Source organism: Ochotona curzoniae, unplaced genomic scaffold (genome assembly GCF_017591425.1).
Source record: "Ochotona curzoniae isolate NIBS_2020 unplaced genomic scaffold, NIBS_Ocur_1.0 contig_3643, whole genome shotgun sequence".
NCBI lineage: Eukaryota > Metazoa > Chordata > Mammalia > Lagomorpha > Ochotonidae > Ochotona > Ochotona curzoniae.
The window spans coordinates 1,503,050-1,647,228 of NW_024465933.1; the positions used below are offsets into that span (position 1 = coordinate 1,503,050).

The window sequence follows — 144,179 nt, forward strand, 5'->3', positions numbered from 1 at the left end:
AGCAGTCTCCTGCCAAGTCACACAGCCCTGGGCGCCTCCTTCAGACCCTTCGCACAGAGCGCATGTGGCGGTCAGGACCCCAGTGACAAGGACCGAGGCCACTCCTTGGGCCTTTTGGGTCACACGCCAGGATCTGCTCTCACAGGCAAAGGCTCAAAAATAGCTTTCAGCACACTTGGACGGGTGCCCACTTTCCCCCACTGGCTTCCAGCGGGAAGTAAACGTGGTCGTTTCTTTGTTCAAAGTGACTCCATTGCTTGGCCTCCATTTTTCCACAGCTCTGCCGTTCTGACTGAAGGAAGTCACCCCATTATTTAAACACCACTTGCCCACATGCCGTGTGACGTCTCCTCTGTATGAGAAACTGTTTGCCCAAACTTCCGAACTGATCAAAGGCCTGACTTTTTTTTTTTTTCTGTGACAGTCACTATTGCTTAAATGTATACCAGTTTCCCACAAAGGCTCAATTTTTGTAAATTTGATCTTGTGGAAGGACTGCATCTACTGACTCATTTTAAGCACACCAACAGATGAAACTTTGAATTATGTATGTATATTTTAAACATTTCGTTTTTGAAACTATTAAAGAGGCAGAGTTATAGAGAGAAGGAGAGACAGAGAAATCATCACTGCTCAGACGGCCGTATTTGGCTGGAGGTGAGCCAATACAAAGTCAGGAGCCAGGAGCTTCTTCCGGTTTTCTCACGTCAAGTGCAGGGGTCCCAGGGCTTGTGTCATCCTCCACTGCTTTCCCAGGCCATTTGCAGGGAGCTGGGTGGGAGTGGATCAGCCAGGACACAAACCAGCACTCCGAAGGGATGCTAGTATAACAGGTGGAGGCTTAGCTTGCTAAGCCATTGCACTGGCCCCTGAATGATAATTTTTTCAAAAATGAAACCTGTCTTCCCAGTTTTGAGATGATAAACACTTTCCAAAGGGCAGCCAGGTGCTGAATTTGGGTCTCCATTTGTGGGGGAGACAGACGCTTGAGTAGGTTGGGAGGATCAAGTGAAAACACAGAGATGATATATGTGGGCACTTCAAAGGTTATGGACGAAGGAAATGAAAATGTACCGAGCTGACTGCAAACACATTTGGCATGCATACATATGAGGGCGTCTCCAAAGAGCTCATGGTTTCATATTGTGAAAAAAGTATGCATGGGCTTTAGGGGCCTGGCGTAGCAGCTTAGAGGCTAAAGTCCTCACTTCATATGTGCTAGGATCCCATATGGATGCTGGTTCATGTTCCAGCTGCTCCACTTCCCATCCAGCTCCCTGCTTGTGGCCTGGGAAAGCCGCAGAGGATGGGCCAAGGCCTTGGGATCCAGAATCCATGTAGGAGGCCCAGAAGAAGCTCCTGGCTATGGGCTTCAGATTGGCTCAGCTTTGGCAGTGTGGCCACTTGGGGAGTGAAGCAGTGGATAGATCTTTCTTTCCTTCTCTCCTGTAAATCTGACTTTGCAAATATATACATATACACACATATATGTTTGAATCTTGGAAGTCGGGTCAGGTGTCTTGACACTTTATTGTGTCCAGCAAAATGGAAGCACTGTCTTACAGTGGCAGATCTGCGGTCACTTGGACAACCCGGTCCCTTCTGCAGTGAGCGCTGCTGTGGTCCTGAGCCCAGGGGCCTTTGGCTGGGCAGCCACTCTCAGATCTTCCCTCTTGAACTCATGCTCACTTTGCCCTGAACCCAGGACTTGTAAATACACTTGCAGCAGCCAGATATTCTGCCATTTCAAGCTTGTCTTTCTGTCTTCCAATAGGAGATCATTCAGGGAAAAGATAGGTTTATCTTGATTCCCTCAGTACCTGCTGTCCACTAGGCACCTGTGACAGTTAATTTTAGGTGCCAACCAAGTAAATTAAGGGTTATCCAGGTAGCAGGTATTTCTGATTAAGTCTGCGAGAGTGTTTCTGAAAGATTGGTGTTTAAATAATGGGGTGAGTCAGGATGATGTGCCCTAACCCACTGTGGGTGGGGCAGCATCCCCTCAGCAGGGGGCTCAGAAGGAACTCAGAGGAGAACTCGCTTTCCCAGGGATGAGTTGGGACACCTTTGGATATCAAAGCACTGGATCCTGGGGCATTTGGAGACCAAGGTTCGTACCAGTGGCCTAGCACGTTTCCAGGCATCTCTAGTATGTCATGCTTCCCCTGGTTCCCAGCCTGTCACACCGAGCCAGGACACTGGTTGCTCTTCACGGGACTTTTCCTGTCTTCATAGGGACAGGAGCCGATCTCCATCTCACATACCTTTGCTCCTACTTACACCTGTATCATCAATTCTCCCAGGTCTGTTCCACCGGACAGTCTTAACCAACACAGCGTTTGAATGAATGACTCAAATGAGCATTCAGTTATCATTTTACCGTAAACACTGTTAACACTGCACACTACGCAAGCTAAAATAGCAATGGGAGGATACTGGAGAATTCAGTAGGAATGGCTCTAAAAGGCATGAGTAGCCATTAGGACACTTGCTATAACAGACGTGGCCCGAGGGAGCCCTTCAAAATAATTTTCTTTAGCACTTACTCTTAAACCAGGAAAACAGTTGTCCCGTTTTCCATTCGTTCTTGGTTGGACAAAGAATACCACTTTTTTTTTGTACATAGTAAGCTCCTACTTCACAGCTAAGAAACACAGAGGCAAATTTATGGGGTGTTAAATGTGAAATTTTATGTAGAAAGAGCAACACAAAGAGTTCATGGGCTAAAAGGAAAACAAACTTAAATTTTGATAAGAAATGTTTTGAACTTTGCTAGTGTAGATAAGACTTACACAATCTTTAGGAAATCAGTGGGCGGGGGAAGGGAGGAAATACTAACATGGTAATATTACAAGGCTTAAATTCAATTTTGAAAGTTAGCTTAAAAGACCAAAACATTTATTTCACAAAACTTTCTTGGGGCCATTGCCATGGTGTGGTAGCTTAAGCCCCTATCTAGAGTACTGGCATCCCATCTGGGTGCCAATTTGAGTTCCAGCTGCTCCACTTCTGACCTCTCCCTTTATGGCCCTAAAAAGCAGCAGAGGACGGCCCTGCACCCATGTGGGAGATGCAGAAGATGCTTCTGGATTTGGATGAGCTTGACTGCAGCTGTTGGGGCCACTTGGAGAGCGAACCAGCAGATAAAAGATCTGTTTCCTTCTCTCTGCCTTTCTAATAAATCCTAGAAAAAAAAATCCCTCTCTTTCACAAACAGTGAAACAGTTACTGTTTTCGGATTTATAGGATGTACATGAGCGAATGCTACAAAACCCCATCTTTGTTGAGCATACCTGACCATATGCTCGAACAAGCTGCAGTCACGGTGGGAGGGAGGATTCTGTAATTGCTACTCCTCAAAGTGATGTATGAAATGAGAAGTGTAGTGGCAAAGAATAGTGTTTGTCTGGTTTAGAGGGAAAAGATATGCAAGATTCAGGGCTCCCGGTTTCCTGCTGATTGCCTAAGCGTGAAGGTTTAGCTCAAGAAGCAGAAGGGTTTATTGATTGATTGATTGATTTTGGTGGTTGTAATTCCTCTGCCCCGCAACTACTTCCCACCCCCAGCAATCCCCCTCCTTCCTGTCCCTCTCATCATTAGGTTTTTGCAAAAACATAATTTTAATTCACTCTGTATTCACAGACTTAATTTGCCACTAGTCATAATACTCCATAAGTAACAAGCGACCACAGTTCCACAGGAGCATAAATAAGGGCTGGACACGACAATCATATCCCCAGACAACCACTTCATGCTTCGGTATTCTAGGTTAACTGTTACATATCAATGAAGACATATGGCATTTGTTATTTTGAGATGGCTCATTCCACCAGGCATAATGGTTTCCAGTTGCATTCAGCTTAAGAGGTTCATGTGTGTATGTTTGCTGTGCTTCAAAATAGCGGAGAAATGATCTTTTAAACTACCCATAACACTTTATTTTTACTTTGTACAAAATACAAAAAATGCAGATCCAAAGAGTACAGGCCAACAGTGACAGGCACACTGCACGACAGCAAACCTTGTCTGGCAAGACATTAGTTTTTTTAAACTTTTATTTTAGTGAATACATGCATTATATAAAACAACAGCAGCAACAACAAAAACACACAGAGAGGCTAGAGTTCTTGCTATTTCTACCCCCCAAATAATGCTTGCTATCAAGACGTTGGATGGAGGTGGGGAAAAGGAATTAAAAAGGTAAATAATTATTTATTCCCATACAAAAGTGAAAGCTACCGTAAAATGTCCGTATTTATTTATTTTTTTTTCCTGGCACACTGATTAAATTTCTTTTGAAAACCCACACAAATAAGCAGAAACAAAGGAAAAATCCTGAACTGAACAGCTAACAAACACTCAGGAGTGTTGTTAAGCTAGGTGACCATTCAGTAGTTTCGAGAATCCTCTAGGCAAAGCCCTTCCATTCACTCCTCAGCACAGCGTTGCGTCCGTCTGCCTCTTATCCTTCCAATACCTCTGAGAACAGGATGGCTTACATCACTGAGTCTGTTGCTAAGAACTAGTTTTGAAAAAGAAAGTCATGTACAAAAATATTTAACAAAACTATGAGAGATGTAGAAAGGAGTTGTCTTCGTAGCAAAGTTGTCGGCGCTTTGCAAGGGTTCGTCTGTATACTCGTCAGGGCTTGTTTATTTGCCCCATGAATAAGACAGCACCTACAAAATCGAAAGAAACGCTTAAACGCTTATAGCAAACACATAATTAAGGGGTGAGAGGGAGAAAAAGATGTGTTTAACCTGTGGTTGATAATATTGTCTAACAGAGCTTTCCACATGGGGTTAGCCACAGTGACAGGTGTGTGTTTGAAATGCAGCTGGCACTATTAAGAAACTGAATTTTGAACTATATTTCATGTTGGCTTAAGGTTAAAAAGAGCCTCCGGGCTGGAAGCTCCCACACTGGACTGTTGAGCTCTGGAGCGAGCACACTAATCAGAACATTCAAGAAGCAATGAGAGGTCCTGATGCAGACCTGTCTCTCCATAACTGAGCTGTTCAAAATGGTGGTCGCTATCAATCAACACAAAGTCAGCCTTGCAAATACAGCTGCGTACTTCCTAACTGCAGGGAGAGACAGGCAGGGTGACTGTGTTCATCCCGATGCTACTGCTAGAGGTCCGGGTCAAGGAGGAACACACAATCCCTAGAGCTGAGATCCAATGATCAAGTACTTTCCAGGTTATAACGGCCCGGTGGGCTTACACAGACTGCAGATGTGTCATTCCTTATCGACTTTATTGCATTCATAAAAGCATGCACAAACGAGTTGTCCTTTCTGCAGGCTAGCAACTACAACCAACTCGGAATTTTGTGTGTTTAAACATTTATAGCACATTGTAGACGCACAGCCTTGATTTTCCTAGCTAATATGTTTATTATTGAAAGTGTGAAATTGACAGAGGGGGACTGGACTAAGGACAATGCTGTTGGAACTACCAGAACTGCAGTATGCCTTTCCGGTGAACAAGAGAGAATTTCTTACCTGTTGGATTGTGTCGAATGAAAAATAGGAAGGGTCTGTCCACTATAAACCAGGGAGGTGATGATCTAGCAATTAGAATCGCAGCTACGGGAAGAAGAGGAAAACGTATTACACCCTGAACACAAGGCCAACGAGGCAGTTGGCTTGAGGGATTCTCTCAGCCAAGTGTTTGAGGACACACGGTCTGTCCCTCAGTCCCCATTTATTGCACCTCTGCTCCTGGCTAGGCCCATGACACTTTCATGGCGTTTGTCCTTTACATAACACCATCTTCTCTAATAAGTGCACTTATTCCTCGTGGGGTTTTTATGGGGACTGAATGACATACAACATGCAACAGCTATTGGAAAGCAACTGCCACTCCACAGATACCCAATGTCTACTTGGCGTTAAGATTAGCTATCTTTTAGTCACACCATCTGAACTGCTGATGAAAGTCCCTGCCCCTGTGTAGCCGAGCCAAATCCTTTCTGGACAGGAAGGCTTCGCTCACTCCTATCCTTCTGTCTGTGCCTTCTTTGGCACATCATTTAGAAGGTGCTTCCTGTGCCAGAATTAGACCATCCCGAATAACTTACTTCCTGCAGACATCTGGTTTACAAACTTCTTCAGGCCCCTGGGTCTTAGACATGCTCACTCTGCTGTGCCGACCAATGACTGGCTCGACAGTGACGAGGCCTTGAAGGCGGGCAGGCATGGGGTGTAACTACCACGCTCCTTGTACAATGGCTCAAACCTCTGAAAAGCACTTGGCATTCTAAAGGAAACACCTGCCATGATTGTGGAGCAAAGCCTGCACTGAGGAGTTACTGAAGACTAACAGCAGTTGCTGTGGACAGAATGGTGTCTGTCCCAACATTCATATGCAGAAGTACTTCATGTGACTGTGTGGACACAGTGTCTCCAAGAGGTTAATTAAGGTTAATCGAGGTCCTAAGAGTGAAGCCCTCACCCAATACGATTGGTGTGTATTTTTAAATGGGCAGAGGCCCCCAGGGATGTGCACGTGCAGTGAGGACATGGTGAGGCGGCATGTAAGCCAAGAGAGAGAGATTTGACAAGTACCCAAACCCACCAACCTCTAGGTATTAGACTTTATCTTCTAGAATTCAGAGAAAATAGTTGTCTGTGGCTGAATCCATATCCAGGGGCCAGTTTTTTTTTTTACATGAGCCTGGGCTAATACAACACAGCCTGGATGGTTATACAAGGACCTGTACTTGAGTTAGTATTCTGCCATTTGCAAAAATTTAAATATCACTATGACATCTAAAGAAGATAAAAGTCATCTTTAAAATCCCAGCTTTCTTATTCTAGATCTTTGTTTTAGATGCTGTTTTCAAGCAAGGAAAAAATGAGAACAGTGCAAAAGCATCCCTTGGAGTATAAATAGTATGTTTCAATTACCCGGCTACGAATTTAGCTAACATGTGTATGAGCTCACCGAATTTGGTTAAGTAGCTTCACTCAATATTAAATGGATAATTAGAGGCAAAAAGCAAACTGAACTTGCCCTGTTTTTTTTTTTTCCTTCATTTACAAAATCACCAAGGAGAAAGTGGCTGTGGCTGTCCTGTGTATGGAAGGAGGCTGCACGCAATCCTCTGATCATCGAACAAGAACTCACTAACTGTCTGCTTCCTCCTGGAGAGGTTGGCTGTTTTTTCCCCTCATGTGATGCAAAGTTTCAATAGGAAGATGGGTCTTTTCTGCCAGTAAGAAGCTGATTTGTGCTAAATCTCCCGAAATCACAGATCAGCAAAGCATGGTCTTCTGGCCAAAGCTCCAGCGCCAAAGGCAATTTTGACAAGTAAAGGTCACACACACAGCTACCCTTGTCCACTCTCCATGGCTGCTCCCAGCCACAATGGGAGAGTTGAAAAGTTGGGACATGGCCCAAATCCACACTCTCTAGCCTTAGCTTGCTGACTGCCGTTCTAGGAGATGTTTCTCTTACTGAAAGGTTTTTGTTTTTGAGTGTTGCTGGGTGTGTCTCCCAAAGCTCAACGCTTGGCACGTGGGATAAGGGGGAAGGCTCGCTGTGCACCTGATGGCTGCAAGGCTGATGGGGGAATCGGGCCGACACAGAACCCAGGCCTTACTTGTTGCGGCGGAGGCTTTGGTTCCATCTTCACTGACTTCAATCTTTGCTTTCTGCAAGATGTGAGAAACATGAAGGTTTTCTGACCCTGTTTCCAGAAAAACAAGACAGAATTGGCATTAGTTTCATGTGGTGGCCATGCATCTGCTTAAGGGAGGAGAAATCTCAAAGCCACGGGGAATTCCACCTCCTAAAAAGTGTCAGGAAAAATCACATTAGGGATGGCGAACTCTCAGCAACTTTGACTTGCAGTGACTTTCAAATTCTATGCAGTGAACTGTGCTGTTTCTGGGGACAGGGGCGACCTGGACCCCAAATGTGTACTGCCTTTATCAATTCAACCCTGACCAGTAGGAACTGTATTAAAAAAAAAAAAAAGAGCAGAACTTCAAAATGGCAGTCCAATTTTCCAGGAGACCCAGAAAGGATTTCAGATAGCCTTAACAGGTGGGGAAACTGAGGTGTCGGGTGTTAGCATTCTGTCCCAGGACACACTGCCATCTAACGGCAGAGTAAGTGTAGCTTTTCCTAACTCATCTCACAGTCACAAGGAGTCAGATTAGTCAAGAGTGCAGGCTCCTGTGGGAGGCTGAGCACACGAATGCACTGGTGCCTCGCGGGGCTTCTAGCTTTATTCTCTTTCTTCTCAGCAACTCCCTATACTACCAGCAATACCCACTGCGTGTAGTTTCTCAGGAGAATGGAGACTGGTCAGCCTGGACAGCACACAGAGAAAGCTCCATCTGGTGCTAAGCGCTCTGCATCAAGGCCCAGCACTGTTACGACCCCATATGACCGAGATGCACAATCATGTGGCCCAGGTCACACAATGCAGTAGGCTATTCATCAGGAGAAAACGGGGGCACACTGCTCTGTGAACATTCCCTATTTGGTAATTATGCCACAGCAGACCATACTGGAGGAAAAAGTATAGGGTCAAAGGGTACTACTCAAACTTTAACGGGTCAAGGGCCTCTGTTGAGATCAGGATTCTTATTCAGTGGGTCTGGGTTACACCTGTGATGGTGCAGATCCAACAAACTCCCAGGTGACGATCATGCTGACGGGAACTGCAAGGGCTTAAAGGGAATGACAAGCTTCATGGCGCTGTTTCAACAGGGAGCCAGCACATGACAAAGTCTGGCGGTGAACTCACTTCTCAGCACTCAAAGGGAAAATACAGACAGAGCATGAATCACTCTCAAGCCATGAATTTTCTTCAGAAGAAGGCTGCTACTCAAACATGACTCAAAAAAGGTATACAGAGCAGTAAGTGAAGGGACATAAGGGTATTTATGGCTCAGCTGCACTGGGAAAAAAGTTCTCATTGAACATTAAATGACAGATGGGGAGAAAATGTTATACTCTATATGCTGAGGAATTAATGGCAAATGTTTAGAAAGGATACTTGTCAATCAGTAATAAGAATAACACCCTTTACAATAATTTTTTTTTTTAAGTTCTCATTGGACTCACTGGAGTTTCCATGATTTCAGACTGATAGGCAGGAAGACGGTACTGCATGTCCACCTGCTGCTCTAAGGAAGTTGGTAAATATTTGAGAACTGAAAAAAAAAAAAGCCAACCTTGGCTTTTCTTAATACACAGAAAAAGTTTGCACTAAAAAAGAGAGCAGTATATAGTTCTGAATCAACATTTTAGGGAACAGGAGCAACACACGAGTGGCTGCTTCCACACGCCGTGATGTGACTGGGCCTTCCCATGACTCGTCTGTGGAAGGCAGGGGAGAACGACGCTTGCTGACTTAGATGGTAAAGCCAACAGCATCTTCTGATGATGCATCAAATGAAACCTTGAACACTTTTTACGGCAACACATTTCCAAATCTGATTTTTGTTTTCTATTCTGATAACAAATAAGTGATACCATTTTCATCAAGAATAAGTGTTAAATGGAACCTACTTGTTATTTTTGCAAAATTTGCCTTTGAAGGATCAAACATCTCGGTAATGCCAAGAGCTTTCAGCGGCTCCTTCAAGTCTGTTTGTGCTACTGCTGTGAACCTACACGAAAGCAGGAAAGAGGGGGCAACATCACTAGGCCATCAACGACACAATGATATGATCCGTGCATGTCAACATCGGGGTTTTGGTTTTTTGGAAAGGAAAATCTGAACATGAATATGAAGTTCACCTTAAATTCTAATTTCCAAATTTAAATGGGAAGCAACTCCTCTCTCAAGCATTCGGCTGACAAAATCAGCAGTGCATACTCCGCATACTCCTGCACCTTCATATGCAACAGGTTCTCATTCCAGTGCTTAAGGAGCGTCTACCGCAGCACGCTCAGTGTAACGGTTCCATGTCTGCATGTTCCCCGAACTCTGCAAGCCAATGGTCCTGCCCCACAGCCAACTAAAGAGCCACCATTTTATCGCCTCTAAGAACCGACACCCTTTGGGACTAGAGGTGGTCAAAAGGAGGAGATTCATTCCTCATAGCTCGTGTGAGGATTCTGAAAGCATTTTACTGCAAAAGAGGAATAATCATGCATAATTAATATGGATTTTTGATATGAGGGCCCACCAATTTGGAGGCACTGCACATGGACAGATCTGACACTAAATTGATCAGAAGGGAACACTCTGCCAGATTTGGTCCCACCCCACAGAAGAAAACAGAGGGAGGGGATGAGTGGATTCCCCTCCCATGTTTGCCATAGCAGCTTATCTGTTCTTTACAGCTGATGCCTATAATCTCACCGACTTAACTGCCTACACCACATTCAGCCTACTTGAAGGCTTATTCCATAAATCACTCATAAAAATCTTGAGAAGACTGCTAACACTTATCATGAGGTTATCGCTCTGATTACTTAACTCAGAGACTGAAAAAAATCAAAGCCTAGTAGATCTCTCTCTACTAACTTTCAAGGCCTGGGCAGTTAAAAATCTGGATAGTGGGAGCAAAAGTAATGTTGAAAAGTTTACAGAAACGAGACAGGATTCATCGCCTCCTCTCCAGGTCAAATGGTCTCTGACTCGTTAAAAGGTTTTGACCTTAAGGCAGAACGTCTCAAATTTTATCTATATTTTAGGGAAAACCAGAAAAACTACCTTAATGCCAGATTATTACTACAATGCATAGAGATCTGTGAAACTACATTCATGCCAGGTTTTTTTCAGGTTCTTCTTTCTCAGCCTCCTGCTGTCTGCTATCCCACACAGTGCCATGTTTTGTTCTCCAGAGAACAAAGCTACTCACTTGGGCAGAATCACCTGCACCCTCTTGGGCACCATCATACCCATCCAGCTGTCGATGGTCTTGGTGCTGATGTGGGGGATGATGGCCGACAGGGGGGTGGAGCTCTCGGTGGGCAGAGCAATCAGCATGCTGATGCTCTCTCCGTGGTAGGGCAGCTCGATGAAGTTGTACCATAGGTCATTGGGGGTGCTGGTGGAACCTAAAGAAATCAAAGGCAGGTCAGTGCGTTCCTGGTGACTTCTGGAAATGACATTGCGGCAGCGGTAGAGCGGAGCTAGCAATGCAGCTGCAGAACTTTCCCTCTGTGGCCGATAGTCTCCTTGGAAGGACAAAAATAAGGGCGATTATTTCTTCGTTCCCTCATGAGGAGCTTTCTTTTTCAGTTTATCTTGGAGCATCACTAAAATCATTTTACTTTGGCTGAGTAGAATTTAACTAGATTACAAGGCTTTCGGCACACAGTGTTTTGCATGAAGTTGACCATTATTATAAGAATAAAATAATGAATTTTGAATGACTTGGAATTACTATTTAAAAACATTCATACCTTAAGATATAAAATGAAACTGTGGGTTGCAGAGTTACTACAGTGAAGCAAATGAACACACCCATCACTTCAATGGGCCTACCTTTTCTCTCCTGTGTGAGGTGACCAGTCAAAACTGACTCATTTATCAAGAATCCCAAGGACAATATAATTTTAATATTATATATACTGGCAGGCCACATTTTGGATGAACTACAAATTCATGTAGACAGAAAGAGAAGATAAACAGCTTTCACTAGGGATCCTTCTGTGTGAAATCCGTACCAGCTCTTCAGCATCCCGCAAAACGGCAGCCAGGAGAGTTACAGCTGAGACCACAATTCAAGAGATCACGCAGCTTGCCAAGGGCAGCTGGAGAAAAAGAGAGTCTTTCTCCTATTTCAATGCCCTCTCTACTCACTGTTTGCACATTTTGGCAGCCACAATTAGTACTTAGACATGTTACAGGACTTTGGCACACTAACAGGAACTCAGAAATGATTTAGTCCAGTTTTCTCACATGTTGTTAAGGGTACACACTACTGCAAGAAACTTTATAGACAAAACAGATTCCACACCCTACCCTAGTAAGTTAAGGAAGCACAAAACACCTGATTTTCCCTGCTGAACTGACGTATGCCAGTGCTAGAAACACTCTTGGGCATTCTGCAACAACAACAACAAAAGTTTAACCTCAGTTCTCCCCATGTTCCTCAGACTAATTTCATCTTAAGATTATTTGATTTTTACATAAAATATACAGCATATTGATGATCTGCTAGGGTTTCAGTGTCTCTCAAAAGTTCATACATTAGGCGCTTAATCCCTTGTAGTGAAGTGGGTTAAGCTATCACCTAATACGGGTGTTAGTCTGTGTCCCAGCTGTTCCTCTTCTGGTCCAGCTCCCTGCTAATGCACTTGCGAGAAGAGCAGACACAGCCCAAGTACTTGGGCCCCTGCCACTCTGTGCGAGATGATGAAGTCTTGGCCCCTGGCTTTAACACAAGCTGTTGTAGCCAACTGGGGTTAAATTAGTGGATGAGAGACCGCTCACAAAATTTGTATCCTCCAATTCTTACACTGATGGTGTTAGAGCTGGGGGCTTTTGGAAAGCGATAAGGACTTTAGGAAAGAGTAAAGGTGGTGCCCAGGATAGCATCAGTGGTTTTATAAGAGGAAGAGGACGCTGAGCTGACCTACTTGCTCTGTCTCTCCAGGTGATGTCTTCCATCAGGTAACATGCTGACACCTTAACAAGACCCTTCCTGGGTGCCAAGCAGAACCCGGAGCCATGCTCCTCTTCCTCACCTCCAGAACTGTGGGCAAATGAATTCATACTTTCTTCTAAAGTTTTATTTTTACTTATTTGAAAGGCAGAGTGACACAGAGAGAGTCAGAAAGAAAAGATGCCTTCCATCAACTGGTTCACTTTCCAAATGGTTGCAATGGATGGGGCTGGGCTGAAGCCAAGAGCCCCGAATTTTACATCTCCTGAAGTCAGTAACAGGTGCCTCAGTACTTGAGCCAGCTTCAGCACATTTCCACTGTGCCTTAGCTGGGAGCTGGAGTGCATGTGAACCAGCCAGGACTTGAACCTGCCCTTGATAAAGGATGCGGATACTGTGGGTGGCAGCCTAACGTGCCGTGCCACAATGCCAACTCTAAATATACATTCCTGATAGATTTAACATGTGAAACCTGTGACTCAGCACACCTGCAATGAAGTTAGCTAAATGGAACACCAGCACCTCTAGATTTACGCTGGGTTTCTGAAAAGTTTGTAATCATCATCCTGTGACCTTGGCCAACCTGCTCAGTTTCCCTGTAGGTCCTTGCGTGTAGCATGGATGATAATATGTGTATCTCACAGGTTACTGTGACTAAATGAGGGTGGGGGAAATGGTAAGTCTGGCTCTTGTCAGGGCCTGGTCAGGGCTGGTACACCATGAAGGCTGGCCCTTCCTCGTTGCTACCCTCTAAACCACCTGGAAGGGCAGCGTGTTAAGGAGAGAAGAGATGGTGAGTTCGTGCTTGTTCTTCTCCGGCCTTTTTTGGGGGAATGACCTTTGTGAGTCCCTGCAGTTAAGACAGGGAACTTGAAGGTGTCAGCTGGTAGTGGCAGGTGCGTGGGCTACAGCGGCAGAAGGAAGACAGGGAGACAGAGAAACGCTTTTACGAAGGCTTTTAGCCACACGCTGTGATGAAATGGTGCAGCCATCAGACTGCATGGCACTTCAGACTCCTTGCAAGTCTCTCCCTATGGGAGCAACAGCTGTGTAAGTGTGAACTGCTGTGTCTCCCCTGGGCCCATTTTGGGCATTTGGCCTCAGGGCTGTCTGGTAACTCAGCTGTGGTCTGCGTCCGCTGGGATGCCCCATGAGGCCTCACACTTGCCTTGCCTCTGTCTCGGGGCTACCTAGGAATCCAGGACAGGCTTTTTCATCTTTGCTTTCAGCCTGCTCGTACAATAAAGCAGTCTCAATGAAATAAAAAAATCAATGAAAAAGCAACGGGAAAAAAATCTCTTCCTAATGAGCCCTTTAATTCTCTGAAACCACACGAGGGGCGGGCAGAGCTCATCTTCAGAGCTTAGGACATTTGAAAGTGGTTACTAATTGCCCCAGGGCCTGCCAGAAGGCTCAGTGGGCATCAGCTTCTCTTCAAGATGCTTACTCTTCAGAAAAGAAGGATCAAGTTCAGGAACAATGAAAAGCATAGGCTGGGTGTGTTCCCAACGGCATCCGTGTTCAACACCTCGTCCAAACGAGTATGTGCGTAACACGCATGTCTGCTGAGCGCTGTGCAGTCACTGCATCCGCTTCGTCTCTGGTTCCTCCTCCGTTTCTGACTGCGGGCACTGAGGCCCAGCGTTGACCAGGACCCAGGCCTGGCCTCGCTGGAGGCTTAGGAAGCTCAGAGGAGGAACAATGCGTGCCTCCCTCTCCACTCACGCTGGCACAGAACCGCGCACGGAGGACACGAGCTGAGGTGAGCAATGTGAAATTCGGAGTTGCAGGAGCTGGACTCCCATCCTGGGGCTGCAACACATGAAACTGAAATGCTGGCCAGTTCCTCAGTCACGTGGCTTAGTTTGTTCTGTAACAGCCTCCACCTTACAGAACGGGGAAAACTCAGGGAGACCATACCGACGAGGTGGCCAGCACAGCCTGCAGCACACCACCACCTCCCATCTGGTGCCTGGAGGTCGTTTTATAAAATGCCTCACACTGGGACTGCTCAGCCTCAACACCACCCATCCAGCAGAGGGCAGCTGCTTCATTCAACACAGTCTGAGGACATTAACCCTGGAAGTACTGAGCTACATATCTAAGAATTGACGTGTAAGAAAACTCACCCGTGTTCTTTACCATAGGGAAATCTAATGTATTATAAGCTTAAACCATGGATGGCCATGTAGCTGACGGATGACGTAAGCCCCCATGAACTGAAGTCGAAAGTCGCACATGATTCCTTATCTAATGAAAACGTCAGTCACAAGAGTAGAAATTACAGTGTAATCCTACGTAACTATGCAAAAGTGTCATACATTTTACAAATCTATTGAAAAGTCTTAAAAGTACTCAAAAGCAAATTTTTATCTTACAAAACGGGATCACAGGGGAACTTGGGCTTTCTTCTCAATAAGCTGTTGCATTTGATTTTTTCAAGAGCATGAAATATACATCTACTACAAAGGATTTTAAGATTTTGTTCTTGTTTAATACAGAAGTGTCTGAACTCAATTAGCATTTTTTTTTTTAACCAGACACAGGTCTCCCTCTCTGTTCTCCACCCTTCTCTTAACATCAGCAAGTGCATCTTCTGAGATCTTGAAGACATCTCACAGAAAAATGTCAGGACAGGTACATTGGATGACAAGGTTCTGGCAAAGCAATGAAGAACAGGGAGGCTCGGCCGAGGTCCACGGTGCACTTGACAGATGACACTGGGGCCGCAGTGTGCCTGACCAGTGGCACTGGGATACAGTGAGGACACAGAGGGATGGCCAGTGCATCGCATAATGAAGACAAATGCCTGCCCAGGGGCCATCCTCACGACCCGAACCAAGCAAGCTAAAAGGCCACTGTGCTCATGGAGTTAGCTGGCTCCCCATAGCAGAGCACCAGTTCAAGTCTTGGCTACTCTGCTCATGATCTGACTCCCTGTTAATTCCCTGGGAAAGCAGAGGAAGACACACCAAGTACCTGAGCCTCTATCACCAAATGGTAGATCCAACTGGGAGCCCCAAATGGAACTCTGGGCTCTTGGCTTTAGCCTGGGCCACACCTGGCTGTTGTGGCCATGTGAGTGAACCTATAAGCAGAATATTGCTTCTTTCCTTCTCTTTCACTTTCTGTCTGTGTCTTCAGCTTTCTATTACATCTTAGCCTTTCAAATAAATAAATCTTTAAAAAAATAAAGAACATATGCAGGCTGCAAAAAATGTTCAGATGTATTCGGGGATGATGGACAGTGAATTATGCAACTGTACTAGGCAAGACCCACATGTCTAGGAGAAGACTACAGGTTTGAAGTTTGCCTTACAGTCAAACAAAAGATTCATTTAAACTGAACCCAGAGTGTTTCAATGGTGTTAGATTTAAAGAACCATCACCAGGGCTGGCACAATGGCTGTTACATAATTCTCAGCCTGCAAGTACAATCATTCCATATGGGAACTGGGTCATAGCCCTTCTACTCCACTTCCCTTCCAGCTCCTTGCTATGACCTGGGAAAGCAGTGAAGGATGGCTCAAAGCCTTGGGGCCCTTCATCCAAGAGGGAGACCTGAGAAAATCTTCTGGCTTTGGATCAGCTCAGCTCTGGCACTTGCAGCTATTTGGGGAGTAAACCAGCGAATAGAAGATCTTTTTCTTTCTCTCTCCTTTTTTTCTGTAAATCTGACTTTCCAATAAAATAATAAATAAATCTTTAAAGAACCATCACCAGACTCTGACATCTGTGCTGTATACCGACAGCCACATCCGACATATTTTTTCCAATTGTAAAAATTGTTCATTCTTGTTTTAGATTTATTTATTCGTTTTTATTTGGAAAGTTAGATTTTCAAAGAGGTGAGACAGAAAGATCTTCCATCTGCTGGTTTATTCCCCAAGTGATTGAAATGGCTGGAGTCAATCCAAAACCAGTAGCCAGGAAGGAACTTCTTCTGGGTCTCTCACACAGGTGCAGGGTCCCAAGGCTTTGGGCCATCCTCTACTGCTTTCCCAGGCCACAAGCAGGGAGCTGGATGGCCAGTGGAGCATCTGGGACACGAACCGGTGCCCACATGGGATCTTGGTGCATGCAAGGTGAGGACTTTAGTCACGAGACTACAGCACTGGCCCAAAACTTACTCATTTTTTTAAAAAAAAAATTCAGTTGCAAATAAACAAAAGCGCTTTATTTGAAATCTCATCACTGTTAACATTTTATTGAACATCTCCCAAGATGTATTTCCATAGATACATGGCACCTGCTGTTTTACACTTGCTTTCTGAAATCAACCACACGTCGTATAATTTTTCTGCTTACACAAATCTAATACTCACACACATTCCATTTTGCAGTTATGTCTCAGTTTCCACAGGGATGGGTTCTGGGATCCTCAGTGGCTGACAAAATCCTGGCACAGAAACTGCCCAACCTCCCATATAGTCTGTGTTGCTTCCAGATTACTCATAATACTGAATTCAGTGAGAGGGTCACGTGCGCAGTTGCTGCATTGTACGGGGATCAACAACGGGAAAACAAAGCCTGTGTGTTCAGCCCAGATGAGCTTTCAAACTGTTTGGAATCCATGACTGGCTGGATCTGAAGCTACAGCACTGGCAGACAGGAGGGACTCACTGCATGCTTGCCTCTCGCTCTTCTATGTACTGAGGTGTGACAGAGACTAAGTCCCCTGTCATGGGACCGCCGGGACCAGGTTCGGGAGCAAGTCTTCCAGGCCACCCAACTCTGCCAGCTGGGCTCAGGGCCATCTTGGCCCACACTGGAGCCATGACTGGCTTGCATCAAGCTTCCCAATTTTCACTAATCCAACAAGTAAACGAGAAGTCTAATTTTGACTAGGTTTAACTTGGTAACGGAAGGTGATGGTACTTTTACTCGCTCAGTGCCTGTCCATCCTTCTACTTGGAATAATCCTTCCATCTTAAACACAACAAAGTGCCTGCATACATCATGTATGAATACCTCACCCTCCTGAACAACTCCATGCCTAGCCATATGCCGTGACAAAGTCCTGTGGCGTTCCCTTGGCCCTACCCTGTGCCCTGCTTGTTCGAACACGAAGACTGCTCATGAACTGAGAGGACTCCGGGGGCTTTCTGGAACGTGTCTCGACAAGCATGACCTTACCGCATCGGAAGACAGACAGCTGGGCCAGCATCGGCACTTGATAGGATTTCCCATCGCCAGCTACAAACGTGCGCTTCTTGGTATTTTCTGGCTGAAACCGCGATTTCCACAAGCCCTTAAAATACACGGCGTTGACCAGCACCAGTCGGGTGAGCATGCCGTCGATGAGATCTGGGGTCAGTAGTGAGTCAATCATACCTGTGGAGGCACAGAACAAACAAGGGAACAAACCTCAGGGTTGGTGGCCAATCAGGAAAGTAAGTAGCGCCCGTTGATTAGGCAGAATGTTCAAAGATTTTACAGGGGCCTGGTGCTGTGGCAATGCCAGTATCCCACATTGTGACACTGGCTCCAGTTCTGACTGTTTCTTTAACTGTTCACTTCCAATCCAGCTTCCCATTAATGACCTGAGAAAAGCAACAGCAAATGGCCCAAATGCGTAGGACCCTGCCACCTGCATTGGCGACTGGGATGAAGCTCCTGGCTCCAGTCCAGCAGAGCCATGGCTGCTGTAGCCATCAGGAGACTGGGCCACTGGATAGCAAATGTGTCTCTCCCTCTCTGTAACTCTTTCAAAGAAATAAGTTCTTAAAACAGACATTATTGCTGACGCCCTGTATGTCTCACATTTTAAAAATTTCTACTCATCTCAACAAGCTCCATTTAATCTATAATTATATCCCCACTGTTACTAATAAAGGATGTGCATCAGTGTCAGAGAGGGATTTTGGTCCCCACACAATCAGCAGTTTTAGTTTTGCTTTATTTTTTTTAATCACAAGATTGATTTAATTCAGCCTGTGCAGTGTTGTCAAGGCTTAATCCTCGGGTTAAGATTTTGGAAATGCTGAGGATTAGTTCAGAATCCCTGACTGTGGCTCCGTAGCAAGTTGAAGAATACAAACAAAACTGGTGTCTGTATTTATAGGTCGGATGTTGAGCTAGTGCTGAGACTACAGAGAGAAGAACTGGGGTGTGTTCTGGAAGAACTTGGGGAGGTGCTGGGGATGGTCCACGTTGCCAGTGCCAGGGGTCGGGGAGCAAATGTGGCTCTCCTCACGCATGATGCCAAGGATCCTCCCAGAGTCTTGCCTGGGGGTGCAGCTCTGGTTTCCCATTCTGTGCTTGGTATTTGCCAAATTATGTGCATGTGTGTTGACAGGGATCCCCGAACCTCCTAAACTACTAAAAATTAGGGGTTTTTTTATAGCATTTAAAAAGGATTTATTTATTTGAAAGGCATATTTATAGACAGAAGAGGAAAGACAAAGAGATCCTCCATGCACTGATTCGCTCCCCAAAGGCCGCAGCGGCTGCAGCTGAGCCATGGGAAGACAGGAACCTGAAGTCCCTTCCTGGTCTCTCACGTGAGTGCAGAGTCCCAAGGTTTTGGACAATCATCTGCTGCTTTTACCAGGCCATAAATAAGGAGCTAGATCAGAAGCAGAGCAGCCAGAACATGAACCAGCACCCATATGGGAAGCTGGCACTTGTAGTCTAGGGATTAGCCAACTGAGCCTTCATGCCAGCCCTGCGTCACTTTATTTTAAAAGGTGAGAGCAAAACCAAAAGCTTCTGAAGCATCAAGCACGTCTAGTTCAGCAGAGACAACTTCTAGTCCTTTCAATCAAAGCTAGCAAGGGGATGCTAGCATACAATCAGCAAATGAACATTCCCTTGACCCAAGGCGAGCTAGGACAGTTTCACCACTACTCCTAACTTCCACAAGGGGGCACCAAACAACCTTCAGTCAAGACCCAGAGGGAAACCACCTGGGCTCTGGAAATGTATGCCTCCCCACAGGGAGGGTCCTTAGAGTTGGTCCTCCAAGTGAATGCCGTTTCTTGCCTTGCTGCAAACACTGCCTTACCCAATAACTACCTGGCTTTAAAACAGCACCGGGAACCCTTTGTGGATAGGAGACGCCTCTCTCATTTTGCATAAAGCCCCATTTGGACAGCAGCTCCATGGCACTGCAGTCTTTTATCTCCAACCAAACTGTGACTTGCACAGGACAAGGGCTCCAGTCCTAGTGTTCAGTGTACAGGTAGTGCTCAGCAAGCGTCTGGGGACATCTCAGTTCTTTTCAGAGATGATCACTGGTAGGACTAAGATGCAAAAGAGGGCAGGCAGGAAGAAAGGAAATGAAAGCAAAAGGAGGAGAAGCTAAAACACACACAGCTTAGAGGCGGAGAACACATGGTGGCCCTGCTGCTAACTGCTACTACTCACCCATTCATCCATTCACCAACTATTCTGTCCATCCATCCATCCATCTATCCATCCATCCATCCATCCATCCATCCATCCATCCATCCATCCATCTATCCATCCATCTATCCATCCATCTATCCATCCATCCATCCATCCATCCATCCATCCATCCATCCATCCATCCGTTTTATACCCAGCCATCCACCCATCTTCAGATAACTTCCTACTTCGTGCCAGGCACACTTGTAACACAAAATGAAACCTGCCCCCTAAGAGCCCTGGATTACAGAGAAGACAGAGGCTGACAACAATGATGTGGAAAAGCATAAGGCTTCAACTTTAACAAATTAAAGTGAAAGGGGAAATTAAGAGGGGAAGTCAAGTGCTCTCATAAGGCCTGGGAAGTGTGGCTTCGTTGAAGAGGAAATATTTAAGCTCATCACTATAAAACTGGCTCACGCGTGTCCTCAGGACAGCCTTCCCATCAAATTCTTTCAACAGATATTACACTATCACCCTTTCATAGAAAAGAATACTAAGGAATAGGGTGGTCAGGTAACATCTCCAAGGATGCATAGCAAACAAGGGGCAGAACTAAGATTCAAAGCCAGAACTTGTGCTTGTAATTCTGATGCTACTCACAGGAAGGTACAGAAACAAATGAGCACTAGCAAGAGGAAGCAGGCGGGACAGGTCAGGCAGCTGGAGGCCCATCTGGAAGTCTCAGACAGAAGGCAGGGTGGAGAGCGAGAGATCTAGCAGCCTGTGCAGCCAGAACAGAGAGGGTGTAGGGAAGCTGTGGCTGAGGACTCAGGACCATCACCAGCCCACTGCCAAGGTTCTTGGTGTTTATCTAGAGAGAGGGAACAGTCTCCCCCAGAGGAGGCACCTGCAGCCATCAGACTGAGCAGAGCCTGAGCTCCAAGGGCGGCCGGGCTCTCAGGCACCCCAGTCCTGCCCAATGGGGCTGATCACCCACAGCCTGGGGACTCCCGGAATGTTTTTGGTTGAATAGGTAGTGGCAAGAAGTGTCATGCATCGCACAGCTTTCCAAAGAGCTGCACTTTGTAAAGGACCGTCTGCTCCCTGTGTGACTTTCACACGCCCCATGCATATCCATGCTGAAGGGAGACTTGACTGGAATGATTTGAGCCCAGCATCTCATTCTCATGTGTAAACACTACTTTTTCTGGGGGCAGGCTTCCAGTGTTTACTTAATTTACCATGTAAATCAAGAGGAGCTTGTCCTTTGTTCTGTGGAGAAATTTATCAACAGTCATACACAACTTCAGAAAAAAAATATCAGCAATGGCAAAACATAGTTTGGGGTCCTTGTGTCACCAGTGCTATGTACCTGGGCCAGCTACTGCTGTAACCTTTACTTTGCAATTATGCTAAGACTCTGACTCCTTTATTATGTATTTGGATATAGCTGTCATACAAGCTTACAATCACAAATGGCATTTCTCTTGTTCTCTCATGTATTACAGCTGGGTGTTATGTTAATTAAAATATCACTGTGTGTATATGCCTAAATCATACGATCTGTAAATCTCATTTCAGGATAACAGAGAGTATTAAAATGTTTGCTTAACAGGACAAGGCTCAGGCTGATTGAGAACTTCTTTGCTCATGGCTTTCCATCTGAGCCTGTCAGGTGCCCTGAAAGCAAGCGACATCACGCTCCTCTTCCGCAGGTCCAGTAGAAGCTTGAGGAGCTGGCACTGCAGTGCATCGGGCTAAGCCACCAACTGGGATGCTGGCATCCCATAAGAGTGCCAGCTGCTCCCCTTCCAACCCAACCCCCTGCTGGTGATTTTGGAAAAGCAGGGAGAGATGGCCAAATGCAACTGCCCCTGCACCCAATGGGGAGACCCAGATAGAGTTCCCAAGTCCTGGCTTTGGCCTGACCCAGCCTGGAGTGCTGCAACCATTTCAGGAGTGGATCATGGGATGGAACGTATCTCTCTCTTCTTCTTTCCCTCTCTAACTCTGCCTTTCTTTTTTTTTAATATATATATATATATATTTATTAATTACATTGCATTATGTGGCACAGTTTCATAAGCTCTGGAATTCCCCCAACTCCTCCCCATACCCTCCCCCCATGGTGGATTCCTCCACCTTGTTGCTGAATTACAATTCAAATTCTGTCAAGATTCTTTCATTGCAAGCGTATGCCAAGCATCGAGTCCAGCATCTTATTGTCCAGGTAAATTCAACAGTTTCTTGGGGAGACCATCTCTGGTCTGAAGGCAGAGCTGGCAGAATATCATCCCGATCAATTTAAAGCCACAACATAACATCAACGACAATTTACAACATTATGGAATTAACTGACATGGTATTGTAACTCTGCCTTTCATGTAGGTAAATGTAGAGTAAGAAGTAAGAAGAAGGTGACTGCATGACACACTGCAGCCACAGCAACAGAAGAGGAACTAGTCCCGAAGGCATCTGCTCCCGGCCACCGTGCTCAGGCCGGCAGCCTCCAGCAGCCCAGCAGAACGCAGGCCAGTGCTGCTCTCCTGGTCATTTTGGGATACTGGGAAAGCTCATACCTGGGCAGTATACCTGGACCCTGAGACTCGTCACTCTATCCGGTCCCTGGGTGCCCTCTCTCATGGATCTGAGTACAGTGGTGGCTGCTGCAGACAGAATGGGAACTGCTCCCTTTTCTCTTGGAGATTCAAAATCAGTGGGCAGAGGTCCAGGGATCTACATTTGACATACACTCCCAAGCAATTCTGTTGCAGGTCTAACAGGAATGTTGGAGTCTCCCCGGCTTGCAGCTCCGCTGCTTCTTTCCTGTTGAGTCATTTTTGGTCCCAATCATTTGACACTAATTCTTCTTGTTATTAAAAAAAAAAAAGCAGAAAGTCTAAGACTGAAACTAAAACAAAAAGGGATCTGGAGTTTCTATTTTAAGCTTATGGGTCCCAATTCTGGTACAGACCCACAGCTCTCCTGAGGATTCAAGCTGAACTTGCAGTTTGCAGACGAACAGCTTTCTAATACCAATGTCAGACACTGTCTCCATTTAACGCAAGGAGACACATACTTGGGAGGTGCTCTGGTGGAGTGGTTTAAGCCATGTGGGCTCTAGTTTCAGTCCTGGCTGCCCCACTTCTGATCTAGCTCCCTGCTCATGTGCCTGGGACAAGTGGCGAATGGTGGCCCAAGCACTTCATGCCCCTGGACCCTTGTGCGAAATCTGGAAGAAGCTTCTGACTCACGGCTATGGGCTGGCCCAGTTCTGCTCATTGCAGCCATTTGGGCAGTGAACCAAAGATGGAAGCTCTCCCTCTCTTTCTTTGTAACTCTGCCTTTCAAATAAATAAATAGATAAATAAATAAATAAATAAAGAGGGGGGCACACACCTAAGTGAGTCACCATCACACAGTGTGGAAGGGGTTGTAATGGAGGAGTTTGCCAAAGATGTCAACACAGGCTGAATATGACTAGTAAGAGTGAATGTGTGTCTTGGTGAAGGCAGGAGTAAGAAGCTGGGAAGGCAGAGAGAGAACACTGAAGGCTGCGTTCCATGCAAAGGGGAGGGCAGGTGCCAAGGCAGAAAGAGATGAATGGGAAAGCCTTCCAAACACAGAGGAGCCCCCAGACATGGCCGAGGCAGGCAGGCAGCAACGGAGGGAGCTACAGGCAATGATGCTCAAAGGGATGCAGTGATGGCAGCAGCATTGAGTGAGGAGGTGGACTGAGCCCCCTGCAACCCCAGAGGAAGTTAGACACGCCACAGTGACCGGCTGTTGGCATTTCTCAACAGGAGGGCCATGGGCTGGCAGACAACAGACAGTATCACGGAGCCGAATGCCCACCTCCATTCACACAGAACTGGGGGTCCACTCACCCCGGGTTTCATTCTTCACCCATGTGTTGACGGAATCACAGGCGGAGGCTGGGTCCCCGAAGTTCATGTTGCGAACTTCACAGCGGAACACATCTTTGTTCCGCGCGACGAAAGGCATTTCCATCTTAAAGCCATTCTTCACAAACACGGCATTGGCCACCGTCACAATGTCTTTATTCTTCTTGGAGACGATGGCCTTGTTGATCTTTTTTAATACTTTACCGACTCCTAAGGGAGAAATTAGCAAGCACAGCAATATTACATAAGCATTTAGCAATGCTTTCTTTCAATTAAATCTCTGTCTCCCAGCAAATAAAACAGCAAAAACAAGATGTCTTATGCTTTCTCAGTGGCTCATTCTTCAGAAAAGCGATGGGTGGGTTTTTAAAGAAACAATAATCACAAAAACTCTCAACACTCAGTTATGTTTCTGCATCACAGCAGGTTCACCGTGGTGAGATGTCACGAGAGGCTGAGACGCCGCTCCCACATCGGTGCCTGGACTCAGACTCCCAGGTTCTGCTCCAACTCCGGCTTCCTGCCAGGGCACATCCTGGGAGGCAGCTGATGACAGCTCAGGGAGCCGAGTCCCTCCACCCATGTGGGAAACCTGGACTGAGTTCCAAGTGCCCTGTGTTGGCCTGGCCCGGGCTCAGACCTGTACCCCGCGGGCTTATTTGGGAGTGAACCAGTGGAGATTTCCACCTCTGTCCTTCCTCACCCCGGCCATGCCGTTTGTTTTCCTTTTCTTTCTTTCTTTCTTTTTAAGATTTATTTATTTTTATTGGAATAGTCATATACACAGAGAGGAAGATCTTCCGGTTGCTGACTCACTCCCCAAGTGGCCACAGCAGCCGGAGCTGAGTTAATCAGAAGGCAGGAGCCTCCTCAGGGTCCAAAAGCTTTGGGTTGCCCTCGACTGCTTTCTCAGGCCACAGGCAGGGAGCTGGATGGGAAGCGGGGCTGCCGGGGTACGAACTGGCAGCCATATGGAAGCTGGGTGTGGAAGGTGTGGTCTTTAGTCACTAGGCTATGGCACTGGGCCTGCTGTGTTTGTTTACAAACACAGACCTATTGAAGGTGTTTCTAGCACCTTCTGAGCATAGCTCTCATTCTCTCAGCAGCCTTTCTAGGGACCAGGTCAGTAAGAATGCTAGCCAGCTCCTTAATGCTCTAGTCCCTGAGGAATAAATCTGGCGATCTCCTAATTCATTCTTTCTCTTGTCTAATCATGAGATTAGACATGCCAAAGGTTTAAAAGCATTTTTGTTTTGTTTTGTTTTGTTTTGTTTTGGGGGGAAAAACAAGGAGAACAACAGAAACACTATTAGTAACTGCCATGTGCCACCATCCACAACACTGTGATTTTTCCTTGATACAAGGCTCACAAGGGAAAGAAATTAATTTTATGGCAATATAAGCTTTATTTTACATGAATCACTCACACATGCTCCATTGAGTCTTATAGACTATGAAAAATTTGAGGTGCAAGTTATGAGGATGAAATGTATTTCGATAGAGAACTTGAATTATACATCTGTCTTTTCAAAATGACATTGTCCTCAAATGTCACACTAGCATTGCATTTCATAGTTCCCCAAGAGCTGACTTGTCCCCTCTCTAACAAAAGCAGGACAAGGTCTTCCCAAGGTGCCTAAAGAGCACCTTACAATGCAAAGAGCCCCTTGTTGGGCCTTTCAGGACCATGCCCATTCCATTCTTTGAGCCGGCCCATTTCCAGGTCAGGCAATAGCTGGCCTCAGAAGCTAAAAGTCGTCCATGGCCAAGTTCCAGAGCCCACCCCGTCGTCCACATTGCCCGATCTTCTACAAGTCCCAGGGATTATCTTCCCGGTTGCTGTCCCCAGCAGCCCTGCTCCCTTCCTCACTACGGTGTGTGCCCGGAGGCTCAGCCCCAGCAGCAAGCTCCCTGGTGAGTCTGACCTGTACACTGAAGTCCTGTTCTACAATGGGACTGCTGGCCACTTTGGAGGAAGAAGGGGTGGGGCGGGATGGAGTTGGTGACCCAGCGTTAAAACAAACAACAAACTCCAGTTGCTATTTCAGAACTTCACTGGCCAACAAGGGCTGGATTGTACCACAAAAAGCCATAAATTTTAGTAGTGATTCACCGTGAAGTTGTAAGTGGCCAGGCGTTTTTCTCTGCTTCCCAGTGAGGGACAGAACAGTGTGTTCAGTGAACCAAAGACGTGATTCTTTCACACTTGCAGCAGGTGAACACACTGCAAACTTAGGTGAAAGGTTAAATAACTGAATCGACAAAGCAGTGCTGTCACCATGCAGGAGCCACACTACCTACGAGGCACACTCTTGAGTCTGGGGAAAACCAGAACCACAACCAGCCCCCTCACTGCCAAAAGTGGCCATGTTTAAATGCTTCTCTCTGCTGCTACTTTCCCCATTGGTCTTAGCTTTCCTCCCTGCTTCTCCAGCCCTCTCTCCGCTACTTTTCTTTCCATTCCTTTCCTCGTAGCTCTATATTGCTTCTGTACCGCTTTTGTACCCCTCTCTGCCACTTTTCTCCCTGTACACCTTAGCTTTTCCATCCAAAGATCTTAGCCCCTCTTCCCCTCTCTGCTACCCTGTTCTTCCCGTTCTGTTCGTCGTTCTTCTCCCAGTCTTTCTCCTTGTTGTCCCCCCTCCTTAGCTTTTACCGGCTGCTTTTATACCATTCTCCACCAATCACTTCTCCCTGTGGGTCCACTTGGCGCTACCTGATAGGCCAGTAGCAATGACATAATCACAGTGAGGGCATAGCCTATGCCTGTGACTTCCTGTTTACCTGCTGGCGAGACCAACCCTGCCTCCTGGCCCTGGGCCAGCCACTATTCTGCGATGGCCTTTCCTATACTGGGGAGCGGCTTCAGCACCCACTCCCCACACAGTGCAGCCAGGCACTTGCTGGCAGCGCTGGGTGGGGTAGCCCTGGAGGAGGTTCCACTAAGAACACAAAGTGTGAGGTCCCAAGTGGCACGAATTTCTACATTTCCCCATCTTACTCTCCCAGCTACAGGTGTTGCTGCAGCCCAGAGTCTTGGAACCTTACGGGAGAGGTAGAAGAACAGGAGTAGGAAAACTAAGGCTTCAATGCAGTAACAGAGCCAGAAGATCCCAGTGCATGTGGGTGATGGGCTCAGAAGCCAGTCCTGTTACTCACGCCCTGCACCTACGCACAGGCAGGTGATGGTGACTGGTCAAAACGCCTGAATGATGGCCGTGCCACCACACCGACAGATACAAGCCCATGTGTGCAAAGAGGTAACTAAAAAACAGGTTTATGTTCAACAAAATTTTCTCATTGGGCTTTATTTTTAAAACATATGTTTTCCAGACTTTTACTTTGGAAGATTTATAACTATACAATAAGTCTAAAAACCTATAGGTACTGTCATTTTATTAGAAACTGCCTCTAGTACAGTTTATAAGGTGCCTTCTCATCTCACGCTTCCTAACCACTGTGTGTGTGTGTGTGTGTGTGTGTGCATATGTGCAGCTCTGTAATTTTGTCCTATGTGACCATTCCTGTCCAAGACAGGACAGTTCCATCATCACTGCGTGCACTGTCCTCCCTGGCTGTCCTTGCGACCTCCCTACAACATTCCTGAAGCTCATTCCCAAGCACAGTGTGTTCTGGTCCTATCCATCATGGAGGGGTGGAAGTGGGGGGAACAGGAAGTTTTCCCTTTAAACACAAGTAGAGTCAAGCACTGGGAGACCCTGTGGTTGATCCCAAGCCTCTTGCAGTTCCAGTTCTCATTTCTAGCATCTGAACAAGTGTCTTTTAGAAAAGACTAACCCTAAGCCCTGGATGAAAAGAGTAACCATAACCCCCCCAACTTCCGGCTGCCTGGCTTCCCAGATGCTAGCGAACATCAGACAACAAACATCTCTCCTTCTGTGTCCCCGTGCTAGATGCCAGGAAAGGCCCAGCCCAGAATGCAGGGAGCACACGCACCGTTCACGCTGTATCTCATGGCTGTGGTGAGCTGCTTCTTCGTCTTGCCATCCGCTCCGAGCTGCAGCATCCCTAGGACAGACGCAATCCCATGCGGGGAAATGACGATGTTGTCATGAGGTTGTGACTTGACAATCTGATTGAAAACTTGGATTCCCATGTTGGAGCCTAGCTCCTCAAGAGACAGAGGGTTGAACTGGGAGCAGACGGATGGCAACGTCACGGAGGCCAACAGGAAGAAGGGAAAATGCCAACCCATGGCTCCTTTTGGCAAAGACATCCTAAAAAAAATCAGATAAAATATATATAAATATAAAATAAGTACAGATTTTGGTTGGGTTAGTCTGTGCTGAACTAGATGTGACAGTGTACGTGGTACAGCTTGAAGACAGAACAATACAGATTAAATGGATTTTCAACACATGCCTTAGGATGATGGGCAGAGAGAGAAAGCAAACTGACATGTGCTGTGTCCTTACTCGGAGCCGCCGAGCATGAACCTAACACATCACCACATTTCACTCCGTGCACTGTGGGCCTCCTGCACTTTGCAGGTGCTGAGTGCAGAGCTGTGAAGAAGATGAGCACAAGACTCCCGTCCTGCAGTTTCTATTTTAGAGGGGAGACAGAAAATAAACGAACAAGCAATAAATTATACAGAAAGGGATAAAGGTCAGGATTATTTAAAAAAGATTTGAGCAAAAGAAGGGTAAGAGGAGGGAGACTTTGGAGGAGGAAGTCAGGGGCAGCGGGAGCACAGGTGACACTATCTGAATGGTGAGAAAGGGCTGGCCACACCTGGACGTGGAAAGGGTGTGTGCCCGGCAGGGGACAGATCAAAGGCACTGAGAAGGGAAGAGATGTGCTATGTTAGACCCAGTGTACAGCAAAGCGGAGGATTTTTTTTATGCTGTGGTTCACAAGAAACCACTGGAGGGTTTAATTATTTTTTATGTTATGTTACTTATTTTAAAGGCAGAGAGAAAAAAAAGAGATGGACTGATGAATTTATCATGCAGCGGTTCACCATCCAACTTCCCGCAACAACCAAGGCTGGCTGAGACCAAAGTCAGAAGTCAGGACTTCCATCCAAGTCTCTCACATGGATAGCATGGACCCAACTCCTCGCGCCACCCCCTGCTACCTCTCAGGGCATACAACTGCAGGCAGCTGGGATCTGCAGCACAGCCAGTCCCTAAACAGAGATACGTGAAGTGGGTGAACCAAGCAGCATCGCAGCCATGGTACTGAACATCCACTCCCACCAAAGGATTTCAAACAAGGAAGCTAATTTCTCAGGTTGTTATCATGATGTTAGAACCATGTGTATTTCATTCCTTTCTTATAAGAGTATCACTTTTCAATAAAATACCTGCTTACTTAAAATAAAACTAAATGAAAGTTTTATAGTAGGACGAAGATTAATCAACCTTGCGGGTGACACTGCTATGTGGATCTTCTCCATTACAATTGGTTTTGAGTAAGTTTCCTTTCAATGACTACCTCTTAACAAGAGCTTTCTTTGGCTATGACAAGTAAAAGCTGTGTACATATATTTATGAATAAGCCAATACTTTTATTAAATAATAATCAAACAGTGGAAGATAGTAAAACAAAAGCTTAATTGGTGATGGTAAAACAAAGGCAAAAGCTGGAGGTTCCGCTAAGTACCAGACTTGCATGGAGCAAATGTCTTTCCTTATCACACACGTGACAAGGGGTAGCTGGGAGTGCTGAAGACAGAGGTGGCCAGCAGAACAATGTTCCAGGGAGAAGAACAGTCCAGTGCTGCCCTAACTGGTGCCTCGTGTCTCCCTGCCTTCCTTCCTCTACACTTTGTGCACTTCCACCGTGGGTCTCAGCAGACGTTCAAAAATTACTATGGGACTAAACCCTAGGGCTACTTTCTGTTTCTAAGTACTTTCTATTTTAACTGATTATTTTTCACGGCAGCAAAATTAGTCTATTGAGTGTGGCTAAGAAAATGCTTGTCTTCAGTCCTGAGCCTTGCTGTCAGTGCCAAACCCTCTCCAAGGAAATTGCCAAACTGGGTTGTGCGACAACTATCTACAGAAACAGAATCCCCTGCCTGGCCCCTCGACACGCAATGAACTTCAAAGGCCAGCAGATGTTGCAGTTTTCTTCCAGACTGTGAAAGCAACACCTTCTTAAAAATGCAGGACACTCAGTGTTTCTCCAGGGCTTAATTGTAAAATAATTGTGAAATGCAGCCTGTCTGAATGCAAAACATGTAAGTGACCTACATCCACACGCCCAGTTGGGCCTTGACTATGGACAGCACGGCCTACTTTGACTTTGGCACTTCAGAGAGGTTCTAATACCGTGACAATCCCCGAGTTTCCTGGAGCCTGCTGGTCACTTGGGAGGTTCCAAATCCTCTAGGGAAGCCTTACCCATTTCACCCCACAGTCAGGATGAATATTCACCCCTTTTCCTCTTCTTTTTTCAAGAAATACGTTCTACTTGTAAAACTTCATCTATCTCGTCAACTCAGTCACTGACTCTCATATTATGATCTATTCTGGTCTCTCTTTTCAGCATGCCACAACCTACCCTTCCCACAAGAAATATTCCTGGGTTAGGGAATATTTAACTAAGCAGTTGGAGCTGTACACCAAAAAGGCATACCAGACACCACACTGGTGTTACTTCTAGTAGCCTTTGGCGGATCCACCCCAGTTCTACACATAAACACTGTCAAACAGGGAGAAAGGACCTGGGAGAAATCTAGGCGTGCCAAAGTCCTCAAGTCAGCAACAGACTCCCAAATAAACAGCTGTCTTATTTAGTTGAAAAAAATTTTTTTAGTTGTCAATTTTTCTAAAAGAATAGCTTCATTATGATGCAGGGGAAGCCTGCCATGAATGTTCCTCTTAGTTTCTTTTCTTGGGAAGTTTTTCAGCGACGGCTATGCAGTGTCACAACAGTGCGCTGGGACAGTGTGGGGCTGTGCAGGAGCTGGAATCAGAGCTGCCTTTGATAGGTGTTCTGGCCAGAATTCCTGCTTGGCCTCAGCCTCTTTGCCAGATGCTCAGCTGTCTGGCTTGCACATGTACCTAAGCTTTCTCTTCTCTGCAGAGTTAAGTAGCCAGGAGAGTGGGTGTTGTTCCATGCATTACTTTAGATGTGTCAAACTCCAAATGGTGAAACACACGCATGTCTAAATAGGCAGCTCTTTGCATGAAATAACTGCTGGGAGCTCTCAATCTCTGAAATGCTCAATCTCTAGAACAAGGAGATTCTGATAATGGGAAGAATACAGTAAATGTCTATTCTCATTTTGAAGAGGAATGATACTTAAAACATTCATAAAAGAGTATTGTCCAACCGTACTGCACAGCACCAGTATGGAGGATGTTCAGAAATCTGTTCCCCTATTATTTGAATCTTTCCACAAATGCAAAAGGAGATTGAGTGGGCATTAGCTGGGTAGGTGCTGCCCACATCTTATATCAACATGCCTGTTTTGATTTCTGGCTTCAGCTCCTGATTTTGCTTCCTACAAAATGCAGCCCACAGGAGGCAGTGGTGACGGTTCAGGCAACAGTCTCCTGCTGTCCACACTTTGGACTCTCAGAGCCACTCCCAGCCCAGCCCCAGTTATTACGGACATTTCAGGACAGGGAGCCGGGAAATGGGAGCACTCTCTCCCTCTCTTTCATATTCAGGCTATCATTGAGGGAAATCATAAGCCTATTAACTAAGCCGTCGTCACAAGAACATCCCTCCAAATGTTGCATTTCTCTTTCTTCACGCACTTCCAAATTTTTTCTTCTTCTAAACCTTTCCACTTTCTGAAACAGGAAATGCCTCTGAAATAATTGGGTACTGATGTGTGCAGGAGATATGATTTAACACATCAAGCAGTCCAGTGTATCTGCTTGTTCCTAATGTTATTTTGGCTTGAAAAACTTGCCACTGGTGAGCTGTGGAGGACCACTATTCTGTAAATACACCAAGTCCTTTCTTACAGGGTGATGCTCTCCGGTGGCTTTTGATCTTTCCCATGCCTGGGTTGCAATTTTTTTCTTCCTTGCCCTCCACCCAGTGTCAGCCAGGGCTGTCCCACAGCTCCTGCCACAACATGTAGTAAGTGTTTCCTGATGGTCCTACATAGGGGCTTAGCCACCCTCTACTCTTGAGATCTCACAGCATTTTTCTTCTGCACTTCTCATTTGATGGTTTCCCAAGTATGTTTTCTTTCTTCCAGCTATACCAGAGGTTCAAGCAAAGCATCTGATCGCCAGTGCTCCCTCTTCTCTCTGCTGTCTCATACCCTGCTGATTGTTGTCACACTTCACCCCAGCCTTGGGACCAAACCCCTAGAGAACCAGTGCCAAACTACTCCCCAGTGGAGCCCGGGTTATCTATTCAAAGACAAAGCTTATTTTCTAACACATTCTTCTTTCTATAAAATGTAGTTTACAGGGCAGGTGGCACAGTGTGTTAATCTGCTGCATGTGATGCTGGCATCCCAGGGAAGTGTTGGTTCAATCTGATTCAGCTCCTACTAATACACCTGGGAAAATCGTGGAAAATGCTTGGGTCCCTGCCACCCAGTTAAGAGAGCTGGATGGAGCTCCAGTCTCCTGGCCTCAGTATGGTCCAGCCCAAGACACTGGTGCAACTTGGGGAGTTTGTCACTGCATGGAAGGTTATCTCCTTCTATCTGCATCACCCTTCAAAGGTCTCTGTGACTCTTTCAAATAAATAAATCTTTTTAAAACTACAGTTAATATATAACACATGAGCCAATGATACATAACATGGCATCTATCTAAATGAAAAATTGTATGTGAATAGTTTGGTAGAGATATAAAAAATACTGGAAAGACTCTTTTGGCTCCATATCTTGGTCAAGTAGTTCATGTGTCCTCTGGGAAGACCCAGGAGTATTTAGTGAAAGTACACCATTTTCTTACCTTCTGTAATAAAACATTATTTTTTTAATATATATTTTTGGGTCCTCACTTTGAATGTACTAGGATCCTATATGGGTGCCAGATCATGTCCCAGCTGCTCCACTTCCCATCCAGCTCCCTGCTTGTGGCCTGGGAAAGCAGTCGAGGATAGCTCAGAGCCTTGGGACCCTGCGCCCGTGTGGGAGCCCCAAAAGAGCTCCTGGCTCCCTGCTTCGGATTGGCACAGTACTGGCTGTTGCACTCACTTCCTCTCTGTCTCTCCTCTCTGTATATGTGATTTTACAATAAAAATAAATAAATCTTTTTAAAAAAGAGTATTTCAAAGAAAATAGTATACATCATGTAACATCACTTTTTTCAGTATACATTCTAAAGCCAATGATGTAAAATACGCATTATCTGTAATATTTTCTCACAAAAATGATTAATTCCTTGATATGCCTAATTTTTTCATAGTCTTAACTGGGATCTAAATAAACTCCAGGCATTGCAACTAGTTGATGTCTCCCATCTTCCTTCCTTCTTCTCCCATCTTCTCCTCCCCACCCGCTTTTGTATCTGTTTTCTTGCTTTAAACATTTTCCCTTGGACCTTTATCGCTGAAGAAACCTGTCTGTTTGCCCTGTAGTATGTCCATGGGTTAGGTTTTGTTAATTCCATTCATGTGATGTTTAACAAATTCTGTTCTCTGAATTTCCCGTAAGTTGGCAGTCAGAGGGAGGGAAGCGATCTACAAACCACAGGCCACCGGCCATATCTAGCCACCCGCTTTGTTTAATCTGTGATTTCATCTGTGAGTTAAGCACAGCTGCCTGCCTAAACAGGACCACACAGCCCACAAGGCCAGAGCAAAAACCAAAGGACCCTTCATGGGAAAGTGCTCTAAAAGTCAATGAAATTTCAATTTCCTTCTCCAAGATGATTCTGTAGGTGTTGGGACCCAAAGACTGTGTCTCTTTCATAATGTCAGCAGCTACTCGTGAACACTACTGCACTTATAACTTGCCTTCTTATTAGTTGAATATTTCCATAAAATTATTTTCCATAACCGCTTATTTGATCCAACTCTACTTCAAAGGCAGGGTAAGTACTTCATTCATTCCCTACATGTAATAGTTTTAAAATATTTCAAAATGAGATGGTTAACCAACATTTGTAGTTGGCTAGAGAACTAGTTTTGTCTTGCTTTTGTATTGTTAGGAATGTATGCTTTTTAACATATTTTAATAGTGCTGGTTCGCTAATAATATTCTTCTTATTGACACTCACAGGGTCTTTAGGTTGGTTCTTGAACATTTTCGACATGATTCTACAATTCTGAGAAGGTATCAGAGGGTCATTTTGCAAACTTCTTGTACCGGGTAGAATCAGCCAGTCTGAGCAGCCCCAATAATAAACTTTAAATTAGCTATGACAATGTTGAGCAACAGTGATATGGGAATTCCAAAGCCAGTAATATCATTCTCCAGATTATACATACATTTCCAAACTCAAACTGTGAACGACAGACTGCCTGTAAATGAACTGGTTTGCCTTCCATGGCCAGAGACCATTTGATGACAAAAAGATGGGAGAGTCGGTTAGGTAATATAAGCTGAGTCAGATTAATCAAGGTAAAGTAGCAAGTGTCCTTAATCAAGCCCATTCTAATGGTCTCCTAAACAAGTGGGTATCTGAATGACAGAGAGAAAGGTTCTCCATCTTCTGGTTCATTCCCCAAATGACCCCAATGGACAGGCCTGGACCAGGCCAAAATTCAGAAGTGAAGAGCTTCTGTAGGTATTTCCTGTGACTGCATGCCCTACACAATTTGGCTGTTATCCTCCCTTTCCTCCCCAGCACATTAGTAGGGAGCTGGATTAAAAATGGAGCAACCGGGACTCAAACCGGTATGCTACAACACCAGCCCCAAGGTCATCAAATTTAATTCAATTCCCTTCCCTCAGTGAAAGAAAGCATTTTCTCAGGCACTGAGAAATGGCTGATATCTTTTAGCCTCAGTGTTTCTAGAGTTCTGGTTCTAAGAATTTATTAAGGCCCTTCATTAATCTGCATCCAAATTACCCATTTGTTGTAAAATGGTTATTATGGACAGGGGGTTGAGAGTTGGAAGGTATGCTGAATTCTTCCAGAATCATGGTATTTTTTGACAACTTTTCTTGATGGCGCTTCTCAAAAAAAACAGGTTTTGAGTTACCAAAATTAGACTCTGTTGGCTTTAAATCATACTGCACTGCCAAGATGTCAGGCCAAACATTTCTAAAATTGTCAGTGGGGGAAAGTCTTGAGTGTCTGGCAAAAGGTTCTCTAGAGATCATTCATGAATACCTGCAAGGTGACAGTAATTGTGAACACACCAGCATTTGGGGTTAAGCTTCCAATGAGGTCCTGCAATTTCAACAATCCAATTTCAGAAATAGGCCCAAACATACATGAAACATGTCCACTAAATATCATCTATTTTCCAAGTATCTATCATATTTTCCTAATATGTCCAATCAGACAGACAAGCAAACTAAGGTGCATCTTGATATCCCTGGGAAATACACAGAATAATAACAAAATGAATTGGCATCTTGTAAAGTTAGAGAAGAATCAGCAGTAAATGTCAACAGATCAAAGGAACAACATTTCGGTGGCTTTAACACATTCTTGTTCATGTTTCTAGACAGGGGCTTAATAGTATTCTCTGAGTCTCTTTTCTTAAATTTTTGCCTGACTTCAAAGTCTATTCCTGCTATATGACAAGAGTAAATTTGGCCAAAAAGGATCTACAATATTCAGAAAATAAATTTTATGCCACTCAAATGTATGGCAACAATATCTAAAATATTACTTCACTGAAGAGAGACATACTTTATTACAATTAAGTAATTCTGAAATCCAAGTACCTTTTATCTGTGTAGTGTTCACTCTGAAACAGTTTTTGAAATAGAAGGGGGACAGAAGAAGTGAACTGAAAGTTTATTAGTTATTTGTCTTTTAAGTAAAGCAATTCTTCACAATAAAGATAAAGCTGGAGGCACAATACCTGATTTCAAGGCATACTACAGGGCAGTTATAATCAAACATAATAAACACAGTAGAGACTTTAGAAAATCAATTCACACATCATCAACCAACTAACTTTTGATAAGCTAAAATTACTCCCGGAACGAAATGCATTTTCAACAAATAGTATTGGTAAAATTGCATTTCTACATGCAGAAATATGAAACAAGGTCCCTTACTTTACACCCTATGCAAAAATTCAGCTCACAATGGATCAGAAATCTAAACCTAAGACCGGAAATCAACAAGGTACTAGAGGAAAATATAAACACTGCAAGACAATGGCACAGGCAAAGAGTTTTTGGATAAGACGCCAGAAACACAAGCAAAAAAGCAAAAAATTAGACAAATGAGATTATAGCAACTAAGTAGCTTCTGCACAGCAAGGGACCACTCACAACAGTAAAGGGGTAACTGGAAGAATCGGAGAAAATATTCGTGAACCATACATATAAAGGATTATTATCCAGAATATTTAAGGTTCTTAAGAAATTCAACACCAACAAAACAAGCAGTTAAGAAAGGAGCTAAGAGTATGAGCAGGTATTTTTCACAGGATGGAAAGCAAATGGCCAACAGACACATAGGAAGATGTTCTGGGTGACTAGCTACCAGGGAAATGCCAACAAAAGACACGATGAGGTTTTCCTTCACCCCAGTTGGAATAGCTATCATTAAAAGTAAAAGTAAAAAAAAAAAAAACAAATGCTGTCGAGGATGTGGAAGAAAAGGGACCTAACACATCATGAGTGGGAATGCAAATTCGTATAACCACCAAAAAGGCAGGTACACTCTCCTCAAAGTCTATAAACAGATCTACCATACTACCCCGCCATTTCATTCCTGGGTATTTACCCAAAGGACATGAACACTGTGTGTGAGTTATCTGTAACCACATGTAGCTCAACTCAAAATAGTCAAGATATGGAATCAACCCAGGTGTCCATCATTTGATGACTGGATGAAAAATTCCGGGCTATACACACTGTGGAATACCACTCAGCTGTAAAAAAAGAATGAAATCATGTCTTTTACAACTAAATGGATGCAACTGGAGACTGTTATATTTAGTGAAATATGCCAGTCCACAAAAGAAAAATACCATGTCTCTTTGATATGATAACTAATAGAGTATAAAAACAGTAATGTATGTGAGGGAAATTGACATTGTAAGTTTTGCTTATGATTGACAACCCTTGTGTATATTCAAGGAGCAGTGTTTTGTTCTTACAACTTGTTGAACTCTATTTACTGGAGGGTTAAACTTGTGATGATTAAGAAATAGTTTATCCTTGTAAAAATCAAAGGAAAAACAAGAAAAGGATGAGCAGGAAGGATGGGAGTGGGCAAGGGTTGTAGGGTGAGGTATGCTCTTAAAACTGGATGTGTGAGAAACACAAAATTTGTTTTATATATATTTTAAAGATTTATTTATTTTTATTGGCTATTTGTGGTCTTTTGTGATTCCAGATGAATTTTTGTATCATCTTTTCTATTTCTGAAAAGAATGTTGTTCGGATTTTGATTGGAATTGCGTTAAACCTGTGTATTGCTTTTGGTAATATGGTCATTTTGATGATGTTGATCCTGCCAATCCAGGAACATGGTAAGTTTCTCCATTTTTCAAGGTCTTCTTCTATTTCCTTTTTTAATGTTTTTATTGGAAAGGCAGACATACAGAGAGGAGGATAGACAAAGAGGAAGATCTTCCATTCGATGACTCACTCCCCAAGCAGCCACAATGTTGGAACTGAGCCGATCTGAAGCCAGGAGCCAGGAGCCTCTTTCGGGTCTCCCACGTGGGTGCAGGATCCCAAGGCTTTGGGCTGACTGCTTTCCCAGACCACAAGTAGGGAGCTGGATGGGAAGCAGGGCGGTAGGGATTAGAACCAGTACCCATATGGGATCCTGGAGCATTCAAGACGAGGACATTAACCGCTACGCAATTGTGCCAGGACCTTATATAAATAATTTAAAGTACCAAAAAAAGAGCTATTCAGCATGGTCACAGGAAACCACTGACACAGTTTCATGAACTTTTAGAAGTTTAAAAAAAATCATGTGCAAAAACAAAAGATTATGGAACATTTATTCAATTTTTCTTTAAGTTTTGGGGGACAATTTGCTTAAATTCAAACCCCCATTCTATCATACACTAGCCAAGAGATCCGAAATAAGCCACTACTTTTATCAACCTTGTTTTTCTCCTGCTACGTACTAAATCATAGGTCACACGGGGTTCACGAGATCAATCATTGCAAGCAGAAAGATGAGCTCAGTGCCCGGATCAGAGAAGGTGCCAATCAATGTGGCTTCTTTCTGCTCCTCTTCCTCTTTGGTGCTCAAACTTGAAATAGTCTGTTTTCTCATCCGTAAGTGACTGAGACCAGAGGGGCTAGCCACAGTGGGGTAGAGGTAGTTAGGGTCCCCCAAACCATTAGTGGTTCTAAGCATTTTTAGTCAGATATACAGAGAGGAAGATCTTCCGTCAGCTAATTCACTCCCCAAATGGCCACAACAGCTGGAACTGAGCTTATCTGAAGCTAGGAGCTGAGAGCATCCTATGGGTCTCCCACGCAGGTGCAGGGTCCCAAGGCTTTGGGCTGTCCTCAACTGCTTTTCCAGGCCATAAGCTGGAAGCTGGATGGGAAGTGGGGCCGTGGGGACATGAACTGGCACCCATATGGGATCCCAGCACATGCAAGATGAGGACTTTGGCCACTAGGCTACCGCGCCAGACCCCAGCAATATTTTTAAATCCAGATCCTTCCTCACAGGATCTAATGTCACTGGAACAATATTCAGGAGCCCTGAGCGGTCCTCAGGAACAGAAGAACAGTAAACTTCCTTCGGGATTCGAGAAGGGAGCTTTCTCTAGTCCTTACTTAGTTCCCCACCCTCTCTTACAATGACCATCAGCGTCGCTCTGGTGCCCCCCTGCCAAACAAACAAACAATCCCTAAAATCAGATGAGATAGACAGAGACCCATAAGGAAAGCTTAGAACCAGACAGGAAACGGTCAGCTCGGACTCACATATACCTTACTAGGTAGGACACAAAGATTACTCCTCACTAAGGTACTGAGGATTCTTATAGCAAAGCCATGGCAATATTCTTTGGCACAAGCACTTCTAATTACACCAGCTCTGGGTGCCTAATCTTTGGCTCTTGTGAGCTTTGATGCTAATGACTTACACCTGCTACCTTCATTATTAGAACCAGCGCCCACATGGGATCCCGGTGTGTTCAAAGCGAGGACTTTAGCCGCTAGGCCACGCCGCCGGGCCCTGCTACCTTCATTATTGCTACTGGGAATTGCCCATGCTCTCAGAACACCGGGAAAGTTCACAGCCACCATTCTCCTTCTGGATACTGACCGTCACTGACTACTGGCTTAATTCTCCAGATTAGCTCATGAGAGCTGAGTGTGGAATTCTGATGTGGTCTTATGCTCATGCAGTTCTTTCTTCATGAATTCTTATCTCTCCTACTCCTTTAGCGTGTTGACTAAGAGCACTTCCTTAATGAATCACCATGGCTTATCAATGTTTTATAGTCCCTGTGTTTACCATAGCATCTAGTATGTGCAGGAACTTCAAAAAATTCATGGGAAATGAAATTAAAAGATAAGTTTACGCCCCAGATGGGCCGCCACCACTGCTGTGGATTGCCCAGGGATGTGAGATTGGGGACCACCCGGAAGTGTTTCACAGGGGTGCAATTACCTCCAGCGGATTCCATGGACAGGGTTACTGCACTTGCAGTTGAAGAGTAACTTCAGGAGGATTCAAAAAACCAGGCCACTGCACACAGGCAAATGAGGAGGCTGAAATTGAGTGAGTTGGAGGGAGGAAACCAGAGCACATGTCCGGATCAGACCAATACACCTGATCATGTGGACGATCTGGGCTGGCCTTGGTGGCATCACCCAGCAACCTCTGGCACATGCAAAAGCTAAGGTTAGAGGACTTGTGAGGCAGGGCTAGGCCACAGTACCCACCAGTGAGGGTCAGGGCAAAGGATGGCCAGTGTGGGGCTAGGCCATGACACTAATCAGCATTTGCAAGAACCAGGTCCGGGGCAGATTCTGTAGGGGATTTGTAGGCTCATCCCAGTGGGACTGCAGTATTCCCTGGTTTGTGCAAGAGCTGGGAATGGGATGCAACAACCGCTAGTTTACATGAGGGCCTGGATTGGGAGGTAGCCTGGCTGTGCTGGACTAAAGCACTTATCAGTATGATCTGAGACATGGGGCAAGCCAGGTAGAACCAGGATGTAAAACCTGCTGATGAATGCCAAGGCAAGGCGGGCCATTCCAGACTGCACTGCAGCATCTACTAGCAAGACCCTGGGTTTGGGGTGAGTATGGTAGTGGAGCTTTGGGGATTTCTCTGCTAGGCTACTGCTCCCATGTATGAGTGTGACAGCTGAGACTAGGGTTGGAGTGTGCTAGGCAGGGCTGCATATGAGCTGGGTTGAGAGGAGGGGCTGGATTATGCTAGGCTAGTATGTCCACTGACACATCCAAGAGCTAGAATAAGTGTGGGCTGGCTGGTATTTGCCTCAGCATCCACTGGCAAGTGCATGGACTGGGTTCAAATCATGTCAGGCTAGATGGCAGTACTCCCTAGCAAGTGCCAGATCCACAGCTGGGAGTAGGCCTTGTAGGGGAACTGTGAGTACTCCTCTGCTAGGCTGCAGCTCCTGCTGGTATCAGAGCCTGGGCTAGGGGTGGCCTAGCTGGTCAAGGTGGCGGCACCCATTGGCTGATGTGTGGGCTAGGTTGGGTTGAGCCAAGATGCAGTACCTATGGGTATGTGTGACAGCTGGATGAAATGTGGGAAGGGTGGACTAATCTCCTATACATGCTGGTGAGTGTGGGATCCAGGGCTGGGCGTGGTCTGGTGGGAGTCATTGGGGTTTGCTCTGACTAGGCTGCAGTTTTCTTTGGTATGCATAAGGGCTGAGGTTGTGGTAAGCTGGATTGAGCTGGCTCACAGCACCTGTTGGTTTGTGTAGGAGATGGGACTAAAGGCAGGACTGACCAGAGAACTGCATTCATTCACACAGTGGGTGTGTGTATAGGCTGACGTGGGTATCAGGCTGAACCAGACCTGCACTAGTTGGTGCGCACAATAGTCAGGTCTGCAGTCACCCCAGATAAGGTTCCTTGGGGGATTCTCCAAGTAGACTGCTGGACTCAAACTCCAGCCACAGGCAAATCAGAATATGTGATCTGAGCTAGGCATGCATCCGTCAGGACTGGACCTCAGCTGCTGAAGCCTGTGCAGTGGATAGCATGCCCAAATGCACACGGGAGACTAGCAACAAGATCATCTAGAACAGCAGAGGATGGAAAGCAGAGCAGGTTGGACGACTCTTTGAGTTTGGCTTTGGCAGCAGGTATCTGGATGTGTAGTTGCACTAGGGTGAAATCTGTCAACCAATGGACCTTGGAAAGATTTTCTCAGTCTTGGAGCAACGAAATCAACAGGGTCTCAGTACTATCAAAACCATTCAAGCAACACCTTCACTAAATTCTTCCCCACATCAGGGTCTCTAAGATAACAAGTGGCCAACCCCCCATCCCAGGGTGCTGATAGAGTTCATTTTGGCAGTAAGGAGCAGTCCCTCCTCTCCATCTTCCATCACACTGATGTAGATACAGGAGGAAAAGAAAAAAAAAATGGAAATATGTATCCCACCCAGCTTCCTCTGGCCTCAGCCCTCGCCCCCGACCTCAGCCTCATAGGTGGCCCACCCACACAGGCAGACATTCTCCTCAACTATGTAAGCAGTAATAAAAAAGGTAAGTTTATTTTACCGCAAAGAACTGTGAAATTCACATTAAGTTTCTCCATAAAATGCATCTTCTGCGAACTTTTTGAAGACTCCTTTACAGTGAGAACTCAGTATATGATCGTGAATAAGCTATTAATTCAATGGCAGTTAATTGGTCCATCATGATCTTAGGTAGCAAGCAGACACTGTTATTGCTAACTATTTTTCCTCAATTCCAATTTTCTTAAAACCTGTGGTATATAATTTCAAACTCTTAAAAATAGTCATTATTTAATTTTCTGACTGTCTCCCACTACAAATCTTTGCATTTTCTCAAAATTCGTACATTGAAATGCTAATCTCAGTGTGATGGGATTAGAAGTTAGGGCTTTGGGGTGGAGGTAGATAATGAAGGCAGAACTTCATGGGTGAGGTTGTGCCCTTATAATGAAGACCCTCGAAAGCTAGCTGGTGCTGCCCACTTTGTGAAGACAGGGCAAGGGACCCATGGCATCTTCACTGAGAAATAATGTCCTATTGCTGATGCGCCACTCAGGCAGAGTATTCTGGTCTGAGTGGGTTGAGGCATCTATTACCTTCTGGAGACTTTCCCTAGAGTTTTACAGACAATGCCTAGTTTAACCTCTAGTTTGAGAATGAGGCAGACATCTTTCTATCTTACAGACGGTGAAAGCTCTGAGTCAGAACTGTCTAGATCATACACAGCGAAGAGGTCTGGAAGCAGACACTCTTGGCCGCTGGGTCACAGTGTTTCTTGTGGGGGCAGTTTAAAAGGCCACCCAGTGAAATGGTAAAGGAACAGTACACCCTTTGAGCCTCTCTGTCCCGATTACATCATTAGACATTTGGAGTAAATACACAACTGCAGCTTTACAAGGTGCCATGATGAAGCATGATGTTTGTTACTCTAGGGAAGTGTTTCTCATCTGAGGGTGGAGGTGACATCCTGAACCTGGGGACATCTGGCAATGTCTGAAGACAGTTTGGGTTGCCCACTTGGTGGGAGGTCCTATTAGCATCTCATGGGGAAGGGCCAGGGATGCTGCTATACATGCCACAGGATACAGGACCGCTCTCAAGTCCAGAACTACCTGGTTTCAAATGGTATGAATGACTCAGTCTCATGACAAAGCCTAAACCAGAGTGGGAGCAACTCTTTCTCAGTTCCCACAATGACACCACAGACTTGACCTAGAACCAAGGTTTCTGTCTGATGTTCCAGAATGACAGTTTCTTGTCAGAGCCACATCTATATGGATATAATTTATATAGTGTCGCTCCTGGATTTTTTTTAAGGCTTTTTACTTTTTGATAGGTAGGATTAGAGAGTCGGAGAAATGTGATCTTCCATCTGCTGGTTCACTTCCTAAATGGCTGCGATGGCCAAGGCTGGGCCAGACAAAACTCAGCAGCCAGAAGCTTGAATCAGGCACGAGTTCAAGAGCTTGGGCCATCTTCCATCACATTAGTAGGGAGCTGGATCAGAAGTGGAGCTGCCAGGACCCAAACTGGCACTTATATGCAATACCAGCATTGCACGAAGCCACAATGCCAGTCTCTTGCTCAGCACGAAGCCACAATGCCAGTCTCTTGCTCATTTTAGTCTAAGGCTTTCTAAGCAGGAGAGGGAGAAATCCAGTCAGTAGTAACCTTTGCTAATCCTTTTATGGGCAGGTTTGAGCTACCTGTAATTAAAGTTTCAGCTTGCCAGCCCATCTTATCCAATTTTTCAGTCCGACTTTGCCTACAGCCTGCTGGGAAGCTGCGTTGCCAGAGGGGACGCCTGCTATGGGCAGAGCTTCCTTCCAGAAGTACCGGAAAGCACTGGCACCAGGCTGAATGACTGGGCAGCGGTTCCCCCACAGGAAGAGAAGCTCAGGTCTCCTCCCTATGCAGAACCCCAGCTCACTTCAGCATTCTTCACCTCCTCCCACATCCTGTCCTTTCGCTCGTCTTCCCTGCCCCCAAACCAAAGCAGCTCTATCATTTAACTTCACTCAAGAAAACTGCCAGGTACAGAGAGGAAAACATGAGATGTTCATAAATACCTGAAATTATTCCTACAACCACTGTAGTTACTCCTTGGGAACCTTCTGAACCAATTATACCCAGTTACCTGCTTAGCTAGGCAATGTGGAGCCCAAACCCCTACTTTCTTCCTTTCCCTCAAGACAGGGGAGTGGGATTAGCTGGAGACTCAGCAGGTGAGTCTGAGATAGGGGGCAGATCATCATAGCAGGCCCCTTGTCTGCGGGGACACACTTCCTCACAGGGCAGCCTTGGGTGTGAGAATGGCAGAGAGGCTTCCAGAGTGAGACCTCCCCTTGGAAGCCACAACAGAGGATATGGCCTTTCACCAGCAGGAACTCAGCAGCTCGTGCATTTTGTCTCAGTCATCTGGGGAGAAAGGCAAGGAAACCCATATTTAACTTTGCAGGGAAGGGACTGGGAATTTTCAGGGCTCAAATTCACAACTAACCCCAAATTTCTCACGTAAAATCAAGTTGACTATGAACAGCTCATTTGTTTATTTAATTCACAAAAGTGATTGTATCCCCCATGTGCCAGGCACAGGGCTGGGGTGCCAGGGTGAGAATGGGACACTGCAGCCTGGCACCCACTCTTCTAACACCTACAGTCTTGAAATGTGGCTTTGGAGCTGTGTTTTTCCACCTTAGCTACTCTGCCCTCATGGATCAACTGCCAAGACCTGAAGACATTTTTGGTGGTGGCAATGGGTTAGGGGGAAGGAAGGTGGTGTTTGGCATGTGGGAGGCACCAGGGAAGCTGCAGCATATCCTACAATGCACCCTATAGCCCCTCACAACCAAGAATGGCACAGTCCAAAGTGGCCACGGTGTGGAGTTTACAAAAGCTTGGTACAGAGTGGGTAAACAGATTTTAATCAAATCTTGCTACTGAAGCGATATTCACACTCACTTTCACACAATCACCTTACAGATGCTCTGACAGGAAGTAGCTCGCCCGCCCAAGGAAGCTGAGGCACCCTTGGGCAGTAGTGGGGAGCAGTGATAAGGGAGGGTCCCTGGAGGGAAGACTGCTGGGCAGACATTGAACAGGAGCTGCGGATCATGACGACACAAGAGAGTTGAGGGAGGAAGCAGTCCCTGGAGTGCTCCAGACACACGTGTGAAGAAATACCAGGGAGGATTTTGGAATTTTTTTTCTCTTCACACTTTCATCATCCTTTGATCTTTGCAAGGTCAGCCTTTAGCAGACAACGCAAACCACACAGGAGCAGGAAGAGCCATCCCCACGCGGAGGCCATCCTGCTGCACTGCCCCTAGGAGGCAGGAATCGAAACCTTCATTTTTTTCCCCTTAGACTTGATACCAAAAGCACAAATGTCATAAAAGGAAAAACTGACAAAATGGACATCACCAAAATTAAAAAGCTATGGTCTACAAAGGAACTTGCAAAGATGAAAAAAAGATCAGGAGGAGAAATTTGCATATCACACATCAGTTAAGTAACTGGTATCGAAAATATATGAAGAGTCATTAAAACTCAACCGTTAAACAGCCAAACAATCCAAAAACAGAAATGGACCAAAGATCTGGACAGTCATTCCACTGATGCTGGTATATGAATGGTAACCAGGCCAACACTAAGACGTTCAACACCATTATCTGTTAGGGAAACGCAAGTCAAACCACTGAGACAGCTCCCTGCTAACGTGCGTGGGAAGGCAGTAGAGGATGGTCCAAGTGCTTGGACTCCTGCACCCATGTGGGGGACTCAGAAGAAGTTCCTGAATCCTGTCTTCAGATCAGCCTAGCTCTGGACATTGCAGCCATGTATGGAATAAATCAGTGCATGAGAGATCTCTCTCTGTCTCTTATTCTTTGTTAAATTGTCTTTAAAATACTAATAATAAAAAAAACCTTCTTTTAAAAGCTAACCTCAAAGGATACACACTGAGTGATTCCTTTTATACAATATCCTTGAAGTGATAAAATCACAGAAGCATAGATTGCTGGTTGAGGATACGTAAAGTTGTCAAAGTCAATTTCCCAGCCGTGACATTGTACTGTAGTCATGCAAAGTGCTGCCTTTGCGGGAAGCCAGGTAAAACAGTATATGGGATTTATCTAACATTTTCTATACCCATACATAAATCTTCAGCTATCTTCATTAAATGAAAATAAAACCACTTTGAAATTATACTGAGCAAATATGCCATTTCACCTGAAGACAGATCTTTTCATTACTTCTTAACTTTTTTTTTTCTTTTTAAACAGTACAACAAGCATAACAGAACTGCAGACTTTAAAAGCTGTGAGAATTATTTTCTTTTTTGTATAAACTTTTATGATTACTAGATGTGTGACAGCATCAGTTTTTCTTCCAATAGTGAGTGAACATGGTTGCCTGAGACAAAGCATTCAAGTTCAAATCCTAGCTAGAGAGTACACATGGATACTTGGAGGAGTCCGAGCAAGAGCTCCACAGCTGCAGAATGGGATAATACTTGTCTTACTTCAGAGCTGTCATGAGGATTTCAGGAAGGGAACACACCTCCGGGTCTTGACCATATCCCCTGAGGCCCCAGCCCAAGTGGGATTCTGCCATTACTGCCAGTCACCAAGGACATCATGAAGGACCGCAGTTACCTCTCTTCGTCTTCGCAATTTCCACTCTACAGGCCATTTTAACATCCTCAGCTATCAAGCAGCTAACTATTCCCCTTCTAGGAAGTCAGTTCTAAAGCCAACTTTCCCCCTAAAATCACAGTCTCTTTTCAGCTGCAGGCCTCTTCCTTTACTTCCTCGCTGTAGGACTCAGGGGTCTTCTGTGACTTTATCAGAGCCTCATACCTGGTCTTGAGTCCTCACAGAAGGTGGCATGAGGGGCACCATCGTCCCCAGGGTGGCCGCCCAGCCCCTGTGATGGGGTCAGGAAATGACTGGCATAGGGCACAGGCATCAGGCTCTGGTGATTTTTCTTGTGTTCATTACAGGGCTGCCCAGCTCAGGAGTCAAGGAAGCATTGTCCTACTAACCTGAACTTGAAATGGGGGAGGGATTTGACAAAATTAATTTGCAAAAAGTTTTTGTGTGGTCAACAAGGACAAGTTCTAGCCCAGTTAATGAGAGAGACTCAAAGGTAGCTGGATTTTAAACCAGTTCCCATCACTGTTTTATTTATGTGGATGGAATACCTGACAAAAAAATGTTTGAGGTCACGCACAAGGAGACCCCTAAGGGATCATTCATAGCACACTGGAAAGCCTGCCCTGTGATGATAACTGGGGAAAAAAAGTCACCCTGAAGAAAATACTTTATAATGCTGTAAACAGACCCTGAAATACAGTGTTTGCTTTCAAATAACTAATTATGGAAATTCTGGGATGGTTAAAAAAAAATACTCCTTACCCCTAAACTTGCTGTTCTTCTGGATCTGATCTCTCCAGTAAATGGAATCACCACCCATCCATCCATCCAACATTATATGTCATCCTTCTTTCCACTCGCCCCACATGGAACACTAGGAGTTATCATTTGACCTCCTAAAAGAGGTTTCCTGCAGGGTCTACATCTCTCCAACTTCTCTGCCCCCAGCCCAATCCATTCAACATCTGTGGAAATGCACATAGTGGCCTACACTCAACCCACTGCCAGCACTGCCACAGGGACTGTGCTAACAGGCAAGGCTGATCATAACATCCCCTTATGTTCTTGCAAGGAAACACAATCCTTTCCCCACAGTGACCAAGGCTGCCTGGTCTAGAAGGGACTTCCTTCTCCTTCCGTATCCTCCTCATACTCTGCAGAACACTCTAGACTTACGTACTTACGATTAGGACACTTGTGGTCTTTGTGACTGTGAATGCAGAGGGACCTTGTCTGTCCTTGTCACCACTGTCCTCCAGCAACCATCTTGGCACACAGACATCAAGGTGCTCAATACACAGTCAAGGCCCCGATGAGCACACTGGGTCTCCAACACTCAACTGAAGTCACACCGTGTGCTATAGTTCATTATAGAAGTTGCCATCCTTGTAATAGGTTGATATTGGAGGTTGTTAATTTTTTAAAGAACATACATTTATGAATGTTTTCTAGAGCAAGGTTTTACTCCCTTAGTACTCTTACCACACTGACCTGGATAATTCTTTGCTGTGGGGGGGCCACCATGTATATTATAGGGTGTTGAAGAGTATCCCTGGTCCTCACCCAGGATGAGCTGGTAGCACCCCTGAAAACAGATGTTTAGAGACACTGAAAAATCCTACGGGTGAGAGGAGAGATGGGCTCTGGTGGGAAACCACTATTACAGAGAAAGATTAGGAGTGCGCAGTGTGGGAATTCTGCTCCCCTTCAAATGCCTGAATAATCTACGCTTTGTCTCACTCATTTAATGAATAAAACATTTTAATACAGTGCTGCCTAACCACCATTTTCGGTTCCATTTTAGTAGGAGCATTTTTGTCAAATCCCTAGTAGTGTTTACGAGCCACCCTGGAGTGGTGGGTTGTTTCTTCTGGAGACTCTTAGTTCTCCGCATCACTGCTCCAGCTGATGTCTGATGTGAAACAGTACAAAGAATGAGCGGAAGGACCAGGAAGTAAGAAGAGAGCAGGGAGAGGGATGGGGCTCCTCATATCTGACTTGACTTCATCGGAGTGTGGCACACAGAAGCAGAACAGAGAAACGAGGCAGCACGCCAGCTCTTCTCTGAAGCACTAGTCCAGTGAAGTATTCTTTTTCTTTCCAGGATAGGGCAGAAGCCAGGAGTGAAAGATGTGAAAGACTGAGTTTCAGTATGGCTCTTATAAGTGCCTCTCTGCCACTCAAAGAATACCTCCTCAGGAATGCAAAATAACTTCCTAGCTTTACCTGCCATACTGCAGCAATATTTTCAATTATTGGTTAAACTGCAAATGCCCCACGAATCATTTCAATAAATCTCACACGTATGAAATAGCCAATTGTGTTCCCTGAGCTATTCCCAGCTGTAAAAACAGAGCTTCATTGCACATATTTTTGTGTGTGTGCACAGCTAATTGAAAATACTGCACATATAATGCATGATTTAAAGCACCCAGGAGGAATTTCAATTTGCATTCCCTATTTTAAATGTACAATCAAATGCTGTCTTGAAGTGCTATGCAGGCGTAATTCCATAGTGCTTGCTTGAAGCCAACGACTTCTAAATTTTAGTGCTCAGAATTGACTGGAGGTTTTTAATGCTCTAGGTGACTTTTAAAACAATGGCTTTAATAGGACTGCTTTTCCTGAAAAAACAAACACTCCCCTATTTGGCTGGCTTAAACCTCCGCTGCCCAGCGAAAACGTCCAAAATAATAGCAAGATGCCTGCGGCAAGAACGGGCGAAGTGGAAGAACATCCTTCATCCGGGAGCCCCAGCTGTGATCCCTGAAATGCCCATACAACTGCCTGGCTTTGGACAAGCCACTGGGGCATGCCGGGCCGTTGATGGAAAGGTGGCAGGCTGATGGTAGTGTCTGCAGTGATGATGAAATGGACGGTCTAGTAACATGTTAGAGAGGATCCCAAAACCGAGGAATAGCGGAAGAACTGCTCCCAGATTCACACCGACTCCCCCCCCCCCCGCCCCCGCCAATAGAGCTGCAAAAGTCACACAAGTTGTTCCTTTCTTTACTTTCTGTAGTTGCTGAGGTCTTACCCCTAAGAAGCAGAAGCTGCTCCAGGCAGAAAGGGAAGCAGAGTCTGGCCTCTTAGGGACTGAGTCTGGAAGTCCCTGAGGCAGTGGGGAGGGAGGGGGGCGGGGATGAAACCAGCAGGCAGTGATAAGGATTCAAAGAACCCCGGGCCAAAGAGGAAGGTGACTATCTGCCTCCACTTTACAGGCAACCACAGGGTTTAGTGATTAGTGTCCCACTCAGCAGCAAATTAGGCAGAGAAAGTGAAAGCTTCCCTCCCAGGACAGGTGACAAGCAACACTGGTGATGACCAATAACTCAACTAGCCAAGAGTTACACACTGTCGAAATTAAAGGGAACATAAAGGACACCAAATACATATTTACTGGATGCATGAACATATAAATCAAAACTTCAATGTTATTCCTTAGTATGCAAATATTAGCCCTTCTACAAATTCAGAAAGACCAAGATAGACTGAAAGCATTCAGAAACGACCTGTTTCGATCATCTGTCTCCAGGGGCCTACTTAGTACCCAAGACATCCCCAGCTTCTGGAGCTGAAGGGGTGTAATACGTGGAACTTAGTTGATCCAACAAACCTCTGCTGACTGCTTAGGAGATTTCCCTGGAGGTTGTTTAAGGACCCAGCTCAGGCTGCAGATCTGTAACTTGACCTAAGGTCTTGCCTTCACATAGAACTTACCAGCCAAGAATCCCTAAAATTAAAGATCAGTGCCTATAAAAGCCCACTTCCTCAGCTGTAAGTTCTGGGGTAAGACCATGCAGGACAACACGGTCCTGGGATAGAGACAGGCAGGCTGCTCTGGGTCAGGAATTCGCATTTCTCCCGGACAGGGTCTCCAATTACAGAGGTAGTATTCCCTGACAATGCAGCTTCACAGGGTAGAGCCATTTACAAGTGCATGGCTCCGTGATTGTGTCACCTCACTGCAATTCTACACAGAGGTATGGGGACACTGAGTACCCTCCCAGGAACTGGCCCTGCCAGCAGCCTCCCCAGAGGGGCTGTCACTCCCTTTCCAGTTTCTCTGCAGCTTTTAAATTCCTTAGAGCACATTATTATCTTTATCTTATCCCCAAGCTTTGCCCCTTTTTCATTCCTAAATGCACAATCTCGCTCTCAGCACACCTGATAGCAGGATAGGCATCCCTCATTTTGCTATAAATTCCTCTTCTTTTTTTGCCTAACTTCTAGTTCCCAGATGTTCTTGAGTACAAGTCATTTACCTGGAAAGGCAACCCTCCTCTTGTCCCCCTGTAGAGCTTCCCAGCGCCACCATCAAGTTCTGATCCACCAGACTCAAGAAGCGTGATTATTCATGGATGAAATCATCTGTCTGTCCGTCCTTCTGTCTATCTATATATCCATCTACATGATAGAAGCCATTTTTTCTTTCCTTTCCCATATTTCAAGAAATAATTTAATTCAACTCAACCCTCCACACACCTGTCACCACATTCTGAGTTGTTTAGCCATTCTCCCGAGCACAGCATCCCCATACTGTTGCTGCTATGAAACAGCACTTTTCTAATCTATATGTGATATCACCATGGAAAATTCTACCTGGAGCCATAAGAAACCTGCTTGGTGCATCAGGCAGCTGCCTGCAGAGGCAAAAATATCTCTGTGATGGCCACACTGGATCATCAAGCAGGTGATTTTGTAAAGGTGACCTTTAGTTTCAATAAAATTTCACCTATCAGAGGCTAGTTATCTCCCCAGCAACCCGTGTCCTCCTTCTTCCTAACCACAGGCAGACACACTTCCCAGCCTCTGCCGGAGGTGAGAGACTGAGCAGGACCGAATGTGAGTTCGCGCTAGAGTAGTGAATGCTGTCACTGCCAGGCCAGGCCCATCAAACCCCACATGCTGTGCCTCTCCCCTCCTCCACCATGACCTTCTTGCTCCCCAAAGGTTACTGCTGACAACATCATGGCTTGGGCAACTACCTGATAAATGAAGCAAAAGATGGGAGGAGGCCAGATCACTGCCTCACCAGCTTTCTCACAGGCCCATCCAATTTGGGCTTTATGTGAGCAGGAAATAACCCTCCATTCTCCACCTCACTGTCTCCCTCTCTCTTTCCCCTCTATCTTTCTCTCTGTGTGTGTATGTCTTCACTCTCTATAGCTTTTTCAAATAAATAGATCTTTAAAAAAATCTACAAAGGGGCCAGTGCAGTGGCTAATCTTCTACCTGAGGGTGCTGTTTGTATCCCAGTTGCTCCATTTGCAATCCAGCTCCCTGCTTATGATGTGAGAAAGCAGTGGTGAGTGGCCCTGGGTCTCTCTGTACCCATGTGGGAGACCAGGAAAGAACTAAAGGCTCTTGGCTTTGGATTGGCTCAGTTTCAGCTGTTGTGGCCATTTGGGGTGTGAACCAGTGGAAGGAAGATCTCTGTCTCTTTATATAAATCTACCTTTTAAAAAAAGGTAGGGAGGTAGGGGACTCTGTTGTGACACAGCAGCTGATTAAGCCACTGCTTGTCACATTCATATTCCATACCAGAGTGCTGGTACAAGTCCTGGCTGCCCTGTTGCTGTGTCTGGGAAGGCAGGCTGTGATGGCCAAGGACCTGGGTCTTTGTCACCTACGTGGTAAACCTGATGGAATTTTCAGTTCGTGGCTCTGCTCTGGTCCAGCCCTGGCTGTGGCAGCCATTTGGAGAGAGTGAACAAGCAAGTGGAAGATACCACTCTCTCATTTTCTCTGTTATTCTCACTCTCACACTCCTGCTTTTTGTATGTATTTCTCCCTATGGTTTTGTAGCTCTGTGTTTCAAAGAAATAAATATATATATATATATTTTTTTTTTTTAAAAAAGGTAACCTCTCTTATGCTCGAACCACACAACATGCTTGGGTTGAGTTGTGATGATGACTAACATGAGTTGAACAAATACAGTAGTCAATATCTGGTCACTATGAAGGCATCATCTCAGCAATAATAGATAAACGTTCTAATTTTTTGTCCTATAAACTCATGTGTTCCCTTTTATCATGCAACCTCTGCCATGCTCACTAGAAGTACTGATTGTGGGGATTTCAGGCTAATGGGCCTCCCCTGTCCATCCTCAAACAACCCCTCGTCCCCACAAGCTGCACCCAGCTAGCCAGCCCTTTTGGTAAATTGTATGAAAGAATATCCCTGAAACCTTCATAACGTCAACTCTTTCATAGGGACCCCATTAGGTAGCATCTCCTTTTTTCCCTGAGAGAAACAATCCAGGGAAAGTTTTTCACCCTACACTTGGGCACACCATATTTAACCAGGGAATCTCTTCCCATGGAGAAATGTTGCATTTCAGTGCCCTCCTAATGACTTAAGAAGGCTCAGGTCCCATTTCCACCTTACCTGTCTGCATCTGAAGGCACCACATCTAAATTCAGTCCCCCGCCCTTCTGTGCCTTGCAGTCAAGTAAAAGCTACAAGGGAATCTCACTTCACCAAAGTTGTCTAAAGGGATTTACTCTTTCCTCTTCTGCCCATTTGGATTCAGTCATGGAGAGACAACCTATCAGTGTGGAACAGATACAAATCAACAGATACCAATTGTACAAAATTCAGAGTCAAAAGGAGTTGGTGGAGCACAGAACAGGAAGGCTGTGTTACTGCTGAAGGCTATCTCAACGCTATGCTCATTCATCAGTCTCGTGCCTGCACCTCACCAGTGCTGAGATGTGCCTCTCATGCATGCCCACAGAAGCACTGATTGACATTTAAATATTTCTCCCCATGCAAACTGTATTAGCACTCCTGGGCCTCCTGCACAGCTGCCTCAGAAGTAATCCCCGCAGCCCATCATTTAGAGACAAAGATTTCTCAACACTTGCCCACATTCTTCATCCTGCACAGCCTCCAGGTTCCATGTTGACACCTATCTGGGGCCATCAGAGGGTGGTGTGGGGATTCAGTGAGCCGCTGAACACACAGTATCCTGCAGGTCCATGGCTCTTGTGGGTCTCCATGACTACTCTTCTGGAAGCCAAGCAAACAGGAGGGGAGAGGACTTCCGTGCAGCCCTCCCCAATAACTCGAATTGCGCTGACCTCCCAGATGGCTCATTAGTGTCAATCATGTTGGCAGTGGGTTATGATTCAGTGAAGGACTGGTGGACAAGTCTGAGCCACAGTGGGAATATGTGATCATCATAGAACACGACAATAATAATGACCAACCAAATCTAAGATAGCTTCACTTTCTATTTTAAGTCCTCTCTGGACAATGCCTGTCTGCCTCATCTCCCCTACAAAGGTTTGCTACTCACCTAGACTATCTTCCTGGTAGAGTCACAAAGGGAGGAAGGAGATGAGAGTGAAAGTGGTAGAGATCTTCCATCTGCACCTTTACCCTCCAAATAACTTCAAGTGGCCAGAGAGGAGTCAAGCCAAGACCAGTAGTCAGGAGCTTCTTCTAGGTCTCCCACACGGGTGGCAGGAACCTACGTACTTGGGTCATCTTTTGTTGCTTTTTCCAGGCCATTAGCAGGGGGCAAGGTCAGTACTGGAGCAGCCAGGACTTCAGTGAGCACTCACAGGGGATGCTGGTATCACAGGCAATGTCTTTACCCACTGTGACATACACCCGCCTCTACCTTGTGCTGTTAATACGTCACGGAAGTACTTTTGCTACCTTAGTACATAAGACTCTCCTTAAAGTTTCACATGATTTGTAAATACTTTCATGACCTTCCAAGCATCTAATACAAAGGAAGTGCCTAAGCACTAGCTCATCAATTCAATACTATCCAATTAACACCAGTGCTACTAGTTTTAATATCCTGGAAGTCCCATGAGAGGCAGACATATCAAGAGTTAGTCTTGTGGAATCTCTTACTTTCTGGGAAGAAACCTGGAGAGCTTGGGAACAAGCATGTGTGACAGAGAAAAGCAGACATGAATCGGCCAAGTGGCTAGAGGGAATGGGTATAGTTGCCCCAAGGCAGGGGGCTACTTTGCGGGAGTAATAAAGAGTGAGTGGCAGGAGATGAGTCTGTCACCAAACCGTACCCACCCTTGGCACTGACGTCTGGAGAGATGACAGGTAGCAGAAGTTCCCCACCTGCTATGGCCCAGACCTTGCCAAGTGACTTAACCTGTGTATTTCCTATTTCCTTGCTTGTGAAATACTGCAAACAATAATCTTCTGTGCAAAGAGGGAACTGTTCTCATAATTTCCGTTCTCTGGCTCGGAAAAAGAGCACAAAGAGGAAAATATTTTGCTTCAGGCCACGCAACAGCTAAGTAGAGAGCTGGGGTTTAAATTCACTTGACTCCTGAATTCAACCTGTAACAATGTGCTGTGAGTATTGCGTGGTGGCTCCATGACACCATCAAACCTTGAAGCCATTCGCTGAAAACAGTGCTGCAGAAGTGAAAACTCCTACCAGAGAGTCATACAAACCGCCAGTGAGACCCAGAGCAGGCCAATGCACACACCTGTTTCTCCACTTTCTCGCTATAGATAAGGACTCATTTCTACCTTATAACAAGAGCTATTAGAACTTAACTTTATTCAGCACCCTAAGTACTTGCTTAGACTTGCCTACATCCATTAGGACTTGACACACTGATGACCCATAATTTTCAATCTTTCTTCCCTTTGAAACACCTTTTTGGCTTCTCTGTGTTAGGATCAATGCTAGGTGCCAGGAGGAAAATTTAGATCTGAGAACTGCTAACAGGACAGAGAAGACATACATATAACTGGAACACAAGGCAGAGGAACACACAAGCACAATTTCTCTCCTGCCTTTCTCTCTCTCTCTCTCTCTCTCTCTCTCTGTGTCTCTCTCTCTCTGTGTCTCTCTCTCTCTCTCACACACACACACACACACTCTCTCTCTCAGACACACACACTTTAGACTGAGAAGTGAAATACATACAGGGACAACTCCGTTTCATGCTTTCAGCTATGCTGAATTAGTTCACATTAGTCTGATCAGCACTTTGATTTCCTGATTTCTCACCTTGTTGCACAAGAATAGATCTATTATGAATACTGTGGCTTCTTCAGCCAACCCTCCAGATTACTATTTTAACTAACATGCCATTGATAAATTAATACATATTTGGCATAAGATGATGTGAGTCTTCTAGTAAGCTTATTTCAAAGAAGAAACTCACCCTTAGAGAGAAAACTCTTAAAATTTATATTTGAGTTATATAATTTTTTATTTACATTAAACTATTTATTTGAATGGCAAAGTGGCAGAGAGCAAGAGAGAGAAAGAGAGACAAATGGAAGGCAAGAGATTCCATCCAACGTCCCACTCCTCAAATGGCCCCCAAAGCCAGGCTTGGATTAGGTTAAAGCCAGAAGCCAAGCACTTGTTCTGGGTCTCCCAGGAGGGTACAGAGATGCAAGCATTTATGTCCCCCTCTGCTGCTTTCCCAGGCTCTAAGCAGGAAGCTGGAGCAGAAGTGGAGCAGCCATAAGGGATGCTGGGGCTATAATCAGAGGCTTAACTCACAGTATCACAATGCCATCCCAGAAAGAAAAGTCTGTTTAAATTAAGCCACCACAAACATTTCCCCAGTGTCTGTTATTCCTAATGTCAGAACAACAAATTCAAAGGGTGGGCATAGACTTAAAGTGCTGCACAAAGTCCTCCATGGACACTTGCCAGCAAAGATCTTTAAAAATCACATCAAGGGTAATAGAAAATATGAGCGTGCTTGCTAAGACTAACTCAACATTATGAGACCTCTTCTCTATATTAAAGGAATCAAATAATCATATATCTTAGTAGATACAGTCAACAAGAACACTTTCAAAAGCTAGTTCTGCAGCTCTGTTGGACACTAAGGGACATAACAGCATGTTTCGTCCATAGCCAGGAAAGCAGGGATGAAACAGGAGCTCTTTGGACACTGCCTGCCAAGACCTGAATATTAGACTAACAGATTGTAAACATGTACCCATTCTTCACAACTAACCTGAGGGTAAGAAACAGCCACCCTGACAGGGCTCCTCGCATACCGCCCCCCAAAAGGCCTCTCAGGGACCCCACTGCTGACAGTTCTCACCAGGGGAAGGGTGGAGGCAGAGTGTGGCTCTGTAGTCTGCTCAGATGAGCATTGTCTGGTGGGGCAGACTGCTTGCTAATAGTGGTCCAGTAAAGGGACCTGGAAACACAGCGTGTGCAAACACTCAGAGCAAATCACTCCTTTACTGGTCAAAGCCTCAGGAGCTACTGGTCTTGGAGAACTTGAACACTGGCCTGTACTGTGGGGACCAAAGTAACACAGCACTACTGCCTCAGGCAACTCCCGTCTCCCAGGGCAACTTCGCTCCTGTTCCTCTGCTCAGCACCTCCATTCATCTTCATAACACTGAACAGTGGTTGCCTTTAGGCCCAACCCAGAGTAATGAGCTGAGGCATGGAGAACTTGGCTACGACTTCCGTGCCTCCAGTTTGTGACCCACAGAATGAGATTCAAACCAAAGCGTATTGGTCTCCAAACCCTTCATATTCTTCATTAGTCTACCATTGGGGTTGGGTGTAGGGGAGGGACAGGGAAGCTCTCCTATACAGAAGTGACAAACTTTGCATTTACGGTAAGCCCCAAATGGAGGCATCATCTTGAAACTGCACTTGTTCCTCAATACTGTTGAGTTCTGCCCAGCTGACGTCATTCCTTTGGAACCTGTGTAAATGTGCTCTGCCTTCTCCACCCAAAGGTCAGAACTAATTTTAGACTCCAGCTCCAGAAAAAAAAAAAAATGTCTAAGGAATGAATGAGGGGGGAAAGGCATGAGACATGAAGCATTACTTCAGACAGACAGGATTTGGTCTGGATCCATCACATGTGTTCGGTTGTGTTATTGAAAGGTATCATGTCACATAGTGGAAAGACAATGTTTCAAAAGGAGCCATGCGATTGTCAAGAGTTTCTCTTGGGGCCTGGTGCGGTAGCCTAGTGCCTAAAGTCCTCGCCTTGCATGCGCTGGGATCCCATATGGGCATTGGTTCTAAATCCCGGCAGCCCCGCTTCCCATCCAGCTCCCCGCTTGTGGTCTGGGAAAGCAGTCGAGGACAGCCCAAGACTTTGGGACTCTGCACCTGCGTGGGAGATCAGGAAGAAGCTCCTGGCTCCTGGCTTCGGATTGGCTCAAATCCAGCCATTGCTGCTGCTTGGGGAGTGAATCATCGGATGGAAGATCTTTCTCTCTGTCTCTCTTCCTCTCTGTATAGCTGCCTTTCCAATAGAAATAAATAAATCCAAAAAAAAAAAAAAAAGAGTTTCTCTTGGAGCAGGTAGACATATTGATGTGATACACATCTTTAAATTCCAGATTATCAGCTCATACTGCAATACATTCACAGACCTGCGTCCAAGCCCTGGATTCTCCACACACTGGCTGGTGGTGGACACTGCAGCTGCTCCACACGCTTCCTTTCCCCTTGCACGAGTGGGAATAACACTTGTGTTTTTCCCAGAGGCAGGCACGAGGCTCAAGAACACACAGAGCCTCTGTCCACGTAAAACAAATGTCAGTGAAGTAAATTGGCTGCCCAGTACACCCCTGCAATACACCCTGCCCTCCGGATCATGGGGTGAACATGCGACTCAACTTCAGTCAATCACAGTACCATATTGTCCTGGCATAGCCTTTGATGCAGGGAAGGGCCCATGACCCAAAATGAGCCAATCAGAATTCCTTGTAGGAAAAAAACCAGCAGGCAGCCCCTTTCCTCTTTGATCATATGCTTTTTTGGGAGGTAACTCTGGCACTGTTTACAGGTTATTTGCAAACACTCAGCACAGAAAACCAGAAATCAGAAACAGAGAGAAAAAAGAGAACCTCCAGGTCCTCGGCCTGAGGTTCTAATCCACATCAGGGCCAGAGATACCTGTACCACATAAGCCAATAACCCATCCTTCTGACCCCATATTTCTGCCTAAACTATTTACATTTGGGTTCCTGGAGCTGTAAGCAAAAGATAATGCTGCAGGTGATAGTTCACATAATTTAAATAGAGGTCAGATCCTCAGTAAAAATAGTATCTTCTTAAGTAGGTTTCTTGCTTCAAAAGAAAATACAAGTTTCAGTAGAAGAAGCAAACACAACCACTATTTACGTAACATTTGTCCAAAAGAAAGAAACATCTCTTTTCATTTGTGGTTATCTTTCCCATGTTTTGAATGAGTCCCACATTTGATGTTAAATTCAGTCAAATGCTCATCTCACTTTCAAGATTTGGCTCTTAAAAACTAGGACAAAAACAAGTGGTCATTTTTCAACAGCTACATTTGCTGGCAGTACATGGAGGGGCAAAGGTGGGGTAGAAGGCACAAAGCTATGTTTGGCGTGTTTCCAAGAAAAATGTTGCAATTGCCAGAGTTCTCACTAAGAGGTAGTGATGGCAGCAAGGGCAGTGGGGAGGTGGGAAGAGGAATAGGTTACAAATACAAGATGCATTTTCCAAAATCTGCAACCAATGCAGGAAATCCTTTCTATCTTCTCAGGGGATTTTTTTCTCTTTTACATGAAAATCTTTCCCACATTATCTTTATGATAAAAATAGAAAGGCACAGTAGATTCCAACTCTTGAATTATCTTTTGAAGCTCAGAGCAAAGTCTGAGGTTAAACTGTAGCAAGAGTCTGAGTGTTCTTGATCTGATCTTGAACCAGAGCATACACCCCAACCTTTGGAGGAATTCAAGGATGAAGTAAGAAGACATAGTTTTCAGAATGCATGATTGAAATTACAAATAGAGGGAAGTTCAGACTCAGTGGCCATCCCTAAGCACACAAAGAACCCAGAAGAGAGGCTGACATCCCTAGACCAGGCTCCCATCCGGACCTGGAAACTGAACAGTGGAACACAGGCAAGACTCAGCGGCTGCGGAAGCCCTCTAAGCCTGTGCAATGGAAGATGGTGTTTCTCAAACAGGAAGCAAAGTCATACCAAGCTTGTCACATTCCTAAACAAACCAGGAATTTACAGATAAGTCAAATGCAGATGTAATTTACTGCATTTGGCTTCAATATGTCTTTGTAAGAGTATGTTTGTAAACATTTAATATTTATTTTCCTATCAGGTGTGCCATTGTTCATGTGCAAAGATGGCTTGCAAAGAGAAGACAAACATGTATACATGGAGAGCTGGTTTAGAACAAAGATCCAAGTACACAGGACCCCACGTACTTAACATTTTAATAAGTGCTTGCATATGGGAACACAAGCTAAGTTGTCATCTGGGCCAGCAATGCCAGTCCTCAGTACTAAAGCTGAAGAATTTCATAGGCTTTAAAAAGACAGAGAAAGAACTTCATAGTACACAGGCACAGAAATAAAACACATCTAAGAAAAGATTTCAGCTAAAGTTTGATCTTTGTGAGAAAACCACATTATACAAAAAATTGAAACAAGAAATGGCAGAATCAAAATAAAAGATATATCTGAAACCAGTTAGTTTAATGAGCTAATGATATGGACGTGGAAGCTGACTTTTAATGGCCAACTACACAGATTGTCAATGGTAAAATCCCTTCTGCCAGCCCACAGGGCTTGTTCTGCCAAACTTGGTTGAAAAAAGCATCCGTGGGGTTGGCAGGAAGGGGTCACTAAGAAGCCACACATCACCGTTAACAAGGTAATTAGAACTAAGCTCAAACAACTTCTACCTGTACAAACCATGAAGGGCAGGGGAATCAGTGAAGCTCCAGGAAGGACTGAGCTGGCCAAGGGTTCAGATGAGGATAACCGGAGGGAGCACAGGCCCAGAAGCACTTCTGTGTGCAAAATCTGCTTTCTTCTCTAAGTGATGTTCTATCTCAAAAGATGTACTTGATGACCAACGCGGTGATCTGTCTGCGACGCCAGCATCCCAGAAGAATGTTGCTTTGAGTTCTGGCTGCTCCATTTCTAGTCCAGTTCCCTGCTGAGGTGTCTGCGCAAAGCAGCAGAAGATGGCCTTGACACACACATGGGACACCTGGATGGAGTTCTGGGCTCCTGCCTTTGGCCTGACCCAGCCCTGGCCATTATAGCCATATGAGGAGTGAACCAGTGACAAAGGATTTTTCTCTATCTCTGTAGCTCTCTGAAATAATAAATCCTTACTGCAACAGTAACTATGGGAATAGCTTTTTTTTCCTTAAAAAAAAAAAACAGCAGATAGTTGATCAAAAATTTCAAGAGTATGAAGAAACATATTAAATTCAGAAGTATCAAAACAAGAGCTCCCCTTTAACCCTGAAAAACAAGCACTCTTCCATAAGACATCCAGTAAGTCGTATGAATATGGATTAGTTCAGACACTATCACATGCCTTTGGGTAACACACTATTGTGTGTATGAAGCCACAAACAAAGGCATGTGTTCACAAAGCTTACAGCCTAGTGGGTAAAGAACAGTGTGCTGGTGGGCCCTGTCTCACACCTGTCACCTGGAGTCACATAGTACATTGTCAATTTAGATACAACAAATGCCATGCTAGAGTTGTGCTCTGTGTGGGGTGTGTATGTACACACTGCATGTCTGCCATTAAAGGTCAGGGTAAACAACTGCCAGGAAGGATTATTTGGTGGAGCTGATACTAGACCTGAGCCTTGAAAAGGGGGGAACCAGGCAGACAACAAACACAGTAGAAGGAGAAAGGGAATTCCATGTAAAGGAATGGCTGACCAATGACAAGGAATCATGATACATCACAGGGTATATTCAGCATCTACAGAAAGCTGAGTTTTGTAAGGAAATAATATTCCAAGAGGGACAAAGCCAGGAAGAGGAAAAGGGTTGAAGAAAGCTTAGGCTCTGTAGGTTACTGCAAGTAAGTCAGCAGCCAGAGAAGTTCCCGGGCAGAGTGTTGGGTGAAAGTCCACCAAGGATCTCTTCCAAGGCAGCTGAGTAACTTTGGGGATACTCTGTAAGTTTCTGGGTCCCAGGTGTTGAATGAGGTACATCAAGTCTCAAGTGCTGAGGGCTCCTGGGATGGCCAGGGCCTCCACATTTAGTCTCCCCACTACTACTTGGAATGTGGGTTCATCCTGGGCTATCTGTCTGCAGGGTAGGAGGAGGGTGGATGGTGAACATGAGAGGTTGCCATCTCTGTCCAGGAGTGGTTGCTATAAATTCAGTAATCACAAATGCAAAAGGATTTGAGACCCTTACATACAGCCCTGTATATTGGCAATGGAGACGTCATCTTGTGATTTGAGATATCAAGCCTACTATCCAATGTAATTGCTCCTTCATATCAAGAGGGAAGCAATGACTATTTATCAGGAGGGACATGGGTTTGGGAAGCTGAAGGAAAGTAATACCAGGAATGGTAAGGAAGACAGAAGAGCTGCAAAGGCAGGAGTAGACAACTATGCAGGAAGAACCTGGGATTCCCAGGCCCACCACGGCTGTCTCAGCCTGGGGTCACTGCCTCAGAGGCCCAGGGAGCCAGAACAAAGGGAAGGGGCTAGAAAGTTACTGTCTGCGAGGCCATGGGGCCAGGGGGAACCCAGAAGCCAGCAACCTCCAGTATAGACGAGCTCTGGAAACTTGGCACCAGCTCAGTGTTGCCACCTTGGAATGTAAGCCTCCAATCCCCGGCCTCCTGCCTTTGAAGAAAAGCTATGGATGCACACAGCGTATCTGCATTTCTAAATAACTCAATGTTTGTGTATTTTGTTCAAACCAACAGCACTCTTGCCAGCTGGAAGCGGTTGCCTTGGCTATTATTTTGCCATTTCTGGATGCTAAAGCAAGACAGGGCTTGTGCAGGTAGAATTAGAGGTTGGTGGGACTCCCACAGCACAGAGTAAGAAAGTGCCTGGCTAAAGGTTGAGAGCAGGAGTGCAGTGCTACTGGCGGGTCCTGCAGGGACATTTCAAAACAGAACAAAACAGGAGCACAGCTTGTTTATGGATGAAGCACATTTGGGGGTGAATATAAGAAACTTCCATTGCTTGCTGTGGCAGTCTTCTACAATGGCCATGGCACAGCCCCACTTGACTTGTAGGGGAGAACACAGCTCTTGGCTGGGACAACCACCTGGGACTCACTTCATACTAGGGAACATGGCTGATCAGGAACTCCACATAGAGGACAGGGGTAAGGACAGAACCCTGAATGACTTCAGAAGACATCAGGAAGGCAGGAGAAAGAGCAACAGATGCCAACTATGTAGCAAAATTGCATCAGAAAGGAACGAATGAGCCTCTCAAAGGTCATAGGTGGGATCTGTGATTATCCACATATCCCCTGTTCAGGAAATCATGGGGTCTTCTGCTTTGCCCACATCGCAGAAGGCTGAGAAGTTAGGGGAGACTAGGAAGTGTCCTGGGTAGATGTGGTCTCTAGCAGTGAGGTGAGGATGCAGGGACAGACAAGGTTAAGTTTGCAACCTGGAAGGAAGTCGAGCAATCCCAGAGAGGTGAAAACTCAATTGAGTTGGATGACTTACTAGCAGGAGAGGGTAGAGGTCACCAGATTGGAAGCGGTGAAGGGAGTGAGTTGAGGGCATCGGTCACAGCGACTGTGGCCAGGATAATGAGCCATGAGAGCCAGCTGGAAGGGGACGGCCACAGAGAACAGAGAGGTGTGGTTGGGACAGAATCTGGTCACCACTTCATTCCAGGCTCTCCCACATCAAACAACCTCCAACTGGCATTTAACTTCCCAGAAATGAACATTATTTGTGGCAGACATAAGTTTTCTACCTCCATTCACTGTTTATTTGGAAGGAAAAACGATGGTAGCTTCCTGACCTTCAGTAATCGCTGTGCACTGTGCAGCATTTTCCAACAATATATGAATAAAGAATCGAAACTTGGGGAGACTTTTTATCTAGGCGAACATCTTCATCTACTGAAATACTCCAAACTGCACATAATGACTGATTTCAATCTATGCTCCGGCAAGTACTGTCCCTGCTTGAAGAGTGCCTTGGATATTCAAATGAGCCAACTGACATTTCTTGCAATTATCTGTGCTCAACTTGTGGTATAAAATCTCCACCGTACAGAACGATCATCAGATAAATTGTTCCAAAACAGTTCAGAGAAGTAGACTACTTCCTGGCTTGGAAGAGGAAGTCAGACCTCCCAACACCTTTTTATGCGGGTGCTAAATCTAAGAACGCCCGTCTGGAAAACAGTCAAGGCCAATAGAAAAGCTACGGTTTGTTCATTAAAAAACGCGAGCCCCCCGCTGGCATCTTCCATTACACCTGAAGCTGCAGCGCTGTCTTATGTAAGAGAAGCTGTCTGGCTCGGCTCAGCTCGGGGGCAAATTTAACACTGAATTCCGCTCAGAATTCCGGAGTCCTTTCACCTTACCTGCCGTATTGCTAGGGATGGTGGAAATTGCCAGGATGTGCTGGCAAGGGCTGCATGGTTTGCAGAAGCCAGTGTAAACCACCCATCCCTCCGCATCGCCCAGCAGGACGTAACAAGTGAAAGTCCGTTTGTCTGTCCCTAAGCAGGCGGCGCGCAAAGTCCCGGGCAGGGGACGCGCGGGCGACCTGGCCAGGTTCAGGGTCACGGGCGCCGGCTGGGAAGGGTCGGACAGACTCGTCCAGCGCGGGGTCTCTCCACCCGCTCCCGGCTCCCCGAGGCGGGCGCACCTGGTCGCCACAGTAGGTTCTGCTGCTGTCCGCCCTGCCTGGATCTTACTCGGGGACCCCAGCGAGCGGGACGGGGGAACCCGGCGTTCACTCAGCCTCGGCCGAAGCAGCCTGAGGAAGACAGAGAAAGTTGCCTCCGGCCCGACGTCGGCACCCCCCACGCGCCGCTCTCCAGCAGCCTCGGGCCGGGGTGCAAGGTCGCGGAGCGGAGGCCGGCGGCGCGCCGAGCCCGGGAGCCCCGTGTCCTGCACCGGGGCAGCTCCGGCCGCGCCCTCCGCGCTCTCAGGGGGACACTCACCGCTTGCTCGGATCCCCAGGTGGCTGCCGCGAAGGGCAGAGTGGCCGCTGCAGGAGCCAGACCGCGCTCGGCGGGGCGGGGGAGTCCGGGACGCCGGCGGCGAAGGCAGGAGGCGGCGGAGGAGCCTGCAGGAGCCGCGCAGCCCCGAGCAGCCCCGATCGCAGCTGGCCGGCCGCGGCGGCAGGGGCTTTATCGCCGCCGCCGCCCGCGGCCCCCGCCCCTTCCTGCCGCCCCCGCCCCGGCCCGCCCCGCCCCGCCTTCCCGCCGCCTCCTTTGTGTGCCCGGCGGGCCTCCGCGTCCCCGGTGCCGGGATGCCGGGGCGACCCCCCTTCCCCACTCCGCCCCGGGCCTCCCGGATGCAGGGCCCCTCTTCTCCAGCACCCCCCGCGCCAGGGGTCTCCGTCGTGGGGCTGCGTCCGGGCGCGGCCAAGAAGATGCAGCCGACACCGAGATGCGGCGCCAGCCCCGGCGGAACGGCGCGTGGGGTGTGCGGATGGCGCGTCCCTGAGACCGGCAGGGCGCGCGGCTTGGCTGTCCCCTGGGAGACACAGAGGGGCGCCCTGGAACGGTTCCCTGTGGTCCAGGGATGGGGCTAAAGGTACCAGGGCGCGGTCGGGAAGGGATCAGTCAGCCCTCGAGGCGTTCTGCAGAGCGCCCTGGAGCCGACTTCTATCCGCCTCGGGACGGAAGGGAGGCGGCAGAGCGCTTCTGGCACGTGGCCGACAAGGGGACCCCACCGAGAGCCTGGATTCCTGGCTGCGGAGACAGCCTTCAGTCTCCCTCGAGTTTCAGGATTCCAGCCCTTCTCAACTGGTAGCTCGAGCCGATGAGACCCTGAGGCGCAGACCCCATAGGCCAGAGCAAGTTCCTGTCCGGCTGCCGGCCCTGTGGCCGGGAGCTCCCCTATCCAGACCATCCTCCGTTTGCAGGAAGCCAACTTGAATGAGAAGTGTCTTTCTTTCCAGAACCCTCAGTAGGAGACGTAGGGCCCCAACCGGGAGAAAAACAAACAAAAAAACGCAGTCCATCTCCTTGAACGAGGCTCCAGGGTTGAAGTTGCATCCACCGGTTGGAGTGCCTTGGAAGGTCTGTCTGCCATCCTCCTTTGGCACGTGGACGGCCCGGCTACACAGCCTGGACCTGCGTGTTGGGGAAGGGTGCCGTAGGCAAGTGTGAGATCTGAATACAGCCAGTCTGTGTCTCTTTCTTTTTAAATGTAGTTTTTAGATTGTTTCCGAATAACAATTTGCATTTACATGATGGCAAAAGGCTTAATTGCTCCACTAAATACAGTTGAGTGAATAAATAAATAATACTACTACTAATAAAAAGAATAGCAACAACAAAAAAACATAGTCCAACAGGATAATAAGCCAGGGTTATAAACAATTATCAAAGGAGAAGATGTTCAACTTCACTCGCAGCCATTTTGAAATAGTCAAAGCATCGTTGACACTAGATGCCATGTATAGTTCCTATCCATTTCTTGACAAAGATTTAAAACGAAGTTTTTTTTTTAAGAGTCCTTGAAATCACTATTAATATTACAAAGTGAAGGGTTTATGACAGTATCACACATACCATGTGAGAGAAGGGTGTGCTGTCAGCTTCATGGTACGATTCAGTGAGGCAATCTAACCAGATACCAGATGACAGAGAAGCATTCTATGAGGGATTTGGTCCTCAGTAAGAAGAAAGCGCAGGGTAGAAACAGCATACCTGTCTGCAGCAGTCAGGTGTAACATCCTGGGCAGCGGGCAAGTCCCTCTTCATTATGCTCTCTGCTTGAGATCATTTGGCCTTAGGAGCATCCCAGGAGTCCCACAGCAATGCTTGAGGCCACGGACTGGTTAGCAAGGGTTCCCTGTCTCACCTGCTGCTAGAGGCCTCATGATCTAATTTGTTTACTTGTCTTTTGCTAACTTGCTTCCAGAATGTACTCCCAGAGAGAACAGGAGTGAGCCAATTCAACACAACCCGATTCAGACTCATCCTAGCCTCAGGCCCCAGAACCCCAGAACCGGGCAATAGCAGTTGCTCAGTCAATAGTTGTTGACTAGCAGGTGAATGAATGACTGTAGTGGGCCTGTGACTTGGTTGGGTGAGGGAAAGAGAAATGGGGTTGGCAGGGGGAGGAAATGAAGATGACAAAGTCCAAAAATGGTTCTGTCTGTTTCAGACACTGAGAGTCGCCTCTTTTAGATAACGGGAGTTATGGACCGAAGATACTGAAGAAGGCAACTAGGATGATGAAGCCACAGAGTGGAGGCTTGCCTGGTTCCCTGCATCTGTTTCTATCTCCTTCCTTTTTCATATTGAAACTTTAAATTGAGATAATTATGAATTCACATGCTAGGAAATAACAGAGAGGTCCCTTGTCTACGTTGCTCAATTTTCCTCAATGGTGATGTTTTATAAAGCTGTTGTACAAATGTATCGGTACATTGGTTCAGATTTCAAACACTCTGGGTAAGTTCGTGATAATTTAAAAATTCTTGGTAAAGTTATTTAAAAGTTAAACCCGTTTGTGAAAGAAATACATAAACATTGCTTAAAAAGAGTTTCAGTGTTTCATTTTGAAGGAGCCAATATTTTTTAAAAGAACAACTTTATTTTTCTGATTAGAATATGAATAGAGTCCTGATTCTACACTACAGGAGACATCCGGAAGTCTGTGGGAGTCACCTTTTAATGACATTCTACCTTTAATGACATCCACTTCCTTGTTGCATCATGTCCAGTCTAAGGAACGTTTTGAGCGATCCTGCACATGACTTGTCAATTCTGGAATTAGCCAGGAAACAGTGTTAACTAATATGCCAAGCTTAGCCCCGATGCTAGTGTTCCTTTCTGCCTCCTTGGTCATTGGATGGGACCAATGATGAGTGTCTCCAAAAGGAAAGAGATTGCAAACAAAGAGCCATTCTGCTGGCAGCGTTTGCTGGGAATACCAACTATGCTTGTTAGAGTGCAGAGCTGCTGTTGCTGGCCTTCGGACGCTGACCAGAGAAAGCAGATGCAATAACCCATGCTACACTTTCCATGACAGCTAAGCGGTCAGGCCCCTGGGCTCCCATCTCTAAGGAGCTGTCCCAGAGAAGCAGTGTTCCTGTGTCAGTTGGTACCCAGGGACAAGTCCCTGCACCAGTATATGACTCTGTGAAATGTGTTTCTCACACATGTGCTTCCAGTCACCTCTTCTCTCCTAGCTCTTCCTTGTTGGTTTTGAGAAACACAAATCATTTAACTCTCCTACCTGACTCGTTGAAACTTCACATTCAGAGCAGAATTCCACTTGTCCTTCAATTGTGCGGCTTGCCTTAATCTTCAGTTAGAGTTTCAAATTGTTTATCCCTTAAGAAAAAAAAAAAGTGACCTGGAGTTGAGCCAGCTCAAGCTAGAATCTGAGTTTGGCTTTTGTGTCCATAAGCCGCCGTTGGGAGAAATGCAAGAAATGCCCAAACAGAATAAAACAAATGATCTATTTAGTCTTGTTTCCTCCCTTGGAAGGGCTCCAGTGTTGAGAGCCTCAGAATCAATGAAAATCCCCCATTCTACCTCCACTGCTCCACTGTGCACCCGAACAGTATGACCTTGTATTTAAGTAAAAACTGTCCTGACCCAGTTGGATGATGGTGTTTTGTCTGGAAGATGACGGATATTAAGATAAGAAGATAATGAGAATTGCTTCTTTTCTTTCTAACCCCTCCTTGAGAGACATTATAGTGCAAGTTTTTTTTTTTTTTTCACACAGCATTATAGATGTGAAATTGTTTTGTAAGATTATTTTAACCAGGGGAAAGGAAAGAACTGTTGTAACAGCTCACTTATACAATTAGTTTCTGGGACTGTTGTATTGGCTTGCAGCTTTTTAGCTTATAAGAGACATTTGTCTTTTTATTTCCTTTTAAAGTTGACTCTCAAATAAATCCAATTTCCTCTTGCAGTAGCTTCTGAAGCAGATTAAACCCGAGCATCAATTTGTATTTTTCTATTGTCATGACTTTACCAAGCGCTTCAGAGAAAGGAAATCCTCAAATGCTGAACATTCCTAAGTGTTATTTTCTACTTAAACTTGACCAAAGAGGATGGAGCACCCAGATCAAGAATCATTGTGGTACTGACTCCATCAATCAGCAACTTGACACCAGTCCTTCCTTCCCTTCCAGCAGGGGTTTTCCTCCATGCTTCTGTCAGGTCCCTTTAATCCTCCTCTTACTTCTCTCACTGGGTCCTCCTGCCCTGTTCCCTCTGTTTCCACAGTTCCCCTTCACTTTAAGATGCTGTCAGTAACTTCCAGTTCCATCTCCACAAGTTTCCCTCTGGCAGCATTTAACCCTGGTGCTTTGTCCAGATTTGGAAACCCGTCTGCTGATTATCCTCCTGCATGTTAGCATGCATTTTTTCATTTCCTTTCAAGTCTGCCTTCTCCCAGAGGTGGGCATTGTCCAGTGGAATGTTCTCTATTCTCTCTTACCTTGTTTATTTATTTATTTTTATTTATTATTATTATTTATTATTTATTTTTGAAAGGCACAGAGAGAGAGAGAGAGCTTTTCTCTGCTGGCTTACTTTCTCACCTTCTAGCAGCACCTGGGGCTTGGCCAGGCTGAAGCCAGGAGCCAGGAACTCTATTCAGGTCTCCCACAGGGCAGGCAGCAACCCAAGAACTTGAGCCATTATCTGCTGCCTCCCAGGGTGCACATGATCAGGAAACAGAAGTCCCAATTTCCTTAATTCCTCTAGCAATAAATGTGCATGTGACAAACCAAATGGAATTCCCTCTCAGTACTTGGAATCTGTAAAGGAGTGGTAATGTAATTGAAGAAAACCCATCCCACTTGGTGAAATTGTGAGTGCTTCCCCTCTGGATCTCAGAGATGGCTTGGTCTCTCTGCTTTAGGGTACTTCTCAGTGGTCTCTTGGTTTCTGAGACCCTTGTCTATTAACCAGACTGGGTTCCTATTGCTTGCCAGTAAGGGCCCCTAACTGACTCATCCTAAGGGTATGTGGCCATGCTTCATTATGCATGAATTTCCAGCCTGTATCTACAGATGGCCTTGACCATGTTCCCCAGGTCCCTTGCAGAAGTCCTCAGATGTGTGGCATGCACTACAGCTTAACACTCCACCATTATCTCTAAAGCCCCATTTCTTATCTTCATTCCCAATCCAGGTTTTCCTCCTGTACTCTCTATGTGTTCTAATGGAGTGACACCTGTCTTAATCACTGAAGCTAGAAGGATGGAAATGAGTACTGCCTCTGCCTCCTCCCCTTTTCTGTATTCATTCCTTTTTTTTTTTCTTCCTACCTGTTAATTGTGATCTTGGGCAGGTTGTCTGCTTCTCTAAGCTTCAGTACTTCACAGTTAAAGAAGGGAATAGAATGTGTTTCACTAGGTTAAGACAGAACAATATAAACACTATTATAGTTGCTAATCTTGAAGTGTACAGTTGATATTTATTGATCCACAGCTTGGTTCATTGTTGGTCTTTCCTTATACCAACTTTTATGGTCAGATGCCTTTGTCCCTTTAAAACTCATACATTGAAATGTAATTATTAATGGATGATATTAACACTGAAGTCCTTTGGAGGCAATTGGAAGCTGTACGCTTCAGAATGGGATTAGTGACCTTAAAAAGGGCCTCAAGACACAGCAAAAAAGTTGTGATCTATGAACCAGGAAACTGGCACTGAATCTGCCTCTACCTTCAGCTTGGACTCCCAGCTTCCAGAACTGTGTAATATAAATTTCTAATGTTGAACAGATTTCCAGGCAAAGGTGTTTTTCAATGGCAGCATTAATGGACTAAGACATCCACCCTTCTGGAATACCTCCTATTGTGTTTAGTACATTGTGGAAGTCAGTCAACAATAGTATTTATTACTGCTATTCCCAGGCCCTATTGAGAGGTACCAGGCAAATGGAAAGTGAAGACAAATGTCCTGAGATTTCCAGTTCAAACACAAGGAAAGGAATGGCTCTTAGGTTCCTAACTTCATGCCAAGTTAGAAAAGCTTCCTGAGAACTGCGCTGGTCTGCCTCCAAGTGTTTAGGCAGACCCTGAATCCTCAAAGCTTGTTCAGATTGCAGAGTGAGGAGGACCAGAGACATTTAATGGGTTTTTAGAAATGACTATCATACGATGAATTAACTGAAAAATCTCTGAATGTGTAACAAGTCCATAGCAGGTGACTCGGTAGGAGCTTGTGCTGCATCTGAAATCACTGTTCCAGGACTACCACCTCTTTTGTGTGCCCCTGTGGTGCCCCCTCCGCCTTCATCTGCTTCCACTTATCACTTCTGTTTGCACGTCATTTTGAATCTAATGAGGATAATGGGGCCTGCATCTTTATGAGACTCCTGAGGAAAGACTAGCTCAAATCTAAAGAATAGAAGTCATTTAATAAGTTAGAGAGCCATTGTTACTTCTTAAGCAGTCAACCAACCCACAAAGAGCCACCTAGAAGAAATTCTTATGCCTGTTTTGTTTACTCTGTAGTCTGTTGCCCTTCAGAATCTGCAACTAAACAGCAAGGGGGCATAAGAGTGTGAGTTGTTGACCATGTCTATTTATACTTTCTGTTGGTTCTGACATGTGCTGCTGCTTCTTCTTTTTAAAGATTTGTTTATGTTTATGGAAAAGTCAGATTTACAGAGAGAAGGAGAGACAGAGAGAAAGATCTTCCATCCACTGATTCATTCCTCAAGTGGCCGCAACTGCTAGAGCTGAGCTGAACCAGGAGCCAGGAACCTCCTCTGGTTCTCCCACATGAGTACAGGGTCTAAAGGCTTTGGGTCCTCCTCCACTGCTTTCCCAGGCTACAAGAAGATTGCTGAATGGGAGGTGGGACACAAACTGATTCCCATATAGCATCCTGGTGCATGGAAGGCAAGGATTTAGCTACTAGGCCATCGTGACGGGCCCAGTCAGCACAGCTTCTTAATGTTGGACATAACTGCAAGCATTTTACAACAAGGAATAGATGCTACTTACAGATCATGCAGTCCATATTTCTTCAAGTGTAGTCCAAGAATGGCCTTGCTAAGTCATCTTGGATTTTGTTGTTACAATGCACTTGGGAATCCATCCCCTAGATAATACTCATTTGGGATCCATTTGCATATATTTTTTTTTTCAAACAAGCATTTCAGATGTCACTTAAGAACACTAAATATTGATGTTGGCTAAGTCCTTGCTTCTAAAGGCATGGTCTTTGAACTAGCGGTGTCAACTTCACCCTGCAGCTTGATGAAGATGCCAGAGCTCAAATCCTGCCCCAGGCTTGTTGCATCCAAACCTGCATTTTAAGATCTCCTATAGGCCTGTATATACGTCAAGGTTTAAGACAGAACTTACTTGCTTATCTTGTATGCAAAACAGCCAGGGACTAAGAACTCAAATGAGTTGCCCAAGTGGCATAGTAAGCCAGGATGTCACATGGATAACTAGGTGAGAACTCCTGGTTAGAAACAGATCAGTACTCAAACTCATGCTCTCACTTATGTCTACTTGAAATCCTAAGTAATCCCCAAATGCCTTTATGCCTCAATTGTTTGCTGATAAAGGCTTATTAATACTACTTCAGAGGCTCATTGAGAAGTTTAAAAAAAAAAATGGTAGGTAAAAGGCCCCTGGAAAGCTACCAATCAGCAGTCACTGTGGTCATTATTCAGACTTAGATTTCCTGTGCCGTCTCATAAGTATCTTATGTTGCATAGAAGAAATGTCAAATAGTGCTTTAGATCAATTTAGTCTCTTTGAGGCTATTACACCTAATTTAGATTACATGATTTGAAAGAATGAGGACAAGGGAGGGCATCCCCCAGAAGAATGTAAACAGAATGTGGCTCAACCGCGAGATTTCAGACTCCTGCAGTCTGCACAGCTTGTCCTTGATGACCTACACAACTAATGAGCATGGCGGAGCGTCAGGTGGTTGAGGCGACTACCCAGCTGTTCTTCCTCTACCACACTGCTGTGGGACTCCTCTCCTTTGATCCTCAGCGTTCTCATGCAGGCTATTTACAATCTTCTGAGAGGAGACTTTACTGCTTCCTGCTCCTTGGGGAGTCCAGCAAATACTGGGCCTGCGTGTTGGACATCAAAATGCACCTGCTACCTTTTAGAAGACTGGCTAGATAAGGTGGCTTCATTCTTGTCAGATAATATTTGTATTTCAATGATGTGTTTTCTTGTCTCAAGCTCTATAGAATAAATAATGTGTCTTTTAGTGGTACAGATGTATCTGAATGGAGTGACAATGGAATTGTGTTAGTCACGTTCTGTGACTGTGAGCAACACCCTTCACCCTGGTCCATTACAGTAGTCTCTAATCCGCTTCTCTTACGGTAACACTTCTCTCTGCTTCCACTTCCTTTTCCCAGCCTCCCTTTAATCTTAGAAACCACTTGGCACGTAAAGTTAATCACACATATTTTCTGTGTTCAAATCCAAGTTTTGTCACGTAATGTTTCTGTAATATGGGCCACTTGTTTAATGTCCTTGCGCTTCAGTGTCTTCACCTGTAAGATGGGCTGAGAACAGTCTCCATCAGACTGTTAGGAAGTTTCTATGATTAGTATCTATAAAGTGTAGAATCCTTGGCACAGAATAAGTGGTGTGAAAATTGTTGCTACTATGGGATAGGTTATAGATCTGGAGAAAAATAATCCAAATCTTGTATGTGGAGATTTGAGCAAAAACAGGATTAAAAAGATGATAGTACTAGAAATAAGAATGACATGTGAAGTTTGTGTCTGAAGTTCTGAAACTGGCAAATTTGGATATAAGTTTGCTAATGACCAGGATAATTAATATAAGTTGTATAGGAGAAACATTAACTTCATTGGCATCGACTCTAAGAAGTATCCCTTGTGGCTCTTCACAGAGATGGCAACATGTCATACGCCCGTGAACAGTAGGCTGGTGCAATGTTATCATATTATCCTTTAATATGAGTTGATGGCATTGTGTTCAGACATTAACAAGAATGGGCAGATGGTATGGGCATCTGGCATTGCAGGTGAGACGCTGGAATTCTGAACTGGAGCATGAACTAGAACACCCTGTTTCAGTTCCTGCCTCTGACTCTGCTGACTCCAGCCACCTGGTGATGTAACTCTCTCTCCCACACTCTTAAATCAATTCACATTTTAAAAAGTGAAAGTGGAAGTAGTGAATGCAGAGAAAGCACAGCAATACCAGCTGTGTCCAATTCCACACAGCCAGCTCCCACGTTGTGTTGTCCAAGGATAGATTTTAGATCAGCGCTTGTCAATATTTTTTCCTAACTGCTCTTAAATAATAAGCTTCATTTTGAAACAATGTTAGATTTACAGAAGAGTTGTAAGAACATAGAGAATCTTAAATGTGTAACAACTTTGATATTAACACTAGCAAATCATCATTAACTACACTGTAGATTTCATGTGAATTTCATCTGTTTTCTCCTCCAACATCTCTCAGTTCTAGGATCCCACTGCATCCAGGCATCACATCTGCCATGGGCTCTTCTGGATGCTGACAGATTCTCAATCCTGTTTTGTGTTTCATGACCTCAGCAGTTAGGAGGGGCATCTGTATTGGCCTGACGTGTTCTCATGACTAGACTGAGATTATGTGTTTTGGGGAAGAACACCCTCTCGTCACATTGCAGGTGGTGCGCCTCGTAGCAGCGAGAAGTGGTGACATTCAGTGTTTGCTGTATTTCTCTACCGTAAAGTGACTTCTCTCCTTACTCTGTCTTTTTATGCACTTTTTATCACTACATGCAGCTTACACTCAACAAAGGTTAGCCTTCTCTTGGAGGTGGGAACATCTATTTATTTTAAATAAGCTCTTCTGAAGGGGAAATATGTCCTTTCTGCCCCATTTGTTTAATTCAATGATGTATTCAATGTGGACTTCCTTATGTTAGCTTTAAATTGGGGGTATTTATACAGTGTTGCACTATCATTCCATTTTTTTTTTTTTTTGAGATTTTACCATTGGGAGCATCCTTTAACATACTATCATCCTTTCCTGTTTGGGCCACCTGCTTACTTTCTGTAACTCCAAGGCTTTCCCTGGCTCATCTTGCATTTCCCTCTCACAGACCTTGAGGCACTCATTTCAGTTACTTCTCCAAGGAACCCCAGCTCATTTTACTGAAGAAAATTATTTACAAACCATGTGTGTTTGTTGCCCCTAAGGTATGGAATGAATGAGATATGATTGTTTAATTTGTAAATGTCATTCCCTTGTCCAGATCCAGCATAACATACATTTTGTTCAGGCATCTCTGCATCTACTCTCCTGCTACCTATGTTAGGAGAAAATCATGGTTAATGTTGAGCACACATTCATGATATTCCATTCTCTTTGCAAACACATGGATTGAAGGCAGAAGTATAGTCTAATTCTATCCTTTGACTCGCAGGAATGTCAACTGGCGGGAAGTCTTTTAAGAAAGATTATCTTCATAAGTAAGTAAGTAAAACACTCCAAAATAAATAGGGGATTACTGCTATGCGGGAGGCCCAATGGTGGAGTAGCTTTTTTTCTTTTTTTTTGTCATCTTGACAGGAACTAAGAAAACTTAGTGAAAGTAAGAGGGTGCCTTTGATCATCTGTGGGCCTCCAGTTCTCCCCCTCTTATCCTAGCCATTCTGAGTAGCCCAAAAGAAGCATTGTAAGTACACCTCTTAAGAATATCTTCAAGCATCCCTCTGCCCTCTCCCTTTTCACCTTCATTCTTCTTTTAGTTTTCGGCCTGCCTGGTAGTTGCTTTTTCACCTCACCTCTTTTCTCCCATCTCTCTGTGTCCCATCTTTCTATACATTCATCTAGACTCCGGAGCACAATAGCAGTCAAGGTTATTGGCCCAACAAAAGCAAAGCACTCTTTTTAAAAAATAACACATTTATTTTATTTTTGATGATGTTTGCATGTATGCCCATGTAGACCACTGACTAGGGTGGGAAGGGTCAAGGAATGTTGGAATGTGAATGAGACAATTGCTTCCAATTTCCTTTTTTTTTCTTGCTGTGTCTTGGTTAAGCAGGGAGAGGGCAGAGGGCTGTTGCTAGCAACCTAACCACATTAGTACCCTGGTGTGGGAGATGGCCACCTGATGTTATCCTAGGGTCCCTAATGTGGAACATGTTCTGAGGGTACTGTGTAAGTGGCTTATATAGTTCTGAAATGGTGTTGATCTCATTGCTCCAAGGTTGGAAATCTTTCTAGGGTCCATTAATTGACACAGTCTACCTTAGAGTCTCCACTCACTCAGATATTCACTGGCAAAGCTTGGCTGGGAGAGATGTCCAATTTGTTCTTCCCTCCATCCTCTGCCATGGTTCTAGATGTCTTCTGCAGACCTCAATGTGCTGTTGTGTGCCCCATGTACATCTGGACATGTTGTCCACTATACCAGACTTAGCAATCAAGGAGGCCCAGTTCTGATACGTGTATTTTACAATCACATTACAGATCCAGGGGTTTTCCCTGTGGTTGGAATTTTGAGTCAGTGCTTCAATTGAGGTGGGGATCTCCAAAGAAACCACACCTGGGGTCACCTCAGGCTTGACTCCTATGTGTGCCAGCCAGTAAGGGTATGACTCAGTCACCCACATCTACACACACACACACACACACACACACACACACACAGGTGGTTGCAGATGCATGGTGAGTGCTGTTCCAAGTCCCATCTTATGCAAATCAAAGGATACTTTGGCCCAGCCCAACCCTGACCACTACATATTTGGCCCTCACACACGCCAGCGGGAATTGTAGCCTAGTCGGAGTGACACGCCATTAGCCCCCCAACCAGGCCTGTTCCAAGCTCTGCTTCCTATGCAAGTCCATATGTGCAGCAGACTGGTCTAGTCCATCCTGCATAACAGTTGGTTTTTGTACACATCAACAGGTGCTGCAGCCTAGCTCGGCCTAACTGACACTGCTATCTAGCCCACACTTATGCTGGTGCGTGCTCCTGCCTGTCCAGCCAGGCCCACTCCCAGCCTGGCTCTCATGCTCACTGGTGGGAGCTGCAGCTCATCAGAGGGGTGCCCTCAGTTTCCCTATTAGGTTCACTCCAAGACATACAGCTTGCACTCTTTAGGTGGTCCTGTGTTCTAGCCTGACAAGACATGTCTCCAGTCCCAGCACTTGCCAGTTGATGCTGTTGCAAAGTCCAGTGAGCCTGCAATGACTCTAGCTCATGTGTGCACCCGTGGATATGGTTGCTTAGCCCAGCCTAGCACTCCCTCTAACCCAACTCAGATGCAGGCCAACAGGTGTTGTAGCCCTTACCCAGTCTGGTCTTCCAAGTTCTAGTTCTCACACTCAGCTACAGGAGCAGTGGCCTAACAGGGAAACCCCATAGCATCCCCACCAGAGTTGTTCCCAGCCTGGGGTTTTGCATGTGCTGATGATCGCTGTGTCCCAGTCTGGCAATGCCTGCCCTACCTCGGCATTCACTGGTGGGTGTTGTAGCCTGGCCCAGCCTGGCCTGCCCCCAGTTCCAGGTCATGCTGGTGAGCACTACCGTTTAGCCTAGCCTAACCAGTCCTCAGTCCTGGCCCTAACGAGAACTGGCTAGTGTTGTGTCCCAACCTAGCCTGTCATGCAGCTTGTCCTGGTTCTCATATCTGCTAGTGAGTTCTATGAACTGGCACAGCCCAACAAACCCCCAGACCTGAGCTACACACATGCCATTGGATACCTGGCCTAATCTGGGCTGTTCCCAGCCTTGGTTCTTGCATTCATCTGCAGGCACTGCATCCTGACAGAGGAGTTCCACACTCCTCTATCAGGCCACATCCCAGTAGCAGATCTTACACACACATGGATTCTTGGCTCAGCCTGCCTGACTTGGCCCACTTCTTGTCCTGGCAAGTATGGTAGCCTTGCCCAACTGGCCAACACTCATTCCAGCTCTTACCAGTAGGTGCCCAAAAGCAGAGCATTCTTAGAGGGCAGAACAAACAGGAAGAAATTAAGTTACAAAATGAAAATATTTTGTTGAGTGAGTTGAAGTGGAGTTCAGAGAGCACTGTTGAATTAATAGGCTGTCCCAGTCAAACTGGTGTTTTAATTTGCAATTTTGTTTGATTGTAGAGGCGGGCAGAAGTGTATGTAAGGAGGCCACCGGGAGGTTATTGTAGCAATTTTGAGGGCTTGAACAGGGTGATGGTAGAAGAGCACAGGTAGAAAACACTGATGAGCCTCAGGAAGTGTGAGTGAGGAGAATCTGTGCAAAGCTATGGCTCCTCTTTTTAAGAAACTGTGTCTACAGAAACTTTACATGAGGTCAAGTGACTCATTTCAGCAGAATCCCTGACATTCACCCTTCTGGTCACCCTTCATGCTTCAGGTCACAGTCCTGGTCCAGTGGGGACTGTCAGACTTCTCATCCAAGCTTCTGGTAGCTGTTGTGAGGGTTGCTGAGTGTGACCTTGTGTTGCCTGAAATGAATGAAGCCTTTGGTTTCAACAATTCAGTGTCTAAATGTGCAGTGGCCTACCTGTGCAGAAGTGGCCCAAGGAGATAGCTGCAAAAAGGGCTTCGACATTGTGTTTTCCAAAAATTATGAGCAGAAAGACAATGTGTTTTCAAAACCTGAAGACAAAGGGAACCTATGGTATAGGCTAGGGGAGACAGTTCTTCAATAACTTCATGTAGTGCTGCTGAGCGGCAAGCGAGACTAGGCCATGTTGGTCCTTGTGTGACTCCAGTCCCGTGTGCAGTCGGTGCAGCCTCTGTGCCTTAGCAGCACGTGCATCAGGTGAACACTGCAGACCTGTGTGGACATTCATTACTGCATGCCCCACACTCATAGGCCCAGTAAACAGAATATTCTATATTGTTACCTATATAGTGGCAATGTAGTCGAGTCTGGTCTTGAGGTGTTGGGAGCCTTACAGACTGTTAGGGAAAGGGAGTAAGCTGAGTCAGGTCGAACTGGGGCCACTGGGACATAGACAACTGGAATTGACTGTTTTTGCAGGAGCTATCTGCATTACCAGGATTTTACTGGATCTCCATGTCCTCTCCTGGGCTTCTAACCTTGCATCTTGCCCAGAACCTGCAGAGGCTGCTCACTAAATCCAGCACTCCCTTTCTACCTTCGTCACTGGGAATCATGTCTCCTTGGCTTACAGTGACTTCTAACCTGAGCTCTGGAGTCAGACTACCCAGTGTGTTTCTGGCTTGGGTGCTTCCTGTAAGTGTAATCTTGGAGAAATGTTCTTACCCTCCAAGCCCTCTGTTTTTATCTATAAGAAAGAAAAATCTAAAATAAGGATAGATCAGAGTAGTAAATGAGACCATGCATGTAAAATCACTTGACATGAAGTCTAATAGTATAAATACCATCTGATACCTTTGTTATATTTTGTGGTTTGTCTGAGTTGGCTGAAGTTTTCTGTTACGGCCAGAGCTACCTCTTGGCCTGGTTTTGGTGGCTTCTGCCTCTGTTCCATCAATTTGGGATGCTGAGTCTAGTTGGCATCAACCCCCATGTCAGTGTGGTGGGATTTTTCCTTTTCTTTGTTACCATGCTGAGCTGAGAACTGAGAGCCTTCCACATACCCAAGGAATAAGTCAAAGATGACTCCTCTTCTTTGAAAAAAAGCTAGTTAGAGGTTTAGTATATGAGACTAATGGGAGGTTAATCACTGCCCTTGATTTGTAGCAGGAATGGTGATATCTGGCTTGAGAATTGAGAGCAAATGAGAAGATACTTACAGGAAAGGTAGTGACATCCTATGCTTTGTCACCAATATTAGAACAAGACCAAAATTTAAAGACTGTAAAAAGAAAGAGTCCTGCTGAATACGAAGAAAATAAAGAGATAGTCTAAGTTGAACCAGCTCATATAACACAGAAATAATGATTGTTCCAGTTATACTCGAAGGTGCATTTAAGATAGAGAACGTGTTAATGTGGCTATAGACTGGCGTCTGGGGTTTGTCTGTCTTTCTAAGGAAAGGGTGATCACTGTGTTATTATCTCCCCATAATGCTTCATTTGCCTTTTCTTCGGATTTTTATTGTGTGTGTTGATTGTCACTGCTGCAAATCCTCTGTTCCCCTTTCCAACTTGCTTCCATGATGATACACAGAACTAATTTGTGGTCAGCTGAGCTGAAAGTCAACACTCCTTCCTTTAAGTTCACTCCTGAAAACTTTATTCCTCACCTTCACCCTAAGGGCTGTTTTTAATGCTATAGAAGAACTCAACCCGAAACTGAAGATGAAGGAGAAATGGGAGAAGGGGACTTAACTAGGTTTTATTCAGTTTACCAAGATCTTTTGACCTTGTGAATATCTGTGGTAGACTTCAGTTGTTTTATTTCCCAGCATCTATTTTTTTACTCTTTGGGTTACAAAGTCCTGATGTTGCTTTGAAGAATTACTTTCTTTTGCTCTCCGCATGCTCTGCCCTGTTGTAAGCTTTCTTGTTGGAACTGTCAATCAATGTGGCCCAGACTTCCCCTTGGGCAAGACTGAGCAGGCGACACAAGTTAAGCTAAGTATATACTCATTTCCTGGAGCTGGAATCTTAAGCAAAAAGACACAAAAAGACAAAAACAATTGGAGATTCTTCATCATGACAGCAGCATTTTGAAGAAGTGACACATGAAATACTTCCTGACACTTTCATAGAAGGGGCTGCTCTTTTCCTTGTCCTTATTAGAGTCTGTGTTTGATGTTTCTCTTTCCTCTCTCTCTCTCTTTTGGTGATTATTGGATGTTTTGCAGAAGTCATCAGATAGTGTCATTGCGCATCATTTCCTAATCCAATTTTTCTCAAAGTGCATGCGATTGCTGAGTATTCAGGGAGTGCTTTATCTTCATTGCTGTGGTATACCTCTACTATTTAAATACTAAGCTATACAATGTCTTGTAGAGGTAGATAAAATTTGGGTATGATGTAGGCAACTCGTTTGGCAATACTTCAGAGGAATAAACCCTAACTTCAAAGCAATTTATGTCCCAAATATCTGAAGGCAAATACTCTCAGAAGGGGAATATTTTCTAAGTGGATGCAGCCAACATGTAGATTTTTATTACGGCTCTGTCAAGAACCAACGACTTACACATTGCTGTTGCTTAGATATAAACCTTTCACAGTTTGTGGTAAACACCTCTTTGATATAGTAGGAACCTATTTCAGCAAAACTTTTCAGCAGGGAACTCTAACCAGGAGTCTGGGCAGAAGGAGAAGTAGTGGAAAAATGCTTTGGGTCATAAAGAAGATTGAAGGTTAAACAATTAAAGTTAAGCAAGACCTAGAAAGATTGTTTTATCATTTTGACCAGAGTTACTTTGGTAGATCAAACCACTCTATGAAAAAGGAAATGATATCATAATGAATCCTACTGTCACTATCATAAACTCTTTTTTTAAGATTTATTTTTATTTTGAATTTTGAATTATGTGGTACAATTTTATATAGGCTGGGATTTCCCCCCAAACTCTCACCCCCATCAGATTTTTTCCATTTTGTTACAATAATGTAGTCCTTCATAAGGAATCATAATTCTAACAGTCTCTTATTTAAGTGTACCCTGACATTGTTGGTAAAGACAATGTCAGACAGTCCAGCATCCCATTGTCTATACATGTCCAACAGTTTCGTTGGGAATCCATTTTTCATCTGGATACAGGGATGCATGTTCTGTTATACCCCCACGCCTGTATATGATAGCCCCCAGTTCTCTATCATTATACATTACCATATGTGAGAAGCCACGAAACATAAACTTACTGCTAAACTCTTACTGCTAAGTATCAGCTTCTATCATAATGAAGCACAATTTACTTGAGTTTGTCACCTATTCCCTCTCTACCTTCAATTCTGTATATTCCTCTGTTTCGTTAAGGCCTCAGATAGCAAGTGTTGAGTGACAAACCACTCCAGAAGTAGTGACTTGAAATAGCGAACATTAAATACTCTTGGCACTGCAGGTTAATGGAGTGTCGCTTCTGTTTTCGACTGGGCCTTCCCATATATCTGTGACAAGTTGTTGAGTCATATGATGTCTGGCTTTGCTGATGCTGGTTATGCTCTTACATGTTTGGGTTGGTTGGGTGGTTTGTCTAGGCTTTCTCTGCTGGGAGAGGAAATGGGATGAAGAGAGAGGGAGAGAGAGAGAGAGAGAGAGAATGCAGTTTCTTGAGGGTTAAGTTCAACCATACAGGCACACAGACATTTTTGTCTCTGTCAGAAGAAGCTATGCAGTCACATTGCAAAAGATGCCAATACACAGAGGCATGAAAACTGAAGGTCATTATTATTATTTTCTTACATGTGGGAAGTTTGCAACGCTGTTAATCTGGTGTGTGCGAGAGAGAGAGAAAGAAAGAGGGAGAGAGAGAAGCCAAATAGAAGATTGGGATGGAGAGGAGAGAAGAGAAAAAAGAGGAAGAGTTTACTTGGGCTGAATGTCAAAAAATTGAAGATTCAGCAAATCACAGTGTACAAATGTTCAATAAAACTTCAGTATTGATAAGCAAAAGAGATGAGAAAAAAGGGGCTTTAAAAATGTGTTCCCATGGCTTAAAAATTTTATCCCTTTTGGTCCTCTGTGAGAGATGTAAACAAAAAAAAATGACATTTTCATCAAACTACTTTTTGATTATTAAGTAATGAATTTTTCAACATAAAGAGGGGCTATGTGAGATTCTATAACTTACTTTGAGGAAGCACTTATATTTTTAAAGTAAATGCTTTCTGAAAAAAAGTTTTTTAAAAACTAGAGAAAAAGTAAAACCATTGATTCTTTTCTCCCCTCAGGAGACCAATCAATCACATTTAGATACTTAATATTTTCTGAGCGCCATCAGGTTCAGCATGTCAAAATTTTGAACAAATATGGTGTTATTTGAACACTCAGTGGATTTAGTTTATTCATATATCCATGAAATATAAAGAAAATAATGTATTGACTAGCTCCTAGGTGTACAACACTTTCAGTTTGTTTGAACATTTGACAGATAGCTCCTCTGAGTCTATACTTTTGTTCACTGAATTCTATCCTGAGGGCGTCATTGATTGAACTATAAAGTAACTGGAATGGGTAGGAATCAGTCTGAAAAGCAAAGCCTTCGAACTTGAGGTAGCCCAGTCTATTTTCAGGTTCTGACTTCACCCTTGACTAACTATGTAAACCTGGGTGTGTTTTCTTGACTAAGCTCTTTTTAATCCTAAAATAGGGATAGTGATCCTTCTGTCTATGATTGTTGCAAGAATTCAAGATAATACATAATCAGTGTGCAGAACAAATGTTTATCTTAGATGCCTAGTCAGGCTCTGGCTTGATTTTGTTGAACTAATGTCAAGATAGTACAGATTCCCCAAGTTTGGTTACATAAACTCATCTAAAGTTCAATGTCAGTAAGCCACTGGACCAAAAACAACCTCTCTTTCTCTTTTTACTTACTCAAGAAAACCAAAGTTATACTGTTACACTAGCAATGCCTTTGGGCCCAATATAAAAGCAGTCATCATATATATCTAATTATTTTTGAACAAATAGGAGCTATCATAAAGATTGATGACTGGCAAGGATTTCCAGAGTTCTGAGGCAGAGCCTATAACCAGGTGTTTTTTTTTTTTAATTAATTAATTTATTTTTTTATTGTTGCTTACATTGTATTATGTAGTACAGTTTTATAGGCGCTGGGGATTCCCCCTACCCCTCCCATACCCCTCCCCCCATGGTGTTGATTGGTGGGGAATCACTTGGTATAAACTGACCTGGTATGATGATTGTGAAAGAGGTAAAAGAGGGCCTGGCATGATGACTCAGTGACTAAATCAATTTGTATGCCCCAGGATCTCTTACGGGTATGTTTGTGTCCCAGCTGCTCCACTTCCCCTCCAGCTACCTATTTGTGGCCTGGGAAGGCAGTAGAGGATGGTCCAAAGTCTTGGGACCCAGCACTCTCATGGGAGACCTGGAAGAAGCTCCTGACTCCTGGCTTTGGATCGGCTCAGCTCTGGCCATTGTAGCCACCTGGGGAGTGAGCCAGCTGATGGAAGATTTTTTTCCCTGTCTCTCCTTTTGTCCATGAGTCTTGCTTTCCAGTAAAAATAAAAAAATATATATTTTTTATAAAAAAAGAGGCAGAAGAAAGTTGCAAAGACTTTCCAGTCTTGGAGAACTGGAGAGCTATAGGTTTTGAGCTCTGTTTTTTTTGTTTTTTGTTTTTTTTTTCCCAGAAGGAACCAGCACTTTTCTAGCTCAGACACTTGTTTGGGGAAGTTTCAGAAGACCAAAGTACCCTATCCAGATCTAGCTGGATGAGCTATCACCTCTTCTGAAAACTTCTGAGAAATCATACTTCCAATGGATTATCCCCCAAGTGCTTAAGAAATAGAATGAAAACAGTATGCTTCCTTGATATACTTGTATTGAAAAGACAACTTCGGTTATATTCAAACACTATAATAAAGCAGAGAATAATTTCTCTTTTTATCTGTGGGCAAGAACCAAACAGAAAAGTGGAATGTGGGCTAAAATAGCTTAGGTCATCTCAATAATCACTGGCACCCATGGGCACCAGTTCATGTCCCAGCTGCTCCACTTTCTACCCAGTTCCCTACTGATGGCTTAGGAAAAACAGTGGAGGATGGTCCAATTGTTTGAACCCCTGCCATCCCTGTGGGAGACCTGCATGAAGCTCCTAGCTCATGGATTCCAATTTGCTGTCCCTGGTCATTGCAACTATCTGGGCAGTGAACCAGTGGATAAAAGATTTTTCTCCCTCTCTTTAACTCATTCAAACAAATAAATCTTAAAAAAGAGAAAGAAACCCAAGAAAGCTGATGAAACAAGTCCAATGGAAGATGAGGTGTTGAAGTTGGCAAGCTGTTGCTCTTCATGACATCGGCTTTTCTTGAGTTTAATGGAAAGGCAGTGGGAGACATTGAATACAGAAGTGTCAAGGCTCATTATAAAAAATTGTTTAATACATTTTGTTCACTCTTCATTCAAATAAATTATTGAATATCCGCTTTCTTTACTGATGTTGATTGGTGTTAAGATCCTAACCCTGCTTTCCAAGTTGCTTATTCACTATCTGGGGCAAACAAACTACAAAGTAGTTGGGTAATAGTGTTTGGGTCAGCAAGGGAGACCAGCCTAAGGTACTATAGGTAGATGGCTTACTCTGGCCAGGAAATCTTGAAAAGCATATTGCAGGAGACTGGAGTACCTGATTCTGGAAGGGTGGTCAGGAAGGATAACCTTTTCCTCCTATTTCAGTTAGACAGATGTCGTTCCCAAAAATGGGAATGGAGCTCCATGGTAATGTCAGTTTCTATACCCAGTGTTCCCTGGGGACGAAGATATCCCTGGACACCATGTCCAGACAGTCCATCCAGAAGCAAATGTGCTACAGGATGAGCAGGGATAGCCAAATAACGGATGGGAAAGCCAGAGTTCTCTGAACAAAGTGAATCTTTTCCACACACTACATGCACAGCCCTTGCCTGGAGCAGGGGTATGAGTCTCAATAAATGTATATTTAACAAAAATAACCTTGAAGTGCTTGTCCTTGAATATCCTTGCCTCTGAGAAGTTGCTATCCAGTAAAAATCCATGCCATACCACAAAAGTTGATATATACTTTTAAAATACATATCCAACTTGCTCAGTAATTTGCAGGAGTCATTTTGAAGTGTTTCTGATAATTAGTTTCATTAATTAGCTTTAATTTAGCTAATTTATTTTTAAATTCTCCGAGTACAGAAGAAATCTTGTGCCCCATAGTTTGCTAAAATGGCAAGAGAAATTCATAAAATGGCTGTGTTTATAGTCCAGAGCTAGGGCACCAAAGTCATAGGCCTCTTGGGTCTCAAAAATACTTCTGGGAAATACAGTTGGTACAGGTCTTGCAGACAAAACCCGGCTGTGACTCCAGGATTGATCTGTGTACAAATTACTCCCTGAAAGCCAAAGTGCTATTGAGTCTATAGGTGTTTTCTGTGAAATGGCCAGAAAGTAGTTCCAGAAACAGTGCTTTAGTGTCTTAGTGTCATCGTGAAAATCACCACTAAGTGGATGCCTTGAAAATCAATTCTCTCCTAGTTCTGGAGGACAGAAGAGTAGAATCAAGGTGTTGGCAGGACCTCAACCTTTGAGGGCTCCAGGTGACAGCCTTTGCTTTATTGTTTCCAGTGGCCCCAAGACTTCCTTGGCCTTTGGCAATGTAACTTGCCAAAACTCTAATTTTGTGGTCATTGGTTCTCTCCTCTTTTGTTTCAAAATGTGCCTTTTCTCATATTGACACTGGCAGTTGAATTTCAAGCTGACTTGGATGATCTTAACCAAGTTTTTAACTTGATTATACCTGCAAAGACACCTTCTTTATGAGAGTTCTCAGACACTGTTTCCAGGGGATTAGGAAATGGACATATCTTTTAGGGAGACAAAATGATGTCAGCCAATTCACTATGGCTCCAACAGGTAAGACAGTGAGGGAGCCAAAGCGGGAGGAAAGCTTGTGAGTAAAGTAAAAATGCCTGAGCATCTTGCATGTGTCAGATCGCAGGTGCAAACATGCTACAGGTCAGCATGTATTTCCCCTGTCCGTATCATCTCAGCATATACACTGTGGTGTCTACCTCTGTGCACCTATTATTTATTCTTTGCCTAAAGAGTTTTCTCTCATTGCTGGGTTACATTTGTCTCAAGAGCAGGGGAGACAGACAAAAACTCTAAGGAGGTAACATTTTGAAGAAAAGACATCCACCGTGGACAAGACAAGTTGGTGGTAAGCAGTCATTGTATATGCCCTGCCAAGAAGAATGAGCTGTGGGAGGGGGCTCTGATTAACACAGAGGTGTTTCTGTAAGACAGCTCAACTGAAATTTCTTGATTATCAGTGCCCCTAAAAGTTAGGAGAACAGATGATTTAATACTGAGAAGGAAAATCTAGGTGGCTCCTTAAAGCATGCACTAGAGTAAACCTGATACATTGCAAGTATACATTTTTTTTTTCACAGAATAAGTTTAATGAGATGCCTGGCTGTCCTCCCTGGTGCAAAATTTTCCACTTTGGGGACTAGGAAGTGGACAAAGCCCTAAACGTACAAAATTAAACAACTGTAAGTAAGAATTTAAAAGTCATACAGCTAGAGTTAAGGAGATTAAAAAGTATACCTCTGGGAAGGATGGTGACAGAGTCATTCCTACTTCCATCTGTTAGTTTTGGATGTTTATTTTACATACTGACTCACAACACTGTATGTTGTTAACTGATTTAGGGTGGATATATTGAGTCTTGAAACAGACAATATTTAGGATAGGTGCGGTGGCATAACAAACTACTCCTCTGTCTGCAGTGCCAGCATCTTATATGAGTATTCCCAGTGTGTCCCAGCGTCTCCAGTTCCAATCCAACTCCCTGTTTATGACCTGGGAAGGCAGTGAAGAATGGCCCAAGAACTTGGGTACCTGCATTCATGTGGGAGACCTAGGAAGAATCTCCTGGCTTTGGACCTGCTCAGCTCTGACTGTTGTGGTCATTTGGGGAATGAAGCAACTGATGGAATACCTCTCTTTCTCTGTCTCTTCTCTTTGTAAACTCTGCCTTTCCAATAAAAATAAATAAATCCTTAATAAAAAGATGACAGTATTTTTGCAGAGTATCACCTCCAGATTGGCTTTAGTTGTATTTTTGAAAGTTCATTCCATTTCTCTAACAAGCCAGCTACTTCTGCATGGCTCGGTGAGGAATGGCACCTACAGATCATATGGCCATCATCATGTGGCTACAGACATCTTTCGCTATAAAGTGGGTTGTTTGTTACTGCTTGACGTCATGGGTGATCCATATTAGTGGACCAGATGCCCTGGAAGCCTTTGAATAGTACTGTTAGCTGAGACTTTAGAGGAAGGAAAGGCAAATCCACACGCCCCATAATGCATCTGTATGTCCATAAGAATTCATTGTCATCACATTCATGGTGGAAAAGGTTCAGCGTATTACATTGTTACTATATGCTGGTCTCCCCAGGGAATCCTGTAATGTCGGGGAAGTACAGCCAGGGTTTCAACTGATCCCTCAGGGAGCTTGGGAATAAACAGAGCCCCTCAGTGTTCTGATGTTTAAGACAGTAAGGTTAACCTTTATATTCACCTCCTCATATCCAGACCTTTGTATTTGCACCTCACAACTCACAACCATTGGACACTGACTGTCCTCAATGAAGCATGAAACTGTGGGAGTTGCAAGCAGATCTTTTTTGTTTGTCTTAGCTGAAACATATTTCCAAGGGCAACTCACCTACAGCCTTCAGTCACTAGCCGGCCCAGCAGCTGGGGAAGGATCTGGCGGCACAGCAGACACTGAGGCTCATGCATGTTCCATGGATGGGACTGCAGAAGCCTTTTCTTTCCCCCTTCCTGAAGAAACAGATTGGCTTCAAACAGTCCTTACACACCCCAGTCAGCAAAATGCTGGTGGCTTTAGTAGGAACCGTTTCAAGAGAGACTGGAGGAGGTAGGATTCCAGATGATTTAAAAAGTAAGTCTGAAATAAGGAAGCTGAGCTGGTAAGTCTAACATTCTCTTGTAAGAATCTGTTGGGAGGAAGAATGGTCTTATTCATTCATAGGAAGAATGATAAAGAACATCTTTCTTCTTCCCATTCAGTGTACCTTGAAAATGGGTGGATGAAATTATAAGGGAAAATTTGAAGGTTTTTTTTTTTTTTTTTTTTTTTTGGTGTTGCTCTAATTAGTCCCGAGGGGAACTGAATCTGTAACTCTAGCTTCATTAGTATCATCCCAGATGAACCAACCGCAGAGTAAGCTGACTTTAGAAAAGCATCACCAGACAAATCCAAGATGATCGCTTTGTTTACCAAGTCAGAGTAGGACTCATACCAAGTAGGAGTATGTTCATATTGTCTACTGAATATTATTACCTGTTGTGTGAGGACTGTCACTAGGGAATCTGAGTGGGAATTGACTGAAGCTTTGAGAAGTCATTCCATTTATGCCCAAAAGATAGAATAAAAATGTAAATAATGGTGAGTATCTGGGTCTGTGGGATGTGTGGATGGGACAGATTTGTAAAAAGCTAGTGAATTCAGTTGTGGCTGAACCTTCCCTGTCACTGAGTCACCAGACCTGGTACAGCAGTGCTGTCTGCGCATCATTTTTTTCAGTTACTGTTCTCACTGTTTAGTGTATAAAATATGGAGAACTGAATTCATTATGCTATAAATATAACTTACGAGGGCAAGTATTTTCCCATCAACTCATGACCCACTTGAATAATTTCCTATATCCTGTATCTTATCTTTTTTTTTTCTCTCCTAGGAAGACTTACTCTCAATTAAATCATGAAGGAATTAAAATTCCTCGAACAGGGTTGCTGGTGGAAGCCTAAGCAACCACATCATCTTCCTTTATGCTGTTTATGGAAGATGGATGGGCTGGGGGAAAAGACAGATGAGAGTGTGGGTCTTCTTCTATATCACAGGACAAATACTTATGGATATAAGAAACACTGCCTTGAGCCAAATAAAGAGATGACTGGGTATAAATGGAGATCAAGATACCAGTTCATCCTTGGACATCATAAGCAGGTCCCAAGGCAGAGAACAGCATAGGCTTTTGAACAAATTCTCATGCTCAACACTCAAAGCAGCTTTGAATGCCTGCAATCTTCTTGGGTCTCTTCAAACCCCTCACAAAGCTGTCTCTACTTGGTGCTTCCCATCTCTGAGCATAAATGTCCCTTCTGTTGAAACATGGGCACAGACGGGCATTTGGCACATAGTTGAGATGCCTCTTGGGATGTTTGGTCTCCACACTGGAGCTCCTGGCTTGAGTCATCAGCTCATAGCTGCTCCCAGCTTCCTGATAGCACATACCCTGGGAGGCAACGGGTGATGATTCAAGAACTTGTGTCCCTACCACTCATGTGGGAGACTCAGACTGGATTTCTTGCTTCTGCCTTTAATCTGGGTTCTTGCAGGCATTTGCAAAGTCTCTCTTTGCAGTCCAACTAATGGAAGGAAAGAAGCAGAAAAGAAAGGAAAGGAAAGGTAGAAGTAGGTACTGTGACGTGGGTAGCTGTTCAGTATAAAATGCATATTGCCTTTTATTCTCTCTGAAATCCTTGACTGCTTTCTTCATAGCACATATCCTAATTTATAATTATTTTATCTAGTTTTTCATATGTGTTACTTGAAGACTATCTCTAGAGGGAAGGGAAGCACATAAGCATTATTTCACAGTCAAATCTCAGTATCTGACACCTGGAACATTCATTAAATCTGTGTTTGTCTAATAAAGGGATACATTTGACTTAAAAATGTTATAAGGCAAAGGTAATGTTTTATGGTAAACTTTGGGTATGGAGTTCGGTCTTACTTATGTTATTAACCAACTCTGTAGTTGAATGGAACTTTCTCTAAAATAATTTTTAAAATTGGAAGTTAGAAGGTTTTTTTTTCCCCCTCATTTCAGAGTTAGGTGTTTAGAAGGGACTAACTGTATATTTTAGAGTTTTGTGAGATCGTTAATTCATATTGTGACCTCATGTGAGATTCTCTCTAACTGGTTTATATACCTTACTTTTCATAGAGCAACTCATTTTAACCCCAAGACACATCTATGGCTCAAACTAAACAATCTGAAAAATCTGTACACATAATTAAATTCTAGTGTTCATGGTTTTCAAACACACCTTACTTAGGATAGATGATAATTCAGTGTAGAAATTCCCAGGTCAGATTAAGCTAAGCTTTAGTGTCCATTCAAAAATAATTGCAAGTGATTTGGGAAATGCACAGCTTTTGTATTCTGTTCAAAATATTCCAACTGAAGAAATGACAGTATTTACTTAGGTATCAACTGGTTCTTTTATGCTAAACTAGAGGTACTTAAGACATCTTCTTGACAGGCTCACTGGTGAAGATAAAGGCATAAAATTACCATTTTGTTTTTGCGTTAAGCTGAGGTCTAACAGAAGACCACAGGAAAGTGATGATGAGGATGCATGACACAGATGTGAGCTGTCAGTGAAGCATTGTGCTCAGGTCACTCTGTATTCTCATAAGAACCTGAAGAAAAGGAACTTGTTTTGGATGCACTGAGTGGTGGCTGCTTCAGCAAGTCTTTTCTGTCATTAAGATGTTTTCTAGCACTCAGGTATTCATTTTATTACATTTGAGTATGCAGTGGTGATTTCCAGAAGCAAGGGACAAAAAGCAAATTATTTCGTGACAGTACTTCAAAAAATTCATGCAAAATGGAGACACAGAAAATTTGAAATGTATGAATATTTTTAAATTTCATTTTTTACATTGTTTACATAGTTGGCAGGGATGCATGCCCATGAGGAACTGTATGCCAGTGGATACTGCTGCTTTGTCCAACCTGGCCTGCAACCCGTTATGGCTCTCATGTTTACTAGTAGGAGGCTCAACCTGGCATGGGAGCAGACGTAGTTCCCCCCTACGAGGCCTGCTCCTAGCTCTGGTTCTTGTGCTTGGCAGGGGCTCCAGCAGTATAGCCTGACATGATTAACACTCAGCACTTGCCAGCTAATGCCATGGCAAAGCCTGGCTGGCCTGCACACATCTAGTTCTTTCCCACAACACTAGCCACAGCAGCCTAGACTGGCCCAGCCCCAGACTGAGCACACATGTTGGCTGACAGGGGTTATAGCCCTGCAGGGCAGACCTGATCTCAGACACAGCTCTCACACTTGGCAGTAGAAAGAGTGGCCCATCCACCTTCCTGCTTGTGGCCTGAGAAAGCAGTGGAGGATGGCCTGAAGTCTTGGGACCCTGCAACCACATGGGAGACACAGAAGAAGCTTCAGGTGTTTGGCTTCTGATCAGCTCAGCTCCAGCTGTTTTATGATTTGGGTAGTGAACCAGTGGATGAAAGATCTTTCTCTCTGTCTCTCCTTCTCTCTCCATATCTGCCTTTCCAATAAAGATGAATAAATCCTAAAAAAATTAACTCCTTGAGTTTTCTTATTTACATAAGTAGATGTTAATGATGTTAATGCCACAAAGTGGAAGGCAACTCTGTGAAACAGCAATGTGAACTCTGCTTTGGAACTCTATACTAAACACCCAGAGAGGGGCTTTGGGACACATGTAAGAAATATGGATGTCAAAAGTGATAAGGATGGGAGCTAAGAAAAAAAATTGAACATTTTCTCCAAGGATACCAATCATATCATGGTTGTCAAATCCAGTCACTGTTTGAATAGACATTTGGTTCAGCTTCAGAATCTAACTTGTATATCCTTAAGTTTTGAGGTCTATAGTCATATGGATTGAAGTTTTAAACTCAGCTTTCCTAGTTATTATCTTCATGTAATAGATTCTTTTACAAAACAATGTAATTCAGATAAGATGTATACTTTGAAGGATTATCCATCTTTTCTTTCTGGAGACTACCTTCATATTTTGTCATGGGTTTATTCTGATTATGGTATATCTTTGGCCATTCTTTCTGTTTCTCCTCGGGTTTCTGCTATTCTATTCTTTAAATGTTCACATTTCTCAGAGTCAGTCTTTTGGTTCTCTTTTTTCATCATCCACTAATGGTTTCAAATCCATTTCACCAGCCCTGAATTATCATTCTTATCTAAAAAAATTATTTATTTATTGAAAAGTTAGGAAGAGAGAGGGAAAGAGAGTGTGAGAAACTGTTTACTGGTTTACTCCCCAAGTGGTCACAATAGCCAGAGCTAAGCTGATCCAAAGCCAGGAGCCACACGCTTCTTCCAGGTCTCCCAAGCAGGTGCAGGGTCCTGAGGCTTTGGGCCATCCTCTGCTGCTATCCCAAGCTACAATCAGGGAACTGGATGAGAAGTGGGGCCGCTGAGATTAGAACCGGTGCCCATATAAGATCCCGGTGCATTCAAGATGAAGACTTTAGTCACTAGGCTAATGTGATGGGCCTCAAAATAAATAAATTAAAAAAAATAATTTAAAAAGGAGACCATTATAACAGGCAAGTCTGCTGGCCTACTGGCATAGTTAAGACATTTATATGTCAGCAATCCCAGAAGTTAACACTTGGCTAGACAAAAGGCAACCTAGACAATTGTCAATAGTTGAGGACAGTTTTTTCATAAAGTACATTTTCATGCACTTTCTGAAAATCACCCTTATGTATTGATTTCAAAATTCTTTGTTCCAAAACAAACTTACTTTTGTTTCCTTATCCCACACTTTTTTTTCAGATAAGTTCATATTTACGACCTAGCACTCATATTTGTTAATAGCATCATTCACATTTTCCTAAGTTGGACTGAAATAATTAGTTGACATAGGATAAGTACTATTGCAGGACTGATGGCTGGGGTTGAGCTATAATTAACAGATTATTTTATTTGATAATCTGAAAATGGCTAGGCTGGGAACAAGAGGCCCTATACACAGAGACCAGATGTGACAATGGGTGACCTCATGCCTTTACTTATACTATACTGTAAGGCAGATTTCACAAAAGTTTGGACAAACATTGTACAAGAACTGAAATGTGCTTCTGCGTCTTAGAGGATATAATGGCAACATGTGATAGAACAGGGTGTGTGTCAGAAAACGTGGACTTCGTTTGAAACCTGAACTCCATCAATATTGGTTAGGCAACTCCTTTAGTCAAGGTACAGTGATTAAGGATATGTTTCTTGAGATCTTGGCTATAAGCTCCAATCAGAACAATGAAAAAAAAATGTCCCTGCACGTAAGTAAATACCCTTTAAATCCTGCTTCACCCACCCACGACAAAAGATATCTGTTTTCAACCTTAGTAGCTATCAAGATTAAGAATTTTTTGTCCTCTTCTTATTCTCCTGCTAGTATCTTAGTCCCACTGACATTTGTGACAGTATCTTCAGGGCACTGGGCAATTTTTCTTGCCTTTTTTTTATTTCCAGTGAAGAAAGACCCAATTTCTGTCAGCCCTACAACCTTTAAATGTGTGAGTCTCAATGTGTGGCTTAGATATATGGTAGGGGCAATACAAATGATGGGAAACACAGGATATCCATCAAGTATTATTTCTTTATAAATTGATCATGGCATAGACAGCATTATGCAAATTTGATATTTAATATGACTTCTAGAGGCTTCCTCCCTTGTTTCCAGAGATTGAAATCAGTTGATAAGGGTTTGGGTTAAGAATTGAAAAGCTTTGGTAAAGCCGACTGTAATAAGTGGTTCTTGGAGTTCATTTGCTTTCTGCTCAGAGCAGGTTTTGCTGGGGGAGAGTATGAAGAACACACACTGAAGTGGGTGCTGGAAGAAGGAAGGATCAGCTGGTACATGGGGCAAAATCTCTGATCTTCTCATAGTCTGCATTTTTTTTTTTATGAGAGTAGAAACAATTTCTGTGCTCAGTAGACTGAGCTTTCTTGAGCTCTTTTCAGTCTGGATGAGGACCAAGAAATCTAAATTTATCTCTCCTTGGGAATACTTTATCATTTTTTTTCTTCTTCCCAGCATGCCAGGAATTATGCTAGTTTTTGGATAGACATTGAAAAATCATACAAAATATCTGTGGAGAATGCAATCTAGGATCAGTAATAAATAGGCAAATAAGCAAAGAGATAATCAACTGTATTAGCTCTATGACGGAGGCAAACCGCGTCATATAATTCCAGACTGGGTAGGGCAGCCTCTCTATAGTGCTAAGATGCATGAGAATGGTACCGTGAGTTCAGGAGACAAGTGTTTCAAGCAGAGGCACTAACAGATGAACATGGCAACTTGGGATTAAAAGGAAAATGCTGATCTATGTGTTTAAATAAACCTGATGTAGGAGAACTGAGAGCTAAGATACTAAAAAAAGAAAACAAAGGCAAAGTTCTGTGAAATGAAATACATTGGCAGGGGGAACTTACAGACAGAAGTATAGTCTCAAGTGGCTGTGAGACAATGGATCATCAAGTTCTTAATTAGTAAGGGGTTATCTGTTAAACAACACAAAGGTGCAGACAGACTGTGTCAAGAAACATAAGCGTTGTAGACATTACAAAAGGAATGTTCCAGGCTCTGTCCTCACAAAGATATACCCAGAAGACTATGGTCATCTTATAGGACACTTCTTTGTCTTACAAGGTTTGGAATGACTTTTAGGGTTGCTTACACAGCAAGATGGAGGTCACGTTCAAAATGATTGCAGTCACTTTAAGCTAAACCCTAATGATAAATTTCCCTACAAAAAATTAACAAGTAAATCCCAGAGGTCTAAATGAAATACAGTTTCCAAGTAAATAAATAAGTAAATAAGTAGATTTTATTGAATTCTAGGAACTTTTCGCCACATGAATTTTATAGATTCTATTAAATTTTTGAGGGATAGGCTTTCATTTCTCTATACTCTCCCACCAGGCCACCCCCAGGAGAACCTTGAAAGCTTTGCACCATATGGTGGTCCAATGCAGCTGTTAGGATTCCTCAGCAGAACCTTGTTCAGGCAGAAGGAACCTGACTTTGGAGATTGCCTTCGCCTCTCCAGGGATGGGACTATCAGGAAGTGAGTGAGTGTCTGGGACAGCCCTCTCTTGTGTGTGCCTGCCAGCCTCTCTTCCTTTTGGAAACTATTGCTTCTTCCCACATTTGTGAGACAGGCACCTTACTCGCCCTGACTCTGGAGTAGGTACATGACCCAAGACTGGCCACTCATGATAGCCTATGATTCTGACCGTAGTGATTAGCTCAGGACATGGGTACATGGCTGCCACGGGGACACCAGAGATTTTCTGGATTTTCTCTCTTCTTCAGACTCAGGAGTCAGAAGGATAAAGTGCACTTAGGGGTATGAGCAGACACCTTGCTGGAAGATGGAGAGGCAAATGGAAAGACAGAAGAAGAGAAAGAGCTAGAGGAGTCGGAGAAGAAAGACATCCGAGACTGGGCCCAAATCATGCTGTATCAATAGAGGACACACATGGCAGATTTTCCAGCCAGCACATAATCTGTTTTGCTCAAGTGCTTTCTTGCGTTGGGTTTCTATTTCTTGCAACCAATGTGATTGGATTAGCACGTCTTTAGAAATGTATTTTTTGTTTATACCAAATCTTGCTAGAAAAAAACTAGATGTAAATTCATTAGGGTTTTTCATCCACCGCAAAACATTAGCCATTTCTCATGTGATACAGTTAGGTAGCCTTTTTGAACTCATTCAAATGTATAACAGAAGATTTTAAATTCTACAAGTACAGAACATCACCGAGAAGAAAAATCAAAACATATGTTTGCATCTGTGATAAGAACAAATGGTGCTAAGACTGAGTTGCTTAATGGGAATTAATTTTAATTTTGAATGTACTTTATTAAAGTTTCATTATGTAATGGGAGATACTATTTTCAGACAACTCTTTTTTCTCATTCAAAACATGAAAAAATTTCCCCCCTCAGGATGAGAAGCAAATAGAAATCTTTCTTTTCCAATTTCTTAGATTTTAGAAGAAGAGTCTTAAGTGGAAGAGCTCAGTGACCTGCATTTGTTACTTATAGAAAAACCCCCACTTCTTCCTGAGGCAGCAGAAGAGAAGTCCTTGCTGGAAACAGTGAGGTTGTCGCCAGGCCACTTAAGCTAATCCTGAGGATGAATCATTTGAGCCCTAGGAAGTGAAGACTCAGAGGAGATGAGATGGACACTGACCTCCTTTTCCATCCTGGCTCATTGCAGCACAGGAGGAAAGCCCGACCACGTGGCTGAATTGGAAACCCTAGGGACCCTAATTTCAGACATCCTTCCATCAAGGTTAAGAAACCGAATAGAAGATTGTTTCGTTCCTTTAGGTTTTCACTCAAAGGTGAGACTGCCGAAGGGTTCTGGTGACAATTGCACAAAAATATCTTGGCTGGATGACACAGCCAACAAACAGACTGGTTTAGTGATCTTAACATTCAAAGACTTGAAATGTCATTTAAGAAAAGTGCAGTGAGTCTCTGGGAAAATCGTAACTATTTCATCTTGGAAACCTAACTTTATTTTTGCAAAGTAAGGTTGAACTGGAAGCCCTGGAATTCTGTTTTGTAGAACAGAATATTTTTCCCCCATTCTCTTTAGTCATTTAGTGAAAATGACCAAATATGATTTTATAGAGCTCTTGGGCAAATGAGAAAGTATTTGAGCTGGACCTATTTAACTTGTGCACGAAAAGGAGTCGTTTATGGCAGGTCTGAGACGTGCTTTAGAGCTCATGGAGGCAGAGTTGTTGAGGGATGGCTCAGTCACCAGGTGATGCCCAAGGACTCAGTACTTGTTACAAATTCTGCCTGTCAGCTGGCATCTGACTTACTCAAAGTTTATGCTTTCAACAGATGCTTTGTGCAAAAAAAGAATTTAATAGACAAGTGAATTTGGGAAGTAACCTGTACTGTAGCTCTCTCTGAAGTATTTTAAACACCTATATGTATGGAGTCAACGCTGTGCATTGCTAGGGATGCCATCATCTCCTAGTGGAACACCTGGTTGGGGTCTCAGCTCTGCTTCCAGCCCAGCTGCTTGCTTATATGCATGCTGGAAGGTAGTGATGGTGACTAGAGCTTTAGAGTTTTCCACTGCCCACGTGGGGGATTTCAGTTGAATTCTTGGCTCCTGGCTTTGGGCAAGCCTTAACCATGTCACAGTCCTTTGGGGAGTGAATCACGCAGATGGACTATCCCTCCCTATCTCCTCCTCTCTTTAAATAAGATGAAAATAAATAAATAAAATTGTAAAAGACCAGATATTACACAGTTTACAAATTTACTTGGATTTATCAGAGATTTTGCCCAAAATGTTTGACGATGGCAAGCTTATTCTTTGGAATGTTCATCCACAGGAGTAGGCAAAGTTCACCATGTGGCAAAGATTCGAATGGTTGAACAGTGTTTGCCACACAAACAATCTCTTGAGTACATTCTAAACTTCGTTCTGGGCTTTACTGGGCCAGCTTAGCCTTTATTTAAAATACTAAGCTAAAAATAAACTTTTACTGCAAAAAAGTTCCAAACGTATTATTTCTGCTATTTTCACGGTACAATATCAAAATGCCAAAACTTAGGAAATATGGAAGTGCGATAATAATGAAATTTAATATGAGACTTCTTGGAAGCAAGCAATCTGACAGTTAACTGTCTGAGGAAGCTTGAAATACGAACCCATGAGTCAGGATGACGGAGCTGGCTCTGCATGGGTGTGCCTCACGGAAGAGGAGTTATTAGTAACCCAAGTGCACCTATTAGCCAATACTATTGGACATCATTCAGTGAAACTGGCAAATTTCTCCCAGGCTCCTTATTTTGAATGACTCCAAGGACATAACATGTAGCAGAGATGGGCAAGGACTCGATTCAATTGGGTAGTACCTGACCCCTAAAAACAACAGCCAACTCATACTACGTGTTCCAAACAAAATTCCTCTGTGGGAGCAAAAGTTTGGCATATCAGTTAAGTAGCCACTCTGAATGCCTGAATTCCCTGTGGGAGTTCCTGGTTTGAGAGCCAGTTGTTCCATTTCTGATCCAGTTTCTGGCTGCAGCATGTTCTGGAAGTCAACAAATGATGGCTTAATTGCTTAGATCTATGATTCACTTGGGAGCCTTAGAGTGAGTTTCATGTTCCTGGCTTCAGTCTGCCCTGGCTGTTGCTGGCATTTGGGGAGTGAATCAATGGATGGGAGTTCACTGTCTGCCACTCTTCCTGTCTCTGTCTTTATCTGCCTTTCATGTAACAATGAACCTAGGAAAAAACAAAATGTTATTCAGAAAAAAATTCATTTGTGAACTGAATCAGACATATGAGGTGACAGTGTGCAACTCGTGTTTGAACCCTAAAAATGGAGACAAGATTTAAATGCTAGTATCTAGAATAGGACTAGAAAATAGTGTCATCCTGCTATCGAGTAAGATCAGGGAATAGAGTAATTGACTTATCAACATGATTTATGAATTGTGATTACATTCTATGAGCTCTAACAAATAATATGTAAATTTTTCATTCCGGTGAAATTAGCATAAAAGGAAATATATTTATCATTCAAATTAGAGTGATTGTTATCAATTCATTTGATGTTGCTGATTTTCTAGAGGCATTTTGCAATGCTTGTGGGAACAGCACATCACACCAAAGAAACAGAAAAGGGTCATTTTTCATTTGACTGTACCAGTGCTGTAGGAAGTTTGCTACACTTACATAAGACCTATAGCATTTTTGATCAAATCAAAATACTGTAACTTAAAAGATTGCTAAAATTGATTGAAGGACTGAAAATCAGTGATCAGATGGAAAATGAGAAAGAGATGGGCATATTTGGTTTGCAAGAATAAGCAGTTATTGCAAGAAAAAGGTTTCAAGGAGAGAGAAAAGGCTATTATTGAAAGGTCATTTCTTTTTGCAGGAGGTGTTAAATTAGAATAAATTTCTGTCATCAGTAATGGTGAGCATACATGCCTTTACTAGACAGAAAGAGCCATGATCCATGCATTCATAGTCAAGGACATTACTCTATCTTTTTGCTCTAAGAATTTCAGAACACAGGAAAAATTTGTGAGTTGTCTAAAGGCAGTGATGTTTCCTCTTTCAGGAAAACTACCATCATGTCATTGCATACAGATAAGAACACTGGCTTTCAGAGAGGGTGGGTGCTTTGTCCAAGTTGATATGACAGAGCTAATGAACGGGCTCAGGACCTAAAGCCTATTTGCTTTCCAACGCATTATGTAACTAGATATGAATTTGAGGTGGTGGATATATTTAAGGACCAAGTAGATCTGAGGTATCAGAGGGAAAGAGCTTATACAAACTATTGCATTCTGTTTAGGAAGATGGATACTTACTGGAGTTTTGAAAAAAGAATCGAAGAAAGCTTTGAAGTAGACACTAAACTTTGCAAATGAGAAAGGGCTCAATACCACTCACCCCACCTGTGCTATAAAATCAAGTGCTAGTTAACGTTTGTGACACTGAGATGGTTGGCTGAGAACTTAGGTGAAGAGTCCGTAGTGAGTGAATACTATCCCCCAAAAGGTATGTCCAGGCCTTAACCTCTGGAACCTCAAAATAGTGTCTTCATCTGGAATAAGCTTTTACAGGGGTAATGAAGAGAGGGTCCCCATCCAGTCAGAACTGTCTTGGATTTGGACAGACTTTAAGCCCTGTGATGCATGTCCTCACAAGAGACAGAAAAGAATACAGAGAGAAACACAGAGGCAGATACTAGAGTCCTCACAAAAGATAGAGAAGACAGAGGCAAATAAGGCAATGATGCATTTACAAATCAAGGAGCACCTACGCTTGCCTGAGTCACCGAAAGGCAGGAGAGAGCTACAGAGGAAATCAGAGTCTGCAGAGGGAATCAGAGCCTGCAGAAGGAATCAGAGCCTACAGAGGGAATCAGAGCCTACAGAGGGAATCAGAGACTGCAGAAGGAACCAAACTGCTGCATTGATTTTAGCAATTGGCCTCCAAAACTGTGAGAGAATAAATTCCTGTTGTTTTAGGCTCCCGAGTTCATGATAATTTTTATGACAGCCCTAGGTAACTCATACAGAGTGGCTGTCATGCTTATTTCTCTGGATGTACCTCCCATAGCTTCCAGACTTCTCCCAGGAGTTCCTCATACATCAAGAGAGCGAAAAAGATGATTTGCTAAGGGGAAATTGAACTGGACACACCAGCCTGGTAGCTGGAAGCTGTCCTTTAATTTGATCTCTTAGGTGTAGGTTTCATCTTTTCTGTTGGAGAATTACTGAAGCTGCTGCTAAAAATCAGATCGTTGGTTGGAATTCTTAATCTCATCTTGATGCTTTAAGAATTCTTTTTGTGATCTGATCTGAAACAATGCATGCTCATTCTGTATGTTTCCTACAATATTAATTTCCATATATACGTTTTAGCCAGAAAGACTGAGAGGTCTGCATTTAAGAAATGTGGAGTAGCACATGGATTAGGCCTCTACTTGGAACACTCACATTGGATACAGGCCCACCTCTACTTCTGGCCCAACTTCTTGCTAATGCAGGGGAGGCAGTACATTATGGCCTGAGAACTTGGGTTCCTTTCATCTGGATGAATGTCCTTATCACTACCTTCATTTGGCCCAGCTCAAGGATCCTGGGGACATTTAGAGAGTGAACCAATAGCTGGAAAGTCTCTTTTTCTTTCTTCCTCTGTCTCTGTCACTCAAATCTTTTAAAACAAACCAGAAAAAAAAAACCATAAGCTTAAAAGCAGACAAAAAAATGTGATATACACATGCCTAAGGAACAGGTGTCAGGGCAACTTTCTGGTTCATCTCTTTCAGAAGCTGTTGTAGACTTATCTGTTAATGTTAAAGAATTAGTGATGATTTCTACAACACATAGGTATGTGGGCATACTGAGGTAGACATGGAGAGCCAACACGTCTTATAAAGAATTTCTCGGGTTTGGTGTGGTGACTCAGTGGTTAAATCCTCACCTGGCACAAGCCAGGTTCCCACATGGGTGCCGGTTTGTGTCCTGGATGCTCCAATTCCCATCCAGCCCCCTGTGTGTGACCTGGGAAGGCAATAGAAGATGGCCCAAATTTATGGGACCCTGCACCTGTGTGGGAGACCTGGAAGAAGCTCCTGACTTCAGATTAGTGCAGTTGCAGCCATTTTGACCACTTGGGGAATGAACTTGCAAATGGAAGATCTTTCTCTCTGTTTCTCTTTCTCTCTGTAAATCTGACTTTTCAATAAAAATATATAAAGCCTTAAAAAAAAGGATTTGTCATCTCCGGTATAATGAAACCAACATCATCTCAGAACAGTCAAGATCATTCTTCCCCATGTCGAAGTTCCCAGGGTAACATCAAAGAAGAACCCCCACCCCTGGGGTGATGATGTAGTCTGACAGCAAGAAACGATGTGCTCCCCTCTCCTCTATGGCCACAGGAGAAAAAAAAAAGCACTTATTCTGATCCACCTTCCCCCTACCCTGACCCTCTCCAGCCTAATTGGAAGGACCACCATGGGTTTGCAACCATCTCACCTTTGTCATCAATATCAAAATAAATACATGTGAAAGATATTTGGTGATTATTTCCACAAAGAGTTAATGCACTGGCATCAAACTCTTTTGGCACAGACTCATGATGCAACGCCTCCATGGGCACCATCAGCAGGCCTGCTATGGAAACAAACCCCTAGAGCTCCTAGTCGATGCTCTGAAATATACTGATAGTGTTGCCACAATTTCCAAACACACAGTGTGATTGTAATGAGAACTGGACCCGTTTGTCCCAGCAGATAAGACTACCCAGCTTATGTTGCAGTAATAGGTTCCCGTGTGTGAGAAGAACTCAGATTCAATGCACTAAAATGAAAAGGGGTAAAAAGAAGCATGTCCATCAAATTAAATTCTGGATGGTGTCCAAATCACCTACCATCCTTACACCATCATATTTCCTCTTCTATTGCATTCAAACAGGATTTAAATGAGGTGCTGTCCCTGGATTATCTGCAGTGTTGATGAAAAACTCATGATAGCTTTGCCGGGAAAGGAGAGGAATATTATGCTTTCCGCTGGTGAAGACACAGGCTATTTCCTCCTTTATTAAGACTCAACAATATCATTATTTTCTCATTCATGCAGTTTCAGCAAATACGTGTAGATAACCTCTTTGTGCAATATGCTTTAGGTATTAGGGGTTATGATAACACATGTTTCTTCTCAAAGAATATATGGCTGGTAGGGAGATACTGACTACATACAAACAAATAAACACAAGCCATCTGGATGGCAATAGAGCTAAAAAGAAAAGGCAGGCGGGTGAGTGGGCAGAGGCACTGGTGTGTAGATCATAGTGACCAGACGGCCACTGCTGATGCCCTAGATTGGGGTGGAGCAGAGGAACTTTAGAAAGACCTATTTGTTTTTTCACAGCTCAGGAGGCTCAGAGTCTGAGCTGGGGTTCTGACTGATTTTGCTTCCTAGCTTAAAGACAGCCGCCTTCCTGCGGTGTTCTCACAGGAGGCAGGGAGGAAAGTGGCAGGGAAGAGTCTGCTCAGATGCTGTCACAAGGACATTAATCTTATCAAATCAGAATCTCTGTCTTAAGATCTCACTTAAACCTTGATTACTTCCTCGTTCTAAAGGGCACTTCAAAAGGTAAAATTAAGAGACATGTGTGCTCCGGTGCATGAAAAACTGAAATACAGGCTTAGTTTTTAATATTGCAACATATTGCCCATGAAGTCCCTGAAGAGCCTTAAAGCACTCGCATCAGCGCTTAGGGCTTCCACATAAGGATTTTTAAGTGTTGCTTTCCTTGTTTGTTTGAATGGCAAAGTCAGAGAGAGTGAGAGAGAAAATCTTTCATCTTCTGACCCACTTCCCAAATGACCGAAATGGCCAGAGCTGAGTCAATCCAATGCCAGGAGCCAGGAGCTTCTCCAGGGTAGGGGCCCAAATAGTTGAGCTACTCTCTGCTGCTTTCTGAGGCATGTAAACAAAGAGCTAAATCAGAAGTGGAGCAGCCGGAACTTGAGCCAGTGCCTATATGGGATGCCAGCGCTGCAGGTACAGGCTTAACCTAACACCCCTCAGCTCTGGCCCCTCCTCATAAGGATTTTTTTTTTTAAGGCTCATTTTGTTTATTTGAAAGGTGGAGTTACAGAAACAGTGAACAATAGGGATTGAGATCTTCAATCCCCCATTTACTCCCGATTGGCTGCAACAACTGTGGCCAGGAAAGACAGAGGCCAGGAGCTAAAAGTTTCATCTGGGTTTCCCACATGGGTGTAGAGGTGCAAGCACTTGGGCCATCTTCTGTTGCTTCCCCAAAATCACTACCAGGGAGCTTTATATGAAATGGAATATCCAGAAGTGGATCCAATGCCTCTTTGGGATACTGGCCCTGCAGGCAGTGGCTTTACCAGCTATGCCACAATGCCAGTCCATCACATATGAATTTTGGAGGGTTGTGATTCACTCGACAGCCATGACATAGTTGCAGCTGTTTTAATTAGCACCATTAGAACAAGCCTCCTTGATGTTAGACCTGAGAGGAGAGAACGTTGTGATTAACTGCAGAATGTTCTCTAGACAGACAAAGAGCAAGAACAAAGTCCTGAGATCAGAATGTGCTTGGGTAGTTGGAGACACAGCCAGGAGACTGGTGGGTAGAACGCAATGCATCAGGGAGGGAGGGCAGGAATTGGTTAGGCGAGGCTCTGCAGTTGGAGCAGGCGCTGTGTTCCTTTCTAGATCATTGTGAAGCTCCAAATGAGGGAGAGATGAACTGATCTAAGTTTACAAGTTCCTTTCCTGATCCAGGGATCAAGGGCAGAAGCAAGGAATGTGGGGTATATTTCTATCTTCCTACGTGTATAGAGACAGAGCCAGGAACTGGCAATTGGTTTGAGATCTTGCACCTGGGTGGCAGAAACCCAACTATTTGAGCAGTCATTGCTGCCTCTCCAATTCTGCGTTAACAGGAAGCCGGAGTAAGGAGTTGGAGCCAGATATGCAGCTCAGATACACAGATATGGGACATGAGTGTTTTAACTACTAGGCTAAACACATCTTTCTTATTCAAAATGATTCATGATAGGTGATGGTATTTGAGTAATTAATGAAGTGATTAAGATACTTCTTGGAAAGGCCACTTCTCATAATAAAGTATCTGGGTTTGAATCCTAATTCTACTCCCAATTTTGCCTTCTTCTTAATGTGCACCCTGAAAGGCAACAGGTGATAGTTTAACAAGTTGGTCCCAAGCCATCTGTAGGGGCCCAAGAGCTCTTGTATAGAGTTCTCGACTCCCAATTTTAGCTTGATCAAGCCCCAAACCATTGTGGACATTTGGGGAGTGAACCCAAGGATGGATGTTCTTTGCCAGTCAAAGTAAAATGTTTAAAAAGTTTTGTGATATCAGGTAAGACCTATATATGCATTTCCCTATCTTGAGGCCACCCGTGCCATGTAGCACAATTCAGTCCTAGGAGTAAACACTGCCCCATCCAGTCCTGGCGCATTGGCAGTTGGTATATATCAGAATTGCAAGAGAGGATGTTACAGACCATCTTGGGAGGGTATCAGATCACAATGTGATATCTTGAAAGTCTGGGTTCTTTGTGGAACTGGAGGGCCAGAGATCAGAGTAGAAGTCTATTTCAGTAAATTAATACCCACAGATATTTGTTTTTTGACTAAAGGAGGAAGTAGGGAGGCTTTGTTTTGTTCTGTGTTGTTAATGGACACCTGGTAGTGTGGGAAGCATACAGAGAAAACTTAGTCCATGCATTCCCTTCCATCACCACAACATGACTAGAGTCCCTATGGAGAAAGAGCTCAAGGATGTTATGCAAAATCCCATGAGTTCAAGAAAGACTTTATAAGACCCTGTCTTGGAGGCCTCAGTAACGGTGAGGTGCCCTTCCACTGTCCATCCATGGCACTTCACACCCCTTGCAAACCTCTTTCAGCTTTAGCTCTGTGTTAAAATCCAACTCTTAGATGCAGAGGATCTGTGACTAATGTCTGCAGCAGAGGAGTGGTGGTGGTGGTGGTGGTGGTGGTGGTGGTGGTGGCTGTAGCGGTGCAGGTGGGAGTGGTGGTAGACGGAGGGCATTGTCCTTGGCAAGGAATCTTGGTCATTGCTTTGCACTGAGGAGACAAGTTTGAGTGACTTCTTTGAATTCTGTTGTGAAAAATATATATTTCCACAGAAACATCAGTGGTATTTTCTAAACTTCATTAAGAATAAGACTCCTAAAGCTGATTTCTGTCTTCCTGCTTCTTATTCCTAAAGCCATTCCTGGAAGCTGCAGCAACACAGCCACAAGAATTGCTGGTGGCACACACACGAAGAAGTGTTTTCCTTTGTCTTCTCGTTCCAATATTGAAAGCCTTCTTGATTACATTATTCACAGTTGTAGTCTGCTGTCCCCTGGGGACCAGTGAATTACTTACTTCATTTTAAAGAATGTTCAGACACCGGCATAAGATAATTAACCTAGTTTTGTGTTTGCAGGAGGAAATATATCACAAAAAGTAGACAGGAATGATTTTTACATTAGCAATGTCTAGGGATCTAAGGTTTAATTGTGCTTTTATGTGAAATTTTCTTCTAGATTATTCTGCCTAAGAATGGCTTTACTGACCACTCTCATCATGGTGAGGGGAGACTCTGCCATGTGGTCTCACCGACAAATAAATGATGTCCTTTGGGAGGAGAGTGATGGCAGTGACGTGATTTTGCACATTCAAGGGCAGCATGTACATTTTAACAAACAATGGCTTTGTCTTTGTTTCTCAGAACTGTTGTGCTTATTCTAACCAAAGGGTTTTTTTTGCACACATTTCCCCCATCCCTAAAATATTCTTCTTCAGATCTCCAAAGCATTGGTCGATCGCTGTGGCTCTTTGGTGAATGGTCACACATTAAAGCCTTGAAGAGTCCTTGACCTTTGTATCTTAAGTGCTTTCCTCTCCCTTACTGCTTTCTGTCACATTGCCTTATTTCATTTTCTTTGTAATGCTTATAATATCTAAGGTTATTAAGAGTTTTCTTCTATCATCTGGGACCTTTTATGTTCCTTTAAATAGCCTACTTAGGACCAAAGCTGAGGACAGGTACAATTGCTGGAAAAGGTATCTGTCACAATGATGGAGACATGGTTGAGACAGTGGCATGCCACAGTGGAGTGCCTGGGTTCTACTCCCAGCTCTGCCTCCCATTTCGGCTTCCTGATAAGGTATGTTCCAGAAAGGAGAAGATGATGGCCCCTGCTACTCATGGGGAGACGTGTATTCAGTTTCTGCCTCCCAATGTCAGTTTGATCCAGCCCCAAATGTCGTGAGCATTTGGGAAGAGAAGACGAGACATTGCTCCCTATATCTGGCTTTGTCTTTCAGATAAAATGAAAATAAGTAACAGAAAATACATTTTTACAGTGCATTGTCAGATACCCTACATTTATCTGTCTATCTGCATGTCTAGGGAGAAATTTTAAAGTTTTTACTTTTATTTGTGCAAAATGCAGCTAGATAAAAATAGATTGATGCCAGTGCCACAGGGCAGAGGATTAGTCTGACGTACCAACACACCAGCCCTTCTCTTACTTTTTTATTTTTAAAGATGTATTTATTTTATTTATTTTTTATTGGAAAGACAGATATACAGAGAGAAGAAACAGAAAGATCTTCTGTCCAATGATTCATTCCCCAAGTGACCGCAACAGCCAGAGCTGCGATGATACCAAGTCAGGAGCCAGGAGTGTCTTCTAGGTCTTCCACACGTATGCAGGGGCCCAAGGCTTTGGGCTGTCCTCGACTGCTTTTTCAGGCCACAAGCAGAGATCTGGATGGGAAGTAGAACAGCTGGAACATGAATCAGAGCACATATGGGATACCGGCAGATGCAAGGTGAGTATTTAACCACTAGGCTATCATGCTGGGTTGTCTTATTTCTTTTGATTCAAGGCAACCTGCCAAGTCAGTGCATGGGATCCACTCACATCAGGAAGGGCAATCTGCCTTACTCAGTCCGCGGATTTAGATGTTCATTTCATCACTCCTACAGTGAGGTTTGACTTAATATCTGTACACTCTGTGACTTAGTCAAGTTGACATAAAATGAACCATTACAAAGCCACCTCTTGTCCACTGGACATCACTGCTACCAGAAATGCTCGGTGGGTTCTTTCCTCAGCTTAGTATAGAAATAAAAAAAAAAAAAAAGCCAGGAATCTGTTGCAGACAGAAAAGTTTGCAAAGGGACCAGGGAGCAGGAAAAGGGGAAGGAAGGGGAAGCATCTTCAAGAGAGAACCGGGAGGTGGGGCCCCTCTCAGAAGGAGGGAGAGACCGAAGGGTTGAGGAAGGGCCTGGGGCTGAGCCTTCCCTGACCCCTCCTGGTTGGGCGGGGACCTACAGGTAAGCTCTTCCGTATTGGTGGTCTCTAATCAGTTAGGAAATGGGTGGGCACTGCTGGTGCCGCCCACCTGAAGATGTGGCCAAGACCTCAGCAGGCCTGGATGGTCTCAATCACATGTTTCTGAAATGTAATTAATCTCCCAAGAAAGATAATAACGAAGTTATGATTTTGCTTACATGATGCAACCATCCTGCATATAAAGAAACTATATTAACCTGCTCTGTTAGAGGGGTGTAGTCCTTGAGTCATGCTTATTCTTCTCTTTAATATTGTATAGCTTACATATGAGATAAAAATGATATAAAATTATATTTTGAAATATGTATACAGTCAAATCCAGCTTTTGTTGCCTGATAAGGGAATAAGAGAAGGAAGAAAGCAAAGATATATGCTTAACACAGACACCTACACAAATGCTTAGCATATACACACATCAAATGTGAATATCTGCATAGTAAAATGAGGAGGAGTGGCCATGCAGCCCGGAGTTAAATGCACATCGCTCAGACAGGAGTACTTGGGTCTGAGTCTCAAGTTTGGGCTCCTGGCTCCAGTTTCCCACCAATGCAGACTCCTGGGAGCCAGTGGTGATGGCTCAAGCAACTATATTTCTGCCACACACATGGGAGATACAGAGTAAGTTCTCAGCTCCAGGCTTCAGTCATTTCCAGCATTCAGAGTGAATCAGAGAAAGAGTCCATGCATTCTCTCCCTGCTTTCTCTCTGTCTCCCTCTCAAATAAATAAAACACAATAAATAAAAATTTACAATGCAATTATCAAGAAATAGTCATGACATTTTTAGTCTTCATGTGACCACAGCTGCCTTCTTTCCCTACGCAGTCTGTGTTCGCCTTGCCTCTAGCAAACACCTCAGCTGGTCACGGCCTTTAACCAGTGGATGACTCAGGCAAGCATTACTGAAGAATCTGGGTCATTAGTACCGTCTAAATTGGGTTGTAATTTTCCATTGACCTTAATGGCACAGCTTGGTAATGCTGAGAGACTCCCGGAGGGGCCTCCTGCATTTCAGACATACTCTTCTTCACCTCCATTATGAAGCAGTGGTCAAATTTCCCCCTTGGAACTCAGCATCAGTTATCTCAGCAAGCACAGTAATTCCTTTCTTCACTTGTGGATTCGGAGGCAAGAGGAGCCCAAAGTGGCCAGGCAGTAGTTCTCACTCTCCGTTCAATGAAACCATTGTCTCCTGATGGAAGCATTACACCCTCTGGATTCAAAACAGAGAAAGGCCAGCAGATCATAGAGCTGTAGGAACAGGAAGCAGAAATTTTTGTTAGTGCTTCACTAGAGATAATAGTGAATGGTGTCTTTTCTTTTTCCAGACTTGAGTTAGGGACCTGTGATTCCTGGTTATCAGAGAAATAGTGCCATAGTTTCTTTATGCATTCCTTTCTTGGCGAGCATCTGGGTTGTTTCCATGTCTTCGCTATTCTATTGTAGATTGTGCTGCTATAAATACAGGATTACAAATCACTTTCTCACATGCTGATTTCATTTCCTTTGGATATATTCCCAGAAGTGGGTCACATCAATTTTCAGTTTTCTGAGCACTCTCCATGCTGACTTCCATAGTGGCTGTACTGGTCTACATTCCCACCAGCAGTGACATAGGGTACCTTTCTCCTGACATGCAAGCAGCAGGTATTTTTAGTAGGGTTCAGAATGGGGTCCAATCTCAGGGGAGTTAGGTGGGATCTCAGCTGTGGTATATCTCCTCTATGGAATGCTACTCAGTCATTAAAAAGAATGAAATTCTATCATTTACAACAAAATGGTCCCAAGTAGAGACCGTTATGCTCAGTAAAATAAGCCAATTCCAACAGGACAAATATCATATGAGGCAGCCTTCATGTGAAATACAAAACATATAGGTAAACACATGTATACATATGTTCATCTAGAGGAACTGCATAAGGGAGATTATCATAACAAGAGGGAAGATTCGTTGCAGTGTACATCTCTACTCCTGAATTGAAGATGGACTCCCAGTGCAACTGTTAAATATATCTCGATAATAGGGTATTGGACTGTCTACTGTTATCTGTAACTACAGTGTCATGATACACTTAAATAGCAAAATGATGGCTTTGTGACTGTTGTGGAAGGACTATACTACTGTAATAATATGAAGGAAAACAGTGAGGGGAAGGTATTAGAGAAGATGGAAGAGGAAACCTATGAGCCTATGGAACTTTATCATGGAAAAAATACACACCCACACCCACACACGTAACAGCACCGCATATCAGACAGATTCAGAGCACATGCAGATTTCTAGAGAATCTAGGCCCAGTTCTACAAGGTGTTGTTACTAATGAATATTGTATCTGAGTCTTCAAAAATCAATTCAATTTAAACAGAAGCACCAGGATTTGGGGAGACATGGTAAGACCATTATCTATAATGAACTTGGGACTATCTCTGCATCTCATTTTCTGTGAAATGAGTTCCTTAAACAGAAATACTGCTATGTGGAATTCCAGGAGAGTAGGTAGGTTCACAGATGGTAATTTTAGTGGAAGTATCGCATGCAAGGAAGGCAAATCCTTATCTGGTGTTAGTGTCTTTGCAACAAGAATAAAACTCTCTCTGCTATAATGTAAGTGGTCTAGTGTAATCAGTCTGCTTCCAGGTGGCTGATCACCCTGTAGATTGGTGCCATGTCAGCTGATCAAGGTTGGTTGCTTTTGCTGGTAGATTAGGCTATGAACCATGTCTATAGTCAGGCAAGCCTTGGTGAGTGGAAGTCCATGTTGCTAACATAGTGCATTATCTCCATCCCAGCCACCACATCCACTTCATTCATGAATCCTCTAGCAACAACAGATTTGGCTGGGAAAAGAAGCTGGCTGATATTTGCACAATGGGTCACGTTAGTCACTTAACAATTAAAATTCCCTGCTGTGAAATAACTCTGGTAGGCATTCACATGGGGCACAGATAATTTTCCCTTTTGCAAAATCATTCAAAGAGGTCTATTCACATTCCTCTTCTAAAAATTTCTTTCTCACTAATTTTCTAATCATGTTCCAAGTTGACGATCCAGTCAAAGCACTGACTACAGCCCGTGAATCAGGATATAATCATAGGTCTGCCTGTTTTCACTTCTTATTGAAGAACCAGATGCCCTGCTAAGAGTTCAGCCCACTGAAATGATTTCCTGTCACCATTGCCCTTAAGGGGTGTCCTACATTGGAACTGAGATGCTGTCCACTTTCAGGAAGTGCCCGTATATCAAGCAGACCCATTTATAAATCAGGCACAAGTCACTCCTTCCTTTCCCAACTGGTTATAGAGAACAAACAACAAAATGCAGGCTGGGAAAGAGAAGGCAATGCAGGAGTGGGGGTCAATACTTCATGCAATATATTTATACCTTCCTAGGGTTTTCTAGGGCTTGTTTCTCTCTCTCTCTCTCTCTTTCTCCCTCCCTTCCTCTCTTTCTCTCTTCATCATTAGTATAGGGGCTCAGACTGATATAGCATTCCATTTAATTGTAGGATGTTTCTATGAAAGCTCAACTTCAGGACTTGATGGGCCCAGAGATACACAGGTCATGATGGGTAAGTCACGTCATGTGGTAACCTAATGGTCCCTGGTTAAACATTTATTCTCTACAAAGAGGTATAGTTATCCACACAGGGTGGCAGGATGGGCTCCTAAATTATAAAGGCCAGTGTTTTGTATAGAAACCTGCCAAGTTCCAAACAGCTTCCATATCCGCCATGTTAAGTATCATTGGATCTGCAGGATCACATGGCCCAAGTGACAGAGCACAATCACTTGCTGCACTTTGGAGTCATTCCAGAGCCTTCTTTTTTTTCTGGGCTCCAGTTGGAAACTTTTCCTTTCACTTAGTAAGTAGGCCAGAATAACATCTCAGCATGAGTAATACATGGCCTCCAAAAATCCAATAACCGTAGTGTCATCAATACCATTGATGGATGTGAAATTTTTGCGAAAGGGAAATGTGATCAAGGTTCATGCAAACTTAATGATGACATAAGGCTGGAGATTTGAAGACATACAGTGAACTTCACATGCTCCTCAGGTAGGACTGTGAAGGTGTCTTGCTAGCCATGCCAGCTGAAAGTTACTTCCAATGGATCTTTTTGGTAAGGATGGAGGAAAAGGCAATTGTTGTATCGATGGTAACATATCAGATTCCCAGAGATATGTTAATTAGGTGGAGCTATTTTCCACTTTGAATCCACTGTCATGTTATTCTGTCTTCTCCACCAGGCAAATAATAGAACCGAATGCTCTGTATCCTTCATATCCTTGATGATGGCGTCATCTCTGCTTTATTTCAGGCCAGGAATATGGTTTTCTGATTTACTCCTTTTTTAGTTAAACACAGTTTTAGTGGCTTCTGCTTGTCCTTTCTCACTCCACAGGTCAGGGAGACAAGGGGAGATCCTTCCAACTGCTGAGTATATCTCATCTAATTGTGCAGTCTGTAATTTGGAAAATAACCTCTTAGAAAGGATCGGTCACCCACTCAACTCATTGTGAGATTAATATAAGCTAAAATTCCATTGATCAACTGAGTGCCTACAGCGCCTGGTGGGTCACAGTGACATCCTGAGTTTCCCAGAATCGGAGTCAGTGGCCACTAAGCTTTGGAAGTTCTGATTACTTAATTTTCCCCCAGTTATCCTAGTAAAATACCATGGATCCTTTGGAAAAGGTGCAGGAGAAAAATCAGCATCATACCTTTCTGGTGCTACACTGGAATACGTGGTCCCCTTAATACAAAGGGCTCCAGGGCTGTAACTTGATTCAAGTTTGGATATTGATTGAAGGAACAAACTCTTTGCTTTTAAAAAGTCAAGTTATATTGTTGACCATGTAGCCTACAGCTTTTTGGCTTACACAGATCACAATAGAATTCAGAAGTCTTGGGCCTGGCGTGGTGGCCTAGCAGCTAAAGTCCTTGAACATGCTGGGATCCCCTGTGGGCGCTGGTTCTAATTTCAGCAGCTCCACTTCCCATCCAGCTCCCTGCTTGTGGCCTGGGAAAGCAGTGGAAGCCGACCCAAGGCCTTGGGTTCCTGCAGCCACGTGGGAGACCTGGAAGAAGTTCCTGGCTCCTGGCTTTGGATTGGCACAGCACCAACCATTGTGGTCATGTGGGGAGTGAATCATCGGACGGAGGATCTTCCTCTCTGTCTCTCCTCCTCTATATATATATCTGATTTCACAATTAAAAAAAAAAAAGAATTCCGAAATCTCCCTACTTCATTTCTAGGACTATCGTGATCAACCAGTCCAGATCACAGATCCACACCTGTCAGACTATCCTAATTGCTGCTTTGATTCTGCCCATTTTGATAACCAAATCTATCTACACTTTGCTGGTTGTGTGCCACCCCTTGTGCCCTACAACCAATTCCATTGTTAGATTCTCTTTGTGTTGATCATATTTCTGTGATCTATAGAAAAGAGAATTCAGTTTTCTTCTAGGATTCTGGGGATCACTTCAAGAATTTGCACGTTATAGTTGTGGGTTAGCCTATTGATTTTTCCAGGGTGAGTGAACTGGTTTTAAATAGTAAGTCTATTTTAACTTTTCTGTATCTCCAAGCTCTGAATAAAGTATTAGAAAGCAGGAAATTTGTTCACCATGGGCCACTTCTTCAGATGTGTATCAGCGAACCAGCCAATAAAACTATTGTATTCCTGTATAATTCCCTGAGATACAACCTGAAATGTTTAATGAATTCATATCAATAAATTCAGCTTCATCCCATTATTCCACAACCTTAAAAAATTCATTCCCACAGGTGTTCCCTATATCTATGCTTCTATACATTAGAAAACTCAAATAGTGGTTTTGAAAGCGCACTACCTCCTGGAACATATTTTGTCTTGAGTCTAGGGGTAGGTGTGGTAACAAGGGTGGTGAGCGGATTGGGTCCTGGAAAGACTCAGCAATGCCTTATAAGGCAGCTTCCTTGGACTGGGCAGCCACCATTGGCAAAGGAGACTCACTGACACTTAGGTGTTCAACACCACCAGCTTCATTAGGATCTTCCCAGTCCAACCTGCACAATCCTATTCCTTCTGAATCAATACCTTCATTTATATAATAGATACCCTCAAAACTGAAAGTTCGGGCCCGGCACCGTGGCGCAGTGGTTAAGGTCCTCGCCTTGCACGCCCAGGATCCCATATGGGCACTGGTTCTAATCCCGGCAGTCCTGCTTCCCATCCAGCTTCCTGTCTGTGGCTCGGGAAAGCAGACGAGGACGGCCCAAGGCTTTGGGACCCTGCACCTGCGTGGAAAACCTGGAAGAGTCTCTTGGCTTCAGATCAGCATAGCATCGGCCGTTGCGCTCACTTGGGGAGTGAATCATTAGACGGAAGATCTTCCTCTCTGTCTCTCCTCTCTGTATATCCGCCTTTCCAATAATAAATAATAATAATAATAATAAAAATAAATCTTTAAAAAAAACCTGAAAGTTCAATTTGCATCGCCATTTATCCTGTAACAGGATGAGATTCTGCATTTTATTCAGTAATTTCAATTTATGGCTATAGGGAAAGTCAGTTCCAGTTCATTTAACTGGGAGTTTGAATCGCAGAACTCATGCTTGTCTTCACTACTTTTCCCACTGATATTGGGACCAACAGGCAAGTCTCATATTCTTTAGTTCTCTAAAAATGCTCGTAAGTATCACATACGTGATCACCCAGATCCTTGCTTCGTGTAAGTGACTGCTGCTGTGTTCCAGCAGTGACGCTTTGCACTTCTCTGTTGCCACATCGGGTCATGGTCCATCAGATCCTGGGAAGCAGTGGCGATGGCTGGAAGGATTTACTTTCAGTCATGCACATGGAACACTTGTACTGAATTACTGGTTTCTGACTTCAGCCAAAGGCATTTGGGAAGTAAATCAGTAAATGGAAAGATTGTTCCTCTCTCTTCCCTCCCCATCAAAACAATAAGCAGCATATAAAAATTAATCATACTATTTGGTACACACAGTTTGAATACAGGTCAGTGTTTCAAGTTCCATGTTCCACGCAGTCTCATCTCTTTTTCAATGTGGGTAAAGCCTGTGATTGCAACAGGTATCATTCCCAAGTTTATGTTACTAAAAAGAAAATCTTGAATTTAATCTGGTGGGAGACTATCTAAGGTGGGCTAACTTAAGCAGAAGGGCCTTTAAAAGACAAACAGAGCTCTCAGTGGCGCCACTGGCCTGAAAGGCAGTCACCAACAGTACTGTAAGCTGATGGTGGGGACATTTAGCAAAGAACCACGAGTGGTTTCTGCAAGCTAAGAGCAAAAGCGAGCAGTCCTATGACCACAAGAAGATGAGTTCTGGAAAAGCCAGCAAGTTTGGAAGAGTATCCCAAATTTCACACAATACTGAAGCATCTTAAAACACTTTCTTATGAAACTCTCAACCCATTGAAACTGTGAGCCAATAAATCTATGTTGTTCAAAGCCACTAAACACATGGCAATTTGTTATACAGCACTGAGAAATCAATACAAAAGTATTTGCTTAGAAACACAATCATAGAGAATTACAGGATTTATTACATTGCACATTAGAATTCATGGTTTAGCAAATATGTGCTTTTTGATATACACTTAAAAACAGTGGGAATTGTAGTACAGCACATTAAACCACGCTTAGAACAATTAAGTTCCATATCGGAGTCCCTAGGGTGAAGTTGGACCCAGTTTCCTGTTGCTGTGCCTCCTGGGGCATGTGGGACACCCAGGCAGAATTCCTAACTGCTGACATTGATGTGGCTCAGCCCTGTCTGTTGCAGGTGTTTGGGGAGTGACCCAGCAGCTGATAGCTGTCCTCTCTTTTATCTCTGTCCCTCTGTGCCTCTCTCCCTTCCATTATCTCTCTCATTTCTCCTTCTCGGTTACTATATCTTTCAAATAAACCAATAAATGTTTTTTAAAAAAATTATGTGAGGGACCTGAACAGTGGCATATCAGGATAAGCCTTCTCCTGAGGTGCCAGCATATAATATGGGTGACGGTTTGAGTCCTGGCTGCTCCACTTCCAATCTAGGTCTCTGGTTATGGCCTAGTAAAGCCACAGAGGATGACCCAAGTCCTTGGGCTTCTGCACCCATGTAGGAGACGCAGAAGAAACTCCAGGCTCCTGGCTTTGAACTGGCTCAGCTCCAGCCACTGTAGCTATTTGGGGAGTGAACCAGCAGATAGAATGTGTGTGTGTGTGTGTGTGTTTCTCTCTGCAACTGTCTTTCAAATAAAAATGAATATTTAAAAAATTATTTAAGAAACACATCTCTCTATGATGCTCTATTTTTCAAATAAATAAATCTTAAAAGAAAATCAGAAAAAAACCCCAAACTAATCTACCATCAATAAAAGCATGTGCAACTGTTTTTATTGCATCTATTAACAATTTGGAGGAAATTGACTAAATATCTAGAGGTAAAATGAACTCTGTAATATAACTTTATGACTATAAAATCAACAAATTAACAAATTGCATAAGAAATTATGAAAACATTGGAGATGGAGAAAGGTTTATAAGTGAAAATATAGCAACATACCATTATTCTTAATTAAATTTGTTTTTTTGGAAACAGAAATTCCCATTTTAGATAAAATGGTGTAATCACATTAGACAAGATATTTTTGCTGAAGTATTAGCATACACAGCTTCTGCCCACTTTTACTCTCATATTAAATGAAAAAGTAAAACCACGCATTAAGTCACTTCTGGGGAAAAAATATATTAGAAATTCCTGAGGTGCTAGTTTCAGGATCAAAATTTGCAATCTCAGGCCCCTTAAATAAAATTGTGTAGCATTTGCATGTACCCTCTGATCATCCTCTCCCATGCTTCAAAACGTCTCTGTATGGCTTAGCATATCTAATAAGATACAAATGTGCGAAGAGTCCTTACCATGTTTCTTAGCTGAAGAAGCCTCGAAGAGGTCTGTGCATGGTCAGAGTTTTCTCCATGTCATCTTCAACTTGTGATTCCTTCCTTCTGGATACAGAAGCTGTGGACCTTTATACTCAAATATTACATGTTAATACAGAAAAATAGGAAAAAGAAGAGAAAATATAGATGATTTATAATCTCTCCATTCAGATTCAATCACTGTTAACTGTTAAATTATATTTTTGGACTTTACACAGTGTGTAGATATTGGAATATAACTTTTAGATGAATGTATGTAATGATGGCTTAGGACACATCTTTAACTTCCTGTTTTACAAAATAATGCATAATAAAAATATTTTGTGGACATAACTTTCTGTATGCGGATTTGACTAGGTTAACAGAGTCTGATGTTTTACAAATTGTTATTTCCATTTTATCTCTTTTCATTTTTTCTTTTGCTGTAATTTTCAATATTGTGAAGATGAATCTGATAAATATTGCTTATCTTTCAAAATCACTCTTGGGGTGTTTCTAGGCCAGAGAAATGCTGACTGCTATGATTTATAATTAATATGAAATTATAAATATGAATATTAAATGAAGTCCAGGGTTATATAAAATTTAGTAAGGAAGTTACTTTAATTTTTAATTTCTAAATTTATGAAAACAGAATAAAATTCCCAAAAAAGTAAATGTTTGTAGTTAAGAAGTAAAATTTTTTTCCTGAAAGATTTCTAGGAAAAGCAGTTCCATGAACCATCCTGATCATAAAATTTGGGGTCAAAGAGTGGTGAACCCTCTTTCATGTATTGGAAATCCTAATGTTAGAATGTGAAGATCATTTTGGGGGAAATTCCACCTCCTAAATTAAGGTTCTTAGTTTAAGAGCGAAGATCTGCATGTTGGATGTCCATTGCCTGTTGGCTTGATCCGTTCAGTCTGCAGAATACCAACTGTGTGTATCCCATGCTCAGCCCTGTCACCACCTTGACTCTGTTGTCCCTGGCCATCCCAAATGGAAGCTTTCTTGTGGCTCCTCAGAGCAAATCCTCTCTTTCAGAGCTGACTACCCATCTGAACCTAATTTGAACAACAACTTCACTTGAGTCTTTCACAACTGTATCTGCTTTCCTTGTTTCTTCTACAAATCTACTGAAATCTTGGTTGTGCTGGTGGCCTTCTCTCTCCTTTGTTGCGAGTTTACACTTTTTATTATCAGTGCCTTGAAATACGTTTAATGGAAGCATGGGCGGGAGTATGGATTAAAGCATGTTTCTAAACATACACTTTAGAACAAATTGTACTTACTGCTTTAACTTAATTTGCTTAACAATTAATTCTGGCATGTACAACCCAAATACTAAGCAAATTCATATCACTAGTCATCAATGTGTTCATCGGTAATATAGTATATAATAAAACACATCTTCTCTACTACTTAGGTGGGATCAAAAGCTATTCCCACATTCATATGAAAGAGCTTCACAACACAAAAAATCTACACAAACAAAGCTTTCTTTTAGTCCCCCAGCTTTCTCTCATTTGCTATATGGCTAAATTATCTCATCACCTGATTCATAAAAGAGATATTGTATCTTGAAGAGTATTGGCTCATTGCCTTTTAAACGGCTTAAAAAAATAAGATTTCTTAATGATCAAGCAAATTTGCTCAAAATGGGATTGCTTTTTGAGCCATTTTAAAAATTGCCTTGTTTTCTTTTTGTTATTTCAAGTTGTCATGGGTCTTAAGCAAAATATTTTCATAGGCAAGAATATACCAGGGTATTTTGCTCCAATAAGAAAATCTATTAGATGATAAAAGGAGAATAAATGTACTTGTGAAGCCTTTATTTAATGTGCTAAATGAAAAGCAGTTCTTCATTGTCAGACTGTAAGGTTATTGTGGTCACTTGCTCATCATCCTCCAAAGAAAGAAATGTGAGCTTGCTCAAGCAACTGGACTTGCAATGTTCTCACTAGATACGCCTTTCCTGTAGTGCCTTCCCTTATAGATCCTAATTGACCTGAAGACAAATAAGAAATGATTATAAAAGCAAGCTTTTATCCCCTCTCATTTATTGTGGCGACTCAGCACAGTTCGCCTTTTGGTTATTAGTAACTAACTAAGGCAGATTGCCTGTGCACTTGCACAGGATTTCCTGTCCAGTCATCAAGCCATTATCCTGGCTTCATCAGCAATGGGCATTAATCATTAATGCTAAAACATAGCATTGCTATTAGGCAAGGATTTTGAAGGAATTAGAAAGTGTATACTACTGATTATACTACTTGAAAATCATTGCTGTATGCCCTCTGCTTTAAGAATAACAAAAATTGAGAGCCATTATTTGTTCTGTATATGAATACTTCCTTCCTTGAACAAACACAATGGAGGTTAGAGAGTTGGTGAGGATGACAGACAATGCTCATGAGCTAGTGGCTATTTCCATCAGCTAACACTATGCCTCTCCAGAAATCGGCTCTCAGGCAATTTACATGTCTCAGTCATGTCTGACGGTTGGCTGGCTGTCAGCTGAGGTGACAAAGGTGCTAGAGGCCAATGCTTCTAGTTGTCTGGCTGGCTACGTGGCAATAGAAGAGGACAAGTGGAAGCAAACAAGGCCTCTGGAGGGTCTGACCTAGTGCTGCTTCTGCCCTATCTTGTTAAAACAAGTTGTAATATAGTTCATGCACTTAGGGAAGCAGACATCACCTGATAAGAACAGCGGTAACAACACACTGCAGTCACCAAGGTCAGAGGCAAGAATAGAGAATCTTGGCTGTCTGCGAGAACTCCATCTCTAGTACATTTTTCTTTTTAAAATTTGTTCTATTTGTTTGAAAGAGTCTCTCTCCAACCACCCCTTCCCACACACACACACATAGATTTTTTTCCACTTATTATTTCATTCTCCAAGTGGCGGTAGCAGCCAGGGTTAGCGAAAAGAAGATAGGAGCGGGGAGCTTTCTCTGAGTCTCCCCATGGGTAGCTGGATTCCACACACTTGGATCTTCCTCTGCTGGTTCCCCAGCTATATCAGGAGGGAAATGGGTCACAAGTAGAACATCCAGGACTGGGATCATTTCTCATTTGAGAAGCCTATGGTGCAGGTGATGGCTTAACCCACTATGTCACCACATTGTCCACAGGGTACATGTTTAAAAACACGTATTACAGGCTGTTTCTCTTAATGTCTTTCATTTATTTACCTACCTACCTACTTTTAAAAAATTATGACATTGCATTATGTGACACAGTTTCATAGGCTCTGCGATTCCCCCAACCCCTCCTCATGCCCTCCACCCATGGTGGATTCCTCCACCTCGTTGCAGTATTACAGTTCAAGTTAAGTCGGGATTCTTTTTTTGCAAACAAATACCAAGCATAGAGTCCAGCCTCTTATTGTACAGATAAATTCAATGGTTTCTTGGGGAGACCATCTCTGGTCTGAAGGCAGAGCTGGCAGAATATCACCCCGATCAATTTAAAGCCCCAGCACAACATCAACAACAATTTACAACCTTATGGAATTACTTGACATGGTATTGAGCAACCAACATGCTAAAAAATGCAAGTTCTTAACCACATCCTGTGACTACTTCATTGACCCTTCAATTTTTGTTTGTACACAGAACAGGCTGCTATACACCTTAAAATGGCTATAGGGTACTATTCAGCTGTCTCGTGTCTGTTTTCATTTTATTTTTATTTATTTTTTTATTTTAGTATTTAGCAGTTTATTATGTTGATGCATAATTTTGCTGAACTTGGTAGATTTTAGGATAATCTAAACTGGCTTACAAATCTAACAAGGCCTTTGTCATCAGTTGAGGTGCAAAACAGTTTTAAGAGGGGTGTGCAGAGAATCATCAGATGGAAGATCTTCCTCTCTGTGTATCTGCCTTTCTAATAAAAATAATAATAATAAAAAAAGAGGGGTGTGCAGAGAAATCTTCCATCCCTAGTGAGGAGTAACTAATCTTTGTGTCCTACCTAGTAAGGTATATGTGGATCCATGCTTGGTTCTAAGCTTTCCTTGTATTTCTCTCTCTATTCTATTTTTTTTTGCGGGGGGGAGGGTGTCTCCAGAGCGATCCTGATGGTTGTTGCAAGAGAGGGTGGGGATCCAAAATTGGAATTAAGTAAGGACCAGAAGAAGCTCCTCTCCCTAGTCCAGAAGTTAGTTTGCTTTTCTTCTGTTTCTGCAGATCCCTTAGGGCTCCTGGCTGTTGTTCCGATGACCGTGGATCCTGGGAGGAAGGATTTGGGTTTCTTCCATCCCATGTGGTAGATCCAAACGGGGCTGGGTGACCTCGGAGTTCTCGGCCTCCAAAGGCACTCCAATTCCTCGTGTTCTCCTTGTCTGTTGGGTTGTAGTCCTTGGTGCCCATACTGATAGTCCTTGGTGAAGATCTGAGTCTTCAGGGTTGGGATACAAGCCTCCTCCTGTCTCCCTGCTCCACTCTGGGGTCCCTTCCTGCTCTGTGCATATGACCTCCTGTTAAGAGGATGTCAGGATCGCTCTTGGTTCCTCCTACATGTCTTTGTAATTTAATTGTTGTCTAATGCTGATTCGAGTCTGTTGTCTATGATTATCTGTTGTGTTTCTGATAGGTTATACTTTACATCTTCCTCACACATTCTAAGGAGATGGAAGACTTCCCTGCCCTCCCGCCCCATTTCCGAGTAGCTTAGGGTATTAAGAGTATACTAGGTTTCCCAGTTTTTTGATGTTGAACATAAGCAGTGTGATTCACATTAATTGTATGTTCATTGATTACATCACAATATCTTAATGCATTAGATAAGGCTGTTTGAGGTTAAAATAATATTACAATATATGGGCACTATTTTCCAAATTGACATCCTTTCATCTTAAATTAAGGCAAACATGTGGTATTTGACCTTTTGGGATTGGCTCATTTCCCTTAGCATAATGGTTTCCAGCTGGGCCCATTTGACCACAAAAAATTGCATTTTGTTTTTTTTTTTAATAGCTGAGTAATATTCCATGGAGTAAGTGAACCATAGCTTTCTTATCCAGTCTTTTGTTGATGGGCATTTCGGTTGCTTCCAAGTTTTTGCAATTATTGATTGTGCTGCTATAAACGTAGGGGTGCATGTTGGTTTCTCGTGTAGCAGGTATTTTGTATATATTCCTAGGAGTGCTATTGCTGGATCATATGGTATGCAAATTTTCAGTTGTTTGAGTGTTCTCCATACTGATTTCCATATAGGCTGTACATGTCTGCAGTCCCACCAGCAGTGGAGTAGGGTTCCCTTTTTCCCACATCCTCTCCAGCAAGTGTTGTTGGTAGTTTTTTGTAGGTGTGCCATCCTTACTGGCGTTAATCTACCTACTTTTACTTTAAAACTTTTCATGATACAGTTCGTTAGGCTCAGGGATTTCCCTGTCCACTCTCCCCAATACCCTCTTCCTTCACAGTTCTCCCCGTATATTGTTATAATTGTATAGTGTTTTAACAATCACAAGTCCATCATTCTGCTATTTTGGTGTATCATGACATTGCAGTGACAGACCATAGTAGAAAGTCCAGTATCCTATTGTCAAGATATAGTTAACAGTTTCATTAGAAGTCCATCTTTTATTCAGGAGTAGAGATGCATAGTGCAATGCACTTTCATTCTTGGTATATGATAGTCTTTATACAGTTCCTCTAGATGATATATATGTATGTACATGTTTTCCTGTCTATATGTTTTGTATTTTGCATGAAGTTTGCCTTATGTCAGAGAGAATACATGGTATTTGTTCTTTGGGGATTGTCTTATTTCTTTCAGTGTTTCTCTTAAGATCAAACTGTATTTAATATTACTCCTAAGGAGTACTATTAGATGAACTAAATAGCTTCCTAGTCTATTCTTACCCATAACCTCCTCCCTCTATGAGATGGGAGAAATATATGGAGAACTCTCAAAATCCTATTTTCTGGAAAAAAGAAAAATAAGCTGAACTTTGTGTCTTTTTTTAGAAACACACTACAGGAATGGATCCTAGCTCTACGGCATTTGGCACCAGCAATACTGGCCACTGATCACTTTGATCCCTAAAAATATTTAACACCACCAAAACTTTAGCAACGTATCACTGAATTGATTCCCTCAACAAACATTTATTATTTATTATATACCAATCCCTGTAAACATAAACATATCAAACACAATCTTTCTTTTTTGCTTAAATGCTAAATTTACCAGATAAAAAGGAAAGAATTCATTATAAAAAATATCTAGGAATAAGTTAAAAACACTGATATAAGCAAATAGTAAACTTGATTACATATATACCTGCTCTGAACATTGGCCAAAACCTTCATCTTCAAAATCCAGGTAACATTTGCAGCAAAACGATCTCAACTGGAGATCATTATGTTTACGGAAATAAACCAATAACAAAAGGACAAACATCATATGTTCTCTCTGATGTTAGATAACGTTTATGCAAATACAAAACCTTAGTTGTGGAGGTGAACAAGTATATGCCTACATTTTCATAGACGAACTGCCGTGGGGACTCGCATACTGGGAAGCGAAGTTATGTTGCACTATGCACTTGTACTCCCAAATGAAAGGAAGACTCCCAGTGAAACAGTTAAATATACCTTGGCAATTCGATACTGGATTTCTGCCTTTGACTGTACATACAATGTAAGGATGCGCTTGAATAGCAGAACATTAGGTTTTTAAATGTTGCTGAAGGATTATGCTACTAGTGACATGGGGGGGGGATGGTAGAAGTGCAAGATGAGGAGAGAAACGGGGAATCCCTACACCTACAAAGCTGAATCATGGAAAATAAGAAAACTAATTTAAAAATGTAAAAGAATCCAGGCAGCTTTTACCCTATGAGTATGCCATGGTTTGGACATAATTTAAGTGTATCATTGAAGGGTTCTCAGTGTAGGAGGGAGCCTTTAAGAGGTGTGGTCCAGTAGAGGTTCGTGGGTCACTGGGCCGTGACCCCAGGAAGGCACCTGCTGGTTACTGCCTGTGAGATGAGAAGGCAGGCCTGGAGCATCTCACTCTGTCTTGGAGCCTTGCAGGTGATCTCTTCTCACCACCACTTCCCCCATGGTGGTGACAGTCCCACAGGCCTTCTTTAGGCCTCACTCAATGCTTCCACTATGCCCTTTAGCCCCAGAACTCCGAGCTAGATTTTTGTTGCTGTTGTTTTTTTGATTCCCAGCTATTGGCATTTTGTTATAATAGTATAAAACCGGAGAAGACAAGAAGAAAGCTTAGTGTTCAGATTTAAAATGAGCACCCTTAAGTATTGAATACCGTCTTTTCTTTCTTTCTGAAGACTAGCTTGATTGTTTGAAATTCGGTTAAAAAAACAAGGATATACATCAGTCTAAATTCACAAGTTGATTCATGTGAAAGTGTTATTTCTAGCCAAGCAAATTAGTATAGATTAGACGTTTGAAATGTTCATACATAACTAGCTATATCAATGAGTCTCTCATGTATTTCCTAGCCTGTAATAAGGATTCGCGAATGGGGAATCATTTTGTCCTTTTAGCGAGGCTGTTAACGAGTGCCTGTGAAATGCCAAGCACTTGCAGTGTGTTGGGGAGCAAAAACAAAGATCCCGGCCTTGGTGGAGTTTAACACAGTGCAATTTAAAATTCCCTAGTGCTAAAGGGTTTTCAGTGTTGTTGACCAAATGAGCTCAGACTGCTTCAACAAGATGCCTTGGACAAGATGGCTTAAAAACAGGCATTTGCTCCTCCCGGTTCTGGCAGCTCAGTAGATACACAATCAAGGTGCTTGCAAACTCCATTCCTCGGTGGAGTTCTGTGCTTGGTTTGCAGACGAGGCTGTCTTGCTCTAGCTTGACATGGCAGGCAAACAGCTGAGGTCTCTTTTTCTTCCTCAAGGGCATAAATTCCATTTCAGAAATTCTATCACTCAGGCAGCATTACCATCAGTCCACCTTCTCACATGCCCACACCCACGGTAGGACTGTAACACATGAATTCTGGAGGGATATAAACAATCAGTCTTTTTTGTTGTTGTTGGAAAGTTGGAGATACAGAGGAGTGACAGAGATGAAGATTTTCCATCTGTTGGTTCACTCCCCAAATGGCTACAATGACTAGAGCTGAGCTGATCTGAAGGCAGGAGCTCCTTCCAGGTCTCCCACACAGGTTCAGGATTCTAACGCTTTGGCCATCATTGACTGCTTCCCCAGGCCACTAGCAGGGATGGGCTGGGACATGAACCAGTGCCCATATGGGATCCTGGCACATTTAAGGCAAAGACTTTAGCCACTAGGCTACCATGCTGGCCCACAAACACTTAGTCTTAACAGTGACAGTACACTGTACATAAAGGGAAAAGAAAAAAATGGAAGACAAATCATGTTCTAAGAGTGCTCTCCCTATAAACTTTCCCCTAGACGGTTTTGCTTTCTCCAGATACCAATGTTGCCTCCCCTGAAAGTAATCCATTTAAGCCGTGAAGTTCTGGAAAATAAAGCTAGGGAGTGCTTTCCAAGGAGACAGGGATCTGAGAGTGTCTGGGTAGGAGCCTGGGAATTTGGGTATTTGTGGTTCCCAGAAAGGCCAGTAAGGAGGCGGTTCTGTGAGGCAAGCAGTCCTCCAGCTGTGGGGGCTCTCTGGCCAGAGCCCACAGGAAGCTGAGGGTGTGGCTGGCTCAGGCTGAAGGAAAATTCCAGAGCTGAGAGGCAGTGCCTGGGGGGACGCCACAATGTCTTCAGCCTGGGCTTCGTTATACAAACAATAATGAAAAAGAAAAAAAAAAAAAACCCTCAGAAACAACAACAACAAAATCACCCCTGAAGTAGGAATACTTAGAAGTGAAATAAAATAAATGACATGGAAGTAGTTTGGTTTGTTAAAAAAAAATATTGGGATGATTTTAGCCTCTGGGTGTGTTAATAAAAGAGCTGTCAGGAAAAAAAAAAGACACAGCGAAGGATGTGGGAGCACTTGGTGAACCCCAGTTTGGCCAAGGATGAAGTAGTGGAGGCCTGCCTGGCAGCTGCTGGCCTGCCAAAGTCGCCAGAAGCCTGGGCAGAGAAGAGCAAGTCTGAGCTGAATCAGAGAAGCTGGGACTTGGTGTGTGCCTTGCACAGCACAGCTGGAATCTGAAAAACCAGCGTAAGCTTCCAGGTGGCTTCCTCATCCACAGAGAATAGGCCATGGCTCATTTGAATCCATGGCTGCCAATGTCCGTAGCCTAATTTTTTCTTCTTTTTTGAAGATGCATTAATTTTTTTGTTTGTTTGTTTGTTTTGTTTTTTTTTTGGTAAGGCAGACATACAGAGAGAGAAAAGGAGAGACAGAAAGATCTTGTGTCCATCCACTGGTTCACTTCCCAAGTGGTTGCAATGGCTGGAGCTGAGCCAATCCAAAGACAGGAGCCAGGAGCTTCTTCCAGGTCTCCCATGCGGGTGCAGGGTCCCAAGGCTTTTGGTCATCCCCTGCTGCTTTCCCAGGCCACAAGCAGGGAGCTGAATGGGAAGTGTAGCATCCAGGACATGAACCTGCACTCATATGGGATTCCAGGCATGCAAGGCAAAGACTTTAGCTACTAGGCTACTGTACTGAGCCCAGCCTAATTTCTCTGTTCAAATGAATGAATACTTAATCTGATCAGCAGGACACATACACATGATGATTCTTCAGAAAGTTTGTGGAGGGGTTGGTATCCAGCTTAGCAGTTGTGTTATGCTGGTCCCATACCACAATGTCTTTGTTCAATCTCCAGCTCCGACTCCTGACTCCAGAGTCCCTGTAATATAGACCTTGGGAGACAGCAGTGATAGCTCAAGAAACTGGGTTCCTGCCACCCATAAGGCAGACCTGGACTGTGAGCCTGGCTTCTGGCTTCAGACCTAAATGAGCATCTGGAAGGAAAACCAGCAAGCAGACAGGAACTTTCTCTCTTTAAAACAGAAAAGTTTGTGAGACATAAAAGAAACAGAAAAATGAAAAGATACATTTATTTTGATTCAAAATTCCATTCTCAAAATCCATGTTGATGAGGAGTCTAAAAAATCATGGCAAATGTGTGTTATGAAAAACTACGCATGGATTCCAAATTTTTTTTTACACTCAAATCAAGTTACTTTTTAATCAAATTTTCCATGAACATTTTGAAGTATCTTCATCCACATCATGGCTTATATACAACAAGTACAAAATTCATTATTCATGGCATAATACAGATCTGAATGTGCAAAGTGAAGATGATTAGAGAAGGCTAATGAGGTTAGATGTGAGCCAGGTAAATGATTAGAAGAGGAATCACAAAATTGGCAACACTGAAGAAAAGCTACATTTGGGTAGTTCTACGGGAGAGGCAGCTAAGCCAGTCCTCTGCCTTCCCTCAGATATTTGCTGCTTAACTACCTCTGGGATCTTGGGTGAATCACTGAATTGCTGTGGCTTCAGTTTTGCTTTTGTCATTTGCAGGTATAAATCTCATAGAGTTGTCGGGGGCTATATGAGTTCATCACAAGGAAAAGCATTCAGAGTGGTGTGCTTTCCGTCTCTAATGCTCAGTAAATGACAGTTGTTGTCCCCTTCTTTGAACTGGATGTCAAATTAGTCAGAGTAGGGTGCCAGTCACTTAAATGCTTGCAAAGATGAGACAAGTGAAGTCCACACACAAATCAAGTCCTGGTCAACTCAGTGAGGACTAGCAAGATTCTTAGGAAGTAGAAAGTATTTCTGAGACCAGCCAAGCCCACTGACATCTTGGCCACACGTTCAAGTGCATGGCACAAAAATTGCCCAGCCATTTCCTAACTAGTTAAGAGACCACCAAAGGGGAATCTTTTACTGGTAGGTTCCCACATAACAAGGAAAGGTCAGGGAAGGCTTAAAATCCCAAAGCCCTTCTTCATGCCGTTGCTGTGTCTCTCTCTCTCTTCCTTCAAGAGGCACTCTACCTCCTGGCTTTCACTTTGGATGTACTTTCCCCTTCTATCTTCTTTCCCAGCTTACCTGATCACTTTGCAAATAAAATCTCTCTGTAACTGATTCCTAGATTTTTATTTCTACGTTAATTTGAGGAAAGAACACTGAGCTTTTGTGGTAACACATTTTTCCTGGCACCCAACATGGGGCTGGAGCCATGTGGCCCGACTTAACCTAAAGAAGATTTCACAAGGCTGGTTGGTATGCCTTCCCTCAAGTGAGACTGCACCCGTGGAAGTGACCCTTGGCAACCCATGGCCCTTCATGAACATGGAGCCCCCCCACCCCAGGCCACAGCCTGGCTACTTCTAGAGAGATTATATCATTAGGGGGTGGTATTATCAAAGGTGGTTATTTAGGCCTTCCAAAGGCTTTAATCCCCAACCACCCATTTGCCCTTTCCTATCACCTCCATTTTCCTTTTGGAGCAAGGCCATGGGTGCAAGTGTTTAGAGAAAACCTGGTGGAGTACTGGCTGTCTCTGGCAGAGGCTACTGTTTTGCGTGACTTGAAATTCCCCAGCTGGATCCTCTGAAGGATGATCGTCTGACGGGGTACCCAAGTGCCCAGCTCCCCACTCCTGCCTCAGACTAATCTCAGTGGAGGAGACTCCTGGGCGTGAACAGTAGTGGACTGCTTGGACATGAGTCTTTAATGTGACTCGTGTGGACCTTTGGATGGCCCTCTTTATATTCCCAAATGAGTTGAGAAAACACCACTCCATTTACTCACTCCCATCTCAATTCTGTCACCCACAGGCTCCCTGTCTGAGACCTGAGCAGCCATAGAACCTGAGGGACACTTCTGGAGATGTGCTGTAGGAGCTGTGCCTTAGAAATGCCTATAGGCACATGGAGTCTTTGAGGGATTCTGGAGACCAGCAGCCAGGCTTTTTCTCTGTCTACAATGTCATTATTTTCAAAATCCTATCACCCAAATATGGCTAGCTGGCTTTGAAACCAAAACCTCCTTAGGAAAGGGAGGGGCATGTTTGGAGTCTTAGCAGTAGGAGCCCTCAGAAGCTCTGACCTCAGCCACAGGGAGTCCTTGAGGAGTTTATGACTTTGGCTCTGTCCCTGCCTGCTGTTGGGAAGGGGAATTCCCAAATCAGCTAAGGGAACGATTAAGAAACTTTGCCACTTCTCCATTCATTTTCGCCTTTCTTCGTAATGGAGAACCCTCAAGCCTGTTACGGACATGCTCCCACGATGCCATCTCGTAGATGCCTTGTTAACTTTGAACTAAGCTAAGATCACACAAAAATCTGTGGCCATTTTCCACTCATTTTGATCAGGCTGAGACTTAAATCCAAGCAGTGGCAGTCATTCTCCTTATCCCAGTGTATGTGGTGGTGGGGGTGGTGACACAGAAGAAAGAGTTACAAGGGTTTGTAGCCTCTACATAGGATGAGACAAAATGCTGGGGCAGATGGGGCAAGGCAGGGGTAAATATGGTAGTCCTCATGCTTGTGGATCTTGTCCTGGTGGACAACAGGGCCACCCCTGCAATGACCACGAAAGGGGTCAGACTGGACCTGCTCCCAGCTCTGACATACACTTTGGGCACAGGTTAGACAAGGGAGAAGGAGGCGAATCTCTCTCTCTAGATTGTTCATTGCCTCTACTTAGACAGGATCTTAGAATTCACGACTGGACCGCTCTTGGCTGCATCCTTCAAAACTGGGACTTATTTGACCTCTGGATTTTTAATAATAATAATAAAAAAGTTTGATCTTCTTCTGCATGAAGGCCTGGCCTAAATACTCCCTTGCTGATGGTAAAACCTGGCCCTCCACAGGGTACCTTAATAACAATAATTACAATTGTACCTCTATTGTAAGCATTGGGGAAAGTGGGTAGTTTATGTCCAGGTATTTTTCCATTTTGAGGACCACCTCAAGGACTGCAGAATTTAAAAAAAAAAAAAAACTCAGTCCAGGCATTTGGGGAGCTGGCACTTTCTGATTCTGACAATAAGGGTAATTTGCAAGTATCTAAGAAAGACCCTCCTCCCTCTTGGGTGGAATTGCCTGAGAGGCTCCCTTCTACTCCTTCCCCACAGGTACTTCATCCCCCAGAAGAACCCTGCCCTGCTTATCCAATGGCTTAGGGAAGAAGGTTCCAGGCCTTATCCTGGCATGAGGGAAGAAGCAATGCTTGCTCTTCAAGCAGCGTGGGTAGGAAAATTTGTAGAACACCAAGTCACCACTGTTCACCAGGGGTAGACTGAGCCATCAATGACCTTTCTGGAATGCCTTATGGGAGCATTTGTAAAATTCATTAACTTGGACCCAGACACAGTTAAGGATGAAGCAAGGACAAGTTGCTGGTTCAGTTTGCCAAAGCTCTAAAAGTTTATGGCAGACCCTAATAAATTCCCTTTGGACCAATTGATCCAGGCAGCTAGTGCTGTTTACTACAATTCAGACTAATAGTCAAGACTTAGACAAGGAAAGGCACGAAGACAGACACCGTAGTGAAATGTTGGGCGCTATGAGTGTATCGACCTCAGGAAAAAAAGACCCCATAGTGATGCTACTGTTAGGTTTTAAGTGCACTTAAAAAGTTCTTAAAGTTCTCACCTTGTTACACACACCTAATTCCCGCAGCCAGGTCCTCTATTCACAATTAGTTTACCGTGAGCCGAAACACCACATGTGATGAGATGTCCCTTTATTCCAGCAGGGTAGGAATAGGAGCAGAGGTGGAAGGGGAGAAAAATGTAAGGGACCATCTCCTGCCATGGTGGCAGGTTGGGGAGTGCCAGGGCAGGGGAAGGGACAAGATGGAGGAGTACAGGGAAGAGCCAGGTAAGAAAGAAAGGGAAGGGGGGCAGGGAAGGAGAAGAGAAGGGCTGTGTGGACTGCGTGGGCTATGTGTTGGCCCCAGGGACTTGTGACTGAGACTATCTGAGCCATAGGTAGGTGAGTGGAGACTAGGGGGAGAGGCCAGAAATTGGGGAGTGGGATTATCAGGCAAGGCACCAGGTTACAGGTGGTTGGTGGATAACCAGACCGGCATGAATTTTGTGAGCTGTGAGGAATGGGAAGCAGAAAATGGTGCAGGCCTCAACTATTGACAAATGCCTTGATAGAGTTATAAGCCAGTTTAGACTATCCTAAAATCTATCAAGTTCAGCAAAATTATGCATCAACATAATAAACTGCTAAATACTAAAATGAAAATAGACACGAGATAGCTGAATAGTACCCTATAGCCATTTTAAGGTGTATAGCAGCCTGTTCTGTGTACAAACAAAAATTGAAGGGTCAATGAAGTAGTCACAGGATGTGGTTAAGAACTTGCATTTTTTAGCATGTTGGTTGCTCAATACCATGTCAAGTAATTCCATAAGGTTGTAAATTGTTGTTGATGTTATGCTGGGGCTTTAAATTGATCGGGGTGATATTCTGCCAGCTCAGCCTTCAGACCAGAAATGGTTTCCCCAAGAAACCATTGAATTTATCTGGACAATAAGATGCTGGACTCTATGCTTGGTATATGGTTGCAACGAAAGAATCTTGATTGGGTTTGAACTGTAATACTGCAACAAGGTGGAGGAATCTACCATGGGTGGAGGGCATGAGGAGGGGTTGGGGGAATCGCAGAGCCTATGAAACTGTGTCACATAATACAATATAATTAATAAAAATAAATAAATAAGTAAAGGAGAAAAAAAGCAGTGCATAGTCTTACAGCTACAACTTTGAGAAGCCAGGTCGTTTAGAAGGCAATGCCCTGAAACCAAATGCCAGGAGTCTCCCTGGAACCATGCCCTATTTGCAAAGGAGATCATTGGAAATCAAATGCCCCCAGCTCTGGTGGGAGTCAGGATCTGCTGAACAGGACCCCCAGCGATTGGTCCCATGGTCTCCTACCCAGGCTTCAACCACCAAATTAGGAGCTCCATGTGTCCCTGATGGTGGGATCTCAGAAGGCCAATTTCTTATTAGACACAATTTCTTATTCTCTGCCTAGTAACTGTACAAGGCATCTCTGTCAGCTTCTTAAATAACATTTCACCTGATCATTGGCTTGCACTTGGGGAGGTCTCCACTTCCACTATTCTTTTCTCATTATTCCTGAGACACCTGGCCTTTTATTGGGGTGTATTTTGGGTGAAGGTCTTTATAGGCTGGGTGTTACCCCATGTTGTTCAAGGTTGTTTTCCCTCTCTGAGGTGAACATTGATCCAACAGTCTGAGGTCAGCACCTCCAATCAACCAGATTCTCCAACCTGTGGACCACAGGAGGATTTGAAGCGGCTTTTCAAAGAGGCACCTGACAAATAAATGTTTTCCACGTGGGCCTCATCTTGTCACCTCGTAATACTGTCTTGTCATTATTGTGGCTTCATTTCTGCCAAAAGTTTAGAAACCACAGTGTTGGATCCATGGGTAGGATTTGCATAATCATAAACAGGGCTAACATCCAAAATATCACACCTGAGAATGACATCTGCTGGCCGGAGCAGGTACCCTAGTGTCTTCTGTAAGTGCTTAGTGAGAATGGTATTCAAAAGTCGGCTATGTTTGGACTCTGTACTCTCAAATATCTTATGTGCTGTATTTCCCAATCAAGGGTATTCAAACTCCACCTGGCGTGAACATGACGACCAGCTTCAGTCACAGTAACGTGGATGAGCCAGACCGTTGTTCTGTGGATCCAGATGCTTTCTTGGAAGGTGCTTTCCTCTTCCCTCTTCTTTCCATGCTCACCTGGTCACTTCACAACTAAACCTTCTCTGTCTGCAACCAGTTCCCAGCTTTTTAAATTTCTATATGAAGCTGAGGGAAGAACTCACCAAACTTTTCTGGTAACATTTGTCTACGTAGAATGAACAGTTGCCACTCACCCATAGTCCTTTTTGTAGGTAGTGTCAGGTTTTTTGACTTGTCGAGACAAGGGATCTGGATTGGTGGCAGGGAACGTTCAACTACTGCCTGTGTCACTAACATCCCATACAAGAGTCTATTGGAGTCTCAGTTGCTCCACTTTCCACCCCTGATAACACCCCCAGATAGGCAGCGGAAGATGGTCCAAGGCTCAAACCCCTGCCTTGTGGTAGACCAGGGTAAAGTTCCAGGATCCTGCCTTCCGTTTGGCCCTATCCTAGCTTTAGCTGTTGGAGCCACTAGGGGAGTGAATGAGTGGATGGAAGATCCATTTCTCCCTCTGTCTCCTTTCTGTGTTACTCTGCCTTTGGAACAAATGAACAAACCTAAAAAAAAATGTACAAGTTAGATATCAGGATTCTTACAGGAAACTTCCCAGATTCTAGAGATTTGAAACTTTATTACTATTACAAAAAAACCTATGCAGGACCTGACAAATACATCCTACCCATCAGCTGAAAATTTGCCATTGTTGATGAAACGGACTTGAAAATAAAGAGAAGGACCACGCAGACCTCAACATCATGGGAAGTTTTATTCATTTGATTTTTTTTTTAAATGTCAAAGTCAAGCTCTGTATTAATAATGCTTTTCTCTCTTGACCTTTCTAAAATAACAGCCTTGTTTATCCCTCATATGGTCACCAGACACAGAGATCTTCACTGCCACCATGTCATAGAATTGAAACGTGCAGGATTGATGATTGCCTTGGCTTGATTTCCATTAGACCGCCCTGCTAACTCCTCCTCAATGACAGAGCAGTTCCACAGGTTTCCATCGGTTATTTCTCTGCCCTGAGATCCTGAGTCAGAGACAAAGAGGAAACAGATCAATGTTTGGAAGAATCTCCACACAAAGGAATTAAGGGGTAGATATAACTCAAATGTTTAAGAACTGATTCAGGTCCCATCTCATGCAACAGTAACTTGCTTCTTTTAGAACTCACGGGAGTTTTGTTTTGGTTTTGTTTGGACAAACTCCTTAAGTATGGCCCTTATCCCAGGTCATATTTATTATACTGACTCTTTAATTTTTGAGATTTCACAGATGGGTGGTATAGCATAGGGAAAGTGACCAGTCTAAATAAAAGAAGCACTGTTATGGGTAAATGTATATAATAAAAAAAACATTCTAGATGGGATAGTTTAGTATGTTAGTTGTTTCCTGGCTAGGCTCCAGCTTCTGTTAGCTGCATGGATCATTTTAGGTTAGTACTGTAGCTTACAGTGAAATGAAATTAAAGTGAAAAGCACAGATTCACGGAGAATGTCAGGGATTTGTCTAATAACTTCAGCTTCTCTCTCCCTGTTGTCTTAAAACTCCTACTTGTTTACAAAAATGATGTGCGTCTTCTGCCCTCCTTGAAGCCTCCTCCTGAATCATGTGCCTAAGGAGGGTCACTGTCATGGCTACTTGTGTAATGCCAAGGACCCTGTCATTGTGCCTACTCGGCTTGGTTTGGGCCTCTGGTTTTTGTCAGCATGGAGAGTATCCATATGAAATCACTGGGGCAGCTTGGTGTGGGGCTCCCCAAGGGCTGAGTGCCATACTGAGAGGTGACATAGTGGGTCAAACAGATCTTCTTTTGTGGGTACTGGATGAGAAATTGATCAGGGAGAGAGATAGGGAGCAAGAGGTCTGCTTATTTCAAGAGAATAGGCCAAGGAGCTTGGAAGACAGCAAACACTCAGTTTGTCAAGAGTGAGGTGAGCCATGCTGTCTCAAGACAGTGTTTCACTTACTTAGCATTTATTAATGTCTCCAAATAGCTTGGGCTTGTGAAAGTCTGTTGTTATCTTAGGCATCATGGGGGAAACTTCCGAGCTCATACTCAACAGAGCTGAAATTGTCCTGGGCAATGAGATTTAAAGTTTCAATTTATGAATTAAATAACAGGAAATGAGCTGTGATTTCTCAGATTTTTCAGACCCACCCTCAGTTTAAGTTTTTCTTTTTTTTTTTTTAAAGATTTATTTATTTTTATTACAAAGTCAAATATACAGAGAGAAGGAAAGACAGAGAGAAAGATCTTCCATCCAATGATTCACTCCCCAAGTGGCTGGAACGGCCGGAGCTGAGCCAATCCAAAGCCAGGAGCCAGGAGCTCTTCCGGGTCTCCCATGTGGATGCAGTGTCCCAAGGCTTTGGGCTGTCCTCGACTGCTTTCCCAGGCCACAAGCAGGGAGCTGGATGGGAAGCAGGGCTGCTGGGATTAGAACCAGCGACCATATGGGATCCCGGCATGTTCAAGGCGAGGACTTTAGCTGCTAGGCCACCATGCTGGGCCAAGTTTAAGTTTTTCAACTGCAAGATTGTTTTGCATGAAGCACACCATCACATTTAGCACTTTCTGACAGCATGCTGCTTACTTCTTGGCTGTATTCATGATTGCCTGTCTACAAAAACGTCAGCACCATAAGGGGAGTTTGCTGTCTGCTTTGTTTACTGATGTATTCCATGCACCTAAAACAATGCTTGGAGGATGACAGGTCCTCAAAAAAGATTGGATAGATTTTGAATTGATGGTGCTTAAAACTCACAGGGGAAAACATCGCCAAAACTTTTCTTACTTCCTGTGTTCTTTACTACAATATTCTGGGTGGAATGCAAATTCTTGTGGTTTGTCATATTGAATCACTCTCATCTCTAATTTTTATGCAGCCCTCAGGGCCCACTTAAGCAGGAGGAGGAGTAACTAAATACTAACGTTTTCTTCTACCATAGGCTACAAGTGTCGAAGGAGAGGAACTTGTTGAGCTCCCGGGTCAGCATCTTCTTTGATATGAGCAGATCTTTTCTCACTACGACCAAGGACAGCTTCTTCCCACTTCAGATTCTTGGCGTACTTCAAGGACTTGGAAAATTCAGAGAATGAAACTTGCAGGATCTGAGTGGGAAGGGAGACTGAGTAAATAGGAAGTAACTCTGTGAGTTCATCTTCTAGTTTCTAACCATCCCAGCAATCTCATATTATCCCTTTTGGATGGAGAACAAGAAGACTAAAGAGCAGCCTCTTATCAGAATATGCTCAAGTTCATGCGATTGAAAGACATGGGACTTAGAGCAAAGATTGTCTAGCTTCAGAGTGAGCACTCACACCTCGCACATTGCTTCTTTGAGGATCTGAAAATATATCCCTTTCAGTAACATGTATGCAATCCTATTCATAAAACGCAGTCAGTGGCTTCTGGGAGCTCATGGTGCTTTTACTTTCTACTCACAAATTTCTTTTGTTTCTTAAAAGAAGCCTTACTTGCAGAGTTGAAGTTGTGGATGACTAGCTTCTAGTCAGTTGTTTTATACTATAAACCAGTGAGTTCTGTATATCCTTATCTTTGTAAGGCGTGAGAGATCCCTTACAAAGTCAGGATGGGTTTCCAGATTCATGCTCGAGTCTAAAAACAGCACAGGAGCCTCTGAGTGAGGACAGGCATCTCCTTTCAGTGTGGGGGAGCTGTCTAATGGTAGGCCCTTCAGTAAAACTTGACAGAGACCAGTTCCTTCATGCTTTCTCAGATTGAAAGGCAACCTTCTCTCCTAAGTGGAGCAGTTATGCATTTGTCCCCCGTGTTACTTTAGAGGGTTTCGGGAAAACAATTAATTAGGAACCTCTCTGCACAGTGAGCTAGAAAAAGGAAAGGCAAAATGACTTAATGAGTCCAGGGAAATAATGACAGCATTTTTATCATAAGAAATCTAAGCCAACCTTTCTCAAATTTCCCTTGGAGGATGCTCTTCTCATAGCATGGCTCCAGCTTGACTCCTTGACCCTGGGACCCATTCTTTGTGAAAACACCTCCCTCAGTCCCTAAGGGACTAACAGCAACCAACAACCTTGAGGCTTGGGAAAAAACATTCTGAGCTGGAAAAACAAACAGAACTTTTACTTATACCAAGTCCAAGGGTTCAGGTTTCCTCTCACCCTCTCTGGCATAGAATTTTGCTTCTAATGCCTGGCTTCTGACCAAACTGAAGAGTTCAGTGACTGACTTTTCTATGGCCTGAACTGTCATCCCGTGATTCTTACTCTCTTCTTTCATCTTCACTTCCTCTCCTCTTTCCCAGTGTTGCTCTTGTTTTTCAGACCATTTGGTTTCAGACTTTTGGCCCCTACTTCTAAGAGAGTGTTTTCTAAACAACTTCCCAATATCTATTCTTTGGTGACAGGTGGTCCTTAGGGAATAACCACTGAAAAGCTGCTTACCAGGGCAGTGAGAATAAGGGTGGCACATTACACACATGGCAGATTCACTGACTTTCAGAAGTTTTTGGCTGATAGTTGTAAGCAAAATCCTCCTATCACGGATGTCTCTGATATCATTTACTGCTTAAATCTCTCATTGTCATGTTTTAATCTCTGAAAGCCACATTTCGTGGCTCTATATATCAAGGCTTAGGAATAAGTAAGTATAAGCCTTCTATTCCTTTTTGGAATGAGCCCTCATTTATTCACTGAGTTAACATCTACCGATGCTTTGCATTTCAGCCTGCCATCTTGTCCAAGAATCGTTTTCCATCTATGATGTCATGAATTTAGATGATCTTTTGCTTTCTTCAGCAGTCCTTAACTCCATGAATACATTTTAAAAATACATGATAATTTGATTATTGAGTTTCTTCACTAGAATGTGTATTGAAAGTGTGTTTTACTTTTCCTTGAATATTCATTATCTATAAAGCACTCCTTAAATAATTGGGTCCTTGGTCGAGTGATAAATCACTCCTTGAGATGCACGAATCTCCTGTCAGAGTGCCTGGGTCTGTGGTCCAGCTATACTCCTGATTTCAGTTTGCAAGTGATATGCAACTGATAGTGTATGAAGACTCAGGTGTTCAGGACTCTGCCAACCACTTGGGAGACCCAGATTGTATTCTAAGCTCCTGACACTTTTTTGGCTCTCTGCATTCTGCCCTGCTGGATGACTGATGCTAACTGGCATCTGTGGTCCCTGGAGGGAATCAGGAATCCCCATTACTTGCTGGTCCTGGAGACAAGCCACCAGAAGAGAGGGAAGTTTCAGGCCTCTGTAGAATTGTATGAAAAAAAAGAAATGAAATAATGAAGGCAAATATGGACTGCTCTTTCAAAAGCCAGGATTTTAGAAACTCACCTTTCATTTTCTGGGTGAAGACAAGAGTGTTGTGGGTACCTTGGAGGCATGTGGGAGACAGCAGCCCAGGGAGGCACCATTTTACCTTTTCATCTCTTGCAGAGAAAGTGAAGAAGTGGTACTGCCCTCTGTATTGTGGTCAGTAGGCCTGGTCACTTTTTAAACCTCCTCACAGTACTTAGTTTTCAAGAGACTGCATACAGAAGAAATTCTAAGAAAATAGTTTGCGAGAGAAAGGAAATGCATTGTATTTGACCATGGAACTGATTCATGACTCAATCATACTGATTCAACTAGGACCCCCTTGAAGCAGCTGTTTCTGGGATTCTGAGCTCTGGCCTCTTACTCTCCTAAAGCAGTCTCCCCACCAGACTCTCTGATCTCAGTTTTGGGTCAACTCAGTGAGATTCCCCCATCACTCGAAATCCTGGCTTCCAACTCATTTTCTTGATACCTCACCAGCTCTTGGTACCTCTCCCAGGGACAGAGTTAAGGAATGTACTTCCAGTGTTTGGTTTCTTAAATGAGATTCCTTAAACAGAGTGGCAGTGTGTGACCAATTAGAAGCAAAAGTAATGACCTCTGAGCTTTTTTCACATGAAATTGTTCCCAATCCCATTTCCTATCCATTTTAACTTTATTTTTCATAACAACCTTGCTCCTGGAACACAATTTGCAATTAAAATGCTAAGATCTGGGTTCAATTCCCAATTATAGTGCTATAAACAGTATAGGAACATTGAACAAGTTTTCTCCTACGATTTTCCCTCACTCATAAGAACAGAACCCTGCCAGCCACCTGCCATGTTGCCTATGAGAATGAATGTCATGGTCCACTTACAGGTGTTTTGCAATTTACAGAGTGCCATGGAAGCAGGAAGGCTATTGTTAACCGTGTCTAAAGTGTGTAACGTTCTGCCCTGCTTTCTCAGAACTTTCTTGTTGATCAGTTACTGTGAGGCACCTGGTCTGTATCATCTCTCTAGATAATGTGTGTTTGTCTCTATTCTCTCCAAAGGCTCCTTGCATTTTTCTTTGGGTTTGCATTTTCTTCCTTTAGTAATACATACAAATAGTCAGTATAATTTACACATACTATTTATCTAGAAAAAGAAAGATTTTGGCTTGTCATGCTATGTGCTGTTTTTAGGAGTAATATCATACATTTATGAATAGTGTGGTTAACATATATGATTATGAACTAGTTCAAGAAATTATGTTGTGGTGCTCTGTGAAAATTAAAAGGCCATGGATTCACATTCTCTACCTCTCTCTGGCTTGCTTCTTTGGCTTAGGCCAGCAATTCCAAAGGTGCTATGTAGAAACTAAAAGGCTTGAATGCTATAAAGGATCAAATTCATTCTTCTTTCTCTAGAACGATGTCTTTCCACTCCACAAGACAAGGTCCCTCTGCCATGGTTCCTGGTGGAAGTTTGGACCAAGTGTGCCCAAGATGATTGGCAGGTCCCAGACCCCGTGGGCAGTTGGATTAAAGTCAAGTCTGCCTTAAGGGATGCTCTTGGCACAATCTCCTGCCTCAGCTTTCTTCCCCCCACTCTGTGTAAAACATGAGAAGCTGTTTGAGCTGTGATGGCTCTTAGGAATCCACAGGTTACCAGTGTGTGAACAAAAGTTTCCATGTTTCATTCTGTGCTGATTCTTCCTTTTTTTACCAACTCATCTTGATTGCATTAAAAATTGCTTCAAATTTTTCATCTGTAATCCTGATTTGGAATACTGTTATGACTAGTTGAAGGGTGAGGATGTCAACAGTCCAATTTCACAGAAAAAAATTATTTAAACTTTCCTGAATGGAAGGGCAGGGCAGATACATAAGACAAAAAAAGGAAGAATATAAATAGTTGCAGTAATAAGTACCTTGACAAATGGTGGACAGTTCTTGCGTACTTGATCTTGAAAGGATTCAAAGACAAGCACGGAGAGGTTTAATGTGTTGTGAAAAGTTAAGGAGCAATATAATGAGAAACAGTCCGCAGGGACATATCTTGGTCTGAAAAATGATGCCTTTTTGTTCAGCTCTTCTGATATTGTTTTCTACCTTGTTACTACTTTTCTTCCCATGAATATGTAAAGTAGTTCATCAGTACAAATAACACTGAAGTCTTTGTCTAGTCCTGATGGCTTTTCTTGGTTTTTGATTCATTCATTCACTAGATAGAATCTCCATTACCAGGATGTGGGAGTTTAAGAGATTCATTCTTCCTTCACAGAATTTATAATCCAGCATACAAAGGAAAATATCATTCCAATACAAGATGGGATGTAAAACATAAAGGAAAAATTGGTGACATACAACAGGAAGAGAAGTACTCTCATCTCACCGTCTATGGTCTCAGCCAATGTAACGATGGAGAAAATGGCCTTACGGTTGGCTTGCCTGTAGTGCTAGCCACACATATGGGCACTGCTCGGAGGCCCATTTGCTCCAGTTCTGATCCAAGCATCTGCTAATGTACCTGAAAATCCAGCAGAGGATGGTCCAAGTCCTTGGACCCCTTCATCTTCAGGGGAGATCCGGAAGAGGCTCCTGGATCTTGGCTTCACAATGGTCCAGCTCTGATCATTTACAGTCATTTGGGGAGAGAATGGCATATGGAAGATCAGTGCTTCCTTCCCTTCCTCTTTCTGTCACTCTGCCTTTCAAATAAATACATAAAACCTTTTAAACATAGCGATGATAATAAATAATTGTACCCAATTCTAATGCTAAGGACTGCATAAGGCAATGGATTTGATAACCTAGGAGGCAATAGTAAACAGTAATTCTTAAAATAAATAAATAAATAAATAAAAAACAGGAAAAAATTGTGTCTATGGCCACAATGTCCCTTTCCTCCAGATGTCCCTGTCTGATTCAATGGCATCCATATTGCTGGGATAACGATGTTTAAACCTTTGGAATTTTGCCTCGTCTGCCTTCTATACACATCTGTCAAGCTGTGTTAGGATCCTCCCATGTAACATCTCTGATACTCATTTCTTTCTTTGCTGCCACCAGATTGTGGTCCTCATTTAACACCTCATTTGCCAACAGTTAGCACTTTGTGTTATACTGTGCTGAACTTTTTTACTTACTTAAAACAGTAACTATATTAGGGGCCTGGAGTGATAGCATAGTGGTTAAAGTTCTCGCCTTGCATGCCTGGGATCCCATATGGCTGCTGGTTCTAATACCAGTGGCCCACTTCCCACCCAGCTCCCTGCTTGTGGCCTGGGAAAGCAGTTGAGGATGGCCCAAAGCCTTGGGACCCTGCACCTGTGTGGGAGACCTGGAAGAGCTCCTGGCTCCTGACTTTGGATTGGTTCAGCTCCATCCATTGCAGCCGCTTGGGGAATGAATCATCGAATGGAAGACCTTCCTCTCTGTCTCTCCTCCTCTCTGTATATCTGACTTTGTAATAAAAATAAATAAATCTTAAACAAAAAAACCCAGCAACTATATGAGGTGGGTACACTTATTTTCTTACTCTTTGACACATGGGGAACTCTTAGTTCAGGTCACTCTACCGTAGTACCATGTAGTTTGGCAGCTTATAAACAACTGATGTTTACTTTTCACAGTGGTTTGCTGAAATCAGTGTGCCGGCATGTTTCAGTTCAAATGAGGGTTCTTTCTGGAGTTGCAAACCATCCTGCTTCCTCGTGACTTCTCATGGCAGACAGCTACTGTCTTCTCCTTTTAGAAGCACTAATCTTATCTTTGGGAACCTCACTCAGATACTCCAGTTACCCCCCAGAGGCTGCTCTTCGAACATCATTACACTGTAGGTTAGTATTTCAATATAAAACTGAGGGTATGGGAAGGACACAAGGATACGCCCATTTAGGTTATTGCAAAAATTGAGGCTTTGAGAGATTTCATGGACAGTTCAGGATCACACTGCAGGGAAATACAGGCACCTGAACTTGGGCCAGACTCCTTTGTTCAACATGACCTTCATAATATCCCTTGTGTGCCCCCCTGGGGAGGAAACAGTGGAATCTTTGCTCACAAAGTGAGTTCTTCTGCCCTTAACTCCACTTGTTGAAATCCTTTCCAAGAATTGAGTAGATATGGCTATCTCAATGAGACATACACAGTAGAGCATACTGTTTGACAATTTAGGCACCGCCCCCCCCAGGCTTGACTTCTGACTTGACATCTTAATCTACCATTTTCTGGTTATGTGAACTTGAACAATTAACCTCTCCCAGTTCCTTCAGTCTTAAAGTGAGAGCAACAACAATACCACACTAGTAGGCTATTGTAAACATTTAGTGAGGTGACACATAAAAAGGGCCAAGAAAGTGGTTATTATAATCATTCAGTGTGTGCCTGTGACAGAAGAACAGAACAGCATCTTCTGCTATTTGCTTCATCATTAACCTGGTCCAGTCACTTGTACATAGTCATTGCTCAAAATACGGATTGCTTGGTATGATGGTGTTGCTATACCGTGGAATGAATTAAATATATTATGCAATCAGCAGTGAGATAACCTTAGAAAGTCATTAGAAAAATGATAAAAGACCGGTAAGCAAAGGTATATTTAAAATAAGAACTATCTTTCCATAGGCTATTTTAGTGTCCAATCTTTAAGTATTTTTTTTTTAGATAGCTAAGTTTAGTGTTGACTACTGAGAGACTATGAGATTTAAGCTACCCCATGAATGGTTTAGAATAGTAAAAATTGGCTGTGAATTGGAGCTGCTAAATAAGCAATTCTACCTGGAAAGGGGGAAGGGGTAACAGAGCACAGATTTTCACAGCTGGTTTTGGATGACTGGACAGTACCACAAGCCTTACTGGAACTACTTGGTCCATTCCTGAACTGGTAAGGGGTTACCTATTGCGTGCTATTGGTTATCCTTGTTATTCTAACAGTAGTCATAGACCAGCAGCAACTCCCAGAACTTTTTCATAAACATAGAATCTGTTCCTCAACCCAGACCAAATAAGTATCTACATTTTAGTAAGACTGCTAGATGATTGGTGAACATATCAATGTTTGAAATGCAGTGGCCTAGATAATTGTAACAGATAATTACATTTTATGTTGGCTTTCCTGCAGCACAGAGGGAGGATAGAACTCTGGTTTGTAAAGTGTGATGAGATCTTGGGGGTTAGTGCAATGGCTCAACAGACTAATCTTCTACCTGCCAGCGCTGGTATCCCCTATAGACACTGGTTCTTGTCCTGAATGCTTCACTTCTGATGCAACTCCCTGATTAGGGCATTGAAAAAGCAGCAGAAGATGGTTCAAGTCCTTGTGCCCCTGCAACCATGTGGGAGATCTGGAAGAAGTTCCTGGCAACTGGCTTTGGATAAGCTCAGTTTTAGATGTTGTAGTCACTTGGGGAGTGAACCAGAAGATTCTCTCTCTATCTCTCCTTCTTTCTGTAATTCTGCATTTCAAATAAAAATAAACTATATATATATGTAAATACATACATGTATATAATGTATGTGTGATGACATCCTACATATATGTAAAACCACCGAAGATAAAACTCTAGAACCAAAACCAATGAGACTGCAAAAATGTACCTCATTGTTCAATATATCTACCACAAAAAAACCTATGATCATTGGTCAGATTGGAAAAGATACTGTTATGTCTGCCTGTTAATTTCCAGAAGGTCAGTGACAAAGGACCAAATCAGGCTAGCACAGCAGCCTGGCCAGGTTGTCTAGAGACTGTAATTAACATGCCTAGCCAGACAACTGCAGAGTGAGTGTGGGCAGCTGACACACAAGGTTCTTGTGTAAGGTTCTTGCCTGTTCTACAACCCTAAATTACCGAAGGAAATGCATGTTCTGAGCTCTCCATACTGCTGAAAAGCGCAGGGCTTGAGGTAACACTGATTTGCCTGTGGCTGGGATTCACAATGTTTGGTTAACAGTAATGTTAAATCCTCCTTCAAATTAATGGTGCTAATCTGCCAGGAGACTGAAGAATTGGTTCCAGTGAGGGTTCCAACCAGGAAGCAAATAAAAACACATGGCATTCAATTAAGTTTGACTTTCAGGCAAACACTAAGTAATTTTTTAAGCATATCTCATAAAGCATTTAGAATCTGTACAAAGGTTTTCAAGACATTTGTGGAAAATATATACCATGGAAAAAAGCACACATGGATTTTGAAAACTTATCATACCAAGGCAAACTTATATATTAATTTCATTTTCCATAAATTGTTGATACTCCTCAAGTATTATGTGGTAAATCTCTGGAGATTCACCAAGGAAAATGTGTCATCCTGATGTCTTCCCTGTGGACCTGCATTTTTGGCAAGAGGATTATACAACTTATACTTTCGAACCAGTCTTACAGATCTTCAGTCTTATTTTTCTGAGTTTCACGAAGATTAAGCGACTTGCCGAGGGCAATGGGGCTGGTTATTTCTGGGTCTAGTTTCCCTCCTATGAGTCATCCTGAATGATGTAACCTTGAGCCCTGAGGTACTAAATTTGATGTAGAAATTGTTCTTATAAATGGTCCAAAAGTAATAGGAAGTGGAAAAGTGACAAAGCAAAGCATGGTAAGGGAAGTCATAAAACTAAGTATTGGTTGGAGATAAATTTACTCAAATGCTTCACCGATGGTGTAACTCTGCCACAAACACGCAGGCATATAAACTTTGTCCTGTTGAATTGGAGCTCTAAAATATTTTATTCATCAAATTAATCCAAATGTGTTTGGCTTACTGCACGAAAAACACAAGAGATTTGTAAATAATAATAAAAAAATGTTGCTGAGCCTTATAATCTGCATTGTCAATTGCTGTGCTGAGAAGTATATACAGAACAAAAAGTCATCGCCAAAAGTGACATCCAGGATCCCAGGGAACAGTTTCCAATAACAATTTCTGATACTTATAAATCAGTGTAATGGCAAGGCCATGTTAGGAGTCTACCAAAGTTTTTCACCTTTCTTCCGGCCAGTAAATGTTGCCAAAAACTGAAGAGAAAGCAGGACAATAAAGGTGCACTCATCACATTAAATATATGCAAGCTTTAAAGAGGAGTCAAAACTGTTCTACTGGGTGTCTTGAAACCTTTCTGCAACCCAAGAACTGTACTTTCTCCGATTATACATGTCTGTAATGTGTGTAAATGAAGGAAATAGGTAATAATCCAGATAGAGGCTTCAGAGCAAAGAATAAAGTTGCTTTCCTTTTCGTGGCAGCAGAAAGTCGTGCATTTCTTTCTAAACATCCAGACAATTGAGCTCTGTGAATTCCAAAAGCAACCGTTGCATTTACAATCATTTTATAATTTGAGGTAT

The 144,179-nt window shown here is 43.6% G+C and overlaps 1 protein-coding gene across 1 annotated transcript; it reads right to left on the reverse strand.

Moving 5' to 3' along the window:
* Positions 1–3,913: 3,913 nt before the first annotated feature.
* SERPINE2 (serpin family E member 2) lies at positions 3,914–64,232 on the reverse strand. Its single transcript, XM_040982809.1, has 9 exons — positions 64,115–64,232; positions 27,777–28,057; positions 23,802–24,029; positions 17,719–17,916; positions 10,831–11,029; positions 9,530–9,630; positions 7,608–7,694; positions 5,506–5,589; positions 3,914–4,679 (listed from the first exon to the last, which is right to left on the reverse strand). Exons 2-9 carry the CDS (start codon positions 28,054–28,056, stop codon positions 4,642–4,644), a joined length of 1,215 nt encoding a protein of 404 aa, XP_040838743.1. The 5' UTR covers position 28,057; positions 64,115–64,232; the 3' UTR covers positions 3,914–4,641.
* Between the last annotated feature and the right edge of the window lie 79,947 nt (positions 64,233–144,179).

What these genes read in the sequence shown, in the direction of transcription:
- SERPINE2 (XM_040982809.1), bottom strand. Translation starts at nt 28,056, where the DNA reads ATGTCTTTGCCAAAAGGAGCCATGGGTTGGCATTTTCCCTTCTTCCTG. An exon ending in CATGAGATACAGCGTGAACG is followed by an intron (nt 24,030 to 27,776) that starts GTGCGTGTGCTC and finishes TTTCTCCCTTAG; the next exon opens with GAGTCGGTAAAGTATTAAAA. An exon ending in CAAAGCCTCCGCCGCAACAA is followed by an intron (nt 5,590 to 7,607) that starts GTAAGGCCTGGG and finishes TTCTTCCCGTAG; the next exon opens with CTGCGATTCTAATTGCTAGA.